Source organism: Astyanax mexicanus, chromosome 7 (genome assembly GCF_023375975.1).
Source record: "Astyanax mexicanus isolate ESR-SI-001 chromosome 7, AstMex3_surface, whole genome shotgun sequence".
In the NCBI taxonomy this organism is placed as follows: domain Eukaryota; kingdom Metazoa; phylum Chordata; class Actinopteri; order Characiformes; family Acestrorhamphidae; genus Astyanax; species Astyanax mexicanus.
The window spans coordinates 2,215,822-2,339,485 of NC_064414.1; the positions used below are offsets into that span (position 1 = coordinate 2,215,822).

Consider the following 123,664-nt stretch of genomic DNA (forward strand, 5'->3'; position numbering starts at 1 on the left):
CTAGAGAAAGAGAGGGGAGTTTCTTTTGGGAGAGAGACAAAGAAGAGGGAGAGAAATAAAGAGAAAGGGAGAAAGGGAAGAAAGAGAGAGAGGAGAGAGAGAGAAAAAGAGAGAAGAGAGAAATACATAAATAGACAGGAGTTTGTTTCTTTTGGGAGGGAGAAAAAAGAAAGAGAAAGAAAAAATGTGCATATTGTGCATATTGAGAAAATGACTGACGTCAGCCATACAGACCGATAGGAAGAAAGAGATATAAAGAGATAGAGAAACAGATTGAAAGAAAGAGAGAAAAAGAAAGAGACAGAAAGAGAGGTGAGAGTGAAATAGACAGAAAGAAAGAAAAAAGAAAGAGAGGAATGGAGAGAAAGAAAGAGAACTTTGAAGAAAGAGATAAATAGAAAAAATAAGGAGAGGAGAAATAGAGATAGATAGAAAGAAAGAGAGAGGGAAAGAGAAAGAAACAGCAGTTTCTTTTGGGAGTCTGACGCGACCAGCAGTGTCAGTTTCTGCTGTCCGTCAAACACACACACACACACACCCTCTCCCATACCACACACACTGCTGCTGGAGCGAACAGGCCAGCAGTAGCTCCGGTTAGCAGCAGCAGCAGCTCGGTATAGCGGTGTGTTTGGAGCGGCGCTGGGTTGACCCGCTGTGGCCGCGGCGGCGGCGCTCTTTGTGGGATCTGGGGTGACTTTGCGCTTTTTAGGAGCGCTGTGGACCGAACCACGCGATCCGGCGGGAATCGGAGAAAAGGTAAATCCTCTAGTTTTAATCAGTGAAGCAGCTAAAAGACTGAGTCCTGTTCCTGAATGGATTTAGGGCGGCATGGAAAACCTAATCTAACCCAGCGCTGCTTCATTTTCTTCCTTAGCCTAGCCTTAGCCGGCTAGCTCTATTTATATTCCAGCTGCTGTGCTAAGCTAAGCTAGCTAACTAGGATAGCTCCCGGTGTACCAGCCGGAGATTCGGCTAATAGCGCTTAAAAACTCCCCCGGCTGACAGTGCGGGGAGCGGGCGTGTTGTTTCAGTTCGGGCCGGGCGGTTTGGGCTTGCGGTTCAGGCTGAGTCGGGCCGTGTGCTGGAGTTTCTCCTCCAGGGTTTCAGGGAGAGCTGCCCGCTTTTCCGAGCGCGGTGTTGTGTCTAGTTGTGCTACCCTGTCAAACCGTGCTACAATAGGGTGCATTTTACTGTACAAATACAAAAAAGGACTATATTAGATTATGTTACCAATAGAAGTCCCAGTAGATGTGGGTTGGTATAATTGGATATAATAAGTTATAAAAATATACATATATTTAAATAATAATTGTTATTGTATTAATTAATATTAATTAGTTATTAGTTAATATCATTTCATTTTACACTTTTGTGCAATGACAGTGTGAGTCCAGGCTGTTTAAAGCACAAAAAAGCCCCCAAAACAGATTTATTATTTAAAGAAACACAAGAAATTATTAGAAAGTATTGGTCAGCGCATGCGCAGTACTTTTAGAAAGCACGTATCGGAAGGTAGCAGAATTCGACAGAACACTGGTCCCAGTGAAGCTCCAGAAATGCTAGCGGGCTATATTTAGCGCGCCTCTCGCTCGCGCTCTGATAGCTAACGCTAACCGCTCGCTTCTGACATGTCAAAAATTTAGCTAAGCTAAGCTAAGCTATGAGTGTGTGTTTAAAAAAGTGATTAAATACCTAAATTACACATTACAACATATTTATTTAGAGTTTTACGATTAAACTGAACCCTCTGATTAAACCAGAACCGTTAAAGTTTTCTTTTAAAGTATCTTTTAGAGGTTTTTATTGTTTTTAGCTGTCTATAGTCGGTAAAAAAGCCCCACCTCACATTAAGACAGCAGTTAACGCTAAACTAGCTTTAACTCGTTTTATATATCAAGTGTACAGATATTTTACACTTTTACAGATATTTCAGAAGCTGAAATGTTTGCATTTGTGGCTAAACTTAAAATTTATAATCATGTAATCTATATATATTCTCTTACAGAAGCATTTAGTTAGGAATAACTTTCAAAAACAAGACTATAGAGTGCATAATTTATAATATTATTATTATTGTAACAAAACAAACTGTAAACTGTATAGTTACATGGCTAAGTTGTGAAAAGTGTGGGCTGCAATAAAAAATAATTTTACACTAATGAAGAAATACAGCCCAAGCCTAGAAACTGTACACACTTATACATGAATAAATATAATTTAAGCTGAACCCCATTATTTTATTTTACTTCATATATTCAGTTATAAAACTTTATTTTTTTTTTTTAGCTAAGGTAGTGTTAGCTGGTTCTGTGTTTAAATACCTAAATTACACATAAAACCATACTTATTTATCTAGCCTAATGTTTTTATTATTACATGGGCTCTGTGATTAATCAAATCTAGCAAAGTTTTCCCTTAAGGTGTCTAGTTAGCTTTTTTTTCTAGTTAGCTGTTAAATGCTAAGGGTATGGAAAAGGCTAAAAACGTTAATGCATCCCAAGTCAAGAAACTTAATATTTAGTTATTAAAGTATTTGCTGTTTTATTTCATATGTTTTTGGTTGTGTTTTAGATAAAATAGAATATTTCCCTATGAGGCGTTAGATTGCTCTTTCTCAGTTTTCACTGTCTACCTCAGGGTTAAGTTAATAATTGCAGAAAGCGATATTACTCTTATTTTAACAACCTTTTATGGTATCGATATAGCAATAATAAAAAAGCATAATACAGCATTTATGCCCTGTTATAGTTATTCGATATCTTAATTATTTAAATGTTTGTGTGTTTTTTTTGTTTTTTTAAACAAAGTTGACATAGTGACTCTTTCACATTTAATAGGCATTATTGAAGTTAACAAAATTTATTGAGGTTCAATTATTATATATTGTATGACAGGGTCTGTGTTTATAGTATTGCTGAATAATCTATGTTTTAGGTATTTATTTAACTGAATCTGTAATTCTGTAGAATAATGCACAATATTTCGCAGTGGTGGTAATGGAAACCAGTGGTTGTGATGTCCGTTACCACTTGGTTAACCATTTAATTGTCCGTAAACATTTAAAGTGCTGTAACACAGGCCAAATAATACCAACGTTTTGAAGGATGCCGTGTAGCTGTTGTCATATTTGTTTTTTGTCCCGTAATGCTGAACCTGGCGCCTGGCCGTAGCGAATGCCACACAGTTGATTAATTCTCTTACATATAGCAGCTCTCTCATCCAGAAAGACAGATGCCAGTAGCGGGCACCGGCCCCATGGACCAACTTCACTCAAGTGCTTCCAGAGAACAGCTGTAGCAGCGGGACGTTCTGTGCCCTGATAGACCTCCTGCACCACAGCAAGCTTTACTGTAGATAAGAGCCCTGCAGGACTAGGGCAGCACCAAAACAAAAAAGTTGTAAAGATGTTATATAAACTATGGGGCAGTTTCCCAATCAGGGATTATGCCTGGTATTGCAATAGACAGCATTTGAATAGAGATTTTCCATTGAAAGGAAAATATAATCTAGACCTTTGCTTAAAAAAAAGTCTTCCTTGAACAATGGAGACTCCACTAAAGCATTTGGTGCTGATACCAGCCTGATATCAGTATCCTCGTAGGCCCAATAAAATATCAGACTTTCAGTTTGGCCGAGGTAATTTGCCTGGTTGTATAAAAAGTTTGCTTATTAAAATACACCACCATGTCATACTGTATCATACAGTACAGTAGATGGAACAGTAAACAAATGTTGTTTTGGTTAGGTGGACCAAAATACAGGTAAAGTGAATTTCTGCACTACTGGGTAGACCTGCCTCTAATGTTCTGTACTGTGTAGAACGGGAATTGAAATGCCATCTTCCATATGGTAGCTCACTGCCAGGTGCTGGTACCCCTTGTTTTGGAGTGTAACTATTCCTCTTATAACAAAAGAGATTAGAGTACCTGTGTTTCAGTAAACATATCGATATTGGGCACCACGTATCAATAATATATCTCAATGAAAATCATGAACAAGATCACGATAACGATATTTTGTTCCACCCTTACATCATTTTCTACTGCATTTACTACTCTTTATGTGTTCTAATACTTTTGCTCCCTCCATATTTTGTTTATATATTTGTTTATTTGCTTTAATTTTAATACATTAAACAAGTAAGTAGTGATTTTAATAATGTGCTATCTGTGGGGGAAAAAAGCTTTGGGGGAGTTAGCCTAGTCATAGACTATATTTTACATTTAATAGAAAATCTCTATTCAAAATGCTGTGTAGTCCAAGATTAATAATCCTTGGCTTATTTCTTGGTGGTGAATCTGCCCCATTGTTAGTTAATAACAACACAGAAATTGACAACACATGTAATTTAAACCTTTGCTTACCACTGTAGGTGCCTTTTGTTTGTTTGTTTATTGTGGCCCATCTGTCACTGCACAGTTTACCACCCACCATGTAGCACCCATTAGCTCGTAGCACCAGTTCTGACCATATATTATTTGGATGGTTGATGTTATAAACTAAAAATGCAGTGTTTCTAATGTTTACTTTTTACTTTTATGTCATTGCAGACAGTATGAACCAGAGTTACTTCAAGTTTTTTTCACTTTAGCTTTATGTAGTTTTTTTAGTATACAGCCCTGGAAAAAATGATACCACTTAAAATGGATGGGTTCCTTTAATTTTACCAAATTGAAAATCTCTGGAATATAATCAAAAGGAAAATAGATGATCACGAGCCATCAAACAACTGAACTGCTTGAATTTTTGCACCAGGAGTAAAGCAGCATAAAGTTATCCAAAAGCAGTGTGTAGGACTGGTGGAGGAGAACATGATGCCAAGATGCATGAAAAAACTGTAATTAAAAACCAACCAGGGTTATTCCACCAAATATTGATTTCTGAACTCTTAAAACTCTTTGAGTATGAACTTAGTTATGAAGCTCTGCATCTTTTTTGTTATTTCAGCCATTTCTCGTAATGAATATGAATTGTTTAGAGAATCTGGAGGAATCTCTTTGTGTTTAAGGGACAAGGCAGACAGTTAGTACTTGATGTTGGTGATCTTCGGGCCCTCGGGCGGGACTGGATTTAAAACAGTCTGTACTGGAAATCACTGCATGGGTTCAGAGTTCACTGTGTGATGATGGACTGAGGAGAAGACATAGTTGGAATAGCTTTTCTTCACTTGCTGAGTGAGGAGTCCTGACTGTCTAACACTCTTACTGCTTTTTTTCCCAGTGGTTTGTGCCTCTTCAGTCCGCTGTTGTTGTTCGTGCAAACTAGGTGTGAAACAGTCTTAGTAGACTATAGTGTGAAGAGCTCTTGTGGGTTAGAACATTTTTACCCATTCTAGTCCTCAGGGATCTCAGTTTGGTCCACATTTTTGCTCTGTCCCAGTTCTCAATATAGCCGTCAAGGACACTCAATACAAGGCAGATTTGTGCACAGAAGGAAGTTATAATTAACGATTATTTAACCTCATTATTATTTCAATTATCAGTGCTTTGTTTTTTTTGTTTTTTTACAGAATAAATTGTTACGAAACCGTAACAAAAAAAGACTTTAAAGTCAAATAATTGCTGGATGTTAGTTTACACAGATTTCTCTCCTGAAAACTGTTTTTTTTTTGGGTGAGTAAAGCATTTCCATTTATTTACAGTAAGATTAGATTCCTGCATTTCTTTGGAGAATTAGCACTAGCAGCTAACTAGCTAACTGCTATAGCAGTGCTAGCTGGGGTTAGCAATAGGCTACAGGCCGATAATGTTCTTTTCTGAATGGGGAAAAAACGAGTGCGGTTCGTGTATAATGCTAATGCTGCTCCAGCAGTGCTAGCTGGGGTTAGCAATAGGCTACAGGCTGATAATTCTCCCCTGTAAACGGGGAAATAGCGGTTAGCAGCTAAAGCTAAATTGTCATGAGAAGTGCATACAAAAACAGGCAATATATATGCATTATATCTGAAATGAAGAATATTATTCATCAAAAAAACTGTTACACAGCTCCACAGCTCACTGGTATAGGATTTATAGGCTTATATGTTATTTGGTTTTATGTATAAGAGAGTCCTATTCTATTGGCAGTACTTCTCTGTAGGGACTTGATGAGCTGTGTTTATTTAAGTTGTAGGCCACATCACCCAGCTCTTTTGCCAGGTATTAGATAGGTACTGGATTTGATAACCACGTGTGAAAGGGGCTCCAGTCGTAACAAAGTGTCAGATTCAGTGTGTTTTTGCTGTTTACACTGCCACACAGAAAACACATCTCTATCACATGATGAAAAAGATCAGTTTGTTTAAGGTGATTTTAGTTTGTGATGTTTTGTTTGTTTCTGTTTCCAGAGAACTGAAGAAGTGTGTTGGCTGTGTGACAGAGGAGGAGACATGGGAACACCGGGTTCGGGGAGAAAACGGGCTCCGATCAAGGACCGGTTCTCCGCGGAGGACGAGGCTTTAAGCAGTATAGCGCGGGAGGTAAGAGCTGGCTCTGTGTGATCATACGATTCCACCGATTGACTGTTTTTTTCCTCACTGTGTTTACTTACTCTAATTTTTGTCTGCTGCATCTGCATGTGGTCAGGTAAATATTTATGTACTTTTTACACTATAAAGGTGCACTGTATTATAAGGCGCACTATTAATGAATGTCTATTTTCCGGTCTATTATGTTCATGCATAAGGTGCACTGGATCATAAGGCACATTTTAAGAGACACTATAAGGAACTTCTATTTCAGCGGGTCTCATTGCTGGGTGGGTGTAGCTAACTAAGTTAAGTAAAGCTAAGTTAAGCAAACAAAACTGTAATAAAAAGACTTTAAAATCAAATAATTGCTGCACATTACTCTACACAGATTTCTCTTATGAAAACTGTTTATTTTGGTGAGTAAAGCATTTCCATGTATTTACAGTAAGATTAGATTCCCAACTTTCTCCAGCACTAAGACTGGAAAATTAGCACTAACAGCTAACCACTATAACAGTGCTAGCCGGGGTTAGAAGCAGGCTATAGGCCGATAATACTCTCCTCTGAATGGGGAAATAGCGAGCACGGTTAGCGGGTAATGCTAATGCTTTTCCAGCAGTGCTAGCTGGTGTTAGCAGCAGACTACAGGCTGATAATACTCTCCTCTGAACGGGGAAAGAGCGATCACGGTTAGTGTATAATGCTAATGCTGCTCCAGCAGTGCTAACTGGGGTTAGGAGCAGGCTACAACCTGATAATACTCCCCTTAAAACGGGGAAATATCGGTTAGCGGCTAATGCTAAAGCTACCCCAGCCCTGGTGCTGGAGAAATAAAAACTGAAACTCCTGTATAACTCTGTACTTCATCAGAGTGGCTTTACTGCTCCTTAATACCTAGTAGAATTCATATACAAGGAGCACCGGATTATAACGAGGTCTGACGATTATTGGGAAAATTAAAGGAATTTAAATGCATCTTATAGACAAAATAGCTTTATAGAAAAATGTGGTAATCTACACAATAGATTGGGCAGTTTGATAGACACGGCTGATGAATATCTACGAATTGTCTTGTTTGATGTGTAGGATAATTTGTTGTGACAGACAGTACAAGGGACGTGTGTGTGTGTGTGTGTTTAATGTGAGAAGTGTAGATATGTGGATATTCAGGTTCTGCCAGTGCAGGCTGGGTTTCTGCAGCAGTCTTTACTCACGCTGTGGCTCCTAAAAGCCTGATTAGAGCTCCAACTTTTACTGACAGACTTCACCAGTATCTAAGCTCACTATACCAGTCCAGTCTGATTACCATCACCTTAACACTGTCTGGCTGCTTAGGGGTAGGGGTGGGCGATATGGCCCTAAAATAATACCACAAAATTTCATTCGTAATAACGATATTCTTGGCGATATGACAAAACACTGAATTAAAAAATATATATTTCAAGAATACACTACTACAAAAAAATGATAATTAAATGTTATTACCACATACAATATGATATGGCACACCCTAACTGAGATATATAAAAAAATACAAGAATTTTATCAGATTTGTAACAGAAGTCAATGATCCAGAATGTCATGATGCTAATAATAATGCACTCCAAATTTCTCCATATATCCAGGATTAAAGTAAAATAAATGATACTGGACAGATATAATCTGTCTCTAGTAGATATATAATGGGAAATGGGAACAGTGTGAATTTTTCTTTTGCTAAAAACAGTAAAAAAAAAAAAAGTAGTACCCTGATGTAATAATTAGGGGTGGGTGATGTTTCAGGGTATAGTATCGTTCACCATATTAAAAAATGTTGGCAATATTATTGCATATGTTACGATATGGCTTACCCCTACTTCACAGTAATCAGGAATTCCAGTAGTGCTTTTGAAATAAAAGTTGAAAAATGTAGTGTTTTTAATATCACGCCCAAGTTGACTAATTCTTTTCTTTAAATTCACACAGCTCTCCTACATTAGTTGTGCTTTTAATATATGAAAAAAAGAGACAGAGAGATCACACACATGTGGCAATACCTGTATATAAATTGTCAGTTTTAATAGATATAAATAAATATTGGGCAGATATCATCTGATAACGCTAGAGCAGCGAAGCAGAAAAAATGTTGAATCGACTCCAATTCTGAAATAAACATATCTAAAAACTGCATGGCGGTGTGTGTGGTGTGCGTTTGTGTGTGAGGTATTTGAGTAAGTAGTTTGGGAATGATAGGCTATGTTTAGAAGCTTATCTGAGTGAAGAATGTGTGTTTAAAATAGCTATTTAAAATCAGCCCAGTTTAAAAACTATATTTAAAAGCATTATATTTTTGAGGCAAATCACATGCTTGCAGCTGTAAAAAGATGTTTTAAGTTGTGATAATGTGATAAAGTAGGTGCAGAATAAAGTACCTATAAGAAGGTTCACTTATAAGAAGGTGCAGATAAAGTATTGTGCATTTTTTTTACTCTTTTTTAAATAGGTATTTAATACTTTACAGGGCTACAGATTTCGATCATTGTCAGAAGGGCTGCACAATATATTGTTTAACCATCATCATTGTAATGTGTGCATGCGCAACAGTCACATTGCAAGAGGTGTGATGTCACTTAAGGCAATTAAATCAAACACGTCACGTTGCAATATTTTGATTATTTACACAAGAAGTAGATACACATCCCTGTCTCTGTGTCTCTGTAAGTGACTGCTGCTGCCTGAGAAGCGCAAGTTGGGGAAGGGGGGAAAAAAAAAAAAAAAGGAAAAAAAAAAGCATAGTAGTGACTATGAGCCCAAAGACTACAATCTCCAGCAATCTACAGACTACAAACACGGTGACATCACGTGACAACGACATGACACATCTCCGGAAGAGCAGGCTGCGTCTTCACACATGCACACTTGCAGGCTATTGGCTAATTCAAAATCGCAGCTCCTGCAATTGAAAAATCGCTTCTATTCAAATTGCGATTTAAAAAAATCAGTCCTATTAAAGCGATACCTGTGCAAAAACCTAAAACATCGTAAATGAATGGAATAATAGACGATTGAACATGGAACACAAAATGATTTGTTTCTTTTTCAAGGTGTAAAGCAGTTGTAGTTAAGGCGGCTGCCTCATTTACATACTGCTGTGGGAAACCCTGCGGCACTAAATAAATAGATTATTAAAGATTTAAATATTGCAACACTTTTCTAGTATCATATACAAAAATACAGGAATCAGAAGCTCTTTGTAAAGTTTGTAAACTTAATGTTATTGGTGTTTTTGCATCTTTTTTATATGGAAGATTTCTATTACTAACTCTAAAGGTTGTTAATGATCATTTTCTGTATGCAGTAATTTGCTTAAGTTCATGTACTGTGTGTATGTGTGTTTGACTGTGTGTGTGTGTGTGTGTGTGTGAGTGAATGAGTGTGTGTTGCTGCTGCAGGATCTGCTCAGATTTCTAGTCCCAGTCCCAGTCTTATGATGAAGCACAGATGGGCTAGCTGCAGGGCTATAGATAGGTCCGAGTCTCTGGACTCAGCTGCCCGCTCTGCAGCCCGGGTCATGCTGTCAGACAGCCTGACAGGTGCAGATCACAGGGGGCAGCCCACACTCGCTCACCCACACCTCTCAGATCAGCCCTGGCCCAGTTGGCACCCTTACGGCCCTCGTTAAAGTGTGCCCACAAGAATCGCGAGGCTACGAGTGTGTGCCACCTTAAACTGGGGGTACACTGTGGGATTTTATCCCTGAGTTTATCCCTGGTTCTGCAGAATTTTGTTCATTTGGACTAAGAATAGAGTACAGTAGTGTGTGAGGGGCGGAGCCTCTGATTATTGGCTCCTGATTGCGGTTCAGACCAGTCCGATTTTTTTTTCTTTTTTTAAAACACACACTTGACTAGTGACTCAACTAGGCCTAAAAAATATTTATTTGATTAAAAAAAATTAAAAACCTGATTTTCTATTATAATCGATTATTTCCCCCCTACTAAAAAGCAAACTACAGTTGACAAAGAAATGGTTCAAAACTAGGTTTACCTGTAAAAAAAAAAAATGAGGGTTGAGTCGATTCATTGAGTGAATCAATGATTCAAAACACTGTTTACAAGCCCCCATGCATTTAAATTACATGCTGACCTCGTATCTGACCACAGCACAGAGAATTTCACACACTGACGGACTCAAAAATTACCAAAAGCACAAAATAAACAGGTACTAAATGGCCATATTAATGATTTTAATTTTTTATTTTGCTGTGTAAAGTGCTGATAAAGTTTACATTAGATCTACAGTACAGTTATGTTTAATTTGATGTGTGTGTGTGTGTGTGTGCGTTTTGCAGGCAGAGGCGAGACTGGCGGCGAAGCGGGCAGCCCGGGCAGAGGCGCGGGACATCAGGATGAGAGAGCTGGAGCGACAACAGAAAGAGGTAATCATCATCATCATCATCATCATCTAACTATAACAGCGCTAGTTATAGTTGTCAAACAGTAGTGTTGAATTTATTTATTTTTTCTCACCCTGACCCTGTGTTAATATTGTGATGGCACACGTTTCTTATTCATTTAAGGGTACAGCAATGCTGGTTTGTTGTGTATTCTGTTTAATATTGATGTAAAAGCCGGGTTTTACATGCTGCTGTGCATCTTTGTGATTGTGAGGAGTGGAGTTGTTTGTTCGCTGAGCGCTCACAGTGCACCTACGTTGTCAACATAGCAATGAATGTCTGACGGGTGACTGTTGTCACTGGGTTTTAATCAGTCGGTGGCACACCTGTGTTTTCCATTGTCAAAGTAGATTTATTCATAAATGAAAATAGACTGTTGATGGGGTGTAAGATAGCAATGAACATCGTAAGATAGAGCCCTGTGTCTTACCAGACAGGTGAACATATTTTTTGAGGGCTTTTTTAGTTTTCTTTCAAAACAGAATTTTCCAGAATATTAATCTAGGCATCAGAATAAGCATACAGTTTCAATTCTGATTATTAGCAGGTAAAGACACTGAGACACACAGGCTGGGAGGAGCAGCAGGGATTTTATGCTTGAGATCTTCTTCACACAGGGTCTGACCCCTGATCTTCTATTGAGAAGGGCGTGGCAGGCTGTGCATTCTTATCTATCTAAAGATACGAAGTGAAAGTATTCTCCTAGCAGATCTAAACCACATTTCTCCTGTAACTTCAGCTGCAGTGTACTGAATTACTGTAGTTCTGAAGATCTAAGACATAACAGGAAGATCTGAGTATTGCAGTTTCAGAATGTTGCTAAATGTGATGTTACTCCAGATCAGAATTTCAGTGTAATTTTAGCATTAGCTTCATAAAAAGTCTTGAGTATTCTGTTGTAAGTATGTGCTTATATGTTGTTAATTATACAACCTGTTATAAAGTTAGATTAGGCTGGTAGTAATTTGGGACGAAGCCTGATCCTGGTAGATGTTGAAAGTTTCCCAATAATTTTTTGCCAAAGTCTATATACAGTAAATGTATATAGTGACATCACACTATTACAAGTATCAATATGTTACTAGCAGGGTTTGTACGGTCATGAGAAACCTGGAAAAGTCCAGCAAATTCCAGGCCTGGATCAGTTTTGGAAAAATAAAAATACCCAGAAAGTTTTGGAAAAGTCGTGGAAATTTACTGTACAAATCTCAAAAGAAAAGCTATTTTGGTGTTAAAAATAATGAATGTTTAAGCAAATCCATCGTGTCACGTCTGCACTGATATTTTAAAGACTGTACACTCATGAAAATTTGCCGCGAAGGTTTGGAAAATCATGGAAAAGTCATGGAAGTAAATGATGTGTTGGTTGGTTGATGCTGCAGTTGGTCTGCAGGTTTAGGTTCAGTAACAGTATGTGCTGAAAGAATGAGGTCAGCTGACTTTACCTGAATATACTGAATATAGACCAGGTTATTCCTGGATCAATGGATTAATTTTTCAGGGTTCAGGGAGCATGAGATCATCATTTATCATTTTCACACATGGATTGAGAGAGAGTTCACCACAGAGTACAGATCTTAACCTCATTGAGAACCTTTGGGATGTGCTGGATGGAGAAGAGCTGCTTTGTGCAGCGGTTGGTCAGACTCTACCATCATCAATGCTGCTGCAAAATCTTGGTGAAAAATGAATCCAGAAACACTGGATTCAAATAAATCTTGTGACATTGCAGAAGCTTATTGAAACAAAGCCACAGTGAATGCGTAAAGCTGCAATCAATGATAAAGACGGTCCAACAAAATATTACTCTCTCTTTTTTTTTTTTTTTTTTCCTTTTCTCTGAAATTGCTTTTAAGTTTTTCAAGATTTTCTTTCTTACTTTCAGGCTTTCTTTCTTTATTTCTAAATGTATACATTCCTGTCAATTGCTGTCAAGATGCACATCGATTTCCCTTCTGGCCTTTTCTTTCCTGCAGGTTTCTTACCATCACTCCTCCTCCTCCTCTAGCAGGAAGTGGGGGCAGATCCACCAGTGGATGGTATGCTGTGAACTGGATGTGTTTGAACATGCATGGGTTTTTTCCACTAAGCTAATGAACAGATTCATTACGAGTCTCTTAACTTTGGTTCTGAAGAGCAGAACCACTCCCAGTAACTGTGAGCGAGTGTGTGCAGAGTGTGTGCAGTGTGTATTTAAGCTGTGCTGCTGGGGGTTATGGGTTTTAGTGTACTGTTTAAGAGTTTGTGTGTTATTTTTTGTGAATGCACATTTTTTTCCTTATACAGTCCTGTAGAAGAAGTACATGTAGCACGTCTTGGATTCTGGATTCATATCAGTTTACATCTAACAAAAAAGTAAAAGTGAATGCTTTTTTTTATTGACCTGAATTAACTTATCTCACTTTATTATACAACATATATTAATCTACAGTGCAGCCTTTGCACAGGGTGTGTGTGTGTGTGTGTGTGATTGTGTTTGAGTGTTCTGCACAACATCTTTCAGCACAACCCCATTTATAGCGGTATGTTGACCTCTGTGCACCACTGCCGTAAACGTGACTTGTTTTTTTTTCTTCTGCCACAACATTAAAATGCATCAAGTGATAATTGTATTTAAAGCGTTGTTCACACTGCAGGGTGATTGGATTTGTTTTGAGATAAAAATTTAGATGTAAATACCTTTAATTCATTTAAAACGTAAATCTGTCTTATTTAAACCACTTTAGAGCAGTTAACTTTATTTTAATTGTACCAATTCTTACAAAAGCAGTTCTGAGGTTCGAGACTTCGGGAATCTACTAATGCTAAAAAAATAGTAGTCTTTTCTTTTGTGTAAAACACTGAATTTCTCTTGTGGGTGTGTTTTGAGGCCACTGGTATCTTTGTGTGTGGGCATCAGAGCTGGAAATCTCTGCTTATTTCAGGTTGTTTTAACGAGGAAATGGACTAATTATGTTAAACAGTGATGAAAAAATGCTAAACTCAACTTTAACATTAATTAGATTCAGCATTTATTCACATTATTATCAGTGAAGATTGTTAGAAGTGTGTGTTGGCGAGTAGTTTAATGTAGAAATAGCAAAAAATATATATATAGTTATTATTTTATCCTGTTGTTCAGAGATGTGCTGATCATAAAGAAATGCTCTGCTGTATATGATGGCCCTGTTAAACAGTGCAGGTTGAGGTATTATAATGCTGCTGTTCAGAGCTGGACGGGAGATGCAGACACTGTGGAAAAAGGTCCATTAAAGCTAAATATGGTAGAAAACCAAAAGTTCAGATAGTAGAAGCTGGGTACCTTTTGACCCCTGTGTCTATGTATGGTCTATTCCAGAGAATTTGTTCAGCCGGTTTACAAGATCACTTCACCATGTTATAGTAAATTTGCATGAATGAGAGAAAATCTTATCTCGATTAGTTGTTTAAATAATTTTATTTCTAATTTTTTTTCATCTTCTCCCTAATTTACACGGCCAATTACCCAACCCACTCATTAGGACTCCCCCTATCACTAGTAATGCCCCAACACACCAGGAGGGTAAAGACTAGCACATGCTTCCTCCGATACATGTGAAGTCAGCCACCGCTTCTTTTCGAGCTGCTGCTGATGCAGCATTGCTCGGTTCTGATACATCAGCTCACAGACGCCCTGTGCTGCGGACATCACCCTAGGAGTGATGTGGGTCTGCGGTCGTATCACCCACCACTTGTCGCTGATTGACGGCTACAAATTACAGGCCGTACAGTTGTGAGCCGTAGGAAATGACTGGGTGCTCGTTGGTCGGTCGCTGGCAGTGTAAACACTGTGGGTCAGACAGATAAGTCTCGTGCTCATCTCCTCTCTCTACTTTTCCTTTCATCATCGTCATTTCTCCTGAAGGCATTTTTTTTGCTGCTTGTGTAAAGTGCAGTCACTGCGCCGATGGTTTTAGCAGTTGCATGGGTTTTGTGGCAGCGTGTTCCAGCATGTGTAGAATCTGTCATCCTGTGAGCTGTTAACCACTTAATCACTTTCTCTCTTTACATTTCATTACTGAACTGCACTAATCCAGCTCTACTTCTCTTTGCTATTAAAAACATGCATTATGTTATACGTCTTTAAAGCAGCAGTCCATATGTTTTGGAGTTTTTGGAGAATATGTAATTGCACATGTGAGCATGTGGAAGAGTACTTTTAATAATGCAGGTTAATTTAAATATAAATAGCTGTGTATAAAATTCCGCGTTTTGAGTTTACTGTTTTTTGTTAATTTTGTTTATTTCTGAAATACTGTAAACATGTAGAGAGCAAATACATCTAAAAAACTAGACTATATACTAGACCAACAGTTCTTAAACTGGTTTAGTTTGAGATCCCCTTCGTGGTTGGTACCCCCACCATACCCGGGGTAAAAAAAAAAAATAATAAAATAAAAAAACAACATTTAGAACGTTTTTCTGTTTGTTTAATTTATTTATTTTCATCAGGCATATGGTCAAAACAGATTATTAGAAATTGTCACAACTGAATATTATTTATTATTCAGTCCACTTAAAAATGATGAGTTTCTTTGATTTTACCAAATTGAAAACCTCTGGAATATAATCAAGAGGAAGATGGATGATCACAAGCCATCAAACCACCAAACTGAACTGCAACATAAAGTTATCCAAAAGCAGTGTGTAAAACTGGTGGAGGAGAACATGATGCCAAGGTGCATGAAAAAAACAGTGATTAAAAACCAACCAGGGTTATTCCACCAAATATTGATTTCTGCTCTCTTTAAAATGTATGAATATGAATTTGTTTTCTTTGCATTATTTGAGGTCTGAAAGCTCTGCATCTTATATTTTTATTTGGAATTTGGAAGAATGTTCTGGCTGGTAACAGAATAAAACAACAATGTTCGTTTTATTCCAACATAAATCTATAAATAGCAAAATCAGAGAAACTGATTCACAAACTGAAGTGATCTCTTTTTTTTTTTTTCCAGAGCTATATATAAAAAAGATATAACCTAATTTTTGAGGTGTTAGATGCTAATACAGTGATTAAATGTAAAAAAATATATATATATATATGGACTGCTGCTTTAGTGAAAGACAATTAAAAGACCTCATCACTGCTGACTTCTTGCCCATTCTGTACTTTTTTTATTCTGTTTTTTTTTTTTTTTTTTTTAATTCCTCATCGTTTCTCTCACTTCTTGCTTCAGGCTGACACTGAGAAGGCCCGGCACAGCCATCGGTCCAAATCCCACAGTCGTCGGGTTTGTATAGAGCTGTATTGTGTTCTCAGGTCTGTTCAGGTGCTGTTGGTTCTGTCCTCTGTTCTGTACATCACTCTGTTCTTCCTTTCCATCCGTTCTTCATCGCTAGGGTCTGGATGATGATGCCGTGTCAGTGAGGAGTAGTGGGAGTTACAGGGTGTGTAAGCAGTGGAGTTCCGCTTTAACCACCTTGAATACCATAGCAACCACCTAATAACACCATAGCAACCAATGAGAAAACTTGGAATTGTAATTTTTCTAGTTGAAGACTGTATATCTCTGATTGATAGAGTTTTCTCTGGTTTGCAAATTAGGATGAAATAATATAAGAGATTTTATAAAGGTTTTATATCTTATTTTTTTTTTGGTAAACTCTTGCATTTGTTTTCCTCCTTTTAAAGTCTTCTACCTCCTCTCTGCTCGGTAACTCTCATTCCTCCAGCCGGAGCAGCTCGTCCCGGAGGAAAGGCCTGGTGGTGCGTCTCTCAGACTGGCTTTCAGTGATTTAGTTTGCAGTGGTGTTTTTATTACGTGATCGTGGATTGGAGGCGAATGCAGCTGTGCTCATTTCTAACTCTAACTCTCATTTCTAACTCAATAGTGGTGTAATTAATTCTATCGCATCACCACTAACTCGACTGTGCGTAGGCTATGCTTTTTTAAATGCTAAAATTAGAGTATTAACTAACTGTAGTGACTGTTAATAGTCCACATATATATATATATATATATATATATATATTGTAATATACAGTCAATATCACTTGTCACTGTAGAACTGTTGACTATTCTAAAGAATATTTTTGTTATAGGGTTTTTAAAACAACTAATACCCAGAACTAAACAGTTTCTAAACAGTCCAGATGTGGGAAACATGTCAACATCTGTCATGTTCCAGTTTCTGCAGTAGCTGATCTGATTAGACTGTTCTGATAACCTACTTTATCTTCCGCCTGTCCTGCCCAAAATAATACACACAGCTCTTCTACAGAGATTCAGGCTTTTATTTACAGTTTTATTTACAGTTTATCTAGTCTATATTTTAAAAAATATATAAATATTATCTGTCTGTCCATCATTTATTATTATTTCCAGTTTTTCTGTGATTTTAGACCCATCAGAATTCACCATGATTTCATTCTTCTTATGATCTAATTACTATATTATGTTTAGCATGTGTTTGCCATTCCTCTCCATTTAAAAAAAAAATAGTTATTGACAGTACTCTTCTCATTTATCTAAGTGTACTACTTTAGGCCTGTCCCAATAATTATGTTAACAAATTCTAGTGCAGCTTATGGACATTATTGCTGTAATTTCTGCCGACCTCATTATTATTACCCATTGTGTTTACTTAGTGCGGAGAACCAATTAAACTGAGCTTAAACATTATTTATATATTTTTTATTTATTTATTTATTATATATAGAATGATAGAATGACTGATAGAATTCCTGTTATAGTTTTTATTTTATTTTTTTATTTAAAAAAAGTTTATTGTGCTTAAAAAGGTGTAATATTTTTATTATTATGCAGTTATATTATTATTATTGTAATAGTGACTTTAAAATGACAATCTTCAAATGACAATCACATCTATTACAGTTATTTCTAACATAGTAAATTATTTCAATTAAAATCAAAAACAAGAAAAAAATAAGAAAAGAGAAAGAAAAAGAATGTAGGTTATTAGTAAAAAAAAAAGTTTTGCCATTACTCTCTTAATATACATTATACATATATTTTTTTTATTTGCTTAAATTGCTAATATATATTTTCATATGTTACACATAATTAACTGTTTTGGCTTAATACTTTAACATTTTTTTCTTTTTTAATAGTTTTATCATATCATACATCACCATTTCTCTTGAACATATTACTAAAAAAAAACTCATATCTCCGTATCACCCATCCCTAATATAAACCTGACTCTTTATCATCCTATGAAGTGATTGATGTTTATAACTAAAATCATCATTCAATCTTTAACATTTCATATAACTCAACACTTTACTGGCCTTTTCACACTGTTTTGCAGGTAGAAACATTAATTTTAGTGATTTTTGATTAATTGTTTTAGTTTAACTTTCTAATTTAACAGCATGACTGTTGATGTCACTCAGAAAAATGATATAAAAGTAATTGAGTTCTGTGTGGTCGTGCTCTCTCTGCAGTCTGATGGCCTCTACAGTAGTTCCTCTTTGAAGAGCTCTCGCTCCACTGTATGTACAGTCCTTAAGGCCTTTGATTATGATCATAAATCATAATCTAATCTTTCACTTATCTGTGAAAGACTTGCCTGAAAAATCTGTTTTAACTTCCTGCTAGTAATAATAAACGTTAAAGAGTCTGTTCACTCTGTCAGTTTTTTTTTATATTTTTAAAGTGTTAATTTTTAGAGCATATGCATCAGAGTAGCAAGAGTTAACCAGTATTTCATTTTATAATTTCTTCTTTTCAGAGCTCTTTGTATAGTGACCTTCACAAGCCGGTTTCCTATACCAGCAGGAAAGATCTACTGGTCAGTGCTTCTGACCTCATCCTGAGTATTGATTTTATTGGCTAGAACTGAATTTACAGAGTTTGAAATTACATAAGTTTACATGTTACACATTGTTGTTAAATCTGTCGTCTAAAATCTACATACATTTATCTACTATATTAATCATATATTGGATCCATTTACTGTTTTTTTTTTAGTTTAGTTTAGTTCATTGCGGAGCCTTCTGGGAAATATACGTGTCTGTGATTTTAGTAAACAGCATTATTAGGGTTGTTTTATTAAGATTTTTTTTGTATTGTAGTAATACTGTTTGTTCGATGTTGAGTTTGGTTCAGTAGATTCACTCAAACCACGTCAGAAGGTGGTCTGAGACGCATATAAAACAAATATGAATATAGATAGATAGATAGATAGAGAGAGAGAGAGAGAGAGAGAGAGAGAGAGAGAGATACTTTACTCATCCCGAAGGAAATTTAGGCATCCAGCAGCAACAATACAAGAAGAAACAAATTCAAACATAACATAAAACACAGAACAATAGAAAATATATAAGACTATAAGAAACTTACTATACAAGGTAAATATATATCTGTAAATATGATTAATTACATCACTTCGGGAGGTGGTCTAAGATGGTAGGTGTGTGTGTTTAATGAATCTTAATTAACTGAGGTTAATGTTAAAATCTTCAGGTTAAATTAATAACGCTAATAATGCTAACGCTAACCTGCTGCTCCTGTGCTGCTGGACAGGATTATAATAAGGTGCATGTGTGTAATTCTACTTTTGTATGTTGCTCTGAATGATGCAGCTTTCATACTGACTGATGTACAGAAGAGCATGATGTTTATTAATGTTTAAAAATTGATAACAGTTTAATAATAATTAGTTCTAACTTTTGTATTTTTAGCTCACCCTATTCTGCACAGTGTGACTATGTTCTGGTTTTTGGACTGACAGCTAATACAATAAAGACAACCATTTTAATTTTAACACTTTAATTTCTGACAGAGAATAAGAATAGTTTGGCCAGAAATCTATGTATTAAATGTATGTGTCACCAAATTATATATGAACTAACTGATATGCTAATTTCAGTCTAATTAACTACTTACTTACACACGCACGCACACACTTATATACACTAATCATGCAATAAATACAATTAAAAATAATACTTGAATTTATGTTGAGATTTATTTTAGTTGTTGGCAATTCGTTTATATAAATATATGTACATTATTATATGGAAAAGGTTTATAACTGGCTACTTTCCTTGCTCTTCTACTCTTCTAACTCAGCTACTCCATGTAATGCAGACTGATGGTTCCCTGGCAGTCTGTCAGTTACTTTATTCCTAAGTTTAGCCCCGCCTTTTATTTAGGAAATACCTAAATAACTTTAAAATGATTTCTGGTGGGGAAGTTTATGGAAAGAGGAGAAAATTAGATGAAAAATGGGTGGGGCTGTTTTGTCATTGACACCTATGGGAGTGGGCGGAGCTACACATCACATGTCATACCGCAACCTGCCAGCAGAGGCACTAGACCTGTATTGTATTGTGTTTTAGTGTTCAGTACATCATTTCCAAATCTTAAGATTTGGGTGATTAGTTCCTTTTTATGTTAATATATTTATTTAAACTGTTGTTCAAATATGTTTCACTTCTTTTGATCATTGTGTTCATCTTCTTCTCCTCTCACTTTCACTGTTCCACTTGGTGTTTTTCTCCAGGCGTCTGTTGATGTGTTTTTAATGTGTGATCTCTTTAGACTGGATTATATCATGACCAAAGGAACTACAGCAGTTTAAAGAACATCAAACCTTCTCCTCCTCCCTCCTCCAATGTCTCCTCCTATCAGTCCCGGGTCTGTCTCTCTGTCTGTCTGTCTGTCTGTTGTCCACCTGTCCTCTTATATTGTCTCACACGATGCAAAAGTCTTTGATCAGGCGTTGAAATTGAATTGAAGAGTTATTTTTTTATATACAGCTCTGGAAAAAAATAATAGACCAGTTTCTGAATCTGTTTCTCTGCTTTTGATCTTTATAGGTTTATGTTTGAATAAAATGAACATTGTTGTTTTATTCTATAAGCTAGATATTTCTCCCAACTTCAAAGTATTGCAAAAAATATCATAATTTAGAGCATTTATTTGCAGAAAATGAGAAATGGCTGAAATAACAAAAAAGATGCAGAGCTTTCAGACCTCAAATAATGCAAAGAAAACAAGTTTATATTCATAAAGTTTTAAGAGTTCAGAAATCAATATTTAGTGGAATAACTCTGTTTTTTATTAAAAAAAATTTCATGCATCATGACATGTTCTCTTCCACCAGTCTTACACACTGCTTTTGGATAACTTTATGCTGCTTTACTCCTGGTGCAAAAATTCAAGCAGTTCAGTTTGGTGGTTTGATGGTTTGTGATCATCCATCTTCCTCTTGATTATATTCCAGAGGTTTTCAATTTGGTAACATCAAAGAAATTACATTTTAAGGGGCCTTTATATTTTCCAGAGCTGTGTATACATTTTTAAACTATTGTTTAAACTACTGGCCAGATCTAATGTAATATTTTTTCTGATACCTGGAATTTTATATTGTGTATGTAATATACACACAGTGCTCTAACCCTTACACACCTCCCCCTCTTAGGCCACGCCCACCACCGTGTCCACAGGCCTGACGCGCAGCTACAGTGTGGTCAGTGTGATTTGCATACAGGCTGTGGATAATTGTGTAGGACAGTTAGTGAATTTACATACTGATGAACGGTTAGATCTGATTATATATGTGAGCTCAGGGAAAACGGACACACACACACCACACACACTCTCTCACACACACACACACACTCTCTCTCACACACACACACACACACACACACACACAGCACAGTGCCCACCTTTACTGCTGGATTAATTTGGGCCTGTGGATAATAGTTGCCTTTTGTTCTTAAAGCGATGTAAAAGCAACACCTTAGCATCCACCTAGCATCACCTTAGCAAAAACATTGCAAACACCACAGACACCAAAGCAACACCTTAGCAAACACCTAGCAAAACCTTAACAACACCATAGCAACCACCATGGACACCACAGCAACACCTTAGCAAACACCTAGCAAAACCTTAACAACAATATAGCAACCACCTAGGAACATCATAGCAACCACCACGGACACCACAGCAACACCTTAGTAACCACCTTGCATCACCTCAGCAACAATATAGCAACCACCATGGACACCAAAGCAACAGCTTAGCAACTACCTAGTTAAACCGTAACAAAACCATAGCAACCACCCACAAATCAGCTCGGCAGTCACACTCACACTTTCTAAAGGAACTTTTCTTAAAAAAATCATGTTTTCATTCTTTTCCGATTGGTGGATCTCCGTTTCTGTGCCCGCAGGCCTCGATCTGTGATGACGGACTCTACAGCTCGTACAGTTCCCGAGCTGTAAGTGTGTGTTAGTGTTGTGTGTGTTGTGTATCTGAGCTCAGCCCTCTGTAATAATAAGACACTGTTTGGACCTGTCTGAATGGATTGCTTGTCCCCACAGCCGTCTGAGTGCAGCTGGTACTCCTCTGGTGCCAGCTCTACCCGCAGTAGCCCTGTGGTAAGCGCTGGGCATCGTGCTTCACCTCCACGTCTTTACTAACCCGACCCCGGCATGCTGAGATCCACTCCAGCATGCGGTGCTAATAGCTTGTTTATTTAGATGTGTTCAACTCAGGATCTTGTTCTGGATTTTGTAGCAACTGGTAGCTCATATATAAATATGAGCAGAATTACAGGATGCTCAGGGAATTGATTATTAATCACTGCAAAAATAAAAAAATCTTTTATATATAAAAAATATATATATAACTTGTTTGTGTTTTGAATGGAAATAATTGGCGGCATGCAGTTATCTCAGCTTGATATATATATATATATATATATATATATATATATATATATATATATATATATATAAACGCTTGCTTGTGAAGAGTTAGTCTTAAAATAGTGTGTTCTCTTATACTATCTTATATACTATCTCAAAAAATGAGAATAAAATTGAAAAGTTACATTATTTCAGTAATTTAGTAGATGTATTACACACAGATTGATCTATTTTAAGCGTTTATTTATTTTATTGTTGATAATAATAGCTTACAGCCAATGAAAACCCAGAAGTCACTATTAGAATATTATATATAAGACCAATTGGTACTTTTAGAGAGTCATGTCATCTGCTGGTGTTGGTCCACTGTGTTATATTATCAAGTCCAAAGTCAGTGCAGTGTTTTCATATAAAAACTGCTGACAACTTTTCTGGAGATGCGGATTTCATTTTCCAACAGGTCTTGGCACACTGCCCACACTGCCAAAAGTACCAATTGGCCTTTAATAATATTAGAATTTTCTAAAACACGGATTTTTGGGTCAGTACAAACAACACAATAGCAATCACCTATCATCACCCCGGCAACAATATAGCAACCACCTAGCAACATCGTAGCAACCACCACAAACACCACAGCTACAATTTAGCAATCACCTAGCATCACCTCAGCAACAACAAAATCGATCACTCTGTGTAATACATGTATATCCTATAGGAGTTTCACAAAATAAAAGTATCTTTTTAATGATATTTTAATTTTTTGAGATGCACTAGCACTAGCTCCGCAGAGCATTATAGCAGAAATGCAAGTGTGTGCAAGGCTGTGTATTTACCTCAGGTTAAGTTTTAAAGTAACGTTTCTCTTTTGTTTTTAACTGAATGAGTGTGTGTGATGAGAGTTTTGCAATATTGCTCTGAGACTTGAGAATTTGAGGCTTCTGTTTCAGTCTCAGACTGAAAGCTGTTTCTGAAGGGTAATGTATTTTATTGATTTTTGTTATTTTCTGTATTCTCTCAGTCCTCTTCTGATGATGACTCTGGCAGCACTGTGTCTCAGGATCGGTACAGCCGCGGGAGGAGGGATAGTGTGGTGAGCCGGCGGTGGTGCTCATTCAACACAACTGCAAAGAAAACTCAAACTAAACGAATCAAACTAGACTAGAATAGGAAATAAAATAAAATAAAACTAAAATAAAGCTTCCTGATAGTTTGGCGCTTTGAGATTTGCTTTCAGATAAATCAATCTGAAGAAAAATAGCTGCACCCAGAGTTCATCACTACACACCTCCAAACTCCATGTAGCTTCAGATCAGATCAACAACAGTAGAGTGTAGAGAGACTCATGGATTGGAGATGACTGAATACCCATATCTATTCTCATTTTTAACTACGTATGTTAAATCCTGTGTTCCTCTTTCCTGCTCATCTTTACCCTGCCTTTATCTTTTAGTCGTCTGATATATCTGATGTGAGCGCGACCGCTGCTGATTATTTCAGTCGCTCCAACCGAAGGGGGAGTATTGTTTCTGATTTAGACGATCTGAGCATCCCAGATTTAGACAGCGTAAGTGATGGGACAGTGATGTGCTGCATGTTTTGCTGTGGACACCTGCTAACCTGAGACAACTTAAGACAACCTGAGTCTCTGTTTGAACATCTGAACTCTTAACTGTGTTCAATATAACATGAGCTTTTTACTTTTTTATATAGTTTGACATTTTTTTAAGTCCAGCCCCAACAAAAGGAGGGTGAAGACTAGCAGACTCCCCCTCTTTTTGAACTGCTGCTGATGCTGTAGGATTGCCGAGTAGCATCACAGCGCTAATGCTCAGAGAAAAGCGCAGCGACCCGGTTCTGAGACAACAGCTCACAGATGCAGCCTTGTGCTGATCCACATCACCCTAGGAGTGATGAGGGGAAAGAGCGCTGTCTACTGTACCCACCCAGAGAGATAAAGACCAACTGTGCTCTCTCTGGTCTTCGGCAGCCGATTGCAAGCTGCATGACTGGGATTCGAACTGGAATTCGAGTATTACATGAACTGGACATTTTTATTCTCAGAAGTTTGTAGGCATAGACATCTGCAATATTTCAGTATTGTTTTGATTAAAATATTGTGTTGTACTATAATAACCCATAGAATCTGAATCTGCATGTGTTAATCTAACACACATTTGTCTGCTGGTCTCTGAGTTGGTGGAAATGCTTCTCATCTATGCAGTACAGAAATATTCTAGAAAGATTCATGAGATTTGGGAGCTGCATGACAATGCCTGAAATATTGTTTGTTAAGGTGTGTACTTTTTAATGTTTGTCTGCATTCCGTCCAACAAACTTTGTACATTAAGATATTTTATTATTTTTCAGGGTTCGTATGCTTGTGTTTTGCAGGTCTAAAATTGTTTGGAAAGTGCTTAAAAACATTGCTGTCTGTCTTTTACAACAAACAGCTATTTGACTAAATACTCTCGCTCTAGTTTTCTTCTAATCCGCAGGTTTGCAGAGAGAACTTTACTTCTTATACTGAGCATTTTCTAATATATTATTTTTCCTTTTGTTCTTTTCTTCTAGTTGGAGAAAAGTGATAAGCAGTTCTCAGACTCCTTCAGTCGGGTGAGTATCATTCAGTAACTCATTTTGATGAAGAGAGGGATTTTTTTTATTGTAATCATCATACCGTATATTTCGCACTATAAGACACTATTAAAATCCTTTAATTTTCCTAAAAAATCTTTAGTGCTCCTTCAGTGTAGCGCTGTTGGGTGGCATTAACAGCTAACCACAGCTAGCACCTATTGCTAATGCTGCTAATGCTAATGCTGCCTTAGTGGAAATCTGGAAATCTAAGCTTACTGTAACTAAAATAAACGGAAGCGCTATATTCCAAGCTGTATATTTTATATTGTATGTTGTATATTCATGCTGCTGTAGGTGAAACTGTTCTTCTACCCTCATGTTCTGCTTTAGCCAATGAAAGAAACCAGGCAGAAACCAGTTAACCCGTAAATTAGGTTTCATGGCCACACCCACTTTGGCTCACGAATGCCCACTGCAGAGCTGTGAAGAGAGCATCGCAGTGGTGTTAGCCAATCAGAAGCGAGACATTTGCATGTCATGAATATTCATAAACAAGAGACAAAATCCTGTTATTCTTAGCCGCCCACAAATCCTCCACCGAACAAAAACAGTCTAAAACAGGAACACAAAAACGTCTCACAGAGCGCATTAATTCTTAATAGAGATCACCGCAAAATTAATAAAATTGATAAAATTAATAAAAACTATGAATTGAGATCTTTAACAAGAAAACAAGAAGAAAAAAAAAAACGCGGGAAAAGTAAAATATTAAAAAAGACCAAAAAGATCTTGTGCGACATTCCTCCCCTCAAAGAAAGTGTAAGAGAGAGAAAAAAATCTTAAAGAAAAATTTAATTAATTAGTTATTATTTAGTAATTGAATTAGTTAGATTGTGAGTATAAGAGTTTTTGAGGTAGTAAGGTTTGTACAGTAGCGTGTAATGAGTAGGTGTCTGAATATTTTGGGAAGTGTTGTGAATTCCTCACTAGTTGTTCAGCAGTTCTGCTCTACATCAGATTCATTTGCTTAAAATAACTCCTAAAATCTCCTTATATGGTTTAAATTCCTTTATCTTGCTTCAGGACAGTTTAGAGGTGGAATTTGGCCGCTTCTCCAGGATGTGAACACTGGTGTGCGTTAGCATCTTCCAGTCAGACAGCTATTTACAATATTCCTCTAAATCCAAATAATATCTGATCTCAGACTCGGGGTTTAGTGCAGAGCGGTGCAGTTATCTACCCTCAGCCCATACTGAGATCTTCTTCCTCTGCGGAGAGGTAAAGCGTGATGTTCACAGAGACCCAAAACTCCTGTAGCTCATCAAGAATTAATGGGACAGGGCTCAGTGGAGGTGTTCAGTTTCAGTTTCAAAACTGTGGAGTGGAAACACAAGTTCATAAAAGACTAATTTTATCATGATGTAGACAATAAACTTTTTATTTTATACATATTGATGATTATGATGGTTATGATGATGATGGTCATGATTTACCACAATTAAAACAATATTGTATACAGTAATATCATTTTCTTCAGCTGTATCTTAATCATGAATGTCTCCAACTCTTTCTGTGTTGCAGCCATCGTCTCGATGCACCACACCCGGCCTCTCCGCTGCCTCTCTGGCCTCTCTGGGCGGCAGCTCGTCCAGGCGGGGCAGTGGGGACATGTCCAGTATTATCGCTGACCCCGACGCCTCTCTCAGCGAACTGAGGGTAAGACCTGGACTCTCATTCTCTCATTAACGGTGAACTACTAGTAGAAATTTTAATACTGCTCTAATAAACATGATATGGCACTAAAAAGATATGTATGTAAGTATGTTTATTCCTGCTGGAAAATGAAATCTGCGTCTTCATAAAAAAAAAAAAAAAAAATCTCAGCAGAGGGAAGCATGAAGTGCTGTAAAATTATCATGAGCCAAGTCATCTGCTGCTGTTGATCCACTGCATTATTTTCCCAAAAATCTTACAGCACTTCCTGCTTCCCTCTGCTGACAGCTTTTATGGAGATGCAGATTTCATTTTCCAGCAGGACTTGGCACACTGCCCACACTGCCAAAAGTACCAATTTGTCTTGTATAATATTCTAATTCAACAACCATAAAATAAATGTTTAATGTTTAAAACATCTATATAAAATATGAGTTTCAAACTGAAATGAAGTAACTATTCAATGATATTAATTTTTTTTTAGATGCATCTGAAGCTTTGTCTCAGAAGAGTCTTTTTGTTTCATCTTATTGGATGGAAACAATATTAAGAGAGTATTAATTTGTGTACTAATCTGTACTGGTCTGTATGGATTTGATAAAGTTGACGAAGTTTAAATTTGGCAGATTCTTGTCTTTTCTGATTTTTTTTTCTCACTAATTCTGGCTGTAATTGCCGTGGTGATGATTTTCTTGCTGTTCTGTTAGTTTAAGCTGTGGTGTTTGTCTCTGTATGTGGGGGGAACAGACCTCCAGTCTGTGTATACGGTGGTTCCAGTGGTTCGTGGTTCCAGCGACAGTGTGTGCCAGATTTTTCCCATGATTTTCCTGCTTTTCCTTTTCCATTCACCCAGTCACTCCTCCCATCTCCCCAACAGGACATCTATGATCTAAAGGACCAGATTCAGGATGTAGAGGGGCGGTACATGCAGGGGCTTAAAGAGCTGAAGGTAGAGGGGCCTGAGCTCAGTGCATGCCTTCTCTTCCTCCTCGCTGTGGAGTGATACCCCACTAACCCCCACCCACGCACAAATTCCCCTCCAAACACTCTTTCACCCCACCCCACCTAAACACCCCAACCCTGGATTTTGGCACTTTTCTTTAGGGCTGTCACAATTGCATTGTTTCACTAAAATTCACTAGAATTATCTTAAAAGTCCTTAAAGGATCTTAAAAGATCTTAGAAAAGTCTGCTGTCGGTCATATGAGACCAGCCTCCTATTCAAAACACTTAAAACTGAAATGTCAGTTCACTCTTTAAACATTTAAAACATTATTTTAAATTAATTACGAAATCGATTAAAAGAAAGGTGTCTGACAAATATTTTTTTTTTAGATGTGTTTAAACCCCACTCAATAGAAAGCAGTGCTCTACTGTGTGTTTAGATCTCACTCTTCTGTGTTTGTATACATTGAAAGTTCAATATTTCTTAAATATATTGCTTACGGTATCACTATATATTGCAATATATTCAATTGTATTCCCTGCATCTTGTAGATCTTGTCAACACCCAGCTTTAATTAGTAGTTTCTGATATTTTGCGCGATAATGAACTGCTCTGTTCTGGCTGCTGCGCTTGCGCAGATCACCAAATTCAGTCCCAAATTTTCCTTTAGCATGCTGACCCCTTCCGGCTTGAAATCTTAAGCAGCAATCCGATTGGTCGTGTTTACTGAAGGACAGGAGTTCATCTGTAAACGTACGATAATACACCATGATTTCTTTTTCTGAACTTATTATTAATAACCAGTCTTAAAAAAGATTAGTAGTAGTAGTATTAGTATTATCATCGATAGTGACAGCCCTGCACTATTCCCCGTGTGAAAGCATGAACCTCGCATGAAACTCTCTAAATCTGAATGGATTGTTTAAACCACCTTTAGCTTCTTAACCTGATCGGTGTCTCGGTCAGTTCTGTAGGTCAGCGATCCGGTTCAGAACTCCGGGTCAGCCTGGAATAACCTGAACGACGTGTTCTGCGCTGGTGAGACTTGACCCGATGCTGCTCGGTTCTGTTCAGGAGGACGAGTCTTTGACCCAGTTTCTGGCCTGGTTTCTGACCTGGATGTGGCATGCCTACGTCTAAAAAGAGAATTTGGGAAGCTGCAGTTGTTAACTTCATATTTACTGTTCATTTTCCACCAGTCTGGAAGCAGAAATAAGCTCATTTAAATTTGCATTTAAAGAAATTATATGTATAATATTACAGTTAGTGTGTAACATGCCTAATACAGTCCATATGGGCATATAATCACATTAATAGCTAAATTTAGTCAAACTATTGATTTTTCTATTTTCTTTTTGTCTTACATTGGCTGCTACCGATGCTGCTCCTCAGCTGTGACTAATGGCAGTTCACATTAGCATGTTGTAGCATGCCACTTTACCTCATATTTGTAATACTTGATAACCTTGATTCCTTGATAACCTGAATGAACACGAGACTCAAATGTTGAAATTATATAAAAAATCCCCATCCCTACCAGCTAGTGTTTGTGATCAATCAGCTAGCTAATGTTAGCTAGTCTTAGCTGAAGCTCAGCACTAGCCTGTTCAGGAGAAACTGAGCAAGTCAGCAGTCTTGTAGTCCTTCTGGGATCCAATCTCTCTCTATCTATTAAACGCAGTGCCAATATTTCCTGCTGTTTTACTTCGTATCTCGCAAATGATTAATTTCCACAACTTCAAATCCGTCTAAAAGGCGTAAGTCTACATCGATATCCGTATATATAAAGGGCCCTGCATGTTCAGCTAGTTTTCACACTGTTTTTCACGCTGACATTACTAAACTGTTATATTCTATTCAGTTGTGCTTTTTATTATTATTATTATTATTATAAAAAAGATCCAAAGCCTTCAGTTTGAGCACTATTGCTAATGGATTTTATTCTGGTTGCATTGTTTCAAGATTGGAACAACTAGAAAACAGTGTTTTGCCACATTAATTCTAATTGAATGCGAGTTTTTAGTAATATGGCAGTGTTGTGCTTGCAGGAATCGTTGTCTGAGGTGGAGGAGAAGTATAAGAAGGCCATGGTATCTAATGCACAACTCGACAACGATAAGGCAAACCTCATCTACCAGGTGGACACGCTAAAGGACGTTATCGAGGAAATGGAGGAGCAAATGTCGGAACTACGCAGGGAAACCGAGGATAAGTCAAAGGTACAGATGTTCATTAACAGCTGTCTGAGCAGTAGTTTAATGTGCTATTACTATTATTATTTTGACCATTAGGTCGCATTATGAGGCGAAATAATTAGTGATATTGTTTACACAAGTTCGATCCTCTACTAAGACCAGCTGTAGTTGATCAGCAATAGTTCATGCCTCAATAATCAATAATCCAATGAACATGTCACGATGCACCAATGTGGAAATTCTGTATATATGTGCCAATGCCAATATACATGTTTTCATACAATTACAGGGAATACATTGAGGGTTACCCTTATTTTCAGTGTAGCTGAGCATTTACAACTTAAAAAAAAAAAATTTAAAATTAACTATTTAATCAGGGTAAGCTAAAACACACAAAAAAATGGTAAAAGCATTAGAAAAGCAAACAATGTAAGATTTTATTAAAAAGAAATAAAATAATTTAGAATAAATCGGACAGGCTAAAATATAAAGCAGTAAAAGAAAAAAGAGAGATAAATAATTAGAATAATGAAAGACAAACACAAATAAATAAAATATAAAAATAGAGGAAATTGAAGTAGCTGAAAAAATTAAGAAATAAATATTAGATTGAAATATTATTTTCCTTAAATAAAACGTAAATAAATCGATTTTGTAGTAGCATTGCCAGTGTAGGCCAATTGTAGTACAGCAGTGCAGCTACCATTGCTTGGGCCTTTTCTGGCATACAATAAATATGTCAGCAGATACCAGTTTAAAATATTGGCCAAAACTACACATCAGTCTAATGCAGATGCAAAAAAAATAACGATAATATAATATCGAAGTCATTGTGCATCCCTAAAATAATATTTAAATAAATGATATTGAGCAGATATAATCAGCCTGTGATAGATATGCCATGGAGAATGAGGAATATAAATCTTCATTGTGTATCAAACAGCAAAAATTAAAAAAATGAATTAAATATTTGATGATTCAGTTGCTGAAATGCTTCATCATGTAGCCCCAGTTTAAATCAGCTCTTGTGTTTGTTTTGTATTTTCCAGGAATTAGAGAGACAGAAGCACACATGCACAGTCCTGACGCACAAACAGGAGGAGCTGAAGGAGGGAATCCGTCAGCGGGATGAGCTTATCGAGGTGAGATTTACGTTCATTTTTTTATACTGAACTTTGTGCAGAATTGCAGAAACCCCTTTTTAAGATTTAATCACATTTATTCAGAGTTGCACTAAGTTTTGACGAAGGTGTGAGGTAGAGATCTCTGCTCCATGTGCTCTCATTCCTTCATTACTTCCTCATTTGCTTTCTCTCAGTTTAAGTCTCGTCTTGTGTTTATCATCATTACTGTATTATTCCTCATTGCCTCTGTCCTGATTCTGTCCTGATTCTGTCCTTTCTTCCACTCCACGGCTTTCCATGTGAATAACGCCTCCTAGGACAACCAGAACAATCTGCTGAAGTTAGATTCCCTCACCAGAGAGGTGTTTGACCTGCAGGAAACTGTTAACTGGAAGGACAAAAAGATCGCGGTATGAAGATTTTAGGGTGAAAAGTGTGAGAAATAATAACAGCCTGCTGTTAAAAAACTACTTCACTGAGAACCGTACACTGAGTTTCTCTAAATGGAGAAGAACCACATGCATGTTCTAATCTGCATTCAGTAGTGTTTACAGTTGTGTAAAAAGTTTTTGAACGATTGAGGCTGATTTATGCTTCTGCACAGAATCTACCTCAGCGACTCTGATTGGTCCACTGAGCTTCATATCCCTTCTTTTGCAGTGTACATTCTGAGATACACAAACATACTAACGCAAAATTGAGTAAACTAAGTAGTTTAGCGGACTGAGGTGCTGCCAGTATGTCCGAGGATTGCCTGTTATGCTGCTTCTCCATCAGCAGCCGGAGTCCGAGAGAGCACAATTGGTTCTGCCATGCCGTTTCTCTCTGGCTGGGTACAGAAGGTGCAGATGTCTGTTAGCTGATGTATCAGAGCTGGGGATCCGGCGCTTTCCTTAAAGTGTGCTGGCTGCCTAGTGATATGCTCTCTGATTGGCTGCAGTTGGAAAGAGGCGGAGTCTGATTTGACTTGATTTTAGAGAAGGTGTACTCTTGTACTCACTCTTCTAGTGTTGAGAGCATTACTAGTGAATTGGTGAGGCAATTTGTGGAAAAAATTTTTTGGTGAAAACATAAAATTGCAAAGAGTATGCTCAACAAAGTACTTTTTTTTCAGAAAAAGTTATTTAAATTATTCAAAAAAATAACTCATCATTGACTCATCACAGAGGTATAAATTGTCCTTAAGATTAAACCAAACCAGTTAAACACCTCCAAAAATGGGATCTGATCTCTCTGATCTTGGTCATTTAACATACACAACAATATTACTAAATCACGCAAAAACTTTTCTCGCATCTCCATTGTTATTGTTATTGTCGTCATTATATGTCATTTTTGACATAATTTGAATCTGGAATGATTCTGGAATCTGGTAAACCAATAGAAATGCTCCAAATTGACTTTTTTCTTTTTTTTACATTGACTTTCATTTTCATATTGGAGGTACAAATATTTTTCATTGACAATGACGATATACAACAATTTTTCACTGCCATATCATTATTGATGTTATATATATGTTGTATAATATTGTATGCCGTTTGGCTGATCCAGTTTACAGAACTGTTCCATTAACTGTGCTGTAACATCACTCTTTATAGCTTCAGTGTGAATGGGTAGGACGATGGGCAGGGCTGTTGTATGTAATTGTGAATTTTAATGTGTTTTAATCATAATTTAATATCAGATCATTTAAGTATACAAATTCGATCACTCAAACCACTTCAGGAGGTGGTCTGAGATGCATTTAAACCGGATTGGGTGGCACTGGTAATCTGTGTAGCTAAATTGCAGAGAAAAGCAAGATGAATGTGATATTAAAAAAATGCTGTTTTATCAAAGCTGATATTTAATATCATGATCGACTGGAAGATCAGATCACATTTTAGGGGTTGTTTCTGTTTTTGAATCGAGATAATTCCAAAGGGTTCATGAACTTTTTCTCACAACTGTATCACTGGCAGCAGTCTGATGGTTCTCGTCCTTAACACAGAAGGTAGACAGAATCTTCTGAATGTGGTGATGTGCATGAAAAATGCATTTTGCTGCAGTTTAGCAGAATTTTATCAGAACGTTTATTTATTATATTATTCACATACACAAATATCAACTTATTACTATATCTTGGCGCTTACTACCACCACTACCCTCACTGGAGATTTTATTTTATTTGTCTCAGTCTCACTGTCTAACTGTCTGTCTAGCTGGTGATCTAGCTAGCAATCTGTATCCATAAAGCTCTCTGTCTAGCTGTCTCTTTTTAGGAATCTAGTATTTTGTCTATGTCTGTATCAGTCTGTCTGTCTGTTTAGCTAGCCAGCAATCTGTATCCATAGGGCTATCTGTCTAGCTTTCACTCTGTCTAGGTAGCTAGTAGTCTCCCTGTCTGTCTAACTATTTAGCTAGCTAGTGTCTGTCTGTCTCACTGTCTAGCTGTCTATCTAGTTAACTGTCTAGTTATTGATCCAGCTAGCCATCTGTATCCATATGACTGTCTGTCTCCATAGAGCTATCTGTCTCGCTAGTTAGCAAGTAGTCTATCTCTATCTGTCTGTCTGTATTTCTGTCTGTTTACTAGGTAGATATCAAGGCATATAGCTGCAGCACTGTCTAGCTTTCTATCTAGTTAACTGTCTAGCTATTGATCCAGCCAGCTAGCCACCTGTTTTCATATAGCTATCGGTATAGCTTTCGCTCTGTCTAGGTAGCTAGTAGTCTCCCTGTCTGCCTTACTATTTAGCTAGCTAGTGTCTGTCTGCCTGTCTGTCTCACTGTCTTGCTGTCTAACTAGTTAACTGTCTAGCTATTGATCCAGCCAGCTAGCCACCTGGATACATAAAGCTGTCTGTCTAGCTTTCACTCTGTCTAGGTAGCTAGCTAGTAGTCTCCCTGTCTGGCTGACTATTTAGCAAGCTAGCTGTCTATGTATCTGTCTTCCTGTTGTTCTGTACAGCTAGCAGTCTAGTCTGTCTGTCTAACTAGCTAGCTCTATGTTGATGTAAGTCGTTCTGTCTAGTTATCAGTTCACAGATTTACAGTAAATACTCTATATTTCTCTCTGAGGGCAGTCAGATGGTATGGGTGCTCTGGCAGTATGAGTGCCCGCTCTCCCTGCCTGAGTTGGCATGCACTGGCATCTTGCTCCTGCTAGTATTTTCTGCTTGTGACTTTGAGTCTGTGTGTGTGTGTGTGTGTGTGTGTTTGTGTATATCTGCTCTCTCTTTGCATGCTGATCATCATGTTGCTGTGCATCCTCATGTCTTTCCCTTCTCCACTGTTTTTCCTCACGCCTCTTCTCTCTCTTCCTGCCTGCTGATTGGCCAGGCCTTAGAGAGGCAGAAAGAGTACTTTGATTGCATTAGGAATGAGAGGGACGAGCTCAGAGATGAGCTGGCTGACCTCAAGGGGAAGTCCAGATCAGTGGAGGTAAGGTCAGCGACGGAGCCTGACGATGATGATGATGATGATGATGATGATGATGATAAAACCAGAACACAACACTAAAAGCAGTATCGTCTTACAAAGAATGTTAAATGGATTATTAAAATGAAATATTGTATGTTAACCTGTCCTCTATGACTTGTTAAATTGTACGTATGTCAGGATCATAGACTCAGGATTGAAAATGAAAGAGGTTGGCAAAGTGGAAACGCTTTGGAGCATAAAAAACATCCTAAAACTTTATAATATATTTAAAACTGTGTAACATACTTCTGTAGAAGTTGAAGCATCAACTTGAGCTTTTTACTCTTTAAGTAGTTTTAAAACAAGTAATTTTACACTTTTACTTAAAGTATAAAAAGTAAAAGTATTGTAAGGGAAAAAAATAAAGCCATCAAGAACAAAAGCTTAAGCCACGCCCACATTGTCCTATAGTGCACTCACAACTAATTGTTTAAAAAAGTATTTTTAAGTATATACTTCTGCAGCAAAATTAATATTAAAGTATTATATAGTACAAATGTTAGAATTTCATACATTGTTTAAAAACGAGAAAAAAATCTAAATAAAAACATTTGTTTATTTCATACACAGTAACTTCCCAAGACTTTTTCTTTAAAATTTCTATAAAATAATAAATATAAAAATAAATAAAAATAAAGTAATGTAACAACATACATCTACCACAAAACTATGTAAACTGCAAACAAACAATTAAAATAAAATCAAATTAGACTGCATTCAAAAATATAATTATATGGAGTTTTATTCATTTTAATCATTTTTTACAGATTATTTAAAGATTATTAATGCTCTGTCTGCAGAAACACGGACTGGTCATCATTCCTGAGGGAACCCCCAACGGTGATGTGAACCACGAGCCCCCCACCTCAGGGATCACTGTTGTCACACAGGAAGCAGCACAGGTCCTGGAGTCAGCTGGAGATGGACCTCTGGGTAAGTCTGGGACAGTACTGCAGTGAAGATGCTCGCATGATGATGCTAACAGATGATCGTTGGCTAATGTTGCTTTCAAACACTGAAGTCTCTGTAAATGCATGCAACATTTTTAATGACTTGCTTCCAAAACCTTTAAAAAAGTCGAAGGTAAAAAGGTTTTGATTGAAAAATGGCATGTATATACCTTATTTAAACACTTAAGCTCAAATTAGTCTAAGTGCAGGGGGCTCTGAGTGGTCCAGTGGACTAAGGCAATGCTGCTTGCATCAGCAGCCGGAGTCCGAGAGAGCACCCAAATGTGCCGTGCTCTCTCTGGGTAGGTAGATGGCGCTCTCTTCCTGCTTTACTTCCATTGTGATGCTGGGCAGCACAGGCATCTGTTGGCTGATGTATCAGAGATGGAGATCCAACACTTTCCTCCAAAAAAAAATGGGGTTGGACACCTTGCACCCCACCAGGTTGAGTAAAGTCACTCTAATCCTGAGTTAAAATAATTAGTGTTGTTCATAAGTCGATGTCTTTGCTTATCGAGAGTGTTTGTGTTTGTAAGTGATTTAATCATGTAAATCATGATTATTATTATTATTATTAACTTTTTAGGACAAAACCAATAACATTTAATGAAAATCTGTGCCATTTTGGAGCATTTCTGTTGGTTTATTCTTCAATTAATACAATTCTGATGCAATATGAAAATGGTCTAAAAAAAAAAGCTAAAATAGTAACTTGATATATGATATATATAATATATATTGATATATAGCTATATATATATCTACATTAAATTTTAAAAGGCAGTTAAGATAAATAATATTGATAAGAATATTATATATTTTTTAAATATTCCTACAATATCAATAATTGAAGAGGCGTGTTTCTCTTTGGTCTGGATTTATTTCAGGTCGTATCTGAGATTATGTGGCAGCTGTTTGCTGCTGAAGCTTCGTCTCTGTGCTGGGTTCTAATTTTAGGTTCTGCTGGCTGATCCTGACCTGAGATCTGTTAGCTCTGGGTTGTTTGAGTGGATCAGAGAGGAGTTTTAGCTCTATATTAATCACCAGTGGATAAAACTCTCAACTCCAATCTGTTATGGTCTTCAGCTGCGTGTTTTTAGAGATATATATGAGATATATTGGTAAAAAATAAATATTTAAGCATTAATGGCTGGATCTTTGCCAGCAAAAAAAGTGAGATAAATATATCAATATTGTGTTCAGTCGATTTGAAAAATGTACAGGATTAATCACAACAGAATTCTTAGATCAATCACACTCTTTCTTCTTCTTAAGACTTAAGCTTTTATAGTGGGTGTTTGAATGTACATAAAATAATCAGTGTTAAGAGTGTTAGATTTGCAAAATTACATTAGATATTTTTTTTAACAATTAATTTTAATGTGCACGTCTGTTAGCTTTTGGTGAAAACATAAAATTGCAAAGAGTATGCTCAAAAAAGTACTTTTTTTTCAGAAAAAGGCATATGGTTCTACTGTTGGGAGCATCTAAATTTGTTAAAAAAATATTATTATTTATTTATTTTTTTGTGAAACATTTCTCTTTTTGTTTTTTAAACAGATGTTCGGCTACGAAAACTTGCTGAGGAAAAAGATGAACTTTTAGCCCAGGTAAGACAACAGATAAATAAGTTGTGTTTGTGTACTCTGTCATGTTTAATGTAGAAGATTTCCACAGATCACTGCAGCCGCGTCGTTATTTTGTAGGCAGTGCCTTGTTGTTCTAAGCTGAATTTCTTTTAGAAAAATCTCCTCCATCACTCTTCTGTGGTAAATAAATATGTTCAGAACCCTAAATGTTTTAATATGTGTATATAATGCTACATGTGAGCTAAATGCTACAGCACACTGAACTGATGTCGCAGGACAGTAGCACAGTATGCTAGCAGTATGCTAGCAGGCTAACAGTGCTATTAAACTGGCTGTCGAGCTCTGGTCATAGCCTGCTAGCATACTGTGCTACTGTGCGCTTTAGCTTTAGCTTTAAAATAGCATTAATCTCATTACAACTCTTTAACAATCTCATAGTTCAGAGGATCAGGTGATGTTCAGGGGGAAAATGTACACAGAATAAAAACTATAGGGTTCTGAACATATTTATTCAACACAGAATGTGATGGAGGCAATTCTAAAAAAAAAAAAAAAAAAAAAAAGCCCATTCATTTAACCCATTGAGAAATTCAGCTTAGACCCGGAACTCCAAATATGGGCATACAAGGACTACAGAATGACGCACAACTTAAGTTCTCTATTTTTTCATTTTAAAAAAAAGTGTCGAAATGAGAGAGAGAGAGAAAAAAAAACTGAATTTTTATTATATTTTTAAAATCATATATTTTTTAACCTCTTTCAGATCAGGAAACTGAAGATGCAGCTGGATGAAGAGCGCCAGAAACATTCTAAGATGGAAAGTGTTTACACAGACGGAGAGCGGATGGAGAACGGCACTGACCTGCACTTAATCGAAATGCAGAGTAAGAGCACATTCATACACAGATTATATATATATATATATATATAAATGAGTGAATATATACAGTATATCTCACGATTTATTGTTTATTTATTAATATTGTGTTTGGCTAATTTGACAATATTTTAAACTTATTTATAAATGTTTAGATATAAAACACAGAACGTTTTCTTTTATGTAAAAATGTAATTTTATTTTCATTGTCTTTTATGTAAGATGATAAAATTTCATTTTAAAGCACAAAACCACACTTTTAATTATACTATATTATATATTTCTGAATGATTTAATTAATCTTAACACTGCTTTTTGTGTTTTGTAGGAGACGCCAACAGACAAATTAGTGAATATAAATTCAAGCTCTCAAAGGCAGAACAGGAAATGGGTACAATGGAACAAAATGTAAGTTTCTGTGTGCTTTGAATTAATGTGCACTCTGCAGGTACTCATATTAAGGTGATCATATATATATTTTTTATTGAGTGTTTCACCATTTATTATTAGTATGTAGTATGTTGAACATCATACACGTGTCTCTCGTACATTATATATATATTTTTTTTTGGACTTTGGCTTGAGCGATATTCAGATCCTTGCACTTTACTTATTACAAATTTCTTTTAAATCCCAAAAATTGGTAGCTGAAAAGCACTATTTTGTGTGTCTGTCCAAGGCTGATTATTCCTCTTAATTGCCCACACAGGCTTGTAGTTAATGGTTGAGTATTGATATTGTATTCAGTACCTTATATTACATTATGTTGCACTTGTTTGTATCAGTATGCTTGTGCTTATACAGATAGGGGCATATTTATGGCGTTTATCTGACGCTTTTATTCAGAGCAGCTTACAAATTTATTCCTTTTACAGGGTTGGAACAATGTAGTGTTAGGAGTCTTGCCCAAGGACTCTTATTGGCGTAGCACAAAATAGTCACCCAGAACGAGAATTGAACCGCAGTCTCCTACATGATGTGGTAGCTCACTAGCAGGCGGTGGTGCAACACACCAACCACTATTGACCACCAACCACTGCTGTGTTTATATTTCTGGATTTCTGCAGTGAGTAATGCTGATGTTTCTGTTGGTGTTTAGGTCAGCAGACTGGAAGGCCAGGTGTCGAGATATAAAGCAGCAGCTGATAACTCAGAGAAGGTGGAGGACGAGCTGAAAGCTGAGAAGAGGAAACTTCAGAGGGAGGTAAGAATCCAGAGGAATGTGTACGAATGTCCACGTATGAGGCATTTTAAAATATTAGCACTGTGAAGATGTTTATATGTGGTACCAAGCAGAGAACATTCCACAAACTGCAGCACTAAACACTGAACACTCACTTATTTACACAGTTTATTCTATACTCTCTGTACTAGGCAGTGTTTAATTCCTGTAATCAGTCAGAATATCTACAGAACTTCTTTATTTTTTGCTGGGTTAAATGTCTACAGTTTAACTTTAAGGCATATACTAGGAGAAATAAGGAGTTTTGACCTAAACAAAAACAGTGTACAAAATAAAACATGTAATAAATAGAATTGCCTCTTCTTTCACCATTGCATAAATTCATGTAGCTACGCATTTTGCGTAACTGGTACGCTTTAATACTGAATTTCTTTTTCCTCATTGTATGGCTCTTTATCAATGCCCCTACTTCTAGCATTTTAAGCCTGTTTTCCACCTGAACATATATATAAATATATATATATATATATATATATATATATATATATATATATATATATATATATATATATACTGTATTTTTCGCACTATGAAGTGCACCAGATTATAAGGCGCATTATTTTTAAAGTCAAACGAGTGCTGGATGTTAATCTACCCAAATTTCTCTCCTTGGCAGCCCAGAGCAATATCAGCTAGCGGTTAATCTCACGTAGCTTGTTTTAACGCAGTAAACATGCAGAATACAGTCTAATATACTCACTTCTGAACGCGAGAGAGCTTTCTAGCGATAACAATTAGGTACATATTTTTTTTTACCTTCAAAATAAGAGCTGACCTATAGCGTGTGTACTAGTATGGGAGTTTTAAACACTGTTACAAACACAATACATTTATTTAGATTGAATTTTGGACAGGCTCTTCTTTTATGAATTTTTTTGCATTTTGAAAGTTTCTCAGTTATGAACCTCTTCATATCTCCGCTTGTTCTGCAGCTGCGTACGGCTCTGGACAAAATCGAGGAGATGGAGATGACCAACAGCCACCTGGTGAAGCGTCTGGAGAAGATGAAAGCCAATCGTAACGCTCACCTCTCTCAGCAGTGACGGGCGTGGCCGCGCTGCACAATCTTAAAGCCCTTAAACTTTCTGGAGTCCAGACTGTTTCTGCCGTTCACTGCAAATGCTGCTCCGCCCCCCGACACACCTGGGAAACCAAAAACACCCCCCTGTTACAGACAGGAAGTCCTTCATCAAAACCAAAAACAGCGGGACGGCTCAGCCCGACTCCGTGAAGAAGGGAGCGTAAACGTGATTGTGGTTAAGAATAGTTTTCCTGCTCTGAATCTGAATCCGGATCTGAATCTGAGGACGGTTGTTGCTGGTATTTTGTGTTTGGAAGCTTTGTATCGTGTCCTTCACCTGGGTTTTATTGCTTGGATTGGGTGCTTGATTCCTCCTGTTTTCCCCTCCCCGATAAGTTGCATGAATGAGTATAAAAGTGTATTTTAAACTAATTTCACTCAGCAGCTCTTACACACTGATATATGTTCACAGCAATGTGCCTTTGTTCACAGGGAAACTAAGGGTTTGCATTATAAAGGAAAAAATCGGTACAGAAGAGAAAAAAAAAAAACCCAAGTATTTAATATAGGGATTTCAGTCATTTGATCTGACTATATAAAACCAACTTTCTGTTCTGGTTTCAATGAGTTTTTGTTTGTTTTTCAAAATATTTAAATATTTCTTGACAATAAATGTGTAAATTGGAGAGTGTGAGTGGAATGTGATTTAGTTTGGAGTGTTTCACTTTTTTTTTAAACTGGTTTTATTTAGAATTAAGTCATTTTTACCATTTTACAGTCAGTTTGTTTAAAGATTAAGTACGCATTCTTATTCAAAGTCACATATACATCAATTAAATTAAATTAAATTAAATTAAAAAAAATACAATTACAGTGCTCTCAAGGCAATATTAACATTACTTTACACATTTTGTTCTCTGTAGTCTGAGGCTATATGTTATTTATTCTAATGTTAAACCCTTAAAGGACAGCTCCAAACAGCAACACTGACTGAAAGACATCAGAAATATTATTCTAACACTTCTTCAGTTTTTCACAGGAATAAAACACGAGTTTGAGTCTGTTTCTCCATGATCCCTCCAGCAGGTACTAGATGAAGAAGAGCCGATCCTCGCAGTAATCCTTATGTAAGGTGTAAAATACGACCCTTGGAGCTTAAAGTGCATCACTGAAATTTAATTCATGAAGTTCCTAAGGCTATGTTCACATTACCAGGCTGAAGTGACTCAAATCTTAATACGTCTCAATCACACACTAAAACAAACTTTCTATAGAAATATTTATTTACTTTAAACATGTAAAACAAGTGAAAACATTTACATACAATCGTTACATTACAAAAGGAGACCAGTCCTGCTCACAGAGTCTGAGATCACCAGCTCTTTGTCAAACCCAGACTCAGGCTGATATTAAACATCAGCAGGACTTTAATACTCTAATCTGGATCAGAAAGCTCGGGTTCAGCATCTCTCGAACACTTTGTAGAGGTCGGGCAGGCTGGCGATCTGCAGGATGCTGCCGTCCTCGCTGCAGCGTGAGGGGGGGCTGAGGAGGGACCGGAACGCCTTAAAGAGAACGTGTTCAACCTTCCACCTCCAGCTCGGCTCAGCGTCCTGAAAACAGCAACATTAAACTCGATCAGTCTCACCCTTATATACCCAAATACAGCCAATCAGGAAAGACCTGTCCCGTGTTTAACTGTTCACTGTGGTTCTGCACTCAATCTATGAGGCTAATGTCGCTAACTAGCCCTGAAACTTCGCTACAGCCATTTTCATGTTCTCTTCATATAAAACACAAAATCACTTAATTACTTAAACTTGTATTGTTCTGTGTATTTGTGTGTAATGTACTTCAGCATATTATACATGAACTCTTGTGAATTTCTTTAACAGCAAAAACGTGTATTTTATACTTTTTGAAGAGTACCCACAATCCTCTGAAGATGTACCACGCAAAAAAAGCACCACAAAAAAGGTAGAAAAGGAGGAGAGGAGTAGAAGGAGTAGGACATGATGAAGAGTAGGAAAGGAGGAGAGGAGAAGAGGAGTAAGGAGGATAAGAGAAGGAGTAGGAGGAGAAAAGTAGGGGAGGAGGAGGAGGTGACTGTAAGGAGGAAGAGATGAGAAGAAAAAGAGGAGTAGGAATAGAAGGAGTAGAGAAGTATAAGCGGAAGAGTAGGAAAGGAGTAAGAATAGAAGAGGAGGAGTAAGAGAGGAGAGGAGGAGAGAAGTAGGAGAGGAGGAGGAGGTGAGGAGTTGGAATGGAGGAGAGGAGGAGGAGCGGAGGAGTAGGAAAGGAGGAGGAGAGAAGTAGTAGAGGAGGAGGAAGTGACTAGAATGAGGAGGAGTTGGAAAGGAGGAGAGGAGGAGTAAGGATAGGAGGAGAAGAGGAGTAGGAAAGGAGGAGGAGGAGAAGTAGGGAAGGAGGATAGGAGGAGAAGAGAAGTATGAGCGGACGAGTAGGAAATGAGAAGTAGGGATAGGACGAGGAGAGAATTAGGAGAGCAGGATTAGGAAAAGAGGAGTCTTAAATTAAAATCTGGGTACTTAATGTCTGAAATTGTCGTAAATTTACTGTAAATTTGCTGTATGTATTAAATTTACAGACGGTGTGTTTAATGCCGATTAGAAAACACATTAGCCTATCATAAACATCTGATCTGGGTAGAGAACTAAGATTAACGGAGAGCTAGTTAAGATTAGCGGCGAGTTAGCTAACATATACATTAGCAGAAAGATAGCTTACGTTACCGGGGAGAAAACTAACAGAATTATTACTTAATAACTTAATAAATTACATTTATTGAGGTGTAAAAAAGGTCTTAAAAAGCATTAAGTTTGACTTTTAAACTGAGGCAAGAACCCTGTAATTTTGTATTGAGGTAAAGTATTCGGTTGTCTGTGATACGGACACATCGCCCAGCACTAGATTATACATTTTGAAGTGGAAAATATAAGATTTGACTACTTATTGCTTCATTTCTCCTCACAGCTGGAGTGAGGAGGTCTGATCTGATCTGGAGGTGGATCTTTACCGGGCCGTCGGCTGCGTCGGGTTCCAGAGTGAACTGTTTCCTGATGGAGTAGAAATGACTGCACTCTTTACTGAAGTCCCGGAAACACTCTCTCTCACTGTCCCAGTTCACCTGATCACACACACACGGTTCAGACACAATTACATACTGTACCATTCACCATGTTTTATTATTTACTGTTTTAATATAATTTAATATGTAAATAATAATTTATAAAAGCAGCAGGATATAAAACCTCTGTAGCGAGTCTGAGGATGAAGAGCGGCAGTCCCTCCATAGCGGGGGTGTAGTTATCCAGCAGGAGCGGCAGAGCTGTCAGATTCCCGTCCTACAGAGGAGAAAAAGAGAGGAACCATTAAAAGAATAGAGCTCTATCTTTTTCTTAATTGAAACCAACAAAAAAAAAAAGTAATAATTATTTTAACAGCGTATTTATTTAACAGCGGACAAGAGTAATCCATGCCTCAAACTGTCACTATAAGAGAATCCATCTTTTTGGAATGAAAACAGTGAGCATTTTTGTGAGGCCAATTCCAAATCCCAAACTGTACATTTATACCCACAAACTTTACATCTATTTGAATGAACCCAGACCTCAAACAAAACCAGTGTTTTTTCTTGTATTATAGCTCCACCTAGTGGTGACAAGGTATGATTGCATGCTTCTCCTATTTAATGCATTCCTAGAATTCCTTACTCAGTTTCTTTCAATTTTAATTTCTTACAATATTTAGTTGCATTTTAGACTGTGTTCACATTATAAGACTGAAGTGATTACCAGACTATTTTTTGTTCAAACCAAAGGAATAAAGCAAAATAACTTAAGCATTTTAATAACCTTTACTCAGAATAAAATTAATATGCCTGTTCTGCAATTTAGAAAAAAGAAAGTTACTGCTTATATATATATATATATATATATATATATATATATATATATATATATATATATATATATATATATATATATATATATATATATATATAGACTCACCTCATCCACCTCCATGGAGAAATAATCCTCCAGCATCTCTGATTTCTTCTTCAGGAAATCTACGATGTACTGAGCGAGTCCCTCTTTAGGCCCGTCCTCCTCCGTCCAGCCGCTCTCCTCAGAGTCCAGCGCCAGCATCGCCAGCTCATACAGAGGGGCGGGGCTCTGCAAAATCACCACAAACTTACTGTACGCTTATAGCACGCATATTATATACACACTTAATAAACACTGAAAATAAATCACTCTGTATATTATATATGAGTTTCACATTTTGAACTGAATTACTGGAATAAAGTAACTTTTCATAAATAAAGTAATTTTATCTACATTTATCACCCATTTAATTAAAAACAATGGATATTCCTTTAAATTAAAAGAAGAGGAATAATACTTACTGACAAACGCAGAACACCGAAGTTTCCAAAATCATAAATTAATATCTGGTAAAACAGCTCCTGACTGAAACACATAAATAAATAAATAGATAAATAAATAAATAAATGAATGAATGAAATCATACTCTTAATAAAAAGCAGCAGAAACAGGTGTATGAGAGTGAATGAAGAGTGAGTTATGCTCATTTGTCAGGAACAGCAATGGTGTTCCCGGGTCAATTTGATCCGGTGCATGTTTAATCCAATTCATATCCAAAATTATCATTATTTTAAAAAATCCAAACAAGCAGTGTGAATATTTTATAACTAACTCCATTACTAATTATTCTATCAATATTCAGTGCAATGGTGTTCCTTACCTCTAACATGATGGTTCAATCAGGATAATCACTCGTTTTTCACTACTTTAATACTTGTGAAAGACCAACATATTACACAAAATAGTTTTACATAACATTAAAACATAACTTTGAAATTTGTTTTAGTTTTTGTTTTTTTGTAAGTTTTATACAAAAAAAAAATCTTTTAACTATTTATATAGATCTTTAAACTTTTAAAAGGGTCAATTTGACCCAGAACATAACAGGAGGGTTAAAAGAGAGTAAAGAGTGAGTGAAGAGTGAGTAAAGAGTGAGTGAAGAGCTAGTAAAGAGTGAGTAAAGAGTGAGTGGAGAGTGAGTAAAGAGTGAGTGGAGAGTGAGTGGAGAGTGAGTGAAGAGTGAGTAAAGAGTGAGTGGAGAGTGAGTAAAGAGTGAGTGGAGAGTGAGTGGAGAGTGAGTGGAGAGTGAGTAAAGAGTGAGTGAAGAGTGAGTAAAGAGTGAGTGAAGAGTGAGTAAAGAGTGAGTAAAGAGTGAGTGGAGAGTGAGTGGAGAGTGAGTGGAGAGTGAGTGGAGAGTGAGTGAAGAGTGAGTGAAGAGTGAGTGAAGAGTGAGTGAAGAGTGAGTGGAGAGTGAGTAAAGAGTGAGTGGAGAGTGAGTAAAGAGTGAGTGGAGAGTGAGTGAAGAGTGAGTAAAGAGTGAGTGGAGAGTGAGTAAAGAGTGAGTAAAGAGTGAGTGAAGAGTGAGTAAAGAGTGAGTGGAGAGTGAGTAAAGAGTGAGTGGAGAGTGAGTGGAGAGTGAGTAAAGAGTGAGTAAAGAGTGAGTGAAGAGTGAGTAAAGAGTGAGTGGAGAGTGAGTAAAGAGTGAGTGAAGAGTGAGTAAAGAGTGAGTAAAGAGTGAGTAAAGAGTGAGTAAAGAGTGAGTAAAGAGTGAGTAAAGAGTGAGTGGAGAGTGAGTAAAGAGTGAGTAAAGAGTGAGTGGAGAGTGAGTAAAGAGTGAGTAAAGAGTGAGTGGAGAGTGAGTGGAGAGTGAGTGGAGAGTGAGTGGAGAGTGAGTGGAGAGTGAGTGGAGAGTGAGTGGAGAGTGAGTAAAGAGTGAGTGAAGAGTGAGTGGAGAGTGAGTAAAGAGTGAGTGGAGAGTGAGTGGAGAGTGAGTGGAGAGTGAGTGGAGAGTGAGTGGAGAGTGAGTAAAGAGTGAGTAAAGAGTGAGTGGAGAGTGAGTGGAGAGTGAGTGGAGAGTGAGTAAAGAGTGAGTGGAGAGTGAGTAAAGAGTGAGTGGAGAGTGAGTAAAGAGTGAGTAAAGAGTGAGTGGAGAGTGAGTGGAGAGTGAGTGGAGAGTGAGTGGAGAGTGAGTAAAGAGTGAGTAAAGAGTGAGTGGAGAGTGAGTAAAGAGTGAGTGGAGAGTAAGTGGAGAGTGAGGTGAGAGCTGACCTGAGTTTGCTCGTGTTCAGCAGGTAGAGTTTGGTGTGATGTTGAATCAGAGACCACTGTGGATTCACACATCCAACAAACGAGTGATTCTGTAGCATCTCCTGCAGACCTGATCACACCACAGACATCTCATTTATTATCGCTCACACACACACACACACACACACACACACACACACACGCACGCGCGCACAGTCACTGATACACACCACGAAACACAGACCCTGGAGGTCCAAACACAGCTTCATGTGATAGTTTTGATTCCACACCATATTTTAGTGACTTTCTTCCCAGGTGTTGTGCCAAATTCTGCCTCCCTGCCAGAATGTGACTCCCTTCAAAAGCAGGGTCTGTTTTATAAACACAGTTCTAAAATGTTCTTACACAACAACTTACGCAGAAACTGGGAGTCATGCGTACCCCTATAAAGCACTGAGGAGAGAGCGGGAAATGGCGGCAAAATGTGGTAAAAGAGAGAATTGCAGGTCAATTAATGAACTGTCCTCACACATCACTTTATACTACACACTGCTGTATTATCTGACCTTTGTGTGTTTGGTCAGTGATCTCGCTCCTCAGCTCCTTTATACTGCTCAGTTTGATGACGCGTCTCCTGGGTGTGCAGGCGGCCGTGAGCTCGGCCTTATCCTCGTCTACATGAGCTCGTTTCCTTCAACAGCAAAAACACTTGAGTGTTAGACTTACAGACGCAGCCCTGTGCTGATCCACATCACCCTAGGAGTGACGAGGAGAAAGAGCGCCATCTACTGTACTGTACCCACCCAGAGAGAGAGCAAGAACAATTGTGCTCTCTCAGGGCTCTGGCAGCTGATGGCAAGCTACATGATCGGGATTTGAACCAGCGATCTACCAATCATAGTGGCAGCACTTTAGACTGCTGGATAAATAATAGGTGTGTTTATCATTTGTGAGCTATTTTATTAATTTATTCTTTGTGTTATGTAAAAAAATATATATTCCTGCTTAACGATCAACTGTTAAAAGACAAGCTGTATATCTGCACTTGCACACGTGTGTCAGTAATGGGGGGTTACTTAAAGTATCTGAGTGCAATCATTAGATTAGGGGTGTCCACAAACATTTGGGAGTGTAGTGTATTGAATACAGTCTCACCTGGGGGGAGTCTCTGATTGGACAGGTTCACAATCAACCTGAAGATCTTTTGAGGCATCCGTCTCGACTTCCTCCAGGACTTCCAGCATTTCTGAGTCTTCAGGCTCGGCTGTGGGCTGGGCAGGAGCCGGGGGGCTGGCGGTGGAGGCAGTGGAGGCAGTGATGGTGACTGAGGCTGGTTTACTCACTGGCTGGAGAAACGCATCCAGTTTCTGGGCTTTACTGTCGGTACGGACCATCTGATGGGCGTAGACCCGTTCCCCTGGTTCTGCTGAGGAGCTGCTAGAAGCCTTTACCTCACTAACGGACGCTGAGAGCCCAGGAAGTAACGTCTGTTAAAGAGAAAATAAAATAAAAAGAGTTTAGTTACATTAGTATTCCAGTAGCAGCAGTTATCATCTTATCAATGAATTTATTACTGCAGTTCTTCTCCTGTCAGATTAACTCTAATTATAATTCTAATTCTCTTCTCTGCTGAAACTGAGACTCAGTCCTTAATCATGTTAATCTGAGCTAAAGGCTAAAGCTACTGTTTCCATGTGGGTCAGCCAGACGTCTTCCTGTTTACGTCTACCAGTTTTCAAGAGTCTTTATTTGAAGGTGTAGAAACAGTACTCACCGCTCTCTGGCTTTTGTATCTGTAATTTCTCTAAAGAAAAGAAAGAACTTATACTTTTAATAGTTACAGAGTTCTCTGTGTTTTATCTGTGTCTTTTTCTAGTTATTATAATGATGAAAGTGTGAATGCTGCTGCAGTAGAGAGTAACAGCAGTATCAACACCATCTGCAGATTAAGGCTTTGGATATTTTTTAAAACTCATTTCTAAAGATCAGTTTATTTCCTTGCTTTTCATTATTTTACAACATTAAAAGTTTTTTTTTTCATTTTTAGTTCATTTGTTTCTCTAAAGGCTCTGGCAGATTATTGCAAATATCCGTACACTAGATTTTGTACCATTTCCAGTTATTAAAATTACATACCCATTTCATTACACACCTGTAATTTTTCTTTTACCTGTGTGAAATAGGTGCGCGACGAGTTGGAGCCGAGCAGTTTGCTCTCAATGTGTTTCTGGATGCTCTCAATGATGCAGTCTTCATGCAGGAAGTGAACCTCATGCTTGGTTGGATGCACGTTCACGTCAATGTTATGGGGAGCAATTTCTAGACTATTAAGAAAAAAAAAAATACAAAAAACGAACAATATGAATACAGAAATGTTTTAAAAATAAGCCAATTTCTGAGAAGAAACACTAATCTTTAGAACAGACACGCCCACTCTGACCTGAACTGACCAATCAGCTCCTTCACGCAGGTATGAGAACAGACCCGACCCTGTTTCACGCCAGATTTACAGAAAACTCAAACTGCACTTTTTATTTTTTATTATTTTTTTTACCAATTTTTCTTAAAGCAGCACTAGGTAGGATTTCCTTGATTTTTGATCTTTTTAAAGAAGTAAAATTACAGCTTGAAACTCACTGCAGCGCTGCATTGAGGTGTAATAGGAGGAATAGCGGTGCTCTCGTGTCTGTGCCGGAGCTCCTCTGAGCTCAAACCAGACTCTGTAAGTTTTCCGAGGCGGCCGCGACCAACGCTCGCGAGAACTGCGACCTGCTTTCCGACCTTAAGTTCTTACAGTTCTACAAGGACTACTGGTTCATTCTTTACAAACTAACATACAGACACTCTGGCAGAAGCTGGAAAGAGACCGAATATGTCTGTGAAAGCCAGAAAACGAGAAAGAGAGACTAATCCGCCTGAAACATTTATTACACTCACTGTAGGGGGAGCCCACGAGTACAAAATCTCAATCCTACCTAGTGGAGCTTTAGGCATTTTAGATGCTCTTTTTTCAAAAGTACACTGTATATTTATGGCCCTTGTTTTTAATAATTTGAAGAATATGTTGTCTATAAATAATTAGTGAAATTGAAGTTGTCCTTCAGTTGTTAAAGATAAAATAAAATGCTGTTAGAACTACTAGGCTGCTCTAATATACAGGATATACAGGCACTGGAACTGAAGCTTGGTCTCAGAAGTATTTTTAGGTATAGAATAAAAAACATATATTGAGATATTGTTTTTTTTTTTTTTTTCCCCCCACGTACATCACCCAGCTCTAACCATAAGCACACTGACCAGTATTCCTCAACCTCTGTCACAAGATAACACCTCACAACTTAAAGAAGTGTGGGGGTTTGCAACCTGTTTTGGCAGGTCAGTGTCAGGTACCTGAGATAAAGGAAAGGATGAGTGTTCTTGGGAAGATACGCTGTGTAGACGGTCTCAATGGCTTTCTTCAAAGCACTGGATTCCACCAAACGATCTGAAAAACACAGAGATTATAAACAGGAACAGGAACTGAAAGACTCATTTACAATACGCCAGGTTCACTCTACGTGACTTTTTGAGTCGTTGTGCTGTTCACACTTACACGACTTGGAAATCGCTGACTCACGTAGCTTCTCTATAAAAATCTCTAGAGTGGAGAATACGCACCTAAAGTGAGTCCAAGATGTATAAAACATATGAAGCAATTGAGTAAAATCAGAGTTTATATATGTCTGATATTTTTAAACTGAAATATGTATTTATGTCCTCAACATAGAATTATATTAAAATGTTTTAACACCACATTTTAAATTCCAGTTATAAACCTTTTAAGCTCAGTGCTCTCTGGATTTAACTCTGTAAAAGCATCAGATCACCAACCAACCAATCAGTTTTTACTGTTTTACTCGGCGTCGGCTCAGCAAAAATGTCTTTTAGTAGTTCACACTACACAACTGAGCAAACGCAGAGAGATCCTCGATTCACCTCCGAGCAGATTTTTGTTTTTGTTGGTGATCAACGAAAAACTGTCAGCAACTGAAAAACTGAGCTAAAATCGTGTCGTGTGAACCCAGAATAATGTTGAAGATTTTAAAGGCTTTACTGTCAGACTCACGGTTGATGAAGAGGATGAGGATGCATTTTTTGACGGAGTAATTTGCATTGGAAATGTATCCTTTCAGTTTAAAGGCGAGCTTCTGATCTTCACACCCCACTTCAATCATCTCTCTGAAAAAATAAATAAATAAATAAATAACCTAAAACAGCATCAGATATATATATTAAAATCTTAAACATAGAGTTAGAGCTCTAGAGTTATTTATCTGAGGAAAGAACTACAGCTCAGATGGTACAGTGGCCTGCAAAAGTATTCATATCTCTTAATTATTATTATTATTATTTATTTTTTTTTTACATTTTGTCACCTTGTTAAGTTTGCCACAACCACAAACTTATTTTTTTTTTTTTATTGAGATGATAAATGTGATAAATCAACACAAAGTAGCACATAATTGTGAAAAGGAACAAAAATATATTTTATTTTATTAAAAAAATATATATATATATATGACGTGAAAAAGTATTTATCCCCCTTTACTCAAGTTTTTAAGAAATTTAACAGAAACTGAGGAACCAGAGGATTATCATAAATTTAGTACATCACATAAGACTTAGAGTTTTCAATTATTTTATCTTATCGTTTTATGAATGTAAAAATCAATATTTCACATTTCACAAAAGACAACTGACTAAATGACTTAACATAGATTTTTTTAAAGATTCAGTGATCACGTTATATTACATAAACAGTATTAATACCTGCTCACAGCCACTCCAAACACAACCCGGATATTGTCTAAAACTGAAGCGTTGGGTAGAGTCTTCACATCCGCCACCATCTCTCCTTGCTGATAACAAAAAAACAAAACAGAAAAAAAACTTTAAACAACAGTACAAACGGCATCATTATAATAAATAATCCTCAAAAGAAAAAAAAAAAGGTTTTACCTTTTTTACAGTAAAGCTTTTCCCAGAGTTGTGAATAGCGTATCTGAGAAAGAATAAAAAGCTAAAATGAAACACTGGCAGAAATTTCTTTATGAGAATTTGCTGTAGATTCAGATCAGAAAACATTATATTATTAATATTATGGAAATTAATGTTAAAGGTAATGAACACACCTACTCATGACCTCCACAATCCGGGAGTATTCTTCACTGGGACTTTTCAGGGCTTTCCGTCGAGTCGGCACGTTATAGAACAGATCTTCCACCTGGGAGAGTAATCAAATAATAATTTATAATATAAATATACCCCGGAATGTGTTTATTATGTATTTATTATAATATAATAATTTATTAATATATGTATGTGTGCAATTGCCTACATTTATTTCACTTTTATCCAATTTAGTGTATATATCTGACTGGGCAAATCTTAACATAATGCTGATTTAAAATTTAAAATGCTTCGTTTAAATCAAATAAATAAAGAAAATGACTGCATCACTGAAACTATCTGGTATTATTCTCATTTTATTAACATGATTTACCGAAATAAGAGTCCCCTGATTTCCAGCACATGGTTTTGGTGGAGCTTTTAGCTTTCCATCACAGTAATTCCCTCTGTAGAGAGAAAAATGAACTAAGATTAGATCAATACAGTAATAAACAGTACAGTATTAAGGTATTAGTAGTAAAGTATTAGTCCTCCAAAATCTCCTGATCTGAACCTGATGAGCTGAGATGGTGATTTGAGGTGATTTAATTGGGATGAGCTGGAGCTTCACAGCAAAGTGAAGGAAAAGCAGCAGCTATTGTTCAGCACCTCCAGGAACTCCTTCCTTAAATGTGCTGAGAAAACTATTCCAGGTGACTCTCCCTCATGAAGACACTGAGATTAAAATATTCACCAAGAGTCTGCAGATCTGTTCCTCAAAGAGAAACGTGAGACTTAGAATAATCTAAAGTATCTGGTTTGAGTCCCGGTCATGCAGCTTGCCATCAGCTGTCAGAGCCCTGAGAGAGCACACACAATTGGCCTTGCTCTCTCTCTGGGTGGGTACAGTAGATGGCGCTCTCTTTGCCCTCATCACTCCTAGGGTGATGTTGATCAGCACAAGGCTGCATCTGTGAGCTGATGTATCAGAACAGAACAGTCGAAATTTCTATATATATAAAAAAAAATTGAAAGTATAAAACATATTCTGGTTTGTATAACACTTTTTGTTTATTAAATAATTTCACATATTCCTGTATAGCTTTAATATAGTCTTCATTTACAATATAGTAATGCATTTACAATGTAAAAAAAATAAAGAAAACACACTGAACAGGAATAGGTTTGTACCAACTTTTTATTGGTACTGTATCTATCCTTTCTTTTGTAGAAATCAGTACATGTAAAGCATTTCGCCAAAATCAATGAACACAGCTAATTGGATGTCTGCTTTGCACTCACATGGTGATTTTTTATAGTCAGAGCTTTTAAATAATTAATTGCTATTGCAATGTAAAAAGTGAGTTTAAGAAAACTATGATATTTAGCCTTCACTCACCGATAAGCACATTTTCCATCCGCTGTTTTTGTAGTAATCGTCACATGGGCGACATGACTAATGCTGGCAAGAGCCTACAGAACACACAGAACATCAACCAAACATCTACTAACATGACTGATCACTCTCTACAGATTAAGTAAAATCACATTATAAACTAAAAAGATAGGTATTTTAGAAACAAATTAAGTGTCTTCTTCTATTTTTTATAAAGGACAACACAAGCAATTTACACATTAAATTATACAACAATACTGGATGTAGAGTGAGGCAGACTTAGGTAGAATGAGGTAGATATCCAACAGGGTCCATATCATACACCCCTACTATGTTTCATACCTCTCCTCTGAAACCGTATGTCGAAATAGACGTGAGATCCTCAAAAGTCTGAAGCTTGCTCGTAGTAAATCGCTCACACACGATTTCGAGGTCTTCTTTCTGTCAAAAAAAAAATCAAGTCATAAAATAATACACAAACATCAAGCGACTGAATTAACCATAACACACCAAGATTAAAACATCTAAATTTCCTCAATAATTTGCTTTAATTCGTTTTTATGTTCGGGTGAACACCAGTTTTCTTGTAACGTACCCTAATTCCAGTGCCGTTGTCCTGAATCTGGATCAGCTTTAACCCTCCCTCCTTCACAGTAACCTGGATGTTGGTGGACTTCGCATCCAGGCTGCAGAAATAAAACAATACCAATAAGTAGATCAGAGATATCTGTATGTTTCTCATCATGTTTAAACATAAAAAAAATTTATATCACTGAAAAGTTACTTTATTTCTGTAATTGATTTCAGAAAGAGAAACTCATATTATATAGATGTATAAAAAACAGAGTGATCTATTTTAAGCATCTATTGTAAGCGTGGGCAGTGTTTTCCCTGAAAATTTTAGATGCACTTGTGTGTGTGTGTGTGTGTGTGTAGGTATGCACTGAATTATTTCCCAGACACCCTTACAGTGCTTAAACAAAAGGTCAAAAGTGTCTACAAAGTGTTTGAAACTTGTATAGTGTACATAGTTTGTACGGTAAGTGTAAATAAAGTAAAACAAATAAATACTTTGCGTGTAAAGTGACTGACAACAGAAACTGCAATTGAGGCAGTTATATTAGGTTTTTTGCTCTAATTAACCATTCCACCTTAAATAATAGCACTGCTCGGCTCACTGTATGGGCGACACAGCACACGCGCCTGACTGTAACTGATGCAGGATTTAAGGTGGACCGGACAGTTGTCAGTTTAGCGCTCTGGCTAATCCCACACTCACCAGTTCTCTATCATCTCTTTAATAGCGTTAGCGGGCCGCTGAATAACCTCTCCCGCTGCGATGCGGTTCACCACGGTCTCATCCAGCCTCCGAATCACCCCCGCCATCCCTCAGCCCCGGAGCAGCGCTTTAACACTCACTATAAACACTGAACAGCCACTACTGTAGTCCTTAAAGCGCGCCACTCCGCGCGGAACTACAGCCGCAGGACCCTTAGGTAGCGATGGAGTTCGCCTGCGGTTGTGCTGCCCGGTACATAGGTTTTCCGTGGCATGAATTTAAGGTGGAAATGCAGCTTTTGACATTTGAACAGTTGGTGTGTTTTGGAGGATACTGACATAGAGTTTATGGTGCATAAACTGATATCAAATATGCGATACATACGTATATGGTTGCTGCCCAAAATTTTTTTACAGGAGTGAGATAAAAAATTTTAAAAAGAGAAATTCGTTGTGAAATGGACTTCAGTACTGGCTACAGTAAAACATAATAATAAATATATATTTTTGTCAAACAGCCCATCTCTAATCTCCATCAGTTTAATTCTAAACACAGTGCATAAATAAAATTATAATTAACATTTTCAGACTTTATTACTCTAAATTTATATATTTTTAGGTGGGATTATTTTACTGGTATAGGTGTATAGGTTAACAGATTTACAATGTAATAAAACCATATTTGAAACTAATAATATTAATGAGGGGCATCATTTTATCAGTTTAATATTTCCACATATATATTAAATTAAATGTCAACATGTAAGATATATGAAAAATAATAAATTAATAAATTGGGATGCTTATGGAAGCTTTATGCTTTATGGGTAAAATAAACGTAGCCGGTTGGACGCATATATAGTTAAACAGCCACACTGGGATATTAAAGGTAAATCCATAAGTAAACAGGAAGAGGGAGAAGAATAGCTGGAAGAACTTAAATCAGGAACAATAGTAGAGGAAAGTGCAGCTCTGTAACGATGATGTATCTGCAGGAACTGGATCTGTGGAAGAAGCTGCAGGAAGGAAGGCTGGGCTGATGATCCTCCTCTGAAGAAAATCATTGGACCAGTTTCTTGTTGTGAAATGATGGGCTGGTATATTTTTTTAGAACTTTAGTTGGGTGGTTCTTGCCTTGAAACTATGTACCAGCCCTACCTGCACACAACATGGCAGATACTGGATTTAATGTAATTAAACCGTACTGAGGTGTGGAACACGTTGAGAAGGTGTGACTTTTGCCTCACCAAATCCAAGTCTGGAGACACAAAGTAGGCAGGTAGGTGAGGACCAATGTGCACAGATAAGAGACAAGCAGTGGAATCCAGCAGGAGAGTGTTTATTTACAATATGTGCAAAAATACACAACGAAAACTGTAAAAATAGAAATCAAATCTAAAATACTCCTGCCTTACGAAGTACAGGTATACTTAACATTTCAACCCTAACCTGTGCCCAGGTGAGCCTTATGTTTCCATCAATGCTTTCCTATTCCCCTCAAGAGTCTAGCCCCACCCTTTACCCTTACCTAATGGACCAAACCATTCCCCTTTAACAGGGGGAAAATCGCCAGTGTATAAAGATAAGTCAGGCAGTGATTATGAAAATAAGGCCTTATGGAATAATGTCGATCAACAAATCAATGCAAAAATTCCTGACACTCCTGACATTTTCCCTTTCAGGTGTAATAAACTATTAAATAAATTGTTTAAATAATTAATTACCCTCCACCTGTCAGAATTACAGTTGGGACAGGTTTATAGGTAAATATAACAGGTAGGGTTGCCACCCATCCTGTAAAATACAGAACGTCCTTTATTTGGCAATTAAATGTGCATCCTGTATTGAACCAATATACAAAGCGATCTGTTCTTATATATATAATATATAATATATATATTTATACTGTAGCAACACCTCAGCAACCACCTAACAAGACCTACAGTACCAGTCAAAGGTTTGGACATGCCTCTTTTCATTCAATGTGTTTTTTTTTACATTCAATATTGAAGACTATATTAAAGCTATACAGGAACACATACTGTATGAATTATTCTGTAAACAAAAGTGCCATACAAACCAGGATCTGTTTTATAGTTTAGATTCTTCTGAATCACGTTTCTCTTAGAGGACAGATCTGCGCACTCTTGGTGAGATTTTATTCTCAGTGTCTTCATGAGCGAGAGTCACCTGGAATAGTTTTCTCAGCGTCTTGAAGGAAGGAGTTCCTGGAGGTGCTGAAAACAATAGTTGCTGCTTTTCCTTCACTTTGCTGTGAAGCTCCAGCTCATCCCAATTAAATCACCTCAAATCACCATCTCAGTTCATCAGGTTCAGATCAGGGGATTAATGTGGAGGACAAATAATTTTTTTTTAATGCTGTTTACTACATAAACCCATACCTGTTTTCATGTCTTTAGTATTAAAATCTACAATGTAGAAAATACATTAAATAAAGAAATAGAGAAAAACATTGAATACATTGACTATATAGTATTTACTGGTACTGTATGTATATAGCAGTAAAATGTGATCTGAGCTCTCTAGTTAAAACTCTAGTTAAAACTCAGGTAAGAGGAGCAGTGTGAGGAGTGGGGGAGGTGGAGTGAAGAGCCCTGAAGTAGAGTCTGAGACGAGCATGAATATGAAGTAATACAACATGCCAACGTTTATTACTCACTCTGCAGAACACACAAAGCATGAGCCAGAAGTGTGTTGACCTTCTTTCAGTTTAATATGAAGATGTTTCAGGGTAAACACTGGCACAGACTGTCGAGAGATAAAACCAGTGCATTGTGGGATTTTTACCCTGAGGTGAAAGCTGGTAATTTTCCAAAAGTATAACTTTTGCTGTTGGAAATCACATGACTGTAACAATAACGGCAGCAGTGTCAGTGCTCTATAGCCGCAGGTACTGCAGGCCGTGTGAGATCACAGCTCTGAAAGCTGAAACTGAAATACCGGTTCTGGACAAGCAGAGACCCGAGAACCACAGGCCAGAACCGCCTGAACAAATACTAACAAATACTTACTTAAGTTACCTGATTTAAGAAGAAATGTATGTATGTTATCTATACTTAAATAGAGTAATTATTTTCACATTTTCACTTTCAATTATCTATACTTTTTCTCCTTACATTTTAAAAATAGTCTCGTTAATCCTATTTAATTTCAGCTTGATTTCATTCCAGATTCTCATCGTTCAATAAAACCCCTATCCAGATAAATCTCTGCATCCAGATAGAGTGAATCTGATTGTGATTGGATGTAGAGAAGTATAAACATATACCATTCAGATTCCCTATTGGTTTATACTGTGATCCATCACACCTCCACCATAACCCCCCCCCCCCACACACACACACACACACACACACACACTCCAGCACAAACATAGCAGACGTATGTAGTCTAGTATGCAGATGATCTGTGCAGAGACACAAGAGAACTCCAGACAAACTCCAGTCCAACTAAACTTTAACTTTAATATATTTACATTCTACTGTACATAAAATACAATCATTATAAATAAGCATAAATGCAGCTAAAACAGGGAACAGCCTAGTGCATCCCAAATTATATCAACCATAACATTTTAATAGAACGTTATAGTCATTATGTTATATTATCTTTTAGAAAAAAAATAGGGGGAGGGGGATCAGCTAAATGTAATGTAATATGTTACAAGGAAACTTTATAGAAAATAAATATGCCCATTTTTGTATGCCACGTGTGTAAGGTGATAAGGCTTGTATAAACAATTATGATACAAGCTAATAGTTTAAAATGAGAACGCATTGTGAAGGTCAGCCTTTGTCTCAAATATTAATAATTAACCAGAGCAAACAAAATACTACAGGCATATTTCACACATGCATAATTCTGCATAATTCCAGACACAAATTACATTTAATAAATACATTAAAAACACATTGAATAAGAAGATGTGTACAAAGATTATTTATATTATTTTATATATTCTCCATACAGCTCTGGAAATAAAAAAAGAGATTACTTAAAAATGATGGGTTTCTTTGATTTTACCAAATTGAAAACCTCTGGAATATAATCAAGAGGAAGATGGATAATCACAAGCCATCAAACCACCAAACTGAACTGCTTGCATTTCTGCAACAGGAGTAAAGCAGCATAAAGTTATCCAAAAGCAGTGTGTAAGACTGGTGGAGGAGAACATGGTGCCAAGATGCATGAAAAAAACTGTGATGAAAAACCAACAAGGGTTATTCCACCAAATATTGATTTCTAAACTTTTAAAACTTTATGAATATGAACTTGTGTTCTTTGCATTATTTGAGGTCTGAAAGCTCTGCATCTTTTTTGTTGTTATTTTAGTCATTTCTCATTTTCTGCAAATAAATACTCTAAATGACAGTATTTTTATTTGGAATTTGGGAGAAATGTTGTTCGTAGTTCATAGAATAAATAACAATTAATCAAAACGTATATCTATAAATAGCAAAATCAGATAGACTGATTTTGAATTATTTTATCTGATTTTTCTATTTATATATATGGGTGGTGGGCTGTTTATTAACCATGTAAACACTGAGAGCCGCAGCTGAGCTACACCTCTCTGCTGGTAGGCTGGTGTGTTGGGTTTGGTGGGTGGTGTTTGGTAGTTGGGTGGTGTGTATCTGTCTGAACAGAGTCTGGAGCCCGGCCGGGAGTTTCCGCGGTTCCTCGGACCGACCCGCTGCTCTGCTGACGAGAACAGAGTGGTTCTGGCCGGGCGAGCGGACCGTGTTCCTACGGGTCCGCCCCGCCCCGGAATGTAGCAAAGCCTCCCCGGGCGGAGGGACTGAGCAGCCCGCAGCGAGGCTAACCCTGACCCGGCGCGGGGAGTCGGTGAGTCCGGTGAGTCTGGAGAGTCTGAAGCTCTGGTTCTGGGTATGTTGTGCTGTTTTAATGTCTGTATTTATAATCTGTGGTCAGAAATAAGTAAATATCGCTAACTGCTGTGTCTTTAACGTTAGTTGTTTGTGAGGAAAAGTCGCTGAAAGTTTCCAGGGTAAAGTTTAGTATCTGCGAACTTCTCATTCCAGCTCTAAATAAACCAGCTGGGACTTTTAATACAGCGTTTATGATTTATAGCTATATCTATAACTACTGTAGAAAGGCTGAATCTACATTCATATACCCAGATTAAGAGAGTAAACTAAAGTTAGCTGAGGTTTTATTGTGGTTTTGATTGTTTTCTCTGTATATCTGTGTGACACACCCTGTAGTCTAGAGCTAACCCACCTCAGTCCTCCTCCTATACACCGCAGAGGAGTATCAGCTCCAGCTTTAGGCTTTTAGATCTTTACTCTCTGTTTACACTAGCACTGATAGGGAGTGTTTACATGGGAATGTTAAATATATTATTTATATACACTAGTGCATCTCAAAATATTAGAATATCATTAAAAAGTTACTTTATTTCAGTAATTCAGTTTAAAATGTGAAATTCATATATTTAATATAGATGTATTTCACACAGTGATCTAGTTTAAGAGTTTATTTCTTTTATTGTTGATGTAAGATTGTAGCTTACAGCCATTGAAAAAAAAAATGAGTGTTTCAGAAAATTACAATATTATATAATAAGACCAGTTAGTACTTTTGTAAGTGTGGGCAGTGTGCCAAGTCCTGCTGGAAAATTAAATCCACATCTCCATAAAAGTTGTCAGTAGCAGAGGGAAGCATGAAGTGCTGTAAGATTTTGCTGGAAAACAAAACTGCACTGACTTTGGACTTGATAATAAAACACAGTGGATCAACACTAGCAGATGACATGGCTAAGCAATATTGTTTTATATATAAATATATACACATATATATCAACAGGTCACTAGAGTTTCTGCACTACAGTTATATATAGATAAACAGGTTAGTAAACACTGTAGTTTTAGAGCAATGATTGGCTCTCTTGTTGTTAACCATAAACAATAATCAATCAAACTACTTACAATTATACAAACTTATAGACTGTAAAAGAGCAGGGAAACTTCCCACACAGAAGAGTAAAGAACGATTGGTAAAATATATGAAATAAATTACGCACTGTGTCTATGTGTGGACTACATGTCTAGATTAAAGAGAGAGAGAGAGAGAGAGAGAGAGAGAGATTACTGTGTCTAAATAAGCATGTGTGTTGTGGAACTACATGTGTTCCTGTGAAATGGATTGTAGGAGGTATTTGGAAGTTTTAGTTTGGTTATTGGTGATAAATGGTCTAAAAAGTTTGAGAACCTCTAATTTAGAGCAAACCTAAACATACGTGACCACTAAACTGGTGGTCAACCAGGCCAATCAGCTCAGCTAACATGGTGTTGTGATTACAGATTGTGAGATATTAAAGCTGAGATAATAAGTTTCCTCTTTCTCTGCCAGGCTGGAGATGGCCCATCGTTCTCAGTGTTCCTCAGCGGGGGACAACCCTCTGGACCCCAACTACCTGCCCCCACACTACCGCGAGGAGTACCGCCTCGCCATCGACGCTCTAGTCGAGGCTGATTTAGAGGGATACTATGGGTTCCTGCAAGATGCCAACGTGGTGGATTTCTTATCTCGGCCAGAGATTGAGTACATTAAATGCACGGTGCAGGTGCCGTCTCAGCACACACAGCCGGACAGGAGGTATATGGTCGGGGGGGACGGAGACGGTTCCTCGGACACTTACTGGCCGATACACTCGGACCTGGATGCTCCAGGCCTTGATCTGGGATGGCCACAGCAGCACAGGTTCGTGGGACCCACTGAGATCACCACGCTGGTTAACCCCCCCGACCCGGAGATGCCCAGCATTAAGGAGCAGGTCCGCAGGATGATCAAGAACGCCCAGCAGGTGGGTTTTAACTCATTTAGCTGATGTTAGCGTGAGGAAACTCGCAAAACGTGAGTCATACTGACTCACAGAGAGACGATGACTTCCCGTTTCATTGTGTAATATCTAACAATGAGTTGCCTTTCTCTTTATGTATTTGTCAAAGGTGGTTGCCGTGGCGATGGACATGTTTACAGATGTTGATATATTCGCCGATATCCTGAACGCAGCAATGCGCAACGTAGCTGTTTACGTTCTGCTGGATGAACTCAACGCTCACCACTTTGTTGCCATGGTGAACAACTGCAGGGTTAATCTGGATGAAATTAAAGTGAGTATTTTTATATGTAAACTATGCTAGGAATGTGCCAAAATGTTGAAAATGTGTTTTTCTAGAAAAATAAAATAATTTGGCTGAAGGCCGAAAATTTAACATGTTTTTTCTTAGGTTCATCAGTATTTTTTCCACTTTTCTTACCATTGAATACATTGAACAGCTTAAAAGTATGTAGAGAAAGTAATTACAGAACAAACTACACATTAAAAATATTTCTATAACACATTACACTTTAATAGAGGGGGGAGTGTGGAAAATCCTCCACTGCATTAAAAATAAATCCTTACATTAGAGGAATTGTTCATTTGAGGGTAAGATTTGTAAATAATATAAAAAAAAAAATAAAAAAGCTTTAAAGGAGAAATCCATTGTGAAATGGACTTGGGTTGTAGTGAATTGTGATAACGAGTACGAACTTTTATCAAATAGCTCACCTCCGTTCTCCCTCAGCTTTCTGAAATACAGCTCTTTTAACCAATTGCAAAATTACTTTTGTGGAAAACATATGAATTTAAGCTTTCTCTGAAAATATCTTTATAAAACTTATACATTTCCACAGAATTTATATCAATAGCATTGTAAGCCTGATAGAAGCATAGGCTAAAAGCGCTGTATTTTGGAATGCGGTAGGAGAATGGAGGTAAACTATTCAACAAAAGTTTGTACTTGTTATCCTATTTCACTGCAACTCAAGTCCATTTCACACCGGATTTCTCCTTTAAGACCATCACATACTGGACATGAATGCTTAAAATGTTCAAACCATTGTTTTAAATGAAAGAGGCTGTTGCTGTCAAACGTACAATTTTGGTCAATGCAGAATGCCTGAAGAGATATCTCAGAAAGCTTGAGACGAAGGTAAATAACAAGCGAGTGAGACGATAAGTCTACATGCTGTCCCCCTTAAACCCTGTATTAATTATTCTGTTGTTAATCCTAATCCAAAACTTTGAGGAATTGTTCCTCAGGGTTCTGTTATGGGGACTTTTGTGTATGCAGTAAAAAGGCTGTCTGGCTCATCATCTTGAGATGCTTCACATACCACTAATTATACACATACCACCGTTTGAGAACCACAGGTTTAAAAGAAACTTTCACTTGGATTCGGCTTGATCTGTCTTGACCTGGAGAAGGTGATCAGTAAACAGAACTTATTAGATAATCAGTAATCTGCGCTCTACTAAATTATTGATTAAGTTAAGATATTGCTTTACCTTTAATATTGCTTTGCTGTAGTTTTGCTCCTGTTTCAGTTCCTCCATGTGTGGTTTGGCTCTGCGTACCTTGGCACAGCAAGGCTGTGCTTTTAAACAATGTACAGTATCATTTTAAGGGACCATAACAGAGAGTTTTTAGACAGTAAAAACACTATTTATCATCAGAGTGGACTCATGACCTCTTAGAACCACTCATGGCCTTGGACATCACATCCAAAGTCTAAACAAATAAACCAGGCTGTGATTGCAATAACATTTTCTGCACTTTTGTACACATGCTTAGACTTGTATTCATAAGATCCACACCACTCAGTGATTTACATTTTCTGCTAGCATACCAACCAGTAATGCAAATGTCATTGATGCCCAACCTTTTACTGAGAAGCTAGTTTTTTAGTCGCTGACAGTTTTTTGAAAATCTGCTTGGAGGCAAATCAGGGATCTCTTGCCGTTCACTCAGTCGTGTGCTCCTTTAGTGTAAACCTGGCATTAGATGTGTAATAATCTCGTGTCGTGTCTGAATATCACAGGCTTGTGTGGTTGGTCAGTTCTGCAGATCACACAGCCACCCGGTGAGGCTGTGCTCTCAGGGAGTGGCCTTGACATATTACTCACTCTTTAAAAATACTCTTTAGAAATGCTGCTGTTCCTGAATCACAGCTCTTTAAAATGCTTCTACCACGTCTCTGACTCTGACGCTGTACTGAACATCATCCAGCATCCGTCACCCAACTGCTTTTTTCTATTTGGGGTTCAGACCAAACTAAAGTGTTAAGAGTCAAGGCATAAATTCTTAGTCGTATAAATCTTAAGGAATGTATGATTGTTTCAAAACTCTTTTAGCCATATACAGCTCTGGAACAAAATAAGAGATCACTTAAAAATGATGAGTTTCTTTGATTTTACCAAATTAAAAAATCTCTGAAATATTATCAAGAGGAAGACTGAACTGCTTGAATTTTTGCACCAGAAGTAAAGCAGCATAAAGTTATCCTAAAGCAGTGTGTAAGACTGGTGGAGGTGAACATGATGCCAAGATGCATTAAAGCTGTGATTAAAAAACAGTGTTATTTTACCAAATATTGATTTCTGAACTCTTAAAACTTCTTTGCATTATTTGAGGTCTGAAATCTCTGCATCTTTTTAATTTTATTTCTCATATTCTGCAAAGAAATGCTCTAAATGACAATATTTTTATTTGGAATTTAGGAGAAATGTTGTTTGTAGTTTATAGAATAAGACAACAATGTTTGTGGCCTCCTAATTCTTTCTAGAACAATAAATATAAACTCCATAGAAAAAATCTAAGGCCCCTTGTTAAAAATGTAACTGTCTTTTTTTTTCTGTTTAGTCCCTGCGAGTCAGGACCGTCTCCGGCAGCACCTACTATTGCCACACAGGGAAGTCCTTCAAAGGTCAGATGATGAACCGCTTCTTACTGGTGGACTGTAAAATTGTTCTGAGTGGGCACTACAGGTAAAAGGATTTTGGTTGTGTATGACACATTGTGTTTATCTTAAAGTGTTTATCTTAAAATTTATTTTATTTGTTTGTTTTTGCAGCTTTATGTGGTCTTTTGAGAAGATTCATCGCTGCATAGCTCATGTATTTGTCGGACAGTTTGTGGCTACCTTTGATGAAGAGTTTCGAATTCTCTTTGCCCAGTCAGAGCCACTGGTTATGGAAAACACTGTTCCCTATGTTGAAGATTATGGCAACTTCCCTCAAAGACACACTATAGAAAACCCCAAAATGTTCATGAAAGAACATCTACCCATTGAAAACATACGTGCAGAATGGCCTGGGCGTTCGTTTGAAGACCCTATGAAGGTGCAACACAATTTATTTTCCCTAAGAAGAGGTGAATCGGTCCACAGCTCAACAGATGAGCATCTTCCTCTTGTAGCGCATGCCCCCCAACAATTTAGAGGAGAGCATCCCTTTTTGGACCAGAGAAGACTTATGCAAGGGCCGAATAATGACATGGGTAGATTTAGAAGGCAAGCGCACCCAGGGTTTCCAAATTATCCTCAGATGAATACAGGAAACAGAGGGGAGCAGAATATGGAGGATTTTGAGATGCAGGGTGCCCACTTTCCAAGAGAGCAGTACTTCAGTCAGAGGGCAGGTCCAGAACAAGGCTATGAAATTTATCGGAAACCCAGAGACTTCAGCTACCCTCAATTAGATCAGTACCCAGGACCTGAGTTTCCTCATGAGATGGATGATGTAGAACCACCAGGTGGTTATGACCATGTCCAAAAATTCCTGCATTCCTATCCTCCTGTGGAGAAAGTACCTGCTGAGAATTTGTTAGTACCCGTTCAGTCACCTCCCAGAAGGCATAGCATGGGCCAAAGCTTCCCCTGTCAGACCTCGCCAACACAGCCAAACCTACCTGAACAGAAATTTTTTTTTAATGTACACCACAAACGACAGGACCAAAAAGAAGGGTTACGAGATTGGAGAATCAGCTCATATCTCACTGCCCTTCAGGACTCAGGACCGGAGGACATGGAGGATCTTCAAAGAAGTGATTCTTTTGATAGTGCATCCTATGACATGCACAAGTCCCTGGGAAGACCCTGTGAGTCTGAAATTCCAGGGCCAAGGCAAGAACACAGCGACTTTAACAAGGCACCAGCTCGCAAGTTAAATGTTCAGCACTTGGATAACTTATCTCTGCCAGAGAAATCACTGGACCTTCAGGCAAACTTTAGATCATTTTTAGCTTCGAATGCTAAACAAACACCAACAACAACTTCTGAGTCCTCAGGAAACACTGAGGGTGACAAACCAGAAGAACCTAAAGAGGGCAATTTGACTCGTGAAGAAAGTTTTCGCAGGAGGCCCAATTTAGCTATCCAGCGGAGCTCAAGATTGAGGCACTCACTGATTTTTAGCTCTAATTTGGAACTGCCCACTACAGAAGATGCAAAAAGTTCATTGAGCCAGAGCAGTGAGGATGACCCATTGAAGACATCAGCTGTGATTTCCAACATTTTGGAGAAAAAGAAAACTGGCACAAAAGAACCCTTTCAGTGGAGCACTCTTATAAAGCCACCTTGCGACCCAACTTTGGATTCTGCAACAAAAACTGAATCTGAATACATACCTGGTAAAACAAAGGAGGAATCTGCAGTAGAAAAAGGAGAGACTAATGAAATGGCTCAAAAATATTCTCAAATGGAAAAAGGTCTTTCTCTTGATCTGCAAGTTACAGAAAATACACAAATTCAACCCAAACCAATTTTGCAGCAGTCAAACACATTCATGGATATGAATGATCCTGACTGTAGACTCAGATTTTTTAAAGAGTTAGCCGCCAAACGAAAAGCTGAACTTGCACAAGCAAACGTGTCTACTAAAGACAAAGTCTCCAAAGAGCCTGAAAAGTCAAAAAAAGAAGAGAAAAAGCCTACTTTAGACAACCCAACAATCCCACCTGCCGCAGAGGCACCTTTGCAAAAATGTCCTGTAGGCACTTCTCAGGAGTCAAACACTAAGGCACCTGTTTCACAGGTATTAACTAATAAAAACCTAAAGCACAAATCCCATGATTCCAAGATGACTGAGGAACAAAGTTCTCCTAAAAGTGAAAGTTCTTGTAGAGCAATTTCTACAAGTGCTACAGATGCTGAAAAAATCAAGCTGAAGCAGCAGCTCTCTGTAGAGCATGACCCCTCACCAAATACAGATGACGACAACAGCGCTTCTGTTGTAAAACCAGAATTACAGTTAGGCCTACAAACAAGACCTAAACTTCTAAGCCAGCTAAGGCCCATTCCAAATATCTCCTCGTCTGAATTTTCACGCACTAAATTCAGTTTTCCATCTGTGCTCAGACCAAAACATTCAAAACTGAGTCCAACAGACCCAACTGCCTTACAGACTGTTCCAGGTGCAAGCATGTCTGGACCTTCCCAACATCCCACTGCATCAGAGACAGGAGTAATCCAACATTCCACTTCAGAAGAGGCAGGAAAAGCTAAAAGGACAGACACAACCCAACAGAACCCTGCAGCTGTGACCAGCCCTTCTCAGCAGACCCCTGCAGTAAAGATAGACCCTTCCCAACATTCCTCTGCTGCAGAAACAGTTACTTCCCAGCAGATCCCTGCACCAGACACTGGCCCTTCCAAACAGATCCCTGCACCAGAGACTGGCCCTTCCAAACAGATCCCTGCACCAGAGACTGGCCCTTCCAAACAGATCCCTGCACCAGAGACTGGCCCTTCCAAACAGATCCCTGCACCAGAGACTGGCCCTTCCAAACAGATCCCTGCATCAGACACTGGCCCTTCCAAACAGATCCCTGCACCAGAGACTGGCCCTTCCAAACAGATCCCTGCATCAGACACTGGCCCTTCCAAACAGATCCCTGCACCAGAGACTGGCCCTTCCAAACAGATCCCTGCACCAGAGACTGGCCCTTCCAAACAGATCCCTGCATCAAAGACTAGCAATTCCGAAAAGATTCCATCAGTAAGTACAAATCCTTCCAAACAGATCCCTGCATCAGACACTGGCCCTTCCAAACAGATCCCTGCACCAGAGACTGGCCCTTCCAAACAGATCCCTGCATCAAAGACTAGCCCTTCCGAAAAGATTCCAGCAGTAAGTACAAATCCTTCCAAACAGATACCTGCAGCAGAGTCGGATCCTTCCAGACAGATCCCTGCAAAAGAGACTGATGCTTCCCAAAAAATCCCTGCAGCAGAGACTGGCCCTTCCACGCAGATCCCTGTAGCAGAGACTGATCCTTCCAAACAGATCCCTGTAGCAAAGACTGATCTTTCGAAACAGATCCCTGCAGCAGAGACTGATGCTTCCCAACAGATCCCTGCAGCAGAGTCGAATGCTTCCCGCCAGATTCCTGCAGAAGAGATAGATGCTTCCCAAAAGATCCCTGCAGCAGAGTTGGACGCTTCCCAACAGATCCCTGCAGCAGAGACTGATGCTTCCCAACAGATCCCTGCAGCAGAGACTGATGCTTCCCAACAGATCCCTGCAGCAGAGATGGACGCTTCCCAACAGATCCCTGCAGCAGAGATGGACGCTTCCCAACAGATCCCTGCAGCAGAGATGGACGCTTCCCAACAGATCCCTGCAGCAGAGATGGACGCTTCCCAACAGATCCCTGCAGCAGAGACTGATGCTTCCCAACAGATCCCTGCAGCAGAGGTGGATGCTTCCCAACAGATCCCTGCAGCAGAATCAAGCCCTTCCCAACAGATGTCTTCAACAGAGATAGGCTCTTTTCAACAGATTTCTGAAGCAGAGACCGGTCCTTCCCAGCAGACTCCTGTAGCAGAGACAGCACCTTTCCCACAAACCCCTGCAGCAGGAACAGGTCAGTTGACCATCAATATTAAAAAAGAACTGGACCCCACAAATACATCCCCAACTATTGCATCCCCTGAAGATCTCTCAGCCAAACAACATCCTGTGAACACTGCCTCAGCCACAGCTTGTCCACCACAAACAAGTTCAGATGTAAGCCTTGTACCAACAGAAGAATCAGATCCAGCCACAAACACCTTGGAGGCAGACAAAAGATCTGAGCATACGGCATGTGACTTGACTCTTTCACCCCTCAACACACCCTCATCTGAGGTAAACCTGCCTGACAGCAGCATGCCATTAGAAGGAGACCTGTGTGGAAATGCCACAGCAATTACTGTTGCCAGTTCTGTGCAAACAGACGCAACCGCATTGACTTCAGGCAGTCCAGCAGAAACTGTCTCAAAGAGTGAAATGGAATCATGTCATCGTCAACCAGAAACCAGCTCAACCACAGACACTGCTAAAACAAATGTCAGCCTGACAAACACTAGCTCGTTGATGAAAGATGCCGAACCTGATGTTTCTACAAACTCTACCTCGTCAGAATGCAGTTCAACTGCTAATCTTACTCAAACCGTTTCCGTTTCTCAGCCAGGTGATTCCTCCACAGACTCTGGCAAATTGAGTAGTTCATCTTCAGAGACCGCTAGTGTACACTCTAGTTCAGTAGACGACCACAAATCCACGAACCTGCAAGCAACAGAGATCCAAACACCTCATGATGTCAGTTCTCCACCTAACCCTGAAGAGGAAAGTAAGAACGTAGATCAGGATGAAGAGCCAATAAAACATGAAACCCAGCAGCAAGAAACTTCAGTTTCCTCGATAAGCCACGAACCTGAGGAAGCTCCTCTAGAAGCTCAAACAGTTGGAGCAGATGGCGGATCGACCAATGCTGAGCACTCTCACGGATCTCAGGAGAGTCAGGCTCCTTCTTCAGAGAAGCCGACCCATCAGGCCTCCACTATAAACGTTCTGTCCTACAGCAACCTGAGGGATGACACTAAAGTTCTCCTGGAGCAGATATCCGCCAAGAACCAGGGACGAACCTCAAAGACGAGCCTTGCTTCCGGTGATACTACAGAAGATGGGGCTGATGGGAACACAAAGAAAGATAAACAGACTTCTGGATATCTACTAAGTAGGTCCAAGACTTGGTCTGCCAGGGCTTCACCAGAGGAGCGGGAGAGCCTCCTTAAAAAGATGGAGAGCATGCGGAAAGAAAAAAGAGTTTACAGCCGCTTTGAGGTAAATAATACACTTCATCCTTCACATAAAAAACCTTAGGGCTTAACCTTACAACTATTTCATTAAAACTGCAACAAAAATTCATTAACCATGTTTTTTTAGGCAATATATTATTTCAGAAATTATGGCATTAATTTGAATTGAAATTAAAAATATTTTATTAATTTCAAGATTATATTACTTCAACAAAATAAATGGTAAAGAAAGTGTTATTTCATGCAAACTACTACTTTAACTATTTTTCTATTTTGTGAATGATAGTAATGTAACATAAAACTAATGGAAAAATAAAAAAGAGCAGAATATTTGCATATAAGTGCATACAAATGGATTGGAAACATAAACAATTAGGGAAAAAAAATCAGTCACTGCTTATCAGTATTATCACAATATATTTCTTTCTTTTTATACTATATCAAAGTCTTGGTAGGTAAGTTACTGATGATAAGATTTTAATAGAAAAAAAAAGTTATATAGTAATTTTAGTAATTTTAGCATTTATTGAATCCTGATTCCTACTAATGAATATATATATAATTTTCTGTGTGTGTTTTGTGATGTGTGTTTATTTCCGTAGGCATCGTAATGTGTTTGATCGGCTGGAGATCTGATTGCTTCACAGATTTCAGCGTTTATAAAGATGTAATGTTTCTGAAATATGCAGAAAATCTGCATAACTAACAGCCGCTGCTGCTTCTGCTGAAAAAAGAAGCTCCAGAAAACCTGTTTACTGAACCTGTAACTGAGGAGATAAAGACTGGAGTTAAAGGCTGGAGGATTCGGTCTCTGGTTAGCGAGTGCTGTCTGTGTATCACTGTGAAGAATCATGTTTGATTACTGTATAAATGCAGATATAAAACCTGTAGCATAATAAATAATAAAAAATACAGTATACACTGCTATGATAAAGCACGGGGTAAGTGCTGTAACACATTAATATTTCTGAGATATAAACCAGGCCACCAAATTCATTTTGGTTAAAAATGACACGAGGGAAAAATACACAGAATATTATTTTTTTATTCTCCTTTGCTTATGTGATATGCGGAACTAAAATATTGTGTATTTACATTACATACATTTATATTTTAAAAGAATTTAAGAATGTTATTTCTTATTCAGTCATATACTGTACATTGATGTATTGTATATACACTTTATACATATGTGTATATGCACTTTATTATGTGAAATAAAGATATATGGCATATTTATTTGTTTATTTTATTCATTTATGTTCTAAGTCCTATGCTTTCTTTTCTTTTATATTTACATTGTAAATATAAAAGAACAATATGTAACAATATATATATATATATATATATATATATATATATATATATATATATATATATATATTGTTACATATTGCCATTATAAATAACAATGAAAATGACAGCACCTCAGCTTGTGAAATTAACTGAAGTTATGCCCTTGTTTTCAAGATCAGACTTACTAAAAAAAAAAAAAATTGACTTTTAAATCCAACATTTTTCACATCTGGTCAACTTTATTTAATTAATTACTATACATCCATTCCAGCATTTCAGGCCTGCAGTACACTAAAAAAAAGGTTATGGAGCAATTCAAGGCTTAAAAAACTGTTATACACAGAAAGAATATAATCACAGTAATAACACTGTAATTGGGATAATTTACACCTTTAATTAACACCTGAAGAAAATCACTCAGATTAACTAACAGCACCTAAAGGCAAACAATTATGGTGAGTTATTGTGTTTCAGGAGGATCACTAATATTAGTTGTGATTCATATTTTACAATATTTGTCCATTTATAGCTTATGTCTATTTGTCTGGATGTTTAATCTTCCTATGATTAATACTGAAAAATGGAGGTATGTATCTGTAGAAATGTCTTTTAAAATATATGTAAATAAAAATGTTAGGACACCTTAATAATCTGTATTTCCTGTTTTGGCTGAAATAACCTCAATTAAATGTTTTCTATTACCATCTAGTCTCTCTGACATTGAATGGGAGAACGTTTTCCTACTCCTCTATGCAGTATTCTTTCAGCTCTGTTATGTTTAAGGGGTTTTCTAGCACAGCTTGGTTTAAATTTCAGAATATGGAGATTACCACAGTTTATCTTTGTTTGTTTTTTTATTTTCATACTAAACTAGAATTCATAAGGTTTCATAGACCCTTGTTCTCACTGTTATATCGGAATTGTGTCTTTGCGTAAAATATTTTTTTGGGCTTTGCTTTAATGACTTTTATGTTGTTTATATAACCCAGAGTGTGTTCTGTTATGTAGTGTTCGATTTTGGAGATTACACAGATTTTTTTAATTCAGGACTGTGACAATTGATGTGAACATTTCATAACACATATTATCCAACCTTATTGTGGCTGTGCTCTAAATGATGAGGACGTTTCTTTATATAAACTTCTGTACTTTAATAAAATCATGAATTTAGGTCAGCTTTATCAAACCAAGTTCCAAAATGATGTATTTCACATGACGTCATGCTTAAATTAGTAGTGTTATGAAAAAAAAAGACCCCTAAAGGCTTTGAGTTATAATGGACTCTTTGTCTGACCTGGACTTTCCCCCTCACTAATCCCCCAATACTGATTTCTTTTCACCTGATTAACATTTTTTCTGTTGGAGTTTTATTGGTCATCTACTGAGACGGCCTCTCTGTTCCTCAGCTGTAGATGTTAATATCTCAGCAGTTCTGTTTGTAGTGTGTAGAAGTTAGATGAGTAGATATGAGCTGCACGGTGAAGAAGCTGTATCACGTCGCTGCTTTCGGCTGGTACGCTTTTATTGTGCACTATCTGTTCGCTAAAGGAAGAGAAGCTCCTCCAGATGGTATTTTTCCATATGGAGGACCATGGAAATATCTCACCTTCATCAATCTGGTAAGAATTGTTGCATTTTTAGGAAAAAATTAAGAGAGTACTTCATTTTCTGAATCAGTTTCTCTGATTTTGCTATTTATAGGTTTATGTTTGAGTAAAATTAAAATTGTTGTTTTATTCTATAAACTACAAACAACATTTCTCCCAAATTCCAAATAAAAAATTATTTTACAACATTTATTTGCAGAAAATGAGAAATGACTGAAATAACAAAAAAGATGCAGAACTTTCAGACCTCAAATAATGCAAAGAAAACAAGTTCATATTAATAAAGTTTTAAGAGTTCAGAAATAATCAATATTTGGTGGAATAAACCGTTTTTTTTTATCACAGTTTTTTTCATGCATCTTGGCATCATGTTCTCCTCCACCAGTCTTACATACTGCTTTTGGATAACTTTATGCTGCTTTACTCCTGGTGTAAAAATTCAAGCAGTTCAGTTTGGTGGTTTGATGGTTTGTGATCATCCATCTTCCTCTTGATTATATTCCAGAGGTTTTCAATTTGGTAAAATCAAAGAAAATCGTAATTTTAAGTGGTCTCTTATTTTTTCCAGAGCTGTATGATAAAAATATTTAAAATATTGCACCTGCTATGCAGGTCACAACTGTGTGATTTAATTCCAAAAAAAAATTGTGGAGGGATTTCACTCTACAGAGTACAGGGTTGGGAGCAGCACAATGACTTTATTTCACCATGTCAAACATCATCATTATCATTTAGTGCTGATTACAACATCCAGTCATGCTCATCAGGCTGGAAAACATTACAGAACCATCTCTAAAGAGTTTAAACTGTACAAATAGAGGAAATTCAGAACCGTTATTAGCCTCCTCAGGAGTTTCAACCAACAAACATTACTCAACAAGCTAACTATGTTCTGCAAGTTCACTAATAAACACAGTGTAACTTCTAAGCAACTGAAGGCCTCTCTCACACACCGGCTAATGCTAGAGTTCATGATAGAGTTCTTAAAACACCTTCATCATGAGAACATGCACTGAAGTCTAACATTTGTGTCTCATTTGTTTGATCTACTTTTAAGACTTTTTGATCATTTTATGTCACATTTATACAGAAATATACAAAATCTCAAGGTCTTACAAACTTTTAAACAGCACAGTATCATAATGTCTCTTAAATAAACTGAGATATGAGTTGTACGGTGTGTAATATTCTGAATGGTGGGTTCAGATTGTACAGATGGTGTTTTTTGGACTGGCGTCAGTCAGAGATCTGCGGACGCTTGGAAAAAGATCCAGAGTTACTCTGCTGTCCCAAACTAAAGACCTGCTGTTTTCTGTCTTCGCTTTCCCGTTAGGACTGGTAAGATCCCACAATTACATTCCATTTCACACCAGATTAAAACAACGTTCTTCTATTCAGAAATGTTTTTTTTAATAATAAAACTGGTTTGCAACTATTTTTATTATGATATATTTTCCCAGACATTATTGCAATAAATTATATTATTGTCATATTCAGACCATTTTATGCAGCTGCTATAAGAACAATAAACTTTAAACTTTAAATTGTGGACTTTGGTCACACTGGTTGAACACTTTGGTCTTTTTGATTGTGCTTAAAGACCAACTCGAAACCTATACTTAGTCCTACATACTTTTTGTGTGTTCACATCTAGGAGTAGGGTGTCCTCCAAACACTCCAAACAGAGGCTATAAGAATCACTGGCACACGCCATTAAAAACTAAAAGAATAATCACTATACTACCATAGCTTAATGTGTATTTTCAATGTTTTATTGTCATTTTCTTCATAACAAGCAACAAAAAAAATAATCAGTTCATCTCAGTAGCTAGATAGCTAGCAAACTTTACCGTTCCACCTTAAATGGTGCAACAGATGGCAGAGGCTGCAACATTTAAGGTGGAACCAAAGAAATGGAATAAAATAAAAGCTAATAAAAGCTTATTTCAGTCCCCTTATCACAAGGGAATTAAGAAATGGTCAGTAATAACGAATTGCTGCACCACTTGCCCCCGTTCTGAAGACATATTATAAAGCCCTAAGGTTAACTAGTTAACCAGCAGCAGCAGCAGTTAGGTTGCTGAACTTTAGCGCTCCACTGCTATAGTTTATATATCTGTAGCATGAGATTGAAGGGTTGTCCCAATTCTTAAAACAAGAATTTCACCCCTTTTTAACTCTATTCTAAGGAGAAGGGTACAAATGAGAGGTCTAGCTGGTCAGGTTTGTTATCCTTTTTCTTTTTCGTTTTTTTAGCAATGATATGAATCTTTACATGCTGTATTAATGTCTTAATGTTTTTTTTTATTGGTACTCTCTAAAAATGAAGCTTCTATGAAGTTTAATTACATAAAGTAAAAAAAAAAATCAGTGTATATGAAGAATTTTTGAAAGTTTAAAAGGATTAACACATAATAATATAAATACACAGCTGATTGTTTTTTTTTAGAAGTGTAGAGTTGAGGCTGGAACTGAAACCTTAAATACCGTTTCAACGTGTGCCTAATTCTGTTTCTTTTTCTGCAGTTGGTTGTTCTGCTGTTTTGGGTGATTTTTAGTTATGATCGGCAGCTGGTTTACCCAGAATCCATGGATAATTTCTTTCCCACATGGGCGAACCACGCCATGGTTAGTCTTTTAATCTTTTAATTTTCCTTTAATGCTTTGATCTGTTTGATCTATTGCACAATTATTTAGATTCATTTAATTTTATAATTATATTTACAGATTATTTATAGATATTTTAATGGATCATTTTAGTCATTAGATTCTGATTAATATGATATAATAACTGTATAAATCTCTAATGTGTGGCAGCACACTCTGGTTCTGCCGATTGTTCTGGGCGAGGTCCTGCTGGAGCCGCATGTTTATCCCAAAACCAGGAATGGTCTGGCTGCTCTGGGTGTTGCTGGATTTCTGTACTCAGGCTGGTAGGTGCATCGTGTTTCTGATTAGAGAAGCTATACATGATATAAATTATTATATACAGTAGTATGTGAATAATATCAGTGTATAAAAATAATGTATAATATCCTTAGTCTCTGATTTCCTTGTTGATCAACATGATCACATTAAAATGAATAAAATCAAAGAGAAGACTAAATACAAACCTACAAATCTACAAATTTTACCCACCTGATTAAAGTTTAAAGTATTCAAAATAGAATTATAATGCAAAGCAATTAATATAACAAAACAAATAATATCATATAATATTTTTTGTTCTGGCTAAGTTGGCGGAAATTATATAAATTATGTAATTCTTATTAATATCAATGTAGTATATAGTACTTGAGAAAAATAGTTATGTATATATGTATGTATATTTATCTAGTCTTTATCTAGTAAAATTATATAACATGAACTTAAAATTTCTTAGAGTTTAGTGAAATTATTAGGTTTTACTAAACTCTGTGTGTATATATATATATATATATGTTTTTAATAGCATAATTTTTACAAGTTTAATTTAGTGTAAAGAAATAAATCAATTACAAAAAAAAAAGAGGCAGGGTCTCCTAATATCTGGAGCACTGTGGTGATAAAGAGAGTCATAGTGAGTGGGTGGGTGCAATAAGTGGCTCAATTAAATCTGAGAGAAAATAATGTAAAAAATGAATGAAAACTGTTCTAATTAAAGTAAATTGAAGTTTTTTTATATGTATATTTTATTTGTGTTTCTCACAGGGTAATATGGGTGTATGTGAGTGTGGGCATTTGGGTGTATCCGTTACTCGGTCTGTTCAGCACCACTGGCCTGGTCGCTTTCTTCATCTCCAACATATTCGTGGTGATCCTGCTGTACCTGCTGGGACAAACTCTGAACTTCAGAATCTGGGGTAAGAATCATAAACTGATGATCGAGCACTAAAAGACCTGAAGACCTGAAGCACCCAAGACCTGAAGCTTCTAGTGTAGCTACATCACTGCAGACAGTATCAACCCAATATATTTCATGCTTTATCTTCTAAACTTAATTTTATTTATTAACATACTGTACATTCATTTCTGCATTTTAAGCTTGCAAAAAAGTAAAGTAACATTTTACAATAAGGGTACATTAATTAAGAGTACCTACAACAAAATGTCTCAACTAATTATTAATTGACACTTGTTAAGCTGATGTCTGTAAGTTTTGCAATTTAGGGGATTTAGGGCCCTCTCTGGTGAGAATGGGTAATTGCACCGAGCAAACGGAGGAATGATTTTAAACTGGGCGGGGGTGATGCGGTCTCCTTTTAAAGCGGATAAATTTGATTCAAGTTTATGTTCAATCAGAGAGACAGAGAGAGAGAAAGAGAGAGAGAGCGCTTAGTCAGAAACTTTACTCCTTCGTTTCTTTGGTTTTACTATAAGTGAATGAGCTACTGAGCTCTGAGTTTCCTCTTCTGAAGTCTCCATTGCTCCACCAGCAGCTCGCGTTCAGTAAAACTGAGCCGGATCCTCTTTTAGAGGCTGTACGTGTGCCGCAAGTACGTAAAGACGCGCAACTTGGTCAGGGGCACACGCCTATCTCAAAACATACTCAGACACCCCAGAGCCGCCCTAAATTAGGCTGAACCTCACCTATAATTAACAGTAATACACATTTTTTAAATGATTAAGTAATGTCTGCTACCAAGTTACCAAAACATAGCATATCTTGGGTTTATACTGTCTGTAACCTCATCAAAGACAAAGTAAGGGTATAATACAGTGTTTTTTATTTGCATTAATTTTTCATTATTTTTTTTTATTATTTGTGGCTGTAAGAACTGTTTACTCACTACCTGTACATTCAGTATATTAATGTTTGTTTGTTTTTGTAATCACTTTCACAGGTAAACAGCAGGTGAAGGTGAAAAAGAATTGAAACCACACAAGAACAAAACATCCATCAATGCAATTAATTCAGGCTTTGCATTCAGCTCCAATCCTGATCTGCCTGGTGGGTCCTGCAGCGGTATGGGTACAACAGATTACAGTGCTGGTGATTCAGTTCTGATGTGAAAACTTTTTATTTGTGAGTGATTTTTATATGTATCTGCTGTGTATGATTATAATACATTGTTGATGGTATGTGTGTATCCTGGTTTAGACCTGCAGAGTGTCTGTATGTCTTGTTCAGACCTGTACAGGAAATACAGCTGAGTGCTTCAGGCACTTCATGGAATAAAGCAGAAGCAGCACTTCACAAAAACTTCCAGTGTAGATCTTCATTGTTTCATTGAGCATACTGAAACTTTTACTTAAAAACATTTTTATAACGTTTTAAGAGTTCAGAAACCCTTTAAAAGTTCAATAAAACTAGTTTTTAATCACAGTTTTTTTTCATGCATCTTGGCATCATGTTCTCCTCCTCCACCAGTCTTACACACTGCTTTTGGATAACTTTATGCTGCTTAACTCCTGGTGCACAAATTCAAGCAGTTCAGTTTGGTGGTTTGATGGCTTGTGATCATCCATCTTCCTCTTGATTATATTCCAGAGGTTTTCAATTCGGTAAAATTAAATCAAACTCATAATTTTTAAGTGCTCTCTTATTTTTTTTCCAGAGCTGTATATATTGTACAGTCTATATTGTTATTATCAAGCCAAATCTTTATATAAAATTAAAAATTGCATTAAAAAACACAGGCCTACATCAGCCACAGCTGCTATTGGCTCAGTTTTGACTCCATATTGTGCAAATATTCTTAAACTCGTCTTGTGCTCGGTCATGCAGGCTCAGTGTCCTCCACCTGGCAACCCAAGTGAGCTTTGCATCTGGGGAGAAGAGGGCAAAGCAGATAACTGGACTGCATTTAGACATTTAGAACATGTCGTTTCTTTAAATAATTATGATTATGGTAATACTAATCAGGAAAATATTAGTTTTACACATATTTACACTAAATCACCAGTTCTTCCAATGCTTAAGCAGTATGCAGGGTCATTTCTACAGCAGCTGCCGTGCAAATAACATGAAGAACAGTTCCTCCGTCCAAACACATACAGTATTTATAGGACCATATCTCTGATGATGTCTCAGGTTGAACCTCCCTGGAGATCTCTGTACTCTTTAAGATGGTGTAGAGTGTGGGGGTCAGCGTCCACCAGCCCGATTGACAGGATCCTGATGATGAAGTGAAGTTCCTTTTCACTGTAGTCCTTCTGTAAAGGAAGAAAGCGTATTAATATCCTGTCATGAATCCAAAGCTTAGATTAAAGGCTAAATACCAAATATTAAGAACAGCTTTATTGCAGTTTTTAATTCATATTTTCAATTGTTATTGTATATATTAGACTTTATTTACACTTTATTCTTAATTTACACTTTACCTTCTTTTTTTCTGCACTACCCCGGCCTCCTTTAGAACCTCTCTGTGTCTTCTGCTACAAAAAAGAAAACAAAAGCAAATATTCTGAAAACTTCATATAAATACCAGCTTTAAATGATTTAAAACAACAACACATACGTAATTCTAACCTATTTTAAAGAATCTTCACTAGATATAAAGAATCTTCATCAGTTTAAAGCTTATTTTAATAAGAAAAAGAAAATACAGTGAGAATAATCATGATTAAACACAGATTTCTTTAGTTCTTTAAATTAACCAATCAACAACATAGTTTTTACCTAAATTAACAGCTTAGAAATTACAAAAGAAAACTTGGTATGAGAATATCTGCTTACCTGACTGAGGCCATTACTTATGAACATAAGGATGCAGAGAAGACCACAGATTATCTGCAAGGAGACAAAGTGAATAAACTTAAACTGGTACTTTTTTGACTTATTCTCTATATTTTATCAGAATATTATGATGAATGGACCAATAGAAATGCTCTAAAATGACTTGCTACCTACTTTTAACTTCCTTTAACAGTTAAAAAGAAGGTTATTTCCTTCTCATGTAAGGCTGCTGTTTTAGAGATGCCCTCAATGATATGCTTTAAAAAAGTTTGATCTACATCAGTGTAAAAGTGAACAGTTCACAGATCAGATTGAGGGGAATAATACACATATATATATATATATGCAATTTAATAACAATAAAAAATTATAATAAAGTTTGTAGGGGGATCAGAAACAAAGAGGCCGCATGAAAACTTTATTTTACCATCCTAAACAACATCACTGACACGCCACCAAGAATACAAACTTCTGAATATTGTTAAATAATATATATTACTCAAATACACAGTTATATATTTACTGTTTAAATATACAGCATGCTGTGTTTAATGTTTCTTGTGGTTTGTATGTATAAGTCCTAATACTTAAACATCATACTGTATAAAGGCTTTCATCAGATTGTATTGTGTATTGCTGGTTCTCTCTGATGCATATCTAGATATGAGTTTTTAGAGAAATCACTCAGCCTTATTTCCTATTACAGTCACATTTAAAAATATAAATAAATAGAAAACTCAGATTTCACTCACCCCCAGCAGATACAACATCTCTGTTTGGCAGCGTTTGCCTTGTCTGTGCTCGTCTCACTCCACCACTCCAACAGTGAAATGTTCCAGAGTGTGACCCGACAAACAGAACCAGATCTGCAGGTTCTCCAGCATCTCAATCATCAGAGTTACAGGATTTCCCCTGACCTCACACCATCACAGTCTCATTCAGGCTGTTTTCCTCGTGACCTTCTATTGTTACAGCCATTTTTTTGCTTTAAATGAAATTGTATATTGTATATTTGGATTTAATACTTGATTTATATTCAACAGAACTTGTGAGTTATATAGTTTTATTGTGAATATCTGTAGTTTCTGCATATGGGCAATATAAGGATTTAAAAATATAATTGTTTAATGTGATGCAATTATCTTGCTTTTGTCTATTTCCTATTTGTTCATAGTTCCTAGTCTTTATTTAACTTAAATATTTAGCTTAATATTTGTCTAGCATAATGTATGTTCATACATATGTTTATACATAATTTATGTTGTATAGTTATTTTACTTTTTCAATAACTTTTTTTCTAATAGCTTGTGTTTTATTAATGGATTAGCAAAATAAGAATATCTATTTGCATTGGATTGTGGGTACTGTAGTGGTTTAAATGCATCACTGCAGTAACTGTAGTCTTGTTTGTTCCCCCTCTCGCCATAGTGTGTAGATTTACAATATTCTGTTCTTGACTTCTCCAGATGTATTCTTCGCTTCACTCCTATAGATTTATTTTTCTCTTGGCTCCTATAAATGTATTCTTCTCTTTACTCCTATAGATTTATTCGTCCCTTCACTCCTATAGATTTATCCTTTTCTTCATTCTTTTAGATTCACTCTTCCCTTTATTGCTATAAATTGTATTTTTTCTTTTCACTCCTATAGATTTATTTTTCTCTTCACTCCTCTTGATTTACTCTGGAGGCAACAGAAGCCTGGTGTTCCTGATGTCCTGCTACACTATAGGCTGTGGTTTTGCTTCCACCACCAGCCCATGGAGCAGGACATTCCCATTAAACCCAGTCTGTACCTTAAAAACCCACCCAGTAATTTATCAATCCTGTGAGACGTTCTGTACATTTCTATGGTTTGAACACGTGTTAGTCTTTTAGGTTATCTGTTATCTGTTAGAGGGACAAAATGTCAAAGATTAACCAACTGAAGCATTTCAGACTTTTTTAAAACACACATTTAATTATTTAAAAGCGCACTCTTCCAGGGCACTCTCACTCCTCTAGATTTACTCCTCCCTTCCAACAAATATATAAAATGATTTTAAGATATGAAATCTTTTTACATACCTCAGGTCATGCTTTGAGGTTAATTGGAAGAATCTTCCTAATATTTCTTCGAAAGATCCGGGTGGTTTTAAGGATTGGTGCCGCAACATATTTCTTAGCTGCGCTTTTCACTGCAGTAAAAATTGAACAGCAGCAGCCGATGCAGCCGGACTCCTCCTCCCCGACGTCCTCTACGCCAATGTGAGTCCGACTCGCCCCAATTTTACTGCCGACAGCTTCCTGCTCTGAATCGCATCTGCAGCTTGTAGCAGGGAGCTCCTCTTCTACTGCCTCGACTGCAGTGACGTCTGGAGAACTCGCACTGCTTTTTCGTTCTTCTTCATCAGCTGTCTCAGCAGGTCTGTCTATAACTCTGGAGAGAGTACAGAAGCAGAAATGTGGAAATGTATTATTATTAATCATCAGTGAACTGATACTGTTCGTTACCCATTTATAAACAAGCTCTTCACACTAAAAGTGACTTTTATCAGTGTGGAACACATTTATCCGTGTGTCATACACACAGCTCAGTGTGTAAGGCTGGTGTTGGAGAACATGCCAAAATACATGACAACTGTGATTAAAAACCAGGGTTATTCCACCAAAAATTGATTTCTGTCATTTCAGCCATTTCTCATTTTCTGCAAATAAATGCTGTAAATTAAAATATTTTTTTTTAAATTTGGGAGAAATGTTGTCTGTAGTTTATTTAAAGACAGTGTGTCAACAACTAATGAACTGCAGACTTGTCTTTTAGCCTCCGTCCCAGACAAGTCTGCAAGTCTGTCATTTCCCTGTTGATAAAGTAAAGTATAAAGTAAAGAATCAGATGGAGAGTGGAAAGATCTGAGGGGTTCTGGAGGACTCTGAGCCCCCGTTCCTCACAGATCATTATCACGGCGCGGGATCTAATAATGTCAATATGCAGCCTGAAATAAAATATACATAATAAAACAACGAATGAATAAATGAATTAATGAAATTTTATGTACCGTATTTTTTGGACTTTTCATACATAATATTTTGTCTAAGCATGAGTTTTCAGTGAAGTTTCCGTTAGCAGCTAATGCTAATGCTGCTGCACCCGGCTTTAGTGCTGGAGAAACTTAAACACTGTAAACTCTCTCTTATAACTCTGTACTTCAGTGGAGTGTATTTTATGCTCCTTAATACCTGACTGGTAAAATTCATACATAAAGGAGCACCGGATTATAAGGACCACTGATGATTTTTGGAAAATTAAAGGATTTTAAGTGTGTCTTATAGTCCGAAAAATAAAGTACTTCTGTTTATGGAAAGCTATAAGTTAGAAGAGTCACTTACTGTTCTGGCACCGACTGCAGCCAAGGGTCCTGCTGTACCTCTGCGATGGAACACCGTTTTCTGGGATTGAAGCACAGCATGCGTGTGATGAGTTCCTTACAAGGCTCCTCTATCGGCATCTCTTGTGGAAACTGCACACCTTTCCTCTGTGAACGGAGCACGGTAGCCTTGCCCTTTTGTTTGTCGTATTTGAAGGGCAAACGTCCAATGACCATGAAGTACAGAACGACGCCCAGACTCCACACGTCGCTCTTTTTCCCATCGTACCGTTCATGCATCAGCAGTTCCAGGGCAGCATGTTCAAGCGTGCCGTAGAACTCGCTGAGTAGGTAGGGGAAGCCTGATGTGCAGCAGCTCAAACCGAAGCAAAAATACCACGCTAGCTAGCTAGTAACGTTTAATCAAACGCTAGCTGGGACTGTCAGCTAATACTTAGTAAACACATTAAGCAACTCCATGAAACAATCTTATACCGTTAAGTTCTACGTAATATACTAAATAATGTTAATTTATTTTTGTAAACAGTAACGATAACACAGAAAACATAACATTTAACTTACCTATAAAATGTTCACTCTGAGGGAGACGGTCTGTCAGCTGAAGAAAGTAAAAAGCGTGGGAGGGACTCTCTTCTATTTAACTAAAACTTTACAGTCGTGTAAAAATGTTAAAATGTTCTTCTCATTGATTAAAAAGTACATTGATTTGTACAAAGTACAAAAACATAGCTGGATTTAAGACAACTAAGTTATGCCAACCTACCCAGCCTAAGCCTGATAAACTCCCATGTGGGGCCTACTTGAACATGCTGGCTGGGTAGTAGAATGGATTTAATAATTATAGAAGCATTATACGCAGCATTATTTATTATAATTATTATTAGCATTATTTATTATAATTTAACAATATTTTTATTTTATGGAGCAGAGGTGCCTCTGAGATCTACAACCCAGAAGATGTCAGTCAACCATAGCTTCCATATTAAATCCTGAAGCAAATATAAACTCTTTTGATTAGTTTGTGCAATCACTGAGTTAAAATACTATTGAAAATGAATTTTATTTGTGAGCAGGTATGCTTAGACTTTTGCATAGAACTGTAATCAAGCACATTTCATTATGTTTTATTTAAGTATTTTTAAGTAAATAGGAGAGTTTCTTTTATAATCAGTTCTGTACTGTAACTGGTGTACAGGGTGTGTTTAGATCTTCCAGCTGAACTCTCCAGAGCTTTCTCTCTGTTACTGACTGCACTATTCCTGATTCCTCAGCGCTACAGTAGGGGGCAGTATAAACATATATATATATATATATATATATATATATATACTACACTATATATATACTACACTATATATATACTACACTATATATATATATAAATATACAGTGTACATCCTTATTGTAAGTCGCTTTGGACAAAAGCATCTGCCAAATGTACTGTAATATGATGTAATGTAATTAAATGTAATCATCAGTCATTATAAAATTACAAAACAACATTTGATTGCTAAAAAATCCAATATAACTCACAAATTTTGTACACAGGGCATTTTTTTATATTTATTTTATATTTTTACAAACATACAGAGGGTAATACATTAGTCTCTATATTATTTACATATATAAATGGAAGAAGATGGAATAAAGCCAAAATCAATATATATATATATATATATATATATATATATATATATATAACAGAAGAAATATATATATATAATTAAATAATTAAAGCAGTAAAATGATTGCTTATTTAATTATTAATTATTTAGTTTATTTTTTCATTGTTTGAGATACAGTATTTAAAAGGAATCAACCACGTTTTTTGTTTGTTTTTTTGTTTTTGTTTTATTTTGTTTTTTGAATATTACTATTATGCACACGGCACCTTTTTCTTCTTCTTTTATAAAGATGTCTATTTTTATTTTAGGAATCCCAATTCATATTTTTTCGCACACGGGACCTTTTTCTTCTTCTTCTTTTATAAAAATTTATAAAGTCTTTTTTTATTTTATGAATCCCAATGCAAAATATTTGCACATGGGACCTTTGTTTTGCTCCTCCGGAGGTCGTTGCGTCACATCCGGGACATGAATGCTCTAGAATGTTGCAGAAGGCTGTAGCAGCTGCGCGTGCTAGTGTGTTTGGCAGGGGAGTGACGTCACCGGCGGCCGCTGGCTGGTAGGCAGCGCGTGAGAGTTGCGGCGGGTGTTGACAGAGAGAGCGGACCCGCCTCGTGCTCGGTACGCGGTACGGTTCGGGCAGCAGGACGCGCTCGCGCGCTCGCTCGCGGACAGTGTCTATAGAGCTCCATACCTTCAGCTGTCAGTCAACAGGTAAGAGGAATCCGCTAGATAATCAGACGCACGAGCTGGCACGAGCTCTGTAACGTTATATATAACACACACCATGCATAATCAGACCCCAGTCAGACTGATCCGATCTGATCTGATCTGATCAGCTCCTGCAGTGGGAGGGAGACATGCACGAGACCCCGTGAGCTGCTGGGTGATGACACTGTGGGGCTCATCTTACCTTTACCTTTATATGTAGCTTATATATATAATATTTACTATTATCAGACATGCTGTCACCCATGCTGTCCACTAATCAGTGAGACTCTCTTGTATCTCCAGTATCAGTCAGTCTCTTGACTGTCAGTATCAGTATCAGTATCTTTATTTTCTAGCTAACTAATATAGCTTATATCTGTCTTACCCTGCTAACCTAACCTATTATAAACAGTGCAGCCATAATGACTGAGCTTAATGTTTTGGTTGTTTTCCAGGCTAGGTGAGGCTCCAGCAGCAGCACATTCTGAAACAAAATCCATCTAAAGTCCTGTCCTAGCACTTTTAGCTATCATGCAAAGCTGTGGAGTCATGTGTGAGCGGGGTTAAGCTCCTTTACGCAGTTCTTCAGTGCTGTCTGCTCACGCTGTGTTACCATACAGAGTGTATTTAAAGGTTTAAAGGTATTAAAACATGCTCCCAGCAGAAGTCTATGTAGGACATATTGTTGCCTTTATTGCTGTATCAGTGTAAATAAAGTTAAGGTAACAGAGACAATAGACAGAGTGTTTTTATTATTTGTTTATATTTTTATTTTATTATTAACTGCTGACACTGAACCCACAGAAAACATAATTATCATGACAAAGACATGTAGGTCAGAACATATGCAATGTCGACTACTTCACTACTGGAGTATTATTTTTACTTTACTGCTGTACTTAAGTACTAAAATGCTGTATCTGTATCTACTGTAGTATTATAATTACTTCGCCATTATACTTAAGTACTAAAATTCTTCCGTTCTGCCTTTCACTCTGAGAACTTTCCACTGCTTTCTTTAATAACTACATAACACAGTACTGTACTTTTACTTTCAGTACTACATATTTCAATAAACTACTGCAATACTTAAATACAAACAATGCTGAATACTTTAGTACTTTTAGTGTTGTGCTTAAAGAACACTGCATTACAGTACTTTTACTCTTTTATCGTTCATTTTCAGACCTACTAAATAAACACTGACCACTCACACCTGCCTCTGACTGAAAATAAAAAAATAAATTTGATGACCTAAAGTACTGTAATATTTTATCGTTCATGTGTTGGTGATGATGATGATGATGTTAACGTGTTTTTTTTCCCCTAGAGCAGTGGGAATCTGTTGAAGGTGAAGACAGGAATTAAAGTAGAGCCCAGAGGAGGCAGGAGCCATGCTGTGCTGGGGTAATGCCTCCTATGGCCAGCTCGGATTGGGTGGAATCGATGAAGAAATAGTGGTTGAACCTCGTAAATGTAGCTTCTTCAATGGGAAGCTGGTGTGGGACGTGGGCTGTGGGAGGAGACACACCGTCTTCCTGCTGGGAGATGGGACTGTGTATACGTGTGGATGCAATGACCTGGGACAGCTGGGGCACGAAAAGACACGCAAGAAACCAGGTGCAGAGTACACCTGTTATACCTGTATATACCTGTATTTACCTGTATATATTTTCTTGAATGGATGGATGGATAGATAGGTAGATAATTAAACACCACTATGTCATACTGTTTAATCAGATGGATGGATGGGTAGGTATTTAGGTAGGTAGGTATGTAAGTAGGTAGGTAGAATTTAGGTGTTTAGGTAGAAAGGTAGGTATTAGGGTAGGTATTTAAATACATATACAACTGTATACACATTTATATACCTGAAATTGTGTGTGAATGAAAACAGTTAGCTTAATGCACCAGTCCTTATCAGTCAGATTAGATCTTAATGGCATCATAACCTATTCTTTATAAGTTAAATAAGGTTATAACATATGTTTTTACTAAATTACAGTGTATAAATAATTAAAGTGTTATTTGTGTTTGTTCTACAGAGCAGGTTGTGGCTCTGGATGCTCAGAACATCGTGGCGGTGTCGTGCGGTGAGTCCCACACTCTGGCTCTGAATGATAAAGGGCAGGTGTTTGCGTGGGGTCAGGCGTCGGAGGGGCAGCTCGGCCTCGCCAACATGGAGGACTGCGTCCGTGTGCCCAGGTGAAGCTGCGTTTACTACTGCTGTTTTTACTTTATGTAAAAAAAAAAATGGGTATAAAATATAACAGTGCATATTTTGTTGAATTAGCTAATAAAAATCATCTAAACTCATAAAATGTATTATTGCCTTTCTAACTGAACATGTTTTCTAACTGATTTTATGTTTGTATTATTGCAATGGTGCACAATTTAAACAAAGACTGTGGTAATCAGAAATAAGGTGGATATTAAAAGCATTTCATCATTTAAGGAACGCGTATAGCGTAGTGGCATCCTGCTGAGCTCCGCTAATTGTGAATAACTAGCTAGAATTTTAAACTACATTTTAACAAGAAGCAATGTGCTATCAGGTATGTATGCGTAGTTTAATCCATATATTCATTTCAAGAGTCCATTCACCCAGACATGTTTAAGGTCTCATATTTAATGTTTCTCTGGAGCTAGGGGGCTATTTAAAAAAATAAAGAAAAAAAAATTGTTTTTAGTTTTGAGGCACCTTCTTTGTACTGAGTTGTGTAGAATTTAAGTACCAGTTAGCACATCTCTTCTAAGTAAAAACATTTGGGATGAATTTAAATAATTTCTTTTATTCCAGAAACATTAAGAGTCTGTCAGAGGTTCATATTGTGCAGGTAACCTGTGGATATCGACATTCCCTGGCTCTTTCCAGACGTGAGTGTGATTTTCAGCTGTTTCAGTTGCATATATGCTTATTAAAAATGAATGTATTTTAAATACGGAAGAATGTAAATATATTAAAGAAGTTTAGATGGACTGGAGTTTATCTGGAGTTCTCTTGAGTCTCTGCACGGATCATCTTCATACTAGGCTACATACGTCTGCTATTTTCTTGAGTGCTGGAGTGCTGGAGTGTGTGTGTGTGTGTGTGTGTGTGGGGGGGGGGGGGGGGGTGGAGCTGGTGTGATGGATCACAGTCGGAATGGTATATGTTTATATTTCTCTACATCCAATCACAATACCTGCCACTAAATTGTACGGTGATCTTTGATAATAGTATTATATTAATATGATTAATCAAATATGGTAACATTAAATAAAATCAGTGTGGTTTATTAGGACTGTTATTGCTCTAATCACTTTAATGCATTGTCTAATCGTGGACTTTCCCTCACCAGGGGGTCAGATCTTCTCCTGGGGGCAGAATAAGTACGGGCAGCTGGGACTGGGTAAAGAGGGACCCAGTGTTCTGACCCCACAGCTGGTCCAGTCCTTACTGGGAATCCCTTTTGCCCAGATCTCGGCGGGCGGTGCCCACAGCTTCGGGCTCACCCTGTCTGGAGCTGTTTTTGGTTGGGGGAGAAACAAGTTTGGACAGCTGGGTCTTAATGATAACAGTGGTGAGTGAATTCATATAAATTAAATTATAGGAAATAAAATAATTATTCTAAATAGAGTCTGAACTGGTCTGTGAACCTGTGCTGTGTGTTGTGGTGCAGATCGCTGTGCTCCCTGCCTGCTGAAGACGCTCAGATCTCAGAGAGTAGTTTATATCTGCTGTGGGGAGGATCATACTGCTGCACTGACCAAGGTAAAAAACTTACTAGACTTACTGTCTAAAAGTTTCTTCTGTACATGTGAATTTTCTGTACAAATAATGATGAAACGTGTTGTATATGACAACATAAGGCACAACAGATTATAAGGCACACTATCAATAAATTTCTATTTTCTGGTCTACTTTTATACATAGGAAAACAGGATTATAAGGCACATTATGAGACACTAGTAAGGAACAGGAGTGTCGCTGTGTTTTCATCTAATTTAGCAGGTCTCACCACTGGGGGATGTTAATCTACACAGATTTCTGTCCTGAAAACTATTTATATGCATGAGTAAAGCGCTTTTATTTATTAACAGTAAGATCTGATTTCCGTCTTTCCACTAAGACTGGGTGCAGCAGCATTAGCATTAGCATTAGCCGTAACATAAATGCTGTCTGACAGCGCTACACTGAGGAACCCTGCATGCTCCGGTAAGCCAGGGCGATATCAGCTAGCGGTTCATCCCACGTAGCTTGTTTAACATCGTAAACATGCAGACTACAATCTGATACCTCTAAACGGCGAAAGATCTAGCGCTTAGTGTGGTTAGCGGCTAATGCTAATACTGCTCCAGTCTCGGTGCTGGAGGAACTTCACTGAAACTCCTGTATAACTCTGTACTTCAGCAGAGTGGCTTTACTGCTCCTTAATACCTGACTGGTAGAATTCATACATAAGGAGCACTGGCAAATTTTTGGGAAAATTTCAGGATTTTAAGCTTTTAATACGGTAAAATATGAGACTGAGAATTCTGAGAATTTTTCTGTATCAGTCAGTAACTATGTCCACCTGTCCAGCCTAATATCAAGACTTGTAATATTTAATATTGTTTGTCTTTTTATTGTTATTTTTTAAAAAAGAATTTGTGGTCTCTTATCATTAAAATGTGTTAAAGTGCATTATGTATGTATGTTTTTTTATTATTTGATAGCCTAATCTTTTTTCTTTTTATGAGAGCTCCCTATTGAATATAAAGTCTGTGAATGATGCTGTGCGTCAGCAAACATTTGAGGAAACGTTGTTTGTGAATGTACGTTGAAGTGCTATATGGACAAATCTATTACTGATCTCTAATCTATTTATTGATCCATATTGTTTGGTGTGTTTGATGCTTTAGGAGGGAGGCGTGTTCACGTTTGGAGCTGGAGGATACGGCCAGCTGGGACACAACACCACCAACCATGAGATTAACCCCCGGAAGGTGTTTGAGCTGATGGGGAATGTAGTTACACAGATATCCTGTGGTAGGTAAGTATTAAACTTATCCTCATCTGCACCACACATGTGTCTGTTCTGATTCTGAGTATTATAAAATCTTTATTAACTATATTATTTGTTGTTTTGAAAATCACAATAGTTTCACTTACTGTTTTATTTCTGCTTCCTGTTTAGCAGATTGTTTATTTATTTATGTGCTTGGGTTAATACTATGGTTAATACTGTGTAGTATTATTATAAAAGTTCTCAGAACAGTTCTAATGTATGGTAATGCTTCATTTTTATTCCTATGCAAGGCAGCACACCATGGCGTTCATCCCGTCCTCTGGGAAGATCGATTCCTTCGGTCTTGGTGGAAACGGCCAGCTCGGCACTCGCTCCACCTGCAACCGGAAGAGCCCTGCGCCTGTAAAAGGTCAATGGAGAGCCTATAATGACCCCATTCCAATGGAAGAAGGTCAGTACACACAGCACAGGATCATGGGTATCACAGATTGTCAGGTTTACACAGAGAGATTACATGAATATGGTTAAATTACATGAATATGGTTAAAAAAAATTTTCATATTTGAATTAAAATCTGCTGTGTGTTTATAAAATAAACCTGTGGATTGTGTGTTTAAGAGGCTGAAGAGTTCTACTGTGTAAAGAGAATTTATGCTGGAGGAGACCAAAGTTTCGCTTACTGCCAGTGTCCTCAGGTACGTACACAACTTGTACAAGATATATAACCAGGGGGGTTTTGTAGGGGTGCCACTATGATCGGGAGATCGCTTGTTTGAATCCTGGTCATTCATAATGCAATATTTGGTAAAAACGGTTTTTAATCACAGTTTTTTTCATGCTTCTTGGCATCATGTTCTCCTCCACCAGTCTTACACACTGCTTTTGGATAACTTTATTTCAAGCAGTTCAGCTTGGTTTGATGGCTTGTGATCATCCATTGTCCTCTTGTTTATATTCCAATTTTCAATTTGGTAAAATAAGTAAAAAAAAATCATATTTTTTAAGTGGTCTCTTATTTTTTTATTTTTTTATTTATATATATATAATTATTTGTAAACTTACTAATATAATGACTATAATGCATCCTGATGATGATTATGATTATACATCACTGAAATTTAATTTAAAGTTACATAACTTGTGTGATATGTCATGTTAAAGACTTACATGCTTGCATAAAAAAGGACTGAAACCATCACATGTCTGGTTTGACAATACTTTAAGTTGTAATGCAATTCGTATTGGTTTTTTTTCCAATATTAAAATATTACACACAGTTATCTGCATTGTTTATTATTTAACAGCAGTGTTTATTGGCCGATCATGTTTAATAAGATGATAACTATCTATGGTGGGCTGATTGCTTCATTAGATTTCATAATTGGCAAAATCTTGGTTACATGAAGTTCAAAGCGTCTGCAGGTACCATTTTATTATTTGTCCTCTTCCTCTGTCCTCTTTTTTTTTCTCAATCGAACATTGAATCCTGATTATTTCTTATATAAAAAAAGAATTATTAAAAATAACTAATCCGATTACAGCTGTTGTGAAAGAGGTGGTTTATTCTGTGATGTATAGAGATGTGTAGAGTTGTAGAGGTGTCGTGTGTGTGTGTGTGATGGATGTTGTGTTTGTGCTGTAGAACACCTCTCCTCCGGAGGATCTGAGGGTACAGAACAGCACTCAGCACGTCTTAACCTTAAACAGCGACCTCATCCAGAAGTGGCTGGACCACGGCCACGGACGCCTGTCCCCTGAGATCACAGAGTACAGTACTGTTATACTGTTATAGTCATTAATTACTGTATTAGTTTAATGTGCTTTATTTTACCTAATTTAACCTGATCCTGATTCTGATCCTGGTCTTCCTTCCTTGCTTAATTCTGTGTTTAATTTAATTTATAGTGAGATTGATCTGGTGTTCTCCTCAGCGAGCTGCCTCAATGGGAGTTTTCTGTCCACAAGGTATTTTATTATTTTCCTTTATTATTATTTGATCAAAGTGCTGTGATTCAGCATGAAAATCAGCATAATTCAGCATAAAATCCATCCATCCATCCATCCATCCATCCATCCATCCATCCATCCATCCATCCATCCATCCATCCATCCATCCATCCATCCATCCATCCATCCATCCATCCATCCATCCATCCATCCATCCATCCATCCATCCATCCATCCATCCATCCATCCATCCATCCATCCATCCATCCATCCATCCATCCATCCATCCGATTCAGTGGTTTGGTGTGGAACCAAAACAGCAGTTATAAAAGGGGGCAGGAACAAATTTAGTGATTCTCTCAGTCCGGATCATCTGGACCATGTTCCTGTTCGTTTGCAGGGTTAAAGCTCTGTTTTTGGACCAATAACAGGAATTTGAGGCAGTCTACCATCACCCACAGAATAGAATAAGAAGAAAAAAATGAGGAGTTGTGCCGAAATGCAACCCATTTGGTGATGTGCACAACATAAATAAATAAAAGTAAATTGAAATAGTTAATGTGTAAATTTAAAATTCTGCATGGTTTACTGAATTAAATATTTTTATGCCCAGGAAGTGAATGTTATTTGAAGTCTATAAAGTCTAAAGCGTATTTTTGTTTGTTTTGTAAATCATTAGTTGAATTGCATCAGACCTAGGCAAACATGAGAGACCTGAGAACAGACTGAAACCAATAAAAAAAAAGTGTTTGTGTTCTCAGCTCTGTTTTTGCCTCAAAAAACTGTTGATTACTATAAAGCTTAAATCTTATTCCACAATTATTTTTTTTGTTAATTTAACTTATGGTTGATGGTGATTGGGGCCCCTAGGCTACACTTTAACAAACCTTCCCAAATCAACCAATCCTGAACTCACAAAGTGTTTATTATTAAATTGGGCGAATAAAATGTGGCCAATCAGTGGGCTTTATTTCATTGCATGGGCCCCAAGCTGCAGCCTAGAGTAGTAGCCTTTGCATTAATAATCTCTGGTGTTTTTAAAGTATCTCCATTTTTGTCGATTTTTAGTTTACTAGATAATTTGATCAGACAAACTGTCCCTTACACTGTGCTAAAAATGATTGATGAATGGACCAATAGAAACTCTTCAAAATTACCTGAAATAAAACTGTTAGTCTGAACTGATCTGATTCTTTTGCAGTCATCCGGGTCACTACAGCACTAGTGGTAAATGCTCAGGGGTGGATGAGAACATGGCTCGGGTTCTGTTCAGTCGACTCATCCAGACCGATTACCCTCACATCTCACAGCAGGTGAGTTTTTCTCTCAGTATTGAACATCTCCTCGATGGTTCCTGTAGCTCTGCTGCAGCTGAAGAGGAGAGATTCTGTGGATTTTTGGGATTAAAGTTGAGTTTTGGACTGCAGGTCGCCGCCAGTCTGGAGAAGAACCTGATCCCCAACCTCAGCAGCTCTCCTCCAGACATCGAGGCCCTGAGACTCTACCTCACCCTCCCGCAGTGCCCGCTCTTCAGCAACCCCAACACCTACATCACCCTCGCCATCCCCTTCGCCAAGGCCGTCACCAGCCTGAAGCCGGCGGCTCTGAAGGTGCTGGGTAAGCGTAGAGGGGTTTAAGTGGGACTGAGCTGTATATTAGAAATATCAATATACCAAAAACTATTTTAACTGTATTAATATGTTAAAAATGGCAAAATAAATGGATTACAAACACAATTTAATCATTAATGTGTGCGATATGGATGATATGGATCTTCCTTTAAAACCACAAATCTAAAGAGTTTGGGATTGTACCGTATTTTTTGCACTAAAATCACTTAAAATCCTTTTTTTTTTTTTTTCAAAAAATTTTCAGTGTGCAAGAGTTTCAGTTTAGTTCTCCAGCAGTATTAGCATTAGCTCCTAACCACACTAAGCGATAGCACTTTCGCCATTCAGAATTTAATATTATCAACCTGTAGCCTGCTGCTAACCCCAGCGAACACTGCTGGAGCAGCATTAGCATTATCCGTTATCCGCGTTTGCTCTTTCGCAGTTTTTTAGGTGAGTATTATCAACCTGTAATCTGCTGCTAACCCCGTCTAGCACTGCTGGAGCAGCATTAGCATTAGCCGCTAACCTGCAAGTTTGCCTGTTAAAACAAGCTACTAAAATAAAACTCAAATAAAAATCAAAGTAAACATAAGAAACAGAGCTTTTTATATGTTTATTTTAATTTTTTTCCTTCCAATAGGGAACTGGTGGTCTCGGATTGAACCGGCAGTGTTCCAGGGTATGGTGGAGTTGTATAAAGACGTGGTTGTGTATCTGTTGCGAATGCAGAAGGTGGGAATTCCACCATCTGAACACAGATTATTTACCTGCTTCCTCAGCACCTGCCTCAGGTTCCTGGAGATCCTGCACTCAGTGAGTATTATAATGCATACATTATTATACCTGCTGAATACTGGAGCCTATAATCCGTCTGGATGTTCAGAGAGGTTTTACTCCAGCGTTTCTGCTGCAGGTGAACGAGCGATCAGGGCAGATCATTCAGTACGATAAGTTCTACATCCATGAGCTGGAGGAGCTGGTGGATATCAGGCAGGAGTACGTGAGCTGGCTTCAGCAACAGTTCTCTGTGGTAAGTTTCATTATTTCTCTGTGAAGAAATTTAACAACTTTACTGGATAAAAATTAAACCTTCTTAACTTTCAGTGGAAAAAGAGTTTGTTTTAATTTTTTTTTTTTTTTTTTGGAGATTTTTTGAGTGATCCATTTATCAATAAATGTTGACAAATGATACATTTTTTTTATTTATTTATTTATTTGTTTGTTTTTTTGGACAGTGATGATATACATGTATTAATTCTTTTCCAGACTTTTTTTTCCAATATTTATATGGTCTTATACAACCTTAAAATCTGCTTTTATTTTGAAAGTATAATACATACGTAAAATGTAAAATATGTAAACCACTGCCACATAAGGGTTTTTTACTGGTTTCTGATAGAAGAAAATATACTATCTGTCTACTGAGATTCAATGTGATAAATAACAGTAATTAAATTATTTTTTTATTGATTAATACTCAATCTTCCAGCAGTATTTATCAATATGTTAAAAACATCTTTAAAGACGTTTTCAAACCTAAAACTCTTGTTCTTTCCTTTATTTTTCTTTGTCTCAGCAGCCCATAGACTCTCAGGTCAGTCTGTGCAGATACTCCTTTATTCTGGACGCGCAGGCGAAGACGACGCTGCTGCAGATTGATGCCGTTTTCCAGATGCAGGTGAGTTCTGGACACCTGTATTAAAACACCTCTGTTTCAGATTCAGTGTTCTGATTGGTCTGTTCTGTGATCAGTTGGCTGTTGACCAGGCAAACAGGCTCAGCTCTATGTACCTGTCGGGAGCAGCGATGGAGTCTGTGAACCCCTGCCTCATTCTCATCGTCCGCAGAGAGAACGTGGTGGGAGACACCATGGAGGTTCTGAGGAAGTCCAAAAACGTGGATTATAAGAAGCCTTTGAAGGTGAGGACAGGCCTGAAGCCACTGCTTTAAAAAAGTTTCATATTAAAGAAAACAACACAGCACCATTTACAGCTATTTTACATTTATTTTCAAGGAAGTCAAAACCATGTAGCTTAATAAAACTTTTTTCCTTATTTTCACTTATTTGTCAGAATTCTGAAAGTGCTGAAGTTTTTTTTTACTTTTTTTTTTTCCTTTGTATAAAAGATTGAACCACATCTTCTTAATAATCATATTATAATCTTTGCAATTAGTGGCTTGAAAAAGCATTCATTTTCCTTGAACTTTTTTTTTTTTCACATTTCGTCACCTTACAACCACAAACTTACCTGCATATATGACTGATTGATTATATATCAGTATATATGGTCACCTTTAAAATCATCTTTAAAATTATCTACCACTTTACAATTAATACAATACATGTGGAAAAGTTCAAGGGGTATAAATACTTTTGCAAGCCACTATAATTCCAAAGGGAAGTCCAAAATGTTCCTAACTGATCTATTAGTCCTCATATTAATTTAATATATAATGTGTGATCAGGTGATCTTTGTTGGAGAGGAGGCTGTGGACGCTGGAGGAGTGAGGAAAGAGTTTTTTCTCCTGATCATGAAGGAACTGCTGGACCCAAAATACGGCATGTTCCGCTACTACGAGGAGTCCCGGCTGATCTGGTTCGCTGATAAGGTAAAAATTTATGTTTCAGATGTTTGTCATGGGCTTCATTTGTTCGGTTGCTTTTGATTGATTTTGCCTCAGCTTTTACCTTATTTTTTCGCACTATAAGGCCCAGTTAAAATCCTTTAATTTTTTCAAAAATCGTCAGAACTCCTTATAATCCGGTGCTCCTTATGTATGAATTCTATCAGTCAGGTATTAAAGAGCAGTAAATCCTCTCCTGATGCTGAAGTACAGAGTTATACAGGAGTTTCAGTGAAGTTTCTCCAACACTTAGGCTGGAGCAGTACTAGCATTGACCACTAACTGCGCTAAGCACTCGCTTTTTTGCTGTTCAGAGGTGAGTATTATCCACCTGTAGCCTGCTGCTAACCCTGCTGGAGCAGCATTAGCGCTAGCCTCTAACCGTGCTAAGCGCTAGCTCTTTAGCCGTTCATAGGCAGCGGCATGTGTGTTTGCAACACCACCGTTCCTTACTAGTGTCGCACAATGCGCCTTATAATCCAGTGCACTTTCTGTACAAAATAGACCAGAAAATAGCCTTTTTTTGATAGTGCGCCTTATTATCCAATACGCCTTATAGTGCGAAAAATACTGTAATTGCATGATGTAATTGTTGATGCTTCATGATTGCCCTCCTGGAGAAATAATCTACATTACCAGAACATTGGATCCCGGGTGAGTAATTGTATTAATCAGTGTGTTTTTGTGTGTTTGCAGACGTTTGAAGAGGTAGATTTATTCCACCTGATTGGAGTGATCTGTGGATTGGCGATTTATAATCTGACTATAGTAGAGCTGAACTTCCCTGTGGCCTTGTATAAGAAGCTCCTGAAGAGGACCCCTACTCTGGACGACCTGAAGGAGCTGATGCCTGATGTTGGCAGGTGAGTCACTGAGAATAGACTCTCAGGACTGTGAATTCTGTTTTTCAGATTTTTACACCTGAAACTGATTATTAATATCTATATTTATATTTGTGTGTTTTTATCAGGAGTCTGCAGCAGTTGCTGGACTACACTGAGGATGATGTTGAGGAAACATTCTGCTTAAACTTTACAGTAAGATCAGTTTCACTTCACATTTTTAGTGTGTAGCTTTGGGACTGATTATACATTCAGTATAATGCATTAGAAAAGGCATTCTAATAAAGATATGCCTTAGTTTATTATATATTCGTATCATGTTACAGTACAATATATTTACAGTGTTTACATGCTTATTTTAAGGTACGTGTGTTTATGTTTATGTTCAGTACTTTTGGAAATGGAAATTAGGAGTTCTATACACGTACAATATAAAATAAAATCATAACTGTGAAATATAAAATACACATATTTTACAAGTATTTGTGTATAATCCAGTAATATTACTCACTCAGTCAGTTAGTCCACAAGCTCGTCTCACTTTCAGTTACTTTCCTGTATGATTCAGCTTGTCCAGGAATGCATGTGTAAAGTGTGTTCTTTATATGGAGCGCTTAAAGCCGTATTTTCATTTGCTGCTGTGAATGATCATTGACATCCTACCCGTGTTTATACACAGGGGTTTTGTTTTAATGCACTGGGGTTTTGGGTGTTTTCTGGTTACAGATCACAGTGGAGAACTTCGGTGCTACTGAGGTTTTGGAGCTGGTGCCTAATGGAATGGACATTAATGTAAACAATCATAACAGGTATTTGTTTCTTTCATGCCAAGTTCCTATATATATATATATATATATATTTTTTTTTTTTTTGTATTTATTTTTTCTAACTAAATAAAAAAAAAATCACTAATTTCCTTTTCAGGCAGGACTTTGTAAATGCGTATGTGGACTACATCTTCAACACCTCGGTGGCGCAGCTGTTTAATGCCTTTCATGCTGGATTCCATAAAGTGTGTGGTGGGAATGTTCTGGAACTTTTTCAGCCTAATGAACTGCAGGCAATGGTAATAGGGAATACGAACTACGACTGGAAGGAGCTGGAGCAGGTATGGATTACTACCTGTCTAATTACCTTATATTTAGCTCAGGTTCAATGCATGATATACTGATATATTGATACAATATTATGAAACACAAAAAAAATCACACAATAACAGTTTTTGGTTTTTTTGGGGTTTTTTTTATCTTCCTCAGAGTGCAGAATACAAGGGTGAATACTGGGCCGGACATCCCACTATCAAACTATTCTGGGAAGTTTTCCACGAGTTACCTCTGGAGAAGAAAAAGCAATTCTTGTGTAAGTGTAAAAACCACTTGAACCACTTGTTCAATGGTTATAATTAGAATAGCACTAATAAGGGAGATTTTTAATTAGAATAGCTCTCCTGAGGGTAGATTTACAATTACAATAGCACTACTGAGGTAGATGCATGATCAAAATAGCACTACTGAGGTAGATGTATGATCAAAATAGCACTACTGAGGTAGATGTATGATCAGAATAGCACTACTGAGGTTAATTTATTATTAGAACAGCACTACTGAGATAAAAGTTTGATTAGAGTAGCAATACCAGGTACCAAGGTAGATTTTTGATTAGAATATCACTGCTGAGGTATTTATGATTAGAATATAATGATTAGAATATCTACCTGGGTAGATTTAAAATTGCAGTAGCACTACTGAGGTAAATTTATGATTAAAATAGCACTACTGCTGTACATTCATATACAGAATTTCCATACTGTGGTAAATTTATGATAAGAATACCACTACTGAGTTAAATTTGTAATTAGAATAGCACCACTATGGTAAATTTAGCACTACTCAGGGTTTATGCTATGGTTTCCTGCCTTTGGCCAAACATTGTAGTTTTGTGTGCAGTGTTCCTCACCGGCAGCGATCGTATCCCCATTCTGGGAATGAAGAGTCTGGCGCTGGTGATCCAGCCCACCGGCGGCGGGGAGCACTACCTACCTGTGGCCCACACCTGCTTCAACCTGCTGGACCTGCCCAAGTACAACAGCCGCCAGATCCTCCAGGAGAAGCTCCTGAAGGCCATCGAACACAATCAGGGCTTTAACCTCGCCTGAGGAACGTCTGCAGCGTCGCTGTGGAACTTCAGGCGTCTTCAGACTGTAGATTATTTGATATTCCCGACTGTAAACACTGATTTATCAGTGATTTAATGAAAGAGCTGCGTTTTATACGAGTGCGTGATTCTATAAGGGTCTGCGAGTTTGAGGTTCGGAGTTAAAGCATTAATATTTCTGTATTTTACTTTCTTAAGAAGCTTCTGAAGAGTTCTGTAACATGGAGAACAGGTTCTTGATACGTTCTTCGGTGGTGTTGGTCACAAAGAATAAGAATTACGAGCATTGTTAATTTTTTATTATTTGTTCAGTTTAATTATTTTCACTAAATATAAAATCTATAGGTAATTGGCTTAAATTGAATAAATCTCTGCTGGATTCAGTAAAACACACTGATTTCTTTCTACATAATAAAAGTGTATTTATTGATGTAACGGATGGTTGAGCGGTAAACACTGTACAGCAGCCTTTTCTCACAAACCTGCTGCAACCATGTGAATATTGACAGAAGCTTTGATTTTTTTGGGGCCGATGTCATAAATAAAATATACAGCTTTTTCACATCTTTTTGTTCAGTAATCATTTCAGCTGCAGCAGGATCTATCCTCTTACTGTCAGTGGTGTTAAATTGAAGGGACTGTGTTTTAGGTCTATCATGAAAACATTTTATTTTATTTTATTTTATTTTTATTTTTATTTTTTACAAGATACACCTATCAAGCATAATATTATGACCACATCTCCTTGTTTCTATACCCATAATCCATATTATATACACTAGTTATATAATTCTAAACCTCTAAACTGTAGTCCTTCTGCTTCTCTGCAGATTTTATCTTCCTTTTGCTCTGTTCTTCAATCAATCAATCAATCAATTAAATAAACTTTATTTTCACTATGTGATACATTGAAGGTAACCCTCATTTTCAAAGCAGCCGAGCATTTACAACTTAAAAGAACTGATTTTTTAAAAAATAAAATTAAAATCAAGGTAAGCTAAAATAAGGATCTTCATAAACAAAACAGTAAAAATTACACAATAAAAGCATTGGCAAAAACTAACAAAAAAAGATTTAATTAAGAATAAATAAAGAAAATCAGAATACAAGTATAACTGGACAGGTTAAAATATAAAACAGAGGACTAAAAATGCAACTAAAAATAACACCAAGATTATAAAGAAAGTAAATGATTGAAATAAAATCTCTGGAATATAATCAAGAGGAAGATGGATGATTACAAGCCATCAAACCACCAAACTGAACTGCTTGAATTTCTGCACCAGGAGTAAAGCAGCATAGAGTTATCCAAAAGCAGTGTGTAAGACTGGTGGAGGAGAACATCCCAAGTTGCATGAAAATTGTGATTAAAAATGTTAGAAATAAAAACCTGGAAAGCTTTAAAATCCTGTGTGAACAGCAGTGTTTTAGACACATGCTGTGTGCCGCTGGGGGTTATGGTGGTTCTCTGGTTACTGGTCCCATTGGTGTTGGGGGGTTGTGTTGGGTATCAGGTGGTTGGCTCAACCTGGCCACAGTAATATTGCATCAGAGTGTGTGAAGGTCCTCAGGGTGAGTCTCCAGAGCTCCATCCCCATCCCTCACTGCTCACCACACCCAGCGCCTGAAACCAGCACCAACAAAGAGCACCAGCAAACAAAGAGCAAAATCCTGGAGTATCCTGGCATATTTTTACTGTGTTTTTTGTAGTGGAATAATACCAAACTTTCTTCAACTGAGGCGGACGAGTCTGCAGCTCAGGACCACAGAGGAAAAGCAGCAAGGACGAGCATCTGAATCAGTTTGTTTGAATCAGCTGTGAATCAGTTCTGAATCTTTTTTTTAATCAGCTTTAAATCAGTCTGTTTTAATCATTTCTAAATCAGCATTGAATCAGGTTGTTTGAATCAGTTCTAAATCAGGTTGTTTGAATCAGTTCTAAATCAGGTTGTTTGAATCAGTTCTGAATCAAATTACTTGAATCAGTTCTGAATCAAATTACTTGAATCAGTTCTGAATCTGCTGTTTCTCAGTTTGTTTGAATCACTTCTGAATTAACTGAATCTGTTTGTTCTAATCAGTTCTGAATCAGCTGTGAATCAGTTTGCTTTAATCAGTTCTGAATCAGTTTGTTTGAATTAACTGTGAATCAGTTCTGAATCAGTTTTTTCCTAATCAGTTCTGAATCAATTTATTTAAATAAGTTCTGAATCAGTTTTGATTTAGTTGTGAATCGGTTTGTTCTAATCAGTTCTGAATCAGCTGTAATTCAATTTTGAATTAGTTGTGAATCAATTTGTTCTTATCAGTTCCTAATCAGCTTTTTTTAATCAGATCTGAATCAGTTCTGTGAGGCCGGATCCTGTGGTTCTGTGTTAAAGGGTTAAAGGGTTAAAAGGTTAAAGGTGGGTTTAGAATGAGGAGAAAGAAGGTTGCTGTTACAGAACCCAGCGGTTCTGACCCAGTTAAACGGACTCAGATCCTCTTCATTGTTCTGCTGGTTTTTATGGTTCTGCTGCTGTGTTTTTATTTCCATGTGCTATTATCTTCCATCTGGTAGTTTTCTGGAAATAATGTTGTAAAAGTAAAAATGGAAATCGGCTGTAAAATAATTCTTAGACTTTTAACTGTTTTGTTAGATTTTATGATCTTTATTATTAACGTAATCAAGAACATTAGTTTCACAAATATTTAGATCTGTATTATAATTATGCTATTCTATTAAATAGTTTTTTAGAACCAAATGGAAAACTATCAAAAAATCTATCTAAAAATTTTATAATAAAATATGTGAAATTTACCATAGCATTACTTAAAAAAAGCCACAGACACAGATGGACAAAAATCTTGGAATGGATTTTTTACTTTCTGAACCTGAAATACCCACCTCTAATTATACATATAAATAACTATATGTATAAATACTACAAGGCTTCTTATAATCCAGTCTCCTGGATCCTATTTATACTCTTGAACTATTTTTTTTTTTACATAATATTAGAATATTAATCTATCTACTTATTTTACTCTTTTACGTTTCACCTGTTTCAAATATAATCACACATTTATAAATTATACAAAATAAAAGTTATCTCAAACAGTAAACTACCATTAAACTGTATTAATGTTATTTGTGTTATTTGTTTAACTAACCCTGTAATAAAAACACGTTTTTAATTGTCTTGGGAGATTATTGTTGGTAAAAAAATATGTTCAGATAGATGATTGGACAGTATAAGGCAGGAGAAACTGCAGCTCAAGCTTCTGACCACCGGGGGGCGCCATCAGCAAACACACTGGAGAGATTCAACATCCGTTCCTTCATTCATTCATTCATTTATTCATTCATTCAAGTGTTCACGTAAGCATTTAGGAGATCTTATCTGGGGAGCTGTTATCTTGTGGTTCTGAGGCTGGTAACGCTGATGGAATTATCCTGTACAACAGAGGGAACTCTTGCTCTTTCTTATCTTGGGGTGGTCCTGATTAGTGCAACTCCTATCATTATAATAATTTTGATGGTTTTTGTGGTGACTGCACTTAAGGATGTTTTTTTTAAGTTCTTGAAATTTTTCTTTTCTTTTCAGATTGACTGACCTTCATTTTTTTCTTAAAGTTATTTCTTTCTTTCCTTAGTGGAGTAGTTCTTGCTTCTCATAATATGAATTAGAACATTAATTAAATAGAGCTATTATTCACTGTATATCTGTAACTCTACCTCTTTACAACTTTACAACTGATGCTCTAAAACACATTAAGAGACAAGAAATTCAAGTAATTAACTATTGATGAGTTCAGCACAGCTGTTAACTGAAAGCCTGAATTTCAGACTGGTTTGATTAACACATTTTGTTTGTTTACTATATAATTCCATACATTTTTCTTCATAATTTGGATGACTTTACATTGCAGAACATTTTAATATATGAACGGCTGAGTAGTTATAAGAGCGGTTGGTTCTGACCTGTAGTTACTCATTTACTGGGTCAGATACAGTAAAGGTTCTGCAGGTTCACAGAGTTTGGTTCTGCTGAATCTCTCTTCTCGTAAACGCTGCTGAGCTGTGTGAACAGAAACTGTGGAAATGTGTGTTCAGAAGGCCTGTAGCTCTGTGTGCTGATTGGTTAATCAGTGGGTCTGATCTGAGAGGGTAAACTGGGCCTTTGGACCTTGGATCTGTGCTCTTATCTGCTGAGAGAAGATCAATAAATCAATAGAATGTAGCTCATTACCCAGAATGCAAAGCCTGGAGTTCAGGACATGCAGGAATAACTTCTTCCTATTACTGCCTTACTGTTTTCTTACATAATAAATTCCACGAATAATAATAATAATAATAATAATAATAATAATAATAATAATAATAATAATATGAACAGCATCTTTCTCACTCCTTATTAATATTATTTAAAAAAAATGTTTTGATTGACAGTTGGTTTGTTGGTTACTGTGCAGTGCTGCTATAGCCTTTATATGGGTGATGGGTGAGCTGCAGCAGAGCCAAATAGGGGGTTGAAACTAAATCCTGGGATGGATTTTTACTGTCTGAACCTGGATCACCCATTGAGAAACTCCAGAAAAGATGTTCAAAGTTGTCATCTAAGCAAGTAAAACATGTTTCATGTTTTTTTACTAGATAATTCAATAAGTTTTTCATCATAATCTGGATGACTATTTCATTTGTATTAATCTACAGTGCATCATTTTTTTTTAATAATAAAAAAGCACTGGGTTTAAACTGTGTCCAAACTTTTGACTTACTGTACTGTATATCACAACAAAAAAACATAACCATATCAGATTTTCCCTTGTGCATCCCTATGTTTTAAGATTTGCATAAAACATAAGATATAAGCAGGCCTGAAGTGACAGTGAGGTATTGTGAGACAATGAAGTATTGAGACAGTGAGGTAGTGAGACAGTGAGGTAGTGAAGCTGGGTTAATAAGGGCAGGCGAGGGACAGTGACTCAGGGATTCTGTATTGAGTCACATGACCACGGCTTGTTTTTCCAGCCCAGATAATCACATTCTCTCTCTGAGCTCCTGAATCCAGGTTACGGGAGGGGAAGCTTTAATATCGTGGAAGAGCAGCTTTTATCACATCACTGTGCCAAAACCATCCCAGCACAGCACAGCTCCTCCCCCAGTGAGAATGGAACAGAGCTCACCCTCAAACACAGCCTCCCAGTACAGCACAGTTTAGGACTGGAGGTTGCATGGGGCAAAAGTCTTTAATTAAATAATAAAGGTTAATTCTGGTAGAGAGTAACACTCTAAAAAACAGAGGTACGATATGAGTACTTTTTTGTACTCGAAGGTACACTCTTTATAATTGTACCCTCAAAGGTACAATATTGGTCTTTACGGGGTCAGATTTGTTCCCTCTGAAGTACAAAGTAATTTCTAACAGCAATAAGTACAAATTTGTACCATTTAACCAGCCAAAGGGTACATTCAGTATTCTGCATCACTGTACTAATGAACAATATATATTTACATTGCACATTTTTTATTTGAAAGCCAGACAATTTTGTATCATCAAGTTTTTGAGCCATTTTTAGTTGATGATAATGTTTATAATCTTTATGATCTTTACTGCCACAAAAACCATGGGTACAAAAAAGGACTTTCACTGAAAGGTACTTTTTTGTGCCTCAATATAAGGTACAGCCCCAGCGACAAGCTTTGTACTCTTTTAAGTACAAATCTGTACTTATATTTCTTAGAGTGAAGAGTACCATTCTTAATGAAGAACTACATCTGGTTGTAGGATATTAAACAATTAATGTTATAATTCTTATAGCTGGTAAATTGACAATAATATTGTTTATTTTAAACATAATAATATCCCAAAACAATTGGTTATTCTGAAAAGCCTACAGATATACAAATTCCTTCACGTAAAAAGTGCACAAGAAGCTTATTAAAAACTTCTGTTTACATCTCATAACGCTATAGCTTTCACCTCTGTGCACCGCCATTGCTCTTGGCGCAGGCTGCTACGCTACACAGAGTCTATGCATGTATATTTATGTCTATGTTATTTTCAGTTCAGTGATGGTGGTGCACGGAGCTGAAGCTAGCATTATAGTATATAAACAGTGTTTTTTTAATAAGCTTCTTGTGCACTTTTTAAGTTATTAATGCCTCGTTTTAGGACTCTCCGGATTCTAGCAAGAAGGTGTGAAGCTACTTTGAGCTGGATAACGGTGTAAAAAGTCATTTATCGGGGAAAATTATGCCCCATGTCACCCAGTCTGAAGGGTGTTTGAACAAACTGTTAAGATTTCTGGATCTCAGAACGCTGTGGGAGAACGGAGGTGTGCTAGTCATCAAAGGTAAGAACTTTATATCATGTTTTACTACAACAAAAGTCCATTTCACGCCAGAGTTCTTCTTTAAATCCAGTGAGGAGTGAAATTAATCAGAGACACTATATTAATACAAGGTCAGAAAAAAATGTATTTGGCATTTTTTTAAAACAAGTGCATACAAGAACAGCTAAAAGCGTTTTTTTCTTCACTTTTGACAAGTGCTCGTAGAGTTGCATTAGTCACATTCTACGTTTAACAGGAATCGCCACCATACCAAAGGTACATCAATAAATCGTTAAAACAGAGACAAAGAGGAGGAAGATCGTCCGGAACAGTGAGTACATACCTGTATCTTCAAAAGTATAGAAACACAATTTATTAAAAAAACAGTAATGTTTAGGAAACGCACGTGCCCCGTGTTTCCGGTCTGTACAGTATATGTTTTTGTTCGGTTTGTGGTGTTTTAAAATGTTAGAGCTCGTGATCACGGGTCCCGCTCCTTTTTAACTTTAACGTCCCCCGCCAGGATGGTGGCGATTTCGCCCTGCATGAAGGCCCACGGCACGTTGGAGCCCACGAGCGGACACTTCTCCCCGCTGGGACAGTACACCTCCCCGGTGGCGCCCTGCTGCTTGATGCTTTCCCGGGAGCACGGGAAGCAGAACTTGTGGGAGGAAACCGACGGGCACTGGACAAAGTGCGTGTCCTCGAGGCGCTCGTGGCACAGCGTGCAGCACAGCGGCATTCCTCCTCCTCCGCCGCCGCCCCCGGGAACCGACGAGTCCGGGACGCTCTGCGAGTGCGCGTGGTCGGTGGGAGTCGCGTGTGGCGTGACCGCTCCCGAGTTTTCTCGCACCCTCCGCTGTTGGCTCGTGGATGAAGGTGAGAGCGGGCTGCCGCTGTTCCGCCGCGTCGTTGAGTGCACCTGATTACCGTCCTTGGGCGAGCTGCCTCCGCCCCCGCCGCCCGCATTATCCGCCGCCAGGATCAGAGCCGCCATGGGAGACGGGCCGTTGTGCGCCGCCTCGGGCGGAGTGCCGCGGGAGAGCGGGGACGCTGTGGACGGGCCGAAGTTCGGCGGAGCCCCCGAGGCGGCCAGCTTCAGCGCGTCCACCGGCGCGGGCAGCCACTGGTCTCCGTTCAGCTTCCCCGCGGGGTGCTCCGAGTCCGGTTCCGGAGAGGCTTTACGCTTCTGGCTCCGCGGGTGTTTCCCCCGGTCTGCGGGAATAAAAATAAACAGGGTGGCGGTCAAAACGGAGCGGTAACCTATAGCCATTAAGCTATATAAAACTGAATAAATTATTATTTATCTATGAAGTGATATGATGTGATGATATAATAGACTAATATTATTTCAAATAATAATTCTATCAGGAAGAGCTGTGCTGCAGCAAAGCCACTCATGCGGTTACAGCTAAATCCTGGGGTGAAAATCCTGGATTTCGACTTTCTGAGACCTGCATCTTGCCAAAATACCCATAACAATGAGAAACAAAAATACTGCTGCCAGAGATAGGAAACACATATGGACGACTAAAATGTATGCTTATTTACTTTTTACTTTACTTTTTCGTTTATACTTTATAGTGTATGCTTTGTTTCATATGGCCTGTTTTTTCAGAAATACAGAAATACACAGGCCTGTTTAATCATGAAATGTCTGCACACATGAGTTGTGATTTGCGGTGGGTTGGGCAGGAAGGTTGTATTGCACAATGCTGCAATACAGTCTGTGACTGTACATATTTCAGATGTCTCATTTAAAAAGAAAGGGGCGGAGCTTAAATGCAGTGGGCTGACTAGGCAAATATTTAAACACGTCAGCAGGTTTTGTGACATCACAAAAACAAACAGCAATAAAACGGGTTTTTGCGGATTATTCGTTTTCCCACGAACTGTACTGTACAGCAGCATGTGACACAATGTTTACACTTTGTACTTTGTAATTAAATTATAAATAGCAATAGGCTAAATACTAAATATTTAACCAAAAATGTAATAAAATCATGTGTGGACCGAAATGCGTCACGACAATAGATAGATAGACACATAGAGAGAGAGATATAAAGGAGTAAAAGGAGAAGAGATTAGCTTTGCTTTGATCAACGGAAATTTGGGTCGACCCCCCCTCCTCCCTCATCCTCATCCTCAGCAGCTGACTCATGTCACACTCACTCCCTCTTAAACCGGTCCGGACCGTGCGAACCGAACCGGATCATTTTGACCTGTGTATAATAATATTAATAATAATAATCGTACCTGTTTTGGAGGACGGGGCGCTTTCGTACATCATCCTTTGTTGTAGCGCGTGCTCCTTTTTGAACCTGCTGTCGTACGGACTGAGCGCTATAAGGTCCCGAACCGGCCTTTTCTGGGTCTCGCTGAGCTCCGGGGTCAGGCTGTCCGGCCGGTGCTTGTCCTTCAGCTCGCGGTCGTGCTCGGTGCTGGAGACGGAGGACGGCCGCTTGCCGCTCAGCTCGCCCGGACTGACCCCCACCAGAGCAGACGGTAGTCCAATCGGTCTGCCGTTAACGGCGTGGACCGGCGGAAGGCCGCCGTTCAGAGACACTAAATTAGGCGGAACGGTGCTGCTAGTCCTGCGGGGGTTCGGGCTCTGGCGGTTCAGCTCCGGTGGATCGTCTGGTTTAGAGAATCCGTTCGGAACCGAAATGCCGTTGGCCTGCCGTCCGGACTGATATTCTTGTCCCAGTCGCGGAGGACGGTCCGAGGAAAGAGGGTATCGGTCCAGCTGCTGGTGAGGCCGTGAGCCCGGGTCCACTCCCTGGATGTCCTTTCCCGAGACCGGGTGCTTCCCGGGCCCCGGAGACCTGCCCTCCTGAAACCCGTGGGCTCGTTTAAGCTGCCGCGCGGTTTCGATCACGAACTCGATCCGGTCCGCGCCCTCGTAGTTCACGCATCCCCTGCAGACGGCCTCGGTAAAATCCCAGATCATAGCCCACGGCATGCGGGGCAGGTCGCACAGATAACACGACTGCCTCCGGGACGCAGCCACGGCCGCCGCCGCCGCCATTTCTCCCGCTGCAGAAAAAAAGAAAAACAAAATGCAAGAAAAAAAGAAAAAAATCCTCGTCGAAGCCTCCCGGTGTTCGTGAAAAAAAACCCCACTGAAATCCGGTAAATCTGCGCTAAACCCCGCGCGCACCGACCGAACAGCGATTACGTTACTTACGCACAGGACCTCATGTTCTTTACTACAACAGCGCGCGACTATCGGTCTCGCTCACTTACTCACTATTACTCCGCGAGCTCAATGTGTGTGTGCGTGTCTCTGTTTGTGTGTGTGTGTCCGTGTGTGTGGAGCAGTGACGTCACCCGTCAAGCATTAACCTGCGTGCGCTTCCAACTCGAGCTCTCTTCTATTTACTTGATTCTTCGACAGCCCCCTCCGGCGCATGCGCAGTGTGGAAGAGCCTCCTCCCAGTTTAGAGAGGAATTTGAATCGCAGCCAGAAATACACACACATAGACACACACACATACCGCGAGGTTTTATTAGCAGTAGGTAGTGTAGTAGGGAAAGCACTCAGACCTGTAGGCACATATTCTGATAATTTGACGGCTCGAGCTTCTGTAGACTTGGAATTTCCTCATATCTGTATAAATGTATTTGTGAATAAAATACTCCCCTCCCCCCACCCACATGTGTGACCTCGTGTTTACTGAGTAAAACAGATCAAACAAATCATGAAATCAGAAAGACACAGAAGGAACGTTACACATATAGGCCTACAGCAGTATGAAAATAGTCCACTTTTTAAAAACATTTTTTAACAACAAACAACATGAATTCAATATTTTCTATTCAAAATAAAACATTGAAACATAGAAATGTAAATCCTTCATTTACTTCATAGTGGACAGAGCCTTTTGTTGCTAAGACAGTTTAGAGACTCCATAAATACATTTTATTGAGCACGAAATATTAAATTCAATAAAAATAATAAAGGCTTTACTTTAACATATTTTAATTTGTGCATATAGTGTTTCTCTTAATAAACCGTTCAGTTCATTTCAGTTTAGTTTTAGGAGACCACGTGATATATTTATTGATTCCCCTTTTTTAACAGCGTTGTCTTCTTTAATCTCCAGTCTGATAATCAGACAGTACACCAACCATTCTGCCCGCTCGCGCTACCCTGCGCTTCCGCTTATGACTTGGCCTGATTCCAACTCATTGCAGCCACAGGGCTCCTCCCGCGCTCGTGAATCTGCACACAGGGCGGTATGTGTTTGTGCAAGCCCGCGTGACGTTAGAAAGAGGAAGCGAGATGTTTAGTCACGTAGCCACAGCTCGCCCCGCCCCCTCTACTCCACAAACAGAGCGCGAGCCAGACTTTGGCCCGCAGCCAAGGTAAGTGCCGAGCATGCGCAGATCGCTCCAGCAGTCCTCTGATATTATTTTTTTTTGGTTTGCACAACATACAATCCAAAGCACAGAAGAAAAATAAAACAGTTAAAAAAAACATCATTACAAAAATACAAAAGCAAGAACAAAAACAACAAACCTAAATAAAAAATAACATAAAATAGAAAAGGGCCTTATTTAAAATCGAAAAAACCCTCAAAATATATATGGATATTTAATTTGTCCAATTTGTAAGTGTATATTATTCTGTATAAGTCTGAATAAACAAATGTTTGGAAGAAGGGTATCTTTTTAGCGGATTTTAGAGAAGTTTTGTTATTTATTATTTAATTATTATTTAATTATTTAAGCGACTGTGAGCAGTGATCTTCTGCACACACAGCGTTCAATGTGAAAAAGTTTAACATGGAGCAGTAGTGTCAGTGTTTGTTCATAGCTGTGGCAGTTATTTATATAGCTAATATATCAGGTTAAACTGCAACTGGACCTCAGTTTAGCTTAAATTATAATATATCTCCACTGCATTGAGGTACAGAAAGGTGAAGGTCATGTTCTTTCGCTTTCACATTGTGAAACCTATAGGTAAACAGCTCCAGCAGTGAGCACACTCTTTTGCATACTTTAATGCCCTCGCTGACACAGGCCTGTGACCATAAAGATCGGGGGAGTGCCCAACTTTACATAAAGCAGAAGAAAGGCGAAGTCACAGAGTCATACGTGTATTTAGAGTAGGGGTTGTGGCAGCAAGCAAACAATAGGGGGCTGCACCTTTTAAAGGATGTGGTCTACAATGACTCAAACCGCCATTGCTCCTCTACTGATGCTGCCATATTTTAAGGCTGCTTTCAAATATATAATATTTTGTTTTGTTTGTTCAGACTTTGGGACTATTTAATTTGCTCTGAATCAAAATAGCAGGTGTGATGGGTGTGGAACTCACAGCTGATTGATTCAGCAGAGATGTTAAACACTGCTGTTCCATGAGATGTGGCCTGTGGTGTTTGATTCAGACGGGTGTTTGGACAGTATAGAGGCAGTGTTTTGATTGGTGGGTGAGTAGTACAGGGGGAATACCCGTCAGCCTGTGCTGATCTGCTGCCGGTGTTGCTGCAGTACTGAGTGCTTTGTTTAGACTGCTTATCTTTTATTCAGCAGTGCTGTTCAGTCTGCGTTCCCTCAGAAGCGTATATTCCTGCGCATGCAGAACTCATTTTTTATGTTTCGTCTCTCAGTAGGACCCCAGTCTGCATGCTTATGTAATTCTGTGGCAGCAGCGGCTGCTCCAGGCTGGAAATCAGCCAATACACTCAGCCTGTCCTGTTATTTCCCTTAACCGAGAATACCGAACTTACTCATACAGAACATATACACTATTTACTGGTGTTTTATCAAACATCCCACATCTACATACAGCTCTGGAAAAAAATAAGAGTTCACTTCAGTTTCAGAATCAGTTTCTCTGATTTTGCTATTTATAGGTTTATAATATAATATAATATAATATCCAATAATAAATCAAAGAGACTCATTTTAAGTGCTCTCTTATTTTTTTCCAGAGTTGTATATTATATATTATTATTATTAGTGTTTATTTTATTATTGTTACTATTATTGTACCTTCTACATCCTACAGTTTTTATCATTACTGTTGCTACTATGAATTATCTGTCATCATTTGGAACTGTGCATAGAAGCATAGAACACTGATGTGATATTCGCACAAATAAAACAGGAATGAACTGCATGCTGTTCCTAGCACTGTTAGCTCCAATCTGACGAGAAGGGGTCGCTGCCCGGCTTCAGCTCTGTCTGTGGGCGTTCCCGAACCAAGGTGGGCGGGGCCATGAACACTAATTCACGGGTTGATGTAGACACGATGCTTTTCCTGATTGACTTGTTTTTCTGAATATTTTCTTTTACTAGCTGCTGCAGACAATGAGGAAGAGATTGAGGAAAAGTTTCATCAGCAGTGCAGCATCATAAACACCTCAGAGAGACCCACTGTATTTCACAAACAACAAGAAACAAGTGGAATTTAGCAATGAATTAAAGCAATGACAATGACTCGCAATGCATTCTGGTCTATATTTAGTCCATGTCCTGGAATGTAACACTGTTTACTATATACTATGATGCATTGTTTGAATTCCTCTCTGTGGTTCAGACACTCACAGAGAAAAATAACCGATGAACTCGATCGTGACCTAAAACATAAATGGGGATTAGGTCAGAGCCGAGGTTTTCGCTCCACAGCAGCGACACACGAAGTGGCGTGATCATTTAGTAATTATAAAATGGAGGAATTGGGTAAAATGGAGGTCCTGCAGGCGCTGGGCGTGTGGAATCGGAGGGCTGGAGGCTGCGGAGGTGATGTCACTGGAGCAGAAGAGCTGGATCAAAACAAGCCTTTATTCAGATGCTCCACAGGCCCAGCGGGGGCGGGGCTGGCAGGCAGCCATGGCAGGGGCTGCTGGGAAACTGTTCGGGATGCCAAGCGGGATCAGCCGCCAACATTACAGCCTCACATCTCTGTTCTCTGAGTGCTGGAGTCCCGCCATTGGCCTCCTTCCAGCTCCACACTGTGATTATACTGGATACAGGCCAATTCCTGGGAGCTCACACACACACACACACACTCACACACTCTCTCACACACATACACACACTCACACACTCCCATACCTCCCTCTCCATCTCCATCTACTGCTGGCTTCAAAGGAACTGTGCCAAGCATGCAGCAGTTTCCATGGCGACAGAAGCAGAACATAAAGAGTGAGCAGTGATGGGCGGAGCCAGATGTGCCAGAGAAGCACAACTGCAAATAACAGACAAAAATTTATAAGAAATACAATATTTAGACCCTGCTGTCCGTCTGTTAGCACTGCGGCTATAACCCTGCTGTGGCTAGCTTTTAGCATCTCATCTATAACCCTGCTGCAGCTAGCTTTCAGCATTGAGGCGTTAACGCAGCTGTGACTGTTAGCATTGCGGCTATAAACATGCGGTGGCTAGCTTTTAGCATCGAGGCACTAACCCCACTGTGGCTAGCTTTTAGCATCACAGCCATAACTCTGATGTAGCTAGATTTTAGCATCGAGGCACTAACCAAACTGTGACTGTTAGCATTGTGGCTATAAACCTGCTGTGGCTAGCTGTTAGCATCAAGGCACTAATTCTGCTGTGTCTGTAGCATACTAAATATGAATAAATTAGGTGGTGTATATTGTGTTATTATACTGTACTATTATTATTATTATATTTTGTATAGTGTATATTGTAGGATGTATATTGTACACTGTATATGTATATTACATTATTATACAGTGACAGATGGCTGTGGCTCTGAACGCGATGCTGTCGGCTGGCCCCGGATGGTGTAGTGGATGATGCGTGAGCCGTGATGCGGTTTCCTGTGTAAATCCCCAGTGGGTGGGTGGGCGGGCTCAGTGACTGGCTGGTTTAACAGGCTGATTCACACAGGATACAAACATCTGAATCTACAGAACCAAAACAAGCCAAGCTCAGAGTTGTGAAAGTCAGAAGTATGCAAAATAAATCTCATTTAATGTCATGTTTTTTTTTTAACAGAGAGAGACAGATTGTCAACAAATATTCCAGAACAAAGAGGGATTTTGGTTTTACTTCTCTTCACAGAAACAGCTTTTGAGTTTGAGCTTCCTTCACAGATGTTCAATGGGATTAAGTTCCAGAAACTGGCTTGGCCACTCCAAGATCTTAATACACTTGTTATAAGGTCACTCCTTTGTTGCCTTGGATGTATGTTTGGGTCATTGTCATGCTGGAAGAACCATCCACAACCCATCTTCAATGTTCTGGCTGAGGTCAAGAGGTTCTCATATAAGATTCTATGGTATATGATCCTATAGAAGAACGTTAGACCACCATCGCTTTACTTATTTGTTGAGTCTGAAGGATTTTAAAACACATAAAAGCAGAAGAGCTGCCAAGCACTCATCTGAAATTAGCAAGAACCAGAAACACCTGGTATATCATATTCTCAGTTCTAAAACAGAAGTTGAATGTGTTTAATCTCGTGGTTTTCTGTACCACGGTTTTCTGTTTCATGGCCTCTAGACAGGAGTAGCTGGTGGGACTGAATGCAGATGAGGTGTGGGTGGTGTTCTGTTTTTTATTTTGTACTTTCAGTTTTGCCCTTTCAGGAGAACAGGCCCAGTTCTGAAGCTGAACCTGTATAAACAAACCTCTTAAACAAACAGCAGATACACTTCACTTCACCCATTAGCATATGACTACATCCTGCCATCCACATAAACCAAAATACATAAATGCTGCTTTCTGAAATATTTCTGTATCAATGTATTATATGTGATTTTGTATAACTGTTGGGTTATTGGTGGTTGTTGGGATATTGGTGGCTGTGTTGGAATACTGGTGGTTGTTGGGGTATACTGGTGATTATTACCATATTGGTGGCTATGTTGGGATAGTGGTTGTTGTTGGTATATTGGTAGCTGTGTTGGAATGCTGATGGTTGTTGGGATATTGGTGGATGTGTTGTGATATTGGTGGATGTGTTGGGATATTGGTGGATTTGTTGTGATATTGGTGGGTGTGTTGGGATATTGGTGGATTTGTTGGGATATTGGTGGCTATGTTTGGATATTGGTGTTTTTTTTATTTTGGTGGTTGTGTTGGAATACTGGTGGTTGTTGGAATATTGGTGATTGTTGGAATATTGGTGATTGTGTTGGAATACTGGTGGTTGTGTTGGGGCATTGGTGGTTTTTATGGTATATTGGTGGTTGTTGGGGTATACTGGTGATTGTTGGGATATTTGTGTCTATTTTGGGATATTGGTGGTTGTGTTGGAGTTCTGGTGGTTGTGTTGGAATATTGGTGGTTGTGTTGGGATACTGGCGGTTGCTGCAATTTGTATTCCAGTGTAAAAGCAGTAACTGGAAGGTATGGAGTAATGTTGTGAGAGACAGTGGGAGGGAGGTGGTGTCAGAAACACCCCAAAGCAGATCTGGCTCTCAGCCACGGCCGTCTGGACCAACTTCAAAGCCGGATTTTTGGAAATAGATTTCCCTTTGGAGGCGAGTGACAGAACTCATCTGAGAGAGGAACATGAAAGGGAATCACAAAGTGTGTGTGTGTGTGTGTGTAGGAGAGAGAGAAAAACTGAGAGAGAGTGTGTATGAGTTTGTAATATATGTATTCTTAAAAAATAAAATTTCATCGACTTTCCAGTTTATATTTCTATTTTCTGTTATATAATAACACCCAATCAACCAGATTTTAAATCAAAGCAACTACTTGGCAACCACCTGAGACAGAACAGAAACCATAAAGGACACCATAGAGACTGCCTAAGAGAATAAATCAAGCAATTCATTAGGAACACCATATTAACACCAGGCCTAACATAGCTCTTAAATCTGTCCTGATTCTCACAGCCACACCTAAACCTGCACCTTTCCCTGCTCTTCTCCATCCCTGAAAGTTTCTACTGGAGGGAAATCCACTAAAAAACATAAAACTCACTGCGTCTTAAAAACACTATTCCACACTTTCTTCACACTCTGCTGTCTCTTCTCTCTCTTCTCCAGTCCCATTCGATCACATGACTTGTTATAACAAGCACTCTTTGTCTGAACGGCAGCTGTTACACACAGATGAGTAATGGTGTAGTGTGATGGGGTTAGATAATCTGACCACAGAGCAGTGCGAGGGGTTAGTGAGGACAGTTTTAGGGGTGAGTGTGCGGGCATTGTGAGGGGTGAGTATAAAGAAATGTCAGGGCTAAGCGTCTTTACGTACTTACAGTACGTCACACCTACAGCCTGTAAAAGAGGATGCGGCTCAGTTTTCCTGAACGCGAGCGGCTGGTGGATTAATGGAGACTTCAGAGGAGAAGACTTAGAGCTCAGTAGCTCATTCACTCATAGTAAAACCAAAGAAACGAAGGAGTGAAGTTTCTGACTGAGCGCTCTGTCTCTCTCTCCCTGACTGAACATAACCTGGAAATCGGATTCATCCACTCAATTACTCATTCTCACCAGAGAGGGCCCTAAATCCCCTAAATCCCAAAACGTACGGACATCAGCTTTAAATTTGAACTCACTGCACTGTGCTGAGTTGTGCGCTACTGGATAATGTTGTACGTTTTTTTTGATCAGCTGTTGCTACTGCAATGTTTTATTGTCCCTTTGTTTCATATTATAAAATGATCCATAAAAACAGCTCACTGCAAGCGAAAGAATTCTCTCGCTATGGCGTGTATCAACCCGGCAGTGAGAGCAAACACAGGCCTCTGTTTATTCTGGCTGTACTTTACTCCTCCAGAGAAAATCGTTACCAAATAAGACTGCCAAGCATTTAGTTTATGACCTGAACTTTGTGTACCCTGGTCTTTGGCAGCTCTGCTTAAGCGAGATGGTCTGAAAGAAAAGTTATCGAAAGAAAAACAAAGTAGAAGAATGTGGATTACAGACGGAGACGTGGTGTTGCTATGAGGCCACAGTGAGAGGCTGCAGAACACCAGCAGGCCTGTAGCACACTGGCTTTAGTGCTTTTTCACACTAGCATTCATGTCCAGACCCTGGGAGCTCTTGATCCATGATTTCGGTACTTTTGGTGAAAAGTTACAGCTGTTTTTAACCTAGCTGCGGCACCAAACATTGATTTCTGATCCATCTCATATAAGTGGTCTGTGGTTCGCTTCAATAGGATTCTGGCCCACTGTTTAAAAACCTTAAAAAAATATGTCTGTTGTACTGAAACATTTGATATTGTTCTGTGTTGAGGACATAAGTACATACTTTTGAGTGTAAAATTGATCAGACATTTATAAACACTGATTTTGCTCAGTTGCTTCATATAAACCCATTCATTTTGGGCTCACTTCAAGTGGGTATTCTCCTCTATAAGGATTCTCTGGTTTGGCATTGGCATTCTCATATGCGTTTATTTCTGCCGTGTTTTTATGATAAACATGTTTCTGGAGAGTCTGCGAATTTGTGACACTGCGTCGCCAAACAGTTGTGGTACAGTAGTGCGATTACGGCACAACCAGTCGTGAACAGTGTGAACAGCACAATGACTGACGACCTTGCTCGAGGCGACGTCAAAGCTTTGGCTTTTTTACTCTTCAGTCATTAATTCCCTTATAAAAAGAGATTTAGTTATTGGTTTGGTTTGCTTATCTTAAACTAAGAACAAGCTTAATGTGATGTCTGTGTTCTTACTAGAGGAACTAGGTAAGCTAACCAAAATTATACTAAACTAGTCTGAATAGGAAATCTTGTTTGGGCTCAAATTGAATTTGAGTTCAAATGGAATGCAGCATTATTCTTCAGTATATTTGAGTGGATTACGCTTGTTAAGATATTTTAGTATTTTTGTAGACGATGCACAGAGATGCCTGTAATAAATAGTGGTTTAAGTGAGCTGAGATGTTTTAGTGCAGTGTCTGTGTGAACACACACTGTCACTGTCAGCCTGTCAGAGAGAGAGAAACTGGGACAGTGGTGGAGTCACATGACCACGCTGAGGGAAATCCAGAACAAAAATCCCCGCCCGGCTAAACCGCCTGCAGCACCAGAGCAGATGATGACCTCACGGAAACACAACTTTATTATCTCTCAAACATGCAAACCAGCACATTCCCCTCCCCCTCACTCTCTCTCTCACACACACACACACACACACACACACACACAGGCTGTGAAAGCCTTTAACTGTTTCAAAAACACTGTGTATTCAGTATGTGTGTGCATTGTGTGTGTGTGAGAGCTGAGTGTACGCAGTGTGTGTGTGTGTGTGTGTGTGTGTGTATGAATTATGTGTGTACGCAGTGTGTGAATGGTGAGGTAGCTGAAAGGTCAGGGTTCAGGGTTTGTGCTGAATCAGTGTGTGGGCAGATACACAGGGACTCTCAGGCTGCACAGCTGATTGGCTGCAGCAGTGCAAGACAGGAAGTGGGGGATGTGTGATGTTTGAGCAGCAGAGCAGAAGTATGTTGGGGGATTTGGTGGGGGAGTGGTGTGAAAGTCATACGCTGCCGTCACACGGTTTAAAACAGTTGATCTCAGGAGTAAAGTGAATTGTACGGCACATACACACAGAACACAATACAGATCATAAAAAATGAAAATATTGGGCCCAGAACTGAGCCTTGTGGGACACCCTGCTTTAAGTAGTTTAAATTTAAAGTGATGTTTAAAGAGGCATTAAACCCGAAACCATATTTCTGTCTTTATTAATAGCTGAAATGTATTCCTTAGAAGTAATGAAACATACTAGTTCTGCTTACAATTTTTATAAACCTCTCATAACATTTAAAAAACACTTTTATTAAATTATTTTTTTGTAATTTCCACGATCATCACCGCTACTAGAGGCATACTGCTCGGCCTAATCAGCTCTTTTTGTCCTGCCCTGTCCCTAAACCCATACATCACCCCTCTCAATTTTTTTTTTAGCATTTTTCAATTGTTTCAATTTGAGCCGAGGGTGGAATCAGGGGGTTTAGTTATTTTTTAAAGTGATATTTTTGAATTGATTTTGTATAAAACTGACTAGTACACAACACATACTCTCTTTCTCTCTCTCTCACACACACATACACACACACACACACACACCCTTCTCGCTCTGGGCAGCTTTTCATCCAGTCTAGTGGGCAGCCAGATCAATTTTCAATGAGGCAAAGAGCTTAGAGCCGCACACACATCACATCACAGCACCCCCAACCCCACCTCACACTCCACCCCCCAACAAACACCCCCTCTCCTCACATCACCACCACACATTCATGCCTAGTTGCAGTATGAGCTCACAGGCTTTAGTGCCAGGTCTGATTTGCATATTCCCCCATGGTACAGAACAGGGCGTGCTCTTGTTTACTTTACCCAGCCGCGTCAATCAAACACGCACACCCATGTACAGACATGAGGCTGAGTCAGACACAGGGCGAGTAATGACCTTGTATAACACCTCCTGTTCTAACCTCAGAACCTCAGTGCTGCTTTTTAAAGGGGAAGCGTCTCATTATGGACCGGAAGAAGAAACAACACAGTTTTTAAACACTAATCCCAATAATTAAAGACTGGAGTGAACTATTGCCGCCTTTAAATCCTCCTCAGAAATTCTTTCTTACGAGTTTGAAGGTCGTAATTACGACTTGACATGCGTTTGAGTGTTTTAGAAAACTAGGAAAATCCTTTTGTTTATATTTTTGATCTATTATAATCAAAAACAGGAGGTAAATTTGCTCTACTTTAAGAGAATGAAGCGGAAACGACTCGCACTATTAGTTGAGTGATGTTTTTATCCCATTAGACCCACAAATCATACTAGACTTTTATATACGTTTATATAAAAATATTTATATAAATACGTTTATATAAATACGTTTAAAAAAATATTTACAGTTTACAGTAGGAGCAGGATCCATACTGGCAGCCACCATGACATCTTGTTATTGACACACCCCCAACTGGGAAACTCAGGGCTTCCCACTGGTTAATACAAGTTTGTGGTTGCATTTATGTGCTTTCATCTCCTAAATATGATATTTCTGAATTTCATTTTTTATCTCCTTGTGTTTAATAAAATAGCTATTTGTCCACTGCTAATTACAATTACAATTTGTGCACGCGTTTCCACGGAGATCCATGTAAAAAAACACAGCAGCGAGTGGAAATGGAGGAGCTACTGAACGCGGTCATGTGACCAAGAAAACCTAAAAACTCACTGATCTTCCTGTTTTTTTCAATTGTAGTCCGGATGCAGGAGTTTTATCACTCTTAGAGTAGAAGTGTAAAATATTTTTATACACAGACCCCCCCTGAGAAACGAATCCCATCCGAATAGAGCTTAAGTCGCTCTGAATTAGAGCATCAGATCAGATAAATGCCATAAATGCAAATATATAGATAAACAGATAAAGATAAAAAAGGTAAAGAAGAGGCTCATAGAGGCAGTGAATGCAGCAGCGGAGTCACAAGGGCCTGACCCCAGTGTTCACATGGGATTGTAGAGGGGGTTGGGAGTGAGGGGCGAAGGAGTCGAGCGAGCGAACAGGAAACGCACCACAGTACACACAGTGTAAACCAGGGTGGAGGGTGGGGGGTCTGAGTGCAGGCAGAAACAGAAAGGTCACAGTTTAAGCAGATCTATTGGAGGGGGTGGTGCAGGGGCCGATTCCAGGCCGGTGGAGTCAGCTGATGCCCGCAGCTGTGTGCTCAACATCAATCTGAGCCTTGTTCTGCCCCCCCTCCTCCCCTCCTCCCTCACTCCATCCCTCCCTCCATCCCTCCCTCCATCCACGTCCTGATTTATGAAACTAGGGCATCTGTCCACGGCTGCTGCTGCTGCTGCTGCTGCTGCTGTATAAAAGCCTGTATCTCCTCTCCCAGCCTCCCCAAGCCAGACTCAGACCGACCCGTCTGCCGCATTGCACAACTGCAGACACTGCAGACGACGGCCATGATTATATAAAACAACCCCCCGACAACAACAACAACACGGCCGGCCTGAATGTGTTTGTTATTATTTGTCCTCATTGTAGATCTCTCTTTCTATCTCCAGTCCAGACTCACTGGCCGCTACACAGCAGCCTTTTACAGTGTTTTCCAGCTGCTGACACAATGATTTAAACTGACACACAGAGGACATAACCTCTTCTCTTCTTAAGTGAAGAGAGCACTTTCATTTCTGAATCAGTTTCTCTGATTTTGCTATTTATAGGTTTATGTTTGAGTAAAATAAACATTGTTGTTTTATTCTATAAACTACAGACAACATTTCCTCCAAATCCCAATTTAAAATATTGTCATTTAGAGCATTTATTTGCAGAAAATGAGAAATGTCTGAAATAACCTCAAATAATGCAAAGAAAACAAGTTTTTGTTTATAAAGTTTTAAGAGTTCAGAAATCAATATTTGGTGCAATAATCCTGGTTTTTAATCACAGTTTTTATGCATCTTGGCATCAGGTTCTCCTCCACCAGTCTTACACACTGCTTTTGGATAATTGTATGCCTTTACTCCTGGTGCAATGGTTTAAGAAGATCAGCTTAGTTTAATGGCTTGTCATCATGCATCTTCCTCTTGATTATGGTGAATTGTGGGTGTTTGAGCGAAATAAAAAAAATATCTTGTAATTCTTCAAATTATGTTAATATTTAAAACAATTTACCACTACGAGAAATTCTTATCAGACACTGTTATCTGAGAAATTAGATTTAGTTTAATAAAAAAACTAATTTGTTCTTATTGAACATTTTAAATGAAATGAATCATTTTAAATACATTTTTAAAATAAAAATAATAAAAAAAAAACTCTATTAGTCAATAGTCTCATTGGATATTGTTTCACACCATGAGACCAGTGATGCGTTTCTGGGGGGGATTTTAATAAACTGTAACATTTCATTTGTCTGAATGGGAAATCACCTTCTAAACACTGATGATGAAACACACCCTACACACACCACAGAGTTTCACATTCAGTCATCATTGTGTCTGTGTGTGTGTTTTAATATATGTATGTGTGTGAGTCATTTAGTTGAACACTCAGTGTGTTTTGTTTCTGCAGAAGTTTGGCAGACGGGGGCTGTGTGTGGGGGGTGGGGGGGGGGGGATCCGGAGTGTTTTAAGACGTGAAGAAACAGTAGGTCAGATGTTTGCGGATACAAAAGAATTTCTTTCAAAATGTCAAATTTACTGGTTTAGACCGGTAATTATTCAACATACCATGGGATGCGATGGTTTAACTGCAGGGTCAAAGATCATTTCTGAGTTTCTCTGAGTTTCACTGTGCAAGTGGTGTTATATCACTGTGTTTTTATTTAATTATGGTTTCAGGCTGAAATATATACACTCTAAGAAATATAAGTACAGATTTGTACTTAAAAGAGTACAAAGCTTGTCGCTGGGGCTGTACCTTATATTGAGGCACAAAAAAGTACCTTTCAGTGAAAGTCCTTTTTTGTACCCATGGTTTTTGTGGCAGTAAAGATCATAAAGATTATAAACATTATCATCAACTAAATATGGCTCAAAAACTTGATGATACAAAATTGTCTGGCTTTCAAATAAAAAATGTGCAATGTAAATATATATTGTTCATTAGTACAGTGATGCAGAATACTGAATGTACCTTTTGGCTGCAGGTTAAATGGTACAAATTTGTACTTATTGCTGTTAGAAATAACTTTGTACTTCAGAGGGAACAAATCTGACCCCGTAAAGACCAATATTGTACCTTTGAGGGTACAATTATAAAGAGTGTACCTTCGAGTACAAAAAAGTACTCATATCGTACCTCTGTTTTTTAGAGTGTAGGCTGTTTTTGTGCTCAAATATTATCATGAAATAAGCTTGTAAAATGTCCACTGGGTTGGTAGGAACATCAGTTTTACCCATGTTTGTAGAAAAACGACAGAAAGTGTGGAGATTTCCTCTTTAAACACAATTACTAAGATAGAAATGATAAAAAACTAGGTTTCTTTTGATGACCACTTTCTTCAGTGTAAATATAACAAGCGAACCAAGCAAAAATTGAAAGGAAAAACAGAGCGTTAATAACAGATATGCTTAGTACACGACATCAGAGTTGGCAATACTTCGCAAAGCAATATTGGCACTGGCAGGGTTTATACACACAGAAGAATAATGAGGCTGATTTATACTCTTGCTTTGAGTCAGTCACACTCTACAGCATATCCTGCACAAGTGGCATAAACTGCTGTAACTGATAAAACACTCGTGCATCTATTTGCAGTTACACCGCAGGATCTGTGTGCTCCAGAGATCATTAACCCCAACAGCCATCAAAACGCTCCTGCTGTCAAATCCACATCCCATAATTCTGCTCTTATATTCACTTCACAGCATCCCCCCCCCCCCCCACTTGTCACATGCCTCCACCCTGGTTCATAACAAAGCGGTTACTTAGCAACAACGATAGCTGCCATCTGAAGGGAGCGTGGTTGCTGTGGTGATGTGATGCATGCTGGGAATGCTCAATGTGTTTAGAGGGAGCTAAAGCGAATCAGAGGGAGGCAGAGTGAAGCAAAGGGAGGTAGAGTGAGGCAGAGTGACATCGAGTGAATTAGAGTGGGGTAAAGCAACACAAATTGAGGCAGAGTGAAATAAAGGGAGGTAGAGTGAGGTAGACTGAATTAGAGTGATCCAAAGCGAAAGAAGGCAGAGTGAGGTAGAGTGAATTAGAGTAAGATAAAGCAAGACAGAGTGAAGTAAAGGGAGGTAGAGTGAGGCAGAGTGAGGTAGACTGAATTAGCGTGAGCTAAAGCAAAACAGAGAAAGGCAGAGTAAGGAAAAGGGAGGCAGAGTAAATTCGAGTCAGGTAAAGCAAATCAGAGGAAGGCAGAGTAAAGTAAAGGGAGGCAGAGTGAGGCAGAGAGAGATAAAGTGAGGCAGAGTGAGGCAGAGAGAGGTAGAGTGAATTAGAGTGAGCTAAAGCAAATCAGAGAGAGACAGAGTGAAGTAAAGGGAGGTAGAGTGAGGTAGTTAATTTTTTCCTTGAGAAAAAACATTGTGTATCCAAGCCAAGTGCTGAAAACCCTTTGTGAAGTTTAATTAATTTATTATGTGTAAATTCTGTGAAAGTGCATTCACAGCCTCGATGTCTTGATCTTGACCTGTCACCTTTCCTAAAAAGAAAAACATCACTATATAAGAACAAAAGGAAATCACAGACAGATCTTTAATTCCCTTTATAGACGGCAAGAGGCTGCTGACTCGGCTCCGCCCCCTCGCCTTCCCCACATGGTATAAGCACTCCAATTCTAATAGTTGCCATGGTTACCTGAGCGCGGGTTCTCCGAGGGATCAATCGATTTTATACTAAATGAAGAACTGGCTGGTCTGATCTCAGCCCACGCTGTTCTGCCTCTGCATCACCATATCAATTATTCACATCCCCGAGACCGCCACCACCACGCCATCATCCCACCATCACCCCACCATCGCTCCATCACTCCTCCATCACTCCTCCACCACACCAGGACACAATTACTACAGCTTCCTGGATCAGACAGAGCAGAAATGAAATGCTGTACATTTTCTAGATATATTAGATAACAATATTAAAGATGTCCTTCCACTAAAATCCCTTTTTTCTTGTTGTTTGTGAAATACAGTAGGACTCTCTGAGGTGTTTATGATGCTGCACATGATGAAACTCTTCCTCAACCTCTTTCTTATTGTCTGCAGCAGCTAGTAAAAGAAAATATTCATAAAAACGAGTCGATCAGGAAAAGCACCGTGTCTACCTCAACCCGCGAATTGGTATTCATGGCCCCACCCACCTTGGCTGGGGACCGCCCACAGGCAGAGTAGAGCTGAGGCTGGG

General features: G+C 38.1%; 7 protein-coding genes across 25 annotated transcripts; 4 read left to right on the forward strand and 3 right to left on the reverse strand.

Annotated features, from left to right (window-relative positions):
* Positions 1–507: 507 nt before the first annotated feature.
* lrrfip2 (leucine rich repeat (in FLII) interacting protein 2) lies at positions 508–40,922 on the forward strand. 14 transcript variants are annotated; one of them, XM_049481783.1, is made up of 28 exons: positions 508–756; positions 6,326–6,457; positions 10,779–10,865; positions 12,860–12,922; positions 16,082–16,135; positions 16,245–16,292; positions 16,537–16,611; positions 18,313–18,360; positions 18,600–18,659; positions 20,414–20,509; positions 21,297–21,344; positions 22,056–22,103; positions 22,207–22,263; positions 23,555–23,626; positions 23,987–24,100; positions 25,108–25,149; positions 26,695–26,829; positions 27,704–27,775; positions 29,821–29,991; positions 31,017–31,109; positions 31,409–31,501; positions 34,416–34,517; positions 35,357–35,489; positions 37,067–37,116; positions 37,859–37,979; positions 38,301–38,380; positions 39,072–39,176; positions 40,148–40,922. In XM_049481783.1, the coding sequence occupies exons 2-28, from the start codon at positions 6,368–6,370 to the stop codon at positions 40,256–40,258; spliced, it is 2,268 nt and encodes a 755-aa protein (XP_049337740.1). In that variant the 5' UTR covers positions 508–756; positions 6,326–6,367; the 3' UTR covers positions 40,259–40,922. The 14 variants fall into 14 exon arrangements, with proteins under 14 accessions (XP_049337740.1, XP_049337744.1, XP_049337743.1 ...); XM_049481787.1 differs by lacking the exon at positions 31,409–31,501 and having other exon boundaries at positions 509–756; XM_049481786.1 differs by lacking the exon at positions 27,704–27,775 and having other exon boundaries at positions 509–756.
* A 579-nt stretch (positions 40,923–41,501) lies between these two features.
* mlh1 (mutL homolog 1, colon cancer, nonpolyposis type 2 (E. coli)) lies at positions 41,502–54,454 on the reverse strand. 2 transcript variants are annotated; one of them, XM_022685240.2, is made up of 20 exons: positions 54,215–54,454; positions 53,531–53,621; positions 53,278–53,376; positions 52,939–53,012; positions 51,934–52,006; positions 51,563–51,654; positions 51,390–51,432; positions 51,201–51,289; positions 50,497–50,609; positions 49,782–49,875; positions 48,562–48,715; positions 47,547–47,878; positions 46,958–47,082; positions 46,809–46,844; positions 46,413–46,521; positions 44,666–44,729; positions 44,268–44,432; positions 43,509–43,601; positions 43,274–43,384; positions 41,502–41,849 (listed from the first exon to the last, which is right to left on the reverse strand). In XM_022685240.2, exons 1-20 carry the CDS (start codon positions 54,319–54,321, stop codon positions 41,697–41,699), a joined length of 2,217 nt encoding a protein of 738 aa, XP_022540961.2. In that variant the 5' UTR covers positions 54,322–54,454; the 3' UTR covers positions 41,502–41,696. The 2 variants fall into 2 exon arrangements, with proteins under 2 accessions (XP_022540961.2, XP_022540962.2); XM_022685241.2 differs by lacking the exon at positions 46,809–46,844 and having other exon boundaries at positions 54,215–54,445.
* Positions 54,455–58,831: 4,377 nt separating this feature from the next.
* fam83ha (family with sequence similarity 83 member Ha) lies at positions 58,832–70,397 on the forward strand. Of its 2 annotated transcripts, none has more exons than XM_049481781.1 (6): positions 58,832–59,088; positions 60,607–61,060; positions 61,206–61,370; positions 63,945–64,069; positions 64,156–69,187; positions 69,765–70,397. In XM_049481781.1, exons 2-6 carry the CDS (start codon positions 60,614–60,616, stop codon positions 69,771–69,773), a joined length of 5,778 nt encoding a protein of 1,925 aa, XP_049337738.1. In that variant the 5' UTR covers positions 58,832–59,088; positions 60,607–60,613; the 3' UTR covers positions 69,774–70,397. The 2 variants fall into 2 exon arrangements, with proteins under 2 accessions (XP_049337738.1, XP_049337739.1); XM_049481782.1 differs by having other exon boundaries at positions 58,832–59,079.
* Positions 70,398–71,818: 1,421 nt separating this feature from the next.
* On the forward strand, positions 71,819–76,976 carry LOC103027058 (androgen-dependent TFPI-regulating protein). The gene is made up of 6 exons (XM_007238518.4): positions 71,819–72,077; positions 73,272–73,403; positions 74,592–74,693; positions 74,883–74,998; positions 75,756–75,907; positions 76,889–76,976. The coding sequence occupies exons 1-6, from the start codon at positions 71,925–71,927 to the stop codon at positions 76,918–76,920; spliced, it is 687 nt and encodes a 228-aa protein (XP_007238580.2). The 5' UTR covers positions 71,819–71,924; the 3' UTR covers positions 76,921–76,976.
* A 65-nt stretch (positions 76,977–77,041) lies between these two features.
* On the reverse strand, positions 77,042–82,346 carry LOC111188191 (uncharacterized). 2 transcript variants are annotated; one of them, XM_022685234.2, is made up of 5 exons: positions 82,092–82,346; positions 79,476–81,141; positions 78,724–78,777; positions 78,369–78,422; positions 77,042–78,200 (listed from the first exon to the last, which is right to left on the reverse strand). In XM_022685234.2, the coding sequence occupies exons 2-5, from the start codon at positions 79,491–79,493 to the stop codon at positions 78,075–78,077; spliced, it is 252 nt and encodes an 83-aa protein (XP_022540955.2). In that variant the 5' UTR covers positions 79,494–81,141; positions 82,092–82,346; the 3' UTR covers positions 77,042–78,074. The 2 variants fall into 2 exon arrangements, with proteins under 2 accessions (XP_022540955.2, XP_049337747.1); XM_049481790.1 differs by lacking the exons at positions 79,476–81,141; positions 82,092–82,346 and having other exon boundaries at positions 78,724–79,079.
* A 1,829-nt stretch (positions 82,347–84,175) lies between these two features.
* Positions 84,176–99,162, forward strand: herc4 (HECT and RLD domain containing E3 ubiquitin protein ligase 4). Of its 3 annotated transcripts, none has more exons than XM_007238519.4 (24): positions 84,176–84,429; positions 85,757–86,046; positions 86,472–86,631; positions 87,227–87,303; positions 87,768–87,989; positions 88,089–88,180; positions 89,311–89,441; positions 89,708–89,868; positions 90,036–90,112; positions 91,060–91,184; positions 91,323–91,382; positions 92,566–92,677; positions 92,792–92,981; positions 93,618–93,790; positions 93,891–94,007; positions 94,554–94,655; positions 94,730–94,897; positions 95,444–95,587; positions 96,299–96,465; positions 96,573–96,639; positions 97,171–97,253; positions 97,369–97,552; positions 97,701–97,803; positions 98,391–99,162. In XM_007238519.4, exons 2-24 carry the CDS (start codon positions 85,821–85,823, stop codon positions 98,597–98,599), a joined length of 3,150 nt encoding a protein of 1,049 aa, XP_007238581.1. In that variant the 5' UTR covers positions 84,176–84,429; positions 85,757–85,820; the 3' UTR covers positions 98,600–99,162. The 3 variants fall into 3 exon arrangements, with proteins under 3 accessions (XP_007238581.1, XP_007238583.1, XP_022540953.1); XM_007238521.4 differs by having other exon boundaries at positions 94,557–94,655; XM_022685232.2 differs by having other exon boundaries at positions 85,762–86,046.
* A 5,879-nt stretch (positions 99,163–105,041) lies between these two features.
* On the reverse strand, positions 105,042–108,281 carry irf2bp2a (interferon regulatory factor 2 binding protein 2a). The gene is made up of 2 exons (XM_007238522.4): positions 107,173–108,281; positions 105,042–106,131 (listed from the first exon to the last, which is right to left on the reverse strand). The coding sequence occupies exons 1-2, from the start codon at positions 107,942–107,944 to the stop codon at positions 105,398–105,400; spliced, it is 1,506 nt and encodes a 501-aa protein (XP_007238584.3). The 5' UTR covers positions 107,945–108,281; the 3' UTR covers positions 105,042–105,397.
* Between the last annotated feature and the right edge of the window lie 15,383 nt (positions 108,282–123,664).

Excerpts from the sequence above, each read along its gene's own strand:
- irf2bp2a (XM_007238522.4), bottom strand. The coding sequence starts at position 107,944 with ATGGCGGCGGCGGCGGCCGTGGCTGCGTCCCGGAGGCAGTCGTGTTAT. Across the intron at positions 106,132-107,172 it reads CGCCCCGTCCTCCAAAACAG|ACCGGGGGAAACACCCGCGG; the intron begins GTACGATTATTA and ends TTATTCCCGCAG.
- mlh1 (XM_022685240.2), bottom strand. The coding sequence starts at position 54,321 with ATGGCGGGGGTGATTCGGAGGCTGGATGAGACCGTGGTGAACCGCATC. Across the intron at positions 51,655-51,933 it reads ATCAGGGGACTCTTATTTCG|GTGGAAGATCTGTTCTATAA; the intron begins GTAAATCATGTT and ends TTACTCTCCCAG. Across the intron at positions 49,876-50,496 it reads CCTCATCCTCTTCATCAACC|ATCGTTTGGTGGAATCCAGT; the intron begins GTGAGTCTGACA and ends TGTGTTTTTCAG.
- fam83ha (XM_049481781.1), top strand. The coding sequence starts at position 60,614 with ATGGCCCATCGTTCTCAGTGTTCCTCAGCGGGGGACAACCCTCTGGAC. Across the intron at positions 61,371-63,944 it reads TTAATCTGGATGAAATTAAA|TCCCTGCGAGTCAGGACCGT; the intron begins GTGAGTATTTTT and ends TTTTCTGTTTAG. Across the intron at positions 64,070-64,155 it reads GTTCTGAGTGGGCACTACAG|CTTTATGTGGTCTTTTGAGA; the intron begins GTAAAAGGATTT and ends TTGTTTTTGCAG.
- lrrfip2 (XM_049481783.1), top strand. The coding sequence starts at position 6,368 with ATGGGAACACCGGGTTCGGGGAGAAAACGGGCTCCGATCAAGGACCGG. Across the intron at positions 6,458-10,778 it reads TAAGCAGTATAGCGCGGGAG|GCAGAGGCGAGACTGGCGGC; the intron begins GTAAGAGCTGGC and ends TGCGTTTTGCAG. Across the intron at positions 24,101-25,107 it reads GCATCCCAGATTTAGACAGC|TTGGAGAAAAGTGATAAGCA; the intron begins GTAAGTGATGGG and ends CTTTTCTTCTAG.
- LOC103027058 (XM_007238518.4), top strand. The coding sequence starts at position 71,925 with ATGAGCTGCACGGTGAAGAAGCTGTATCACGTCGCTGCTTTCGGCTGG. Across the intron at positions 72,078-73,271 it reads ATCTCACCTTCATCAATCTG|ATTGTACAGATGGTGTTTTT; the intron begins GTAAGAATTGTT and ends TGGTGGGTTCAG. Across the intron at positions 74,999-75,755 it reads GGATTTCTGTACTCAGGCTG|GGTAATATGGGTGTATGTGA; the intron begins GTAGGTGCATCG and ends TGTTTCTCACAG.
- herc4 (XM_007238519.4), top strand. The coding sequence starts at position 85,821 with ATGCTGTGCTGGGGTAATGCCTCCTATGGCCAGCTCGGATTGGGTGGA. Across the intron at positions 92,678-92,791 it reads ACCCTCACATCTCACAGCAG|GTCGCCGCCAGTCTGGAGAA; the intron begins GTGAGTTTTTCT and ends TTTGGACTGCAG. Across the intron at positions 97,804-98,390 it reads GAAGAAAAAGCAATTCTTGT|TGTTCCTCACCGGCAGCGAT; the intron begins GTAAGTGTAAAA and ends TTTTGTGTGCAG.
- LOC111188191 (XM_049481790.1), bottom strand. Across the intron at positions 78,201-78,368 it reads GTAGTGCAGAAAAAAAGAAG|AAGGACTACAGTGAAAAGGA; the intron begins GTAAAGTGTAAA and ends CTTCCTTTACAG.